A 144,179-nucleotide genomic window follows, 5' to 3' on the forward strand; every position below is an offset into this window, starting at 1 on the left:
ATATATATGACTTCTGTTGTTGGGTGACATCTCAATGTCTCGGCTCCCAACCTTATGCCCCAAAGTCCTTAACCATTAAGCTGACTTTGTTTAAGTTAACCAACCCTTTCTGCAGTTCGTATCCGATACAAACCTATCTAGTCAAGGAAAACTGGTGGCACCCTAATTTCATAGACCCACCACCAATTGTACAAGACTTATGATGGTGCAAGGTTTGGAGAGGCATTTAAGCTTAAACATTTATGAGGGATCGTCCTACTTATATCATCGCACGTAAGGACATATATGCAATATGAACAAGTAGAACATTAAGAATGGCATTCACACAACAGTTGTGATTCGGTATGGCTTGCTGTCACATGGTGATCCCCATCTCCAATAATCTGTCCATCACGATGATCTCCATCTCCATGATATAGGTATGCCATCCTTCAGGTGATGAGTCCTTCAAGACCTATCTAACGTATGCTGGTAAACAAATTACATATACGCTTTGGATCATCACATGTTGACACGCAGGTCATTACATTAAATTTGGACAATACATGTGGCTCCAGCCGTATTGCCCTGGTCACGACACGCAGGTCATGAATAATTCATTAATATGCATCATATACACACAATAGCCATACCGATCACAAGATGTCCTGCAAAAACAGGTTAGACAAACACGTTTCTATATGTTCGCCACTACAGCAGATAGCCACGGCGGTTGATCACAAGATGTATGGAAATTCCACTGAAAATCTCACAGGATTCCATGCATCGTATGTATGGAAATTCCACTGAAAATCTCATGCGATTGATCAAATCAACCCAAATCCAAGACTTTCGACCCGAAGAAGATTACACTCATGACGTCGATCTGTTACGTCAATCTGCTGGTTGTGTACGCAGTTAGCCCCGATGGTGATTCCAGCCGGTAGGGGCAAGTCGTGCACATAACAGAGAAGGACGAACTAATCTCTTCAGTCATATCCGATGTAATCTACTTCAACCCTTTATAACCAATTGATCTAATCAAACCGTGCATCAAGTAGATCCATCTCATGAACCTAGATCTAGACCTAAAACTACGCAGAACCTGACTTTGATACCACTGAAGGATTACGGGGAGGCTACGCTAGCGCAAAACAAAATTTTCAACCCCATAAAACCAAGAACTACTGCAGTTATAGGTCATGGAATTACCACTAGACGCGCAGAGTAGCGAAAGACATCTCGATGTAGACGAACGCGTCGAGCAGTGCCGTGCAGTCGTCGGCGTCCTTCACGTCCTCGCACGGTTCGTCCTAGTGCTCCAGATGCAGCACCTCCGAGGTATCCACACGTACAGGGAAGAAGCGCCGCGTACCGAACTGCTAGGTTCGCGACGGCGGCTTGGCGAGGGTGAGAGGCGAGCGGCTACTCATTTGCTGGTGGCGAATTAGGGTTAGCCTAACCGCGCCCCCGCCCCTCATTATATAGGCGTTATGGTGGGCTTCTGACACCGAGGCCCATCAGTAACCCTAAAGCCCAATCTAATTTTGGATCTAATCCGAGTTAGGCTTCCTTCCCCTTAAGTGTGTGACCCTATAGGTTCACGTACAAATAGACATAGCCCGAGTACTCTTACTTGGCCCAATAATTGACAACGGCCTCTAGCAAGACATGTCAACTCCTATGCGCACGTAAAGATCATATCAGACGAACCATTGCAACATTACGTACATGTTGTTCCCTTTGTCTCACGATATTTGGTCTGGCTCTAAGCTGGCCTCTCTTTCTCGATACTGTGAATTGGAATCCTTTCAATGGTTAACTCTTAACCCTAGCACGGCCATGCATTTCTTGATCCAATCACTCAAGGGGCCCAGAGATATCTCTCTCACAAAGAGAGGGACAAATTCCATCTTGACAAACCCAAAACTACCTTTATAACTACCCAGTTACGGAATAGCGTTTGATAGTCCCTAAGTAAGTCAATTCACATCTTGAGAACATGCGACAATCTCAGGTCTAAGGATATAGTATTCATGTTGCAAAAAGAGAACTATATTACAATATCTCACGTTGGGTCGGTCCAGCCTCATGTAATACATGCGCCCACATTATTAGTTTAACATCTCCATGTTCATGACTTGTGAAATGTAGTCATCAACTAATACATGTGCTAGTCATCGACTCTGACTAGGGACATCATTTAGAATAACCATATAAGTAAAGAATCTCACAAACAATTCACATAATTGCTAATCAATACAAGGTGCCTTCCATGGATATTCAATTAAGCAATATATATATCATGGATTCAAAGAAATATGCTCATCTCTATGATTATCTCTAGGGCATATTGTAACAGAGAAGCCTCCACAAGATGCAAGAATCATTGGAACAAAGTGGGTGTTCAGAAACAAACAAGATGATCAAGGTGTGATTGTAAGGAACAAGGCAAGACTTGTTGCAAAGGGATTCTCTCAAGTTGAAGGCTTAGATTTTGGAGAGACCTTTGCATCGGTTGCTCGACTGGAAGCCATCCGTATCCTACTCGCATATGCATCATGCTATGATATAAAGCTTTATCAAATGGATGTAAAAAGTGCATTTTTAAATGGCTTCATAAATGAACTTGTATATGTTGAGCAACCACCTGGATTTGAAGACCCTAGATATCCTAACCATGCTTACAGGTTGTCCAAGGCGCTATATGGACTAAAGCAAGCTCCAAGGGCTTGGTATGAGCGTCTTCACGACTTCCTCATCGAAAAGGGCTTCAAGATCGGGACCGTCGACACAACTCTATTCACAAAGAAACATAACGGTGATATTTTCATTTGTCAAGTATATGTTGATGACATAATCTTTGGCTCGACAAATGACTATCATTGCAAGGAATTTGGTGAGTTGATGTCAAAGGAGTTCGAGATGTCAATGATTGGTGAGCTGACGTACTTCCTCGGCTTTCAAGTCAAGCAAATGAAAGATGGTAACTTTCTCTCACAAGAGAAGTATACCAAAGAGACTTGTTGAAAAGGTTCAACATGGAGAAGTGCAAACCAATCAAGACACCTATGCCAACAAATGGACATCTCGACCTAGATGAGGGAGGTAACCCGGTTAATCAAACTCTCTACCGTTCTATGATTGGTAGTTTATTGTACCTTACCGCATCTAGGCCTGATATCATGTTTAGTGTCTGCATGTGTGCTAGATTTCAATCTAATCCTAAGAAAGCTCTCGCGCTGTTAAAAGAATTCTTAGGTATCTCAGGCACACCACAAGCGTTGGTCTATGGTATCCTAAAGGAGCTACTTTTGATTTAATTGGCTATTCTGATTCGGATTATGCCGGTTGCAAAATTGATAGGAAAAGTACTTCTGGGGGATGCCATCTGCTTGGTAGATCACTAGTATCATGGACATCCAAAAAGCAAAATAGTGTTGCCTTGTCAACCGCCGAAGCGGAATACATTGCCGTGGGTGCTTGTTGCACACAAATTTTATATATGAAACAAACTCTTCTAGACTATGGCGTAGTTCTAGAAAAGGTACCTTTGTTGTGTGATAATGAGAGTGTTGTTAAAATTGCTAATAATCCTGTACAACACTCCCGCACCAAGCACATTGATATCCGTCATCACTTCCTTAGAGATCATGTTGCTAAATGAGATATCATTTTAGAAGGAGTGAAGTCGGAAGATCAATTAGCGGATATTTTCACTAAGCCACTTGATAAGACTCGCTTTTGCATGTTGAGGAATGAATTAAATATACTTGATCTCAGAAATTTTATTTAAGATGTCAAATGGTGTTGTCAAGCTTGCATTGCATGTTTAAATTTCTTGTATTGCATCTAGGGCTTGTCTAACCTAGTTGAGATAACCGCCAACAAAGCGAGTGAAAAAGCTTAACACGGATCAAACTTGACAAGTCTTAGTTTTAAGCTTTTAGTACTTAAATTCCTATTTTTATGTGATTGTTGATTCTTGAGATATGCATGAGGCATTACACTTAGGGGGAGTATTCAAAACTCAAATATCTCATGAAAACCCCTAGTGCAAAACCAAAATGCAAATATCACCATTTGCCTATTTTCTCTAAAAATTATGTAGCCTATGGCAAAATATTTTGAAATTTATGAGAAAATATATGAGGGTGCCAATACCTATCCCAATAAGTGTTCTTTTGTGTGATTATAAGTTGGGATTTTGTTTGGTTGAAAACTAGATTGAAAAATTCAAAAAATCCAAATTTTCCCTCTGTCTGGGCTCACCGGACAGTCCGGTGTGCACCGGACACTGCACTGTGCACTGTCCGGTGCACCGGCCGCACGCGCAGATCCCATTTTTCCTGTGCGCTGTCCGGTGGTTCACCGGACAGCTACTATGCGCTGTCCGGTGTGCACCGGACAGGCACTGTAGACTGTCCGGTGCGCCCATATCGTGTTTTAAAAAAGGCCTCCAGCCAGAACCGAGCCAGAGGCCTCACTGCTTCTCCTCTCTCTGGCTCTCTCTGCCCTCTCTAGCGGTTTGGCCCCTTCTCCGGCGATCTCTCTCGCCGGCGGTGATCTCCCCTCACCGGCGACCACCGTGCTACGGCGACCCAGTGCTCATCTCCTGCCCTCCTCTCGATGAGCAGCCCTTTCTCCCTCTGTCTTTCCTCCCTCTCTGTTCTGTTGTGAAGAGGTTCTCCAATCCACCCTTTGTGCCAAATTCAAATTCTTCTCAATTTCCTGTGAATCCATGTGGTTGGAAGTGTTCCTATGTGTCCCTTGAATATCCCTGCAGGTTTCTAGCTCCCTTTGGGAGGGTTTCAATCCTCAAATGGCCATATCTCCAAAAACCTAATTCACCGCACGCCACATGCTCGGTGAAATATCCAAACCAGCCAAAAATGCTCCGATTGAATCCAATTTTTTCAGGCACCTTCACAACACCTCCAGTAACATATTCGCCAAATTTCACGCCAATCTGATATACCAGGCTTCAATTTCACATATTTTCCTGTTTCGAGCGATCGTTTCCGAGCCGAGTGCCCATATTACATTTTCTTTGCCTAAATTCAAACCAAGCACACACTTCACTCATATTTACCCATATAAACCTATTCGTGAAGTATCGGCTCAATTTCCAAATTATTTCATGCCTCTTTTTCAATTTCAAACCTCCTATGGCACTATTTCTCGTTCAAACGCCGTTTTTGTGTCGTTTGACCTCTCGATCGCCATATCTCTCGTTTTCTATGCCATAATTCTCTGTGTATGTATTTATTCACATTTCATATACTTATGACTATGTGACTAATACGTGCTCACTTCTTCTGTCATTTCAGTGACCTTGCCTGCCCGTGGGCCGTCTCCTGTCCTGCCTGGATTTTCACCTCTCGTGTGAGCTTTCCAGGTAGACATCCACTCTTTTGATATTCTATCGACTCTTATCAACTTGTGCTTAGCTTCTCTCTCTCATTTGCAGTCGTCAGGTCAGGATACCGCGCATGAAGAATGTGTCGGCGCTAGGGGGAGGAGATGACGAGGACCCTCCTCTCCCCTTCAGGCAGGTCAAGGGAAAGACCGTGTATTTGGATCAGCAGGAAGGCCGCAAGAAGCGGCGTCTGGACAAAGCAGCCCAAGCAGCGGCAGCAGCAGCAGCAGCCGCTAAGCAGGCAGAGCGAGGAGATCAGCCACAAACTCCTTCAGATCGGATTGCTTACCGAGTTCGTCGCCTCGCCTCCCGGCCTCGCTCCTCCACTCGCACCACTGCTACCACTCCACCACCCACTTCACCTGCTCCCGTCACTCCTGCGCTATCCACTACCTCATCCATACCTACCACCTCCACTACTCCAGCTTCCACTGCTCCTTCCGCTCCCCTTTCCGCTCCACCTATCCCACCTGCTCGATTCCGGGAGCGCGATGAGACTGAGGTGCGATCACTTGCTGCGGATCCTAGACTATTTGATCTTCAGCGTGCTACAGCGGCATGAGTACGTAGGTTCAGATACGTACCCGTGGAGTCTTGGTTACCTGCACAGAGAGACCCTGCAGCGGCAAATCCTTTCAGCACCAGGATTCAGGAGTCTTTCTACTGAGCACAGTTGTCAGCTCAGATTGCTCTGCGAGCGCACCGGCTCTTGGATCTCCCTACCTTCCTGCTAGCAGTCGGTGCCGACTCTGAGGTTCACCTCTCCTATCTGCCTAGACTTCTCACTCTTTTGACTACCAGCGGCAGATATATTGAGGAATGGGTCCGAGTTTTCTATGCTTCAGTCTGGATAGACCCTGATCACCAGTGGATGAGATTTCGATTTGAGCGAGAGGATGTCACTATTCATGCCAGCCAGATTCGCCAGCTATTTGGATTTCCCGAGTCATCGACTCGTCTTCACAGCTTATGCTATGGCACCTCTGATCCTCCTCGTCGCCCTCATGGCGGTGTTGCTCCTGGTACAGCTCACGTCGCGGCTTTGTTCCAACCGCCCTTCTCAGATGGGTCGCGACGTTCTCCGTTAGATTTCACCACAGCGGCTAGATTTCTATATCAGCTCATGAGATGGACGCTTCTGCCACGGATGGGCTATAGGGAGGCTGCCACTCATATTCAGCTTTGGCTCCTTGGTGCCCTAATTTCTCACTCAGAGTTTGATGTTGTGGATTTTCTCATTTGTGAGATTGAGGATACAGTACTGGATGGTCTACGTGCTCGTCGACAACTGCCTTATGCTCACTATCTGTGCCACATCTTTGCTCAGTTGATTTGGCCCCCATAGTTCCAGGGTACTCTTGAGGCCTCTCACCTCATCTTTGGGTCGTACCGTCTAGCTCCAGAGGATCCTGTGCCAGCATCTGCTTCAGTGATTGATACTTAGGCCAAGGACACCACCTTCCATTAGTTTGAGACTCAGGGCGGAGCAGCCCATGATGATGATGATGATGTCTTTGGGGTTCCACCTCCGCCTCCTATGCCTCCACGCACTCATGATCATGAGGCTGGGAGTTCCAGTGGTGCTGCCCCTCTTGCCATTGACCCTGCTTTTGCGACGATCCTCCAGACTCTTACTCAGCAGCAGGCTCACTTGGCGGCCGAGCAGGCCCGTCAGGCAGCGATCCAGCAGCAGATGTCTGAGAGAATGCTCTCGATGTTTCAGACGATTCAGGACAGGCATGATACTCTACAACAGCAGCTTCTTCAGGACCGGGCTGAGAATAGGGCATTCATGACTCTCATGCTTCAGCATACTGGTGTATCGATTCCCCCAGTTCAGTCAGCACCGCCTCCACCTCTTTAGGCTCCTGTTGTGCCAGCTATTCAGCCAGGACCCCCTCTTCCTACACTTGGTCCTTCGTCCTCTCTGCTCTGGCCGGTCACCCTGGTTTTCACGTCGCCGGTCATTGGCTCCGTCAGCTCTCAGCCGCTAGTGCCACCAGCTTCTGCTATTACCACTGCCGCTGTGGCGGTGTCTGTGACTTCTTCGGCTCCGGCAGCTCCTGCAGCGCAGCCACCGTCTGAGTCAGTACCAGCTCTAGCTTCTACTACAGATCCTGGATCCAAGACTGACTACGACCCCCAGCTGGCATTTGCTCTGCTACCTCGACCGCGACCGGATGCGCCGCCGCCACCTACTCCCTCTTCTGATGTGTAGGTTCGGGTTCCCTTTTGGTGTTTGATGCCAAAGGGGGAGAGATATGAGTTGTGAGAGCTAGGGGGAGTTAGGGAGTTAGTAGAGAGTCATTTTGATGTAATATATGTGCTTGTTACTCTCTGTACTAGCTTCACTTTTGTATGATGCTTTTGGCTCACAAACTCTATTATATACTCTCAATGCTTTTGTTGACTGTGTGTGTACTATGTTTTCACCTTATATGTTATCACCAGTCTTCTAGTTCTTGTTCATCGATTTGATTTCACTTTTTATATATGAACAAGAAACTTACGATGTGTATGCGCTCATTCCTATTATTATGTTACACACTTTTTCTGTCAAAGATTAATGAGTACAACTAACCATCTTCTCTATTGATAGAAATTTCGAAACAAACTACTCTCACAAATCTTGTAGGGTTGTCATCAATCACCAAAAAGGGGGAGATTGAAAGCATCTAGGCCCCTGGTTGGTTTTAGTGATTAATGACAACATAATGTTATATGTGACTAACGTGTGTTTTGCAGAGACAAATGGTAAGTTAGGTCGCATTGCAGGTAGAAGCACTACAACGGTGAAAACAATACCAGAGATAGGAACTCGAAGCGTCAGCTAAAACGACGAAACGAAAGGTGAAGGACTACGGAGTCCGAGTGTCAAGGAGATGTGGACACTCGTGATTTAGTTAGGTCTTTTATTCTTTTTTAGCCGTACTATAAAGAGGGGTTGTCGATGAGTAGTTTGACGAAGAGAGTTCTAGTGTAGTGTTGGTGCACATTGACACTCACATATAGTGCTAGGTGACACTCTAGAACATACACTCAAGTTAGAACGAAAACCGATTTGAAAAACAGCATATAACAGAAAATAGGGTTTCTGGCCTTGGGGCACCGGACTGTCCGGTGCACCATCTGCCAGGTGGGGCCGAGCTGGCCCTGGGAAAGAGTTTTCCCCCGAAGAAACCCGAGAGCGCCGAGTTCCCGAGTGGAATTTTAGTGGCGCACCGGACAGTGCACCGGACTGTCCGGTGTGCACCGGACAGTGCCTGTTCACTGTCCGTTGTGCCATCAGCCCAACGGCTAGCTGTCAGAACTAGCCATTGGAGTCGACCGTTGGCGCACCGGACTGTCCGGTGCGCCCATGCGCAGAAGAGTGCTGGTAACGGCTAGTTGGTGGGTGAGGGCTATTTATAGCCCCTCCACCCACCATATTTAATGTCTTACTGCCCACATTAATTCCAGCACATTGCTAGAGCATTGCAAGCACCAAAAGCCTAGTGAAGAGATTAGAGAATCTTAATCCCGCATTTGGTCCTCATTAGCGCTAGCAAGAGCCACCTAGAGCACACACCACTTGCATTAGGCTTCTCTTGGTCAAGCGAAAGTCTACGGCTTGTTACTCTTGGTGATCGGCATCACCTAGACGGCTTGGTGGCGTTGGGAGCTCGGTGATCACTGTGGAGATCTTGTTGGTGACCCGACTCAAGTTTGTAAGTGGTCGTGGGGGATCCACCGCGCCGGAGTGGCAAAGAATCATCTCGTAGTGAGCACTTGGTTCTTGCGAGGACCAAGGGGGAGCGATACCCTTGCGCGGGTGCTCCAACGAGGACTAGTGGAGGGTGCCGACTCTTCGATACCTCGGGAAAAATTGGAGGAGTCTTCTAAACCTTGCTTTACATTCCGCACTTAATTCAAGCATCTTACATTGTGTATTTGTTTAGCAAGTATTTGAAGTATTGACTTAGCATTGTTGCATTTCTAGTATTATTCTCTTAGTGCTAGTTGTTGGGGTGAAGTTGGGCTCTTGCTTAGGGTTTAATTAGTGTTGATTTTTAGAAAAGCCCAATTCACCCCCCTTTTGGGCATCGTGATCCTTTCACCAACCTGAGGTCAATCTTAGAGAATACCCTAGCACCTCTCATCTGATCAAATAAATCTTCAATACGAAGTAAAGGGTACTTGTTCTTAATGGTGACATCATTAAGTGATCTATAGTCCACACACATCCTTTGCAAATCATCCTTCTTCTGTACAAACAAAACCGGTGCTCCCCAAGGTGAGGAACTCGGACGAATGTACCCTGCCTCTTGCAACTCTATTAATTGTTTCTTAAGTTCTTTTAATTCTTTCACTGACATCCTATATGGCCTTTTTGAAATGGGAGCGGTACCAGGTAAGAGATCAATGAGAAATTCAACTTCCCTATCCGGTGGCATCTCGGGTAACTCCTCTAGAAAGACATCTGAAAAGTCTCTAACCACACGAATGTTTCTACCCACAAATTTTCCATCTACTAGATATATTGCGGGTCTGGTAGAGGCGGTTATGGTAATCTTGACTTCGAATCTTTCTCCTTTGGAACTGGTGAGTTCTACAGTTCCCTTATCACAATGTATAATTGCCTTTGCTTTCCTTAACCAGGACATATCGAGTATCAGATCTATATTGCTTTCTTCTAATACTATAGGTGTAGACCAGAATTCCCTTCCCATAATTGTCAGTGTTAATCTGTGTGTCATATAATTTGCTTCAACAGGCCCTTTAGGGGTAATTACTATCAGTGGTTTTTTCATAGTTTGAAGTGGTAACTCATTTGTGGTGGCATAGCGAGCAGAAATAAATGAATGCGTACCTCCAGAATCAAATAATATGGCTGCAGGAATTGAATTAATGTAAAACATACCGATAGCGATGTCAGCTCCTTCAGTAGTAGCTTCGGCACTAACTTGGTTGACTTTGGCAATGCTGAATCCCTTGCCAGAGGTTGGAGTCTGTTCCTTGCCTTAGACGGGTGTGCTTGGATTCCTCATCGGACAAGTATTTGCATAGTGCCCAACCTGACCACACTTGAAGCATGTGGTGACTGTACCCTGTCCTATAGGTCTCGCCGGGGTGCCAATGGGGGCAGCCTAACAAGTGTGTGGAGTTTGTGGAGTCCCCTATGGTGCATAATGAGCTGGTCGCTGTCCTCCTCTAGGATGAGCTGGTGTACCGTGGGGCAGAACATAGTGAGGACGAATGCGCTGCTCCCCTGCCCCTGGGTGATGGCCTTCCTCTTCATCTTACCTAGTTGAACACGCTTGTGCTCAATAGCTAAAGCCTTGTCTAGGCGCCTCTGGAATGATGGAAATGTGTGATCAACCAGTGAGTACTAAAGTGGTTCATTAAGTCCTTCCATGAAATGCTCCTGCTTTCTTTCATCATCTGCAACTTCATCTGGAGCATATCGTGATAGCTGAATAAATTTATCACGGTATTCACTGACCGACATATTGCCTTGCTTCAGTGACAGAAATTCCTTCTTCTTTATCTTTATCAGTCCAGTAGGAATATGATAGTTTTTGAACTGTGTAGTGAATTCTACCTAGGTGATAGTATTGGCAGCACCATGTGCAGCAGTGTAAGAATCCCACCAATCAGCAGCGGGGCCAGTAAGACGACTAGAAGCATAAAAGCACCTTCTCCCTGTCAGAGCATTGGGCGATATTCAACATCTTCTCCACTAATTTTAACCAATCATCAGCATGTAATGGATCCAGAGAGCTGACGAATGTAGGTGACTTGTGACTCATGAACTCCCGGTGCTTGTCCCAGGGTGGAGCTGGTGGTGGTGGTGGAGGCATTGGTGGTTGTTGTTGTTGCACCATTCTCTCTTGCCTCATTTCCTCCCGCATCTCTTGCCTCTCCTGATGCATCTCCTGGCATTCTTGCCTCATTTAAGCCTGCATGTCATTCATTGTGTTGGCCATCTACTATAGCATCTGCATTTGAGCAGCGACCACTGGATCTGTCCTAGCCGGTGGAGGATTTGGAGGATTCATTTATGTTTGCTATTGTCTAACAATCCTCCTGTTGTGGGGGTTGGCAGGTAGATCAATTCCGCCTCCCTTCCTGGTATTGACCATCTGGGTTAGAAATACATGGTAAGATAGAATTATAGATAAGACGAGTAATTACGAGGCATAATCTTTTGGGGGTTTTATTAGCTAAGTAGTTTATTGTGTCACCTACTAGTACTAATATATTGCCTTATGGTGGTACAAGCTAGAATGCCCTGCTATGCTAATTCAGTCAATCAAATAAGCAAATCAAGCATTTACCATCAGAACAAACATCTAATATCTTTAGGTACCCAGGGCGTACCCAGTGCCGTAGGCTTCCCGCACTGTGCGGGGTCTGGGGAAGGGTATCTTTAAGCGCCAAGCCTTACCCGCATGCAGAGGCTGGGGCTCGAACCCGGGACCTTCCGGTTACAGACGGTAGGCTCTACCGCTGCACCAGGCCCGCCCTTCTTATCTAATATCTTTAGGTAAAGAAAATAATTTTAATTTTGTCTTAGGTCTCCTACCTCTTTTAAGAGTCGTAAATGTATGATTCCAAGGTGTGAAATCCTCCTTGTCTTAGAGTAGAAAAGATAAGAGTGATCAAAGTAGAACAACAAAAGGTAAGACATGATCAAGAAAAGTATAGAAAGAATCAGAGTATTGTAAGTAGGTAAGGGTCTTGTCCAGTTCTATCTAGGTCTCGTCCTACAGTCAACATTTCCTCTGATACCACTTCTGTCACACCCGGATTTAAGGGATAAAGTCGGGTGCGTCTCATATGTGTGCCAAAGAAGAATATCACATATAATGACAAAGTGTATAGCGAATAATGTCACAAGTATCATTATTACATAGCGGAAGTCTGATAGAAATAAATGATAACAATAAAATGAACTAAATAATTATTCTTTAGCGTTATCAAGCTGACTGAGAGACGCCACATAGATAAGCTCATATTCCTCGTTGTAGGGCTCCTCTTGGACCACCTGCTCTTCACTTGTGGGGGGCTTTATATATCGCAAGAGTGAGCTCACAAAAGGTCATAGCTCAACAAGTTGTGGTAAATAATGTGCATGAACTCACCAAAGGCTGATCAACAAATAATGGTTAAAGCTGAGCATTGCTTTTAATAAGTGGTCAAGTTTTATTAGTAGTTACTAAATGTAAGTAAATACCAAACCAGAGTAATAATAGATCAAATTAATAATAAACCACAATGCGATGCAAATAACAAATTGAATTTAATTCCATAAATTACTCATGTGAGGGTCTGAGCCGCTCATAACAGTGAGCACGGCTGATATACCAATTTTACAACTCTATAGAGGTTGCGTATCTTTACCCACAAGCCATGTTACCCATCTGCTAAGGGGTAATGAATCACATACAGCTCTAGCAAGGAAGCGAGGTAGCGTAACTCTACGAGGCCTTTACAAAGTTCCACTAGCTTCAGAAAACCCGCTACAGTTTCTAGGAAGCGCAATGCTGGGATCCCCCGTCTGATCGCCATCGCAGCAAAATCAACTCGAGAACCTCCCTACACCGACCACTCCCCTACTGCCTTTGCCCCGTTCAGGTAAGGTAGTTCTCCACTAGCTTTCCTAATTAGTCAGCCAAGGGCGTCCCATACCACCCTTGTGGTAGCACTGTTTTCCCGGGTGGTCGCTCCATGTTCCAATTAACATAATGATCTTATCATGAACAGTAAATAACAAACTGATAATAAAAGCATGATCATGAATAATGTTTATCTCAATACCCAAAACCACATAAAGCAATAGCAGGTACTACCCAAAAGTTAAGTGGTAAACAAGGTATAAAGATAGCTAAACTGGGGTGACCTATTGGGTCCCATCAAAATTAACCTATGCAAATCATTATGATTAACAAGAACATTATCGGGTAAATAGAAGTGATGCAGTGCCCAACTTACCTTCAACGAGCTCCTGCTCAGTAGTCTCCCCCTGCTGAACACCTAGGTCCTCGGTCACTTGCTCATCAATTCGTAGCAATACCAACAAACATAGTATATGGGAAATTAACATCACACCAAACAGATAGATATAATGCATGATATTATTTTATACATCGTAACAAGATTCTAGGAACAAGAATCACTAAATTCGGAGTTACAGTTTTCGTGTTATGATTTTTCGAAATTATTAAGTGCTTAGTAAAGAGTAAATCAAGTGGATAATTTTCATCTATGTTTCATAGTTAAATAGAGCTACCAAGTGATAAACAGTATTGATACAAAATAATTGCAACTGGAATGGAATAAAAATGAGTTAAAATGGATTAAATATAAATTAAACAATCATTTACTGAATAAATAAACCGAGCTCTCTAACTGAATCCCAATTTCTGAAGGAATCAGGGGTCAAAGTGTGAAAACAGGGCCTTTCTTTGATGATGTTAACCCTAATCCAGACTGAGGGTTGATTCCTATAAAGCACATGGGTTCATATGTAAAGCTGTATTCACGAAGGGGTACGGAGAAGTCCTGGCTGTTAGATCCAAGTCTTGCGGCTGAGATTAGATTTTGTCACGTATGAATCGGTATGTGACCGGGACCGTTAGATCAGAATTCAACGATTCTGATTTTATGAAGCCTGATTCACCCCGAACCGCCCGATTAAATCGCCCAGGGAACTATGCAAGATTAAACCTTCTCCGCTCATCTATGATCCCATGGCTACCACTAACACAGCTCTTCATCTAATCGCGGCCAGCCATCACGAATCGACGGCCCGGCCGCATCTTCCCCAATCCAACACCGGTGTGGCGTCCCCTCTTTCATCCGCACGATGGTGCCATGCATGAACCACCATTCTCTCACCCCCGACGCCTAAGTACATTCCCCAAGGGCGCTGCACACTCGCTGGCACACCTTGATTCAGATCAGAGACTCCTAATCGAGAAGAACACAACACCACATCAAGCTATTTGGGAGGCACAGGTCCACCACCAAGCGTAACGCCGGTGAGCAATTCACGGCATACCAGAAACTATTATCCTACATGGATCGGTGCTACTCGATACGAATTCGAGGGCGAAGGTCTGAGTAGGTCATACCTAGGTTAGGGAGACACTGGGGCACCAGTCCGCGGATCCGGGCGGCACCACGATGAATCCCGCTTCCGGTGAGTAAATTTGGGCACAGCATCTACAAGCTTGGCCCGACGAGGATCCAGACGCTTGCCACCTGGCCTAGCGAGGATTCTCCAACCCCCCACCGTGACCCGAGCGTCGGTGGGCGCGAATCGTCGGAGATGACAACCCGCCTTCCGTGCAAAGACCCCGGTGTGGGTAGTTCTTGCTTCCTATGGAGGGTGAAATGAACGCGCGAAGGAAGGCGCAAGTATTATATCAGTGCAAGGTGGTCAAGGATGCAACGGCTGCGCCGAATTTGTTGGGCAGACTCCGGTTTCCACGGCGGTGAGTTCGGACAGGGTAACGACGGCCGCAGTGAGGGAGAGGATGGCCTCGACAGGAGGATGAGCGACTGTAAGCAGGTATGCGATGAACCACTGCCACCAGGGCCTACGAGTCAGAGACTCATCCACCATGCATGTATGAGATGCGGGTGCGTGCGCGATAAGTTGGACCGGCAGAGATGAAAGCGGTTATGGGCCGGCTGAGGGGAAAGGAACGGCCCAAGCAACCGAATTCGTTTATCTTTATTCTTTTTCTTTTTTGTTTCCTTTTCTATTTTCTTTTCTTCTTATTTTTGAATTTCAACTTGAATTTCAAATATTGTGGTGAATCTCTTGTACTCAAATTAAATGCATAATTTGAACATATCAGTATTGGAAGGAATTTATTTATACATTTATTTTATATTATGTAGTATTTTATCTTTCCCTTTTCTAGATTATTTTCCAATTTTCTAAATTGTAATTTTAGGTTAATTCCTAATTTGGACATTAACATATTTCTATTAATATTGCTAGTATTGAATGCACAAACACAAAAATCCAACATGATGCATGGATTATTTTAGGTGTTATTAGTTAATTGTTCACTTTAAATATGGTCATTCCCAAGTTATAATGAGTAGAGGGCAAAACATGTATTGAGAACAACTCTCTTCTTATTATTTACAAATTAGATATTACATTGCATCACATGCCCTTTGGTTAGACACTTACAGCATTTTTCTTGGCAGGCCCATCTTTCCCTCCGTTCTTTACCACCTTGTCTATAGATGTGCCCTGATCAACCTCCAAAATGCCCTTGTTCTCTATTGGCGAAGGAATTGTACCTGATTGTGTGACGCTCGTGCCACAGTCGGACATTGAGGCCTTTCCTAAAGCCTGATTCAGCAAGGTCACTACCTGAGCCAACATGTCCGCGGACGGTGTAGGTGAATGAGACCAGCAATTGTCAACAGGTTGACCAGAGGATTGGGACCCCTGATTCCTTGGAAACCGCCACCACGCTGCATATTGCCTCCCGAGCCTGAACCGCTTCCATTACCAAACTGACCTTGATTGCTTCTGGCAAAACCCGAGCCTCAATTAGAAATGAAATTTTGGCCACAAGTATGGTGATCAAACCTGCCCCGATTTCCGTTGTCGCCATGAATAGGATGCTGAAACCCTCCTTTGTTCAACCAGTTTGCCTGATCGATGTTGCGCCCACCTTGGCTGTCGTCTGATCCATCACACCCGAAAGGCCCTCCCTGTCCCAACCGGCTACCATCACCCTCCATGATTCTAGAGAGGGTGTCTGCGTATGAGGTAGCGAGAGGACGAGCAGCGGGGGGCGTATGAGATACGGGAAGCCCTAGAGAAGCTAGTAGTCATACCGGTCCTTGCAAACAAAGTTACCAAGCCTTTGGTTGGCCTGTAGGGCATATGTGGGCCAAGTTTTAGAACACAGTGTCGTGTAGAGGCATCACCTCACCCATAACAGACGGGCCCAGAGATCCTACAATGACACTCTTTTTTGAAAAGATTTGAAATCCCCCATCAATCCTGGATGGATAGGATTGCTCTATATATTTTCATAATGATAATGGTGGTTATTTTTTCTAAACTGTTATAGATCTAATGGTTATTATTTACCATGATGACTCGAGTATACCCAATTAAAGACTACAAGTTTTTTATTATTATTGTGATAATTTTTAGAATTACTTTTTTCTATCGCGCATGGTAGTAATTGACGTGGTGTCTTCATTGGTCAATAGTTAGATGCATGGAGACATACAAACCACAATCTCAAGTTAGCATGAGCCAATTTTTTATCATCCAAGAAGTAAAACGTTAAGTTTTTAGGTCATTTTTTAAATCCTATAATATTGAGTTTTTTTAAGAGAGGGTAACTTCTAAATGATGGCCGGATCTCGAATAGCAATCCTCGGACGGAAATGGTCATCCGCTACACCAAATCATCAATATTAATGAAGCCACAAATACTACTATTATAAATTTCATCGCTTTGCGCCAATCATTGATGTCACTGTTTTTCAATTAGTATTGTAGGTCATTTGACATCAAAGGGAGGAGTGGATTAGATAAATTATTTTATAAAATAAGGCCCTAGTTCTCGCCTAGGTAAAACCTTTGCAACAAATAAACTATTTATATGCAAGTACTATTTTGATAAAGTATACTGCTATCTCTATTGCAAGAAGTTACGTAGCCTAAATTTCAAACATATCCATCAGCCTAACAACTAAGCTAGTAAGTTAAAATACACAACAAAGGTACACAATATAAATGTAGAAGCATAAAGCTGTTAGAAATACAAACTTTTGTTGACGACTTTGGTATTTTTACGGAAGTATCGAGAAATACAAACATGAGGGCAAATCTACCTATTAGATGACTCTAGGGATAGCATATGCCTTTGATGAGAACCCAAGTGAGGTTCTTCATGATCTTTCGATGAGAGATGTGAGTAATTCAATTGGTGGATGGAGACGATGTTCTTAGCCCAACTACAACCGTTCAAGGACATTGCACCTTAGCAATTGATACACAACCTCCAATGGTTGTCACTAGTCTTGTGGAACACGACCACCCGCCATGAGGGCTCTTGTCCTACATGCAATCGAAGAGCGAGAAAAAACAAGTAAACAAGAACTGGTTGCAAGATGGAATCAAAGTTCTTGAAACTAAAGAAATCAACTACAGTGGCGTTTCGAATAAAAGAAGATAGGTGATTATCCAACTTGTATGCTTCAGGAAGTAGAAATCGCTAACTAAACAAAACCTAGTCTTCTTGGTGGCGACCAAGGGTATAAGTAACATGAAAGAACAACCAAAGGGGTGTTGTTGTCATGCTCCAACCCTATGGACTATGATGCGTCCTTAGTGAACTCAACTTGATACATGGTCCATTGGGCCAAAATAGGGTGTCGTATCACCATGGATAGAAAAGGGTCTCTATAGAGAAAAGCCTATTACAGTCCACTAGAAACAGATATGGATGTGAGCTTGGATCCACTTGAAAGTAGACTTGATAATCTTACTGTGAAGTACTTGAATGCCCTAATCAGATTCTGTATGAAGTCATAGTGGCCATCACAAATTGGTATTGTCCTATAGTCTAAATCTAGTACACATAAGTCTTCATTTTTATCCTTTCCTTGATTACTAAGCAAGAAAAGAGCACCCATGTCTCCATTGTCTAAATATAATGGACAAGAGCTTAAGAATGAACTTACCTAATGGTTTAGTTGAAGAGCACGAGCATGAGTCATTAAACTAAGGGGTGTTAGTGCTAGTGTGGGTGTATAGATGGTGTTGATGTCCTCTTCATCCTCCGGTGACATGAAGCACCTGGAATGAGGTCAATATGGTGTTCTATCCCTTGAAGCGGTGGCAGCCCTAGTGGTATGTCACTTGAAAACACATCAAAATAATCCTACAAATATTAGCAACAGATGAATGTAAAGAATGCTTCATTTCATGTTGGTGGTAGTTGGGTAGAAAGCTACTCATTTACATCAAATTTATTAGTAAACAAGCATTCTCCCTTCAAACACTACACCAAAAACATACACTTCCTATGGTTTTTTAACTTCCTACAGCTTTTATAACAAACCGTAGGAAATAAATAACTTCCTATAGGCAACTGGTAGCTCTAGGAAATAAACATAACTTCCTACGGTGTTTTATAAAAGATGTAGAAAGTTAGCTTTCACATGCTGACCCGCGCGTGTGGTCAAACGAGCCGCTAACTTTCTACGACCTGCTCTAGGAAGTAAGCTTCTCCCGCTAACTTCTTATGGCCTACTCTAGGAAGTAAGATTCTCCTGCTAACTTCCTGTGGCCTCCTCTAGGAAGTTAGCTTTCAGTTGCTGACCCGCGGGTGCGGTCAAACGAATCACTAACTTCCTACGGCCTGCTCTAGGAAGTTAATTAACTTCCTAGAGTACATGTACAACCTCTAGAAAGTTAAGTAACTTCCTACGGCTTTACTTTAGAAAGTAATATTTTTTATCTTACTCATCCTCTCCCTCCTCCAGAGTCCAGACCGATCTCCCAAACCAAACCAGGACCGGGCGGCATCCTCCGTATCATACCGACCCCCGCACCGCAAAACCCTAGTCCACAGCGGCGAGGCGACCTTGCGACCTCCGTTCCTCTGTGCTATGACTGGTAAGTAGGCTCGCTCCACCTCTCCTTTCCCGCTCTGACTTGCTATCTTCCACACCTGCAGCATGCGTCGATTAGGTTCACCAAGGCGCTGGGGGCGTCTTAGGGATTCGACGCTCCGTTGGATATTCTACTAAGCTTCGCTGTGCCTAGTCTCCGAGGTGAAACCTGGTCCCTGCCTCGCTGGCCGCGCGGGTGCCTGCCCGCCTCCTCCTACCTCAGCACCGCGAAGCATCTCCTCCTCCGGAGCCACCGATGCGCCAGCCCCTTCTTCATGGGACCACGACACCGCCACCGGACGCTTCACCATGCATGTAGCTCACCAGGGCCTCCCTGCACCTGCCTTCTCACCTCGAGCTCAGGCTGTGGTCAATTTCTCACTAGATCTATTACTAGGGAGCGCCAGAATGTTTATTCTCTATTAGTAGAATTAGTGATGTCCGCCTTTTGTTTCGTGCGAAGTGTAGTACTAGTTTACAGCTCTGGGTTCTTGCCTACCAGACATAGTGCTTGGTATTGTACTGTTTCTTGCTTGTTATTGATATATACACTTTCTTTATAATGTACTCGGTTGCTAGTGATTGGTTGTCAGTTAAACTTATATGTTCGTTTTTTAGGATACGACGATAGAATTTTGTATGGTATAATATATGATAATATGGTAAATCGGCTGAATTGGTTGTTTGAAATAGCAAGGCTTATCTCAGACAACTCTCTTAATTGGAGCCATTAGGACTAGAGATAACATGATGATCTGATTATTTGTATATGTGAGACATAACAATGAGAGACAAAACTAGTGTTTATGTGTGACAGTGAGAGAACTTGATAATCTGATTATAGAACTTCCAATTGTCACATACTGTCTATGTACTCTAGTAAAAACTGAACTACAAATCTGATATAATTATGCAAGCTACTTTCTACATCTAGTTATCTACTGTTAGTTTGTTATATTTAGTGTCTGAAGGTGAGAAACCATAATAGAAATGAACGAAATACTCTTACCAAATGTTTTCCTTGTATTGTATTTATGCTTGTAGCAAAAGGGGTAAAAACATTGAGTCTGAATGTGTGTGCATATGTTCTAATTCTGGCTGGTTTGAGGTGGATCCTATATTATTATTATTATTATCATCATCATCATCATCATCATCGTTTTATTGAAGATATGACTGACCTCATTAGTTCCTTACTGATCAGAACAAGTTTATTCTTTGCAGAGTTGCTGATTTGGGATAATCTTGTTCTCTCTGAGTGAATCAACATGTCTGGGAATGATGATAAGCCACATGCTACTGCAGACAGAATAAAGGCAGCCAGGTTATCAGGGGCTAAGGGATTGAGCAGGGCTCAAGCTGAACGGGCTGCGACTGTTGTTGCCTACAATGTGAATGCCTATGGGCAGAAGGAAGAGGGACCAAGCTGCTGGCAGGAGAGGAAGGAAGCCAAGAGACAGATGTATCTGATGAGTACAGAGAAGGCTGCGAAGTTGGGCACTGTGAAGCCAAAAGCTTCAGAAACTTCTTCTGTTGGCGCATATACCCAATGCTAGAAGTGTTTCCAGCATGGACAACTGAGTGCAAAAACGAGCGGGTGTACATGTCATGGCCCTCAAGAATGCAGCAGCTTAAGAACCCCAAGCTGAAGAAAAGCGTACTGGTTTCTTATCAATTTGAGAATCCTGATGGTGATCAGCGATCGTGAGCTTCCATGTTATGTGTTGTGATATTTGAGACTTTTATTATGACTGTGTATGAGATATTGTCTCATATTATGACGGGATGAGATGTGTCTTATTATGACTATGGATGAGACTTTTGTGATGTAATTGATGAGACTATGGATTTCAATATTGTTATGTGATTGTGTGTGAGATGTTTTATGTGAAAATGTTGTGCTATATAGTTGTTGATATATTTGTTATGTTGTGAAATGTGGTGTAAAATAAAAATAAATAGCATTTGTAATGCTGGTCAAATTAACTTCCTAGAGGCCAACTAGGTTGTAGGAAGTTAGCTAGCAAACTTCCTAGGGGCTACAATCAGCCATAGCTAACTTCCTACGGGCTACAGTCAGCCGTAGGAAGTTAGTCAGCTACCGGCGCTGACGGCGTGAAGCTACTAACTTCCGAGAACCTACTAACTTCCGAGAGGCTCCTTTGGCTGTAGGAAGTTAGCTAACTTCCTAGAGTGCTCTAGGAAGTTAAGCTAACTTCCGTCAAAAAATTTCTGAGAGGCAAACTTTCGTCGGGGTGGCTTTACTTCCGAGGGTTTAGCTAACTTCCTAGAGTTTAGGGATAACTTCTAAGGGTTTAGGCTCTAGGAAGTTCACTATTTTGGTGTAGTGAAAGTTATCTCTCTTTTCTTGTCAAAAACGATTTAGCATTGTTATTGTTCTCACATATAGCACGACCCAGAGATTTGATCTTTTTATTTCTAGCAACATCATCATGCACAATAGCTTGAGGAGACATAGGATGCAACACAATTTGTTTATCACGGTATAGAAAAAAATACTGATTTGATCTACCACGATGTATAGAATCTCTATCAAATTGCCAAGGTCGACCTAGTAGAATATTACAAGCTTGCAAAGGAACCAAGTCACATTCAACGACGTCCTTGTGTGATATAATAGTAAAATTAATTCATATAAGCCTTGTTATGTTTGCCTTACCACTGTTGCTCAACCATTGAATGTAATAGGGATGTGGGTGCAACTTTGTAGTAAGATCGTGTCTAGCAGTTCATCCATATGGTCACCCAAAACACTGTTTTGCATTGTTTTGTATTGTAGGCTACATTGTTTGTAGAGTGAAGTCTGAATATAGGTATGAGGATGGGTAAGCTGATGGAGATAGCCTAAGTGCAAGCTTCTCTACCAGCTACCTACATCAATGATTATGCGACATGAACGATCTTTAACTACACACTTAGTTTAAAATATGATTTATCGCTGATTTTACTTGGTCACCTCTATTTGTTTTATAATGTTACTCAAAATATTCCTAGTCACATGTCATTAATGTGGGATAATAATGATTTTATAGACTAGCACATGTATTGATTGATGATCATGTTTCACCGATCATTGATATAGAGATATCAAACCAATAATGTGGACACATGATAAATGCTAGATTGACTCACCTTGAGATGTTGTTGGGATTGTTATGTTAAAAATGTGCCATCAAGTGTTCTCGAGTGGTAAACCTGCTGAGATCCTTAGACCTAAGATCATCATTGTTTCGTACTATATGTAGTGATGCATTTGAGGTTGTTAAATGCTATTATGTAACTAGGTAGTTATAAAATTAGTTCTCAGATATACCATGAAACATAGAATGGGATGTGGGAGATCAAGATAGAATTTGTCCCTCCTGCATAACGAGAGACATATCTCTAGGCCTCTCAATATGGTCGAATTAAGAAAGTGCATGGCCATATGTCAATATGATTAAAGAGTTAGTCATAAGTTGTAATCAACTATAAGATCAAGTGAAATATTGAGCTATTACAATGGTGGCATAAATCTTGCCTCGAGTTTGACGGATATAGTGTGACAAAAGGATAAAGACATGTGTATATCAAGATTTAGGTGATACGGTCTTTATGTGTATAAGGGATTCAATATATGTTGCTAGACGCCACTATTGACTAATGGTTTAAAATAGTTTTTTATCATGACCGTCTACACATGTACCTAACAGGTCACACTCTTAAGAGGTTGGAATAGGTTCACAGATGGTTGACTCTAGTGTAAATGGGACATTGAATATATGACCAAAAGACAATCATGGTCCATGAGAATGCTAGCGGGTCTTTATGGTAAAATCACATTAGCAAAGGTCTATATATACAAAGGGCTTAGCGTGCTAAAGAGGACCGTCTGAGCCACCATCACCTCTCTTCCTAGGATTGGGGTCGTCCAAGACACAGTGCCATTTCTCTCACTGCACGCTCGGTGCTAGCACACTGGCGTCATGACGTTCATCTCTTATGTGTGGATACCATGGAGAACTATTGTTGTTGTCTCGGTGTTGACCAGCAACAAATTTGAGGAGCACGTGTGAACATGTTGTTGCTGCCTAGCTGTATGCGCGGACATACAACTATACTACCGTATAAATGCACTCTTCTTCCGTTGTGCTACACATCTATTGTCAGCCATCCATATCATTTTACTCGTATGTTATTTTAATTGAACGTAGTAGATAAGCTAACATGCATGTGAGATACATATCTCCCTACATTTATCTTTTGGAGGCATCTAAGACCTGCCCCCCTTCCTCTCGATGCTAGCGTACTTTGCTTTCTTTGTACCGTGCAGGATGGCGTTTATTGGTCGTTACATCTAAGGTGTCGTTTGGTTCACGAAATGTAACGTAAATGGTAATGGTAATAATTCACATTCGAATACCGGCGGTAACAAGTTTTAATAAGCCGGTATTTATTTCTAGTGTGGTATCGATTACGGTTGAACTTAAACAAACATAATTTAACATATCGGTTATCCATTACGTTACCAATATGTGAACCAAACAACCTAAGGTTCATTGGTGTTAAGGTTTTGTCGTTATCTTTTTCCTGAGGTGCTATTGGCTCACGAAAAAAACACCACTTGATTGAAAAACTCGTGCATATATATATATGTCCCTCATGTTTGGCCAACATACCATGTGCATACAATTTGCACATGGAAAAAAAACATGCATCGTATCCATTCGGCGCAAATGCCTATTTGCTCATGTCAACTCACAGTTGTCAGGCCTACCACGCATGTGCGTACAATTTACAAATAAATCCCATGAAAAAAATCAAATACTAATAGGCTAGTAGCAGGACAGGACGACACACAGCCTAATTACTCTGATTAGCTACTTAGCTAGGGTTCGTTTCAGTGATGATGATTCATATGGATACGGACGGATCGAGTCGACCTATAGGATATATGGATTATAGGTGTGTTTGTTTAAGGTTATAAGCTGTTCAGATTATATAATTCAACAACTTTTGAACTAACAATTAATTTAAAAGTTGTTGGATTATATAATCTGGACATGTTATAATCCCAAACAAACAAACCTATATATAGGATCAATGTTTAAAGCTTAAATTAAAATAGGTCAACAGATCGAGTTGGAACCTATTGATGAATGGTTGTGTGTGTGGATCATTGCGATGACCTTGCTGTCAACATTGAGCAATGAAATATGCGTATATATGGTCACAGTTGCTGCAACTCGATCGTCGTTGGCTGTTGTCAGGCCCTGCTTCAATTTGTTGTTGACGACAACATGAACCGATAGCAAGCTACGTACGACGACATCTCTGGACATTATTGCTCGGCAAACTAGAAGATCACAACACACACTAGCTTCAATCTTTTTATTCGTATGTACGAGATATAGACAATAGAGATATGCTATCTTTCTATATTTTATCTCATCTCTTTAATTAAGATATATATATATATATATATATATATATATATATATATATATATATATATATATATATATATATATATATATATATATATTATATCCTATGTTATCCATCGAGTCAATAAAGCAATACCTTTTAGATGAAATATGTCAACTCATGGCCTGTAAGCTTGACCTTAAGCCCATTCTAATGATTTCTACAGTACCCCCACCTTATCAAATGCGTGTGGAGTCCACGAGGCCCACATCATGTGGGCCCGGACACAGGTCAACGCCCGTGGGCTTCTGCTACCCGCTAGAGTGAACGAAGCGAACGAACGCGCGGCGCGCCATTTCTTTTCTCTCTCTGCTGCCTGCATGCGCGTCTGGCTGGGGGGTCAACGCACGGACACGTTAGAGTCGTTGCGCGTGCGGGAGCAGTGCACGCGGCGGCGTGACTCCGGCAGCCGATCGATGCAAGTCGCCGGTGGTGCCACTCCGTCGCTGCTGTGTCTCTGTCTCTCCGTTTATTTTGTTCTCTCTGCAGCTGAGCCTGACACTGACGACGACGCTCAAGCCCAAGATGGTTTGATCACCAGTCTTTATTTCTTCTTGATTGCAATTATATATGAGCCCTGATGTATATAGTCACAACTGCCAATAATGACCAAGTACATCACTTCAACGACATGTAGGGAACGGATTACGGATAAAACATTTCTAGAATTAATCTCCACCTGCTCACGTAAAGTTTACAAAGAATTTAAGCAGTGGGTGACGTACATAAATCTTTTTTTTTAATAGAGGGTTCCCATTTCTAATAGAGGTAGACAACATGATTAAAAACAGCTAACTTTGGTGGAAAACACCGTTGCTCAAGAACCGTCCATAGAAATTAGTTTTCTGGGGACTGAGGCGGGAAACTGGCGCCCTGGACTGGGAGACGTCTTCATGTTTAGGAATGTTTTTTATAAGAAAAACGCGTATATGCAAAATAGGATCATAATCTATAGGGGTAGTCATCCTATTAAGCAAATCTCACTAGAAAAAAACAAATCATTATAAACGATGATGTTAAGAGAACCGTGTCTACAAATTAATTATTAACAGAGGTGCTTCTAGTCGTCAACGGGACCTAAAAAGAAATCTCTACAAAAACTGCTCTTTCTTCTCGAGACGGTAGCTAGTCATGCATAACTATAGCCGTTTATGTCATCATCACTACAGGACTCGTCTTCTTTGCCTAGTGCCACAGACACTAGGCAAAACCTCTTTTACACTCGGCAAAGACTTTGCCTAATGTTGCACTCGGCAAAGAAAAGTCGGTAATGAAGGGATCGGCAAAGTGTCTTTGCCGAGTACCATTTCTCGGGCACTCGATAAAAGCTTTGCCTAGTGCCACACGTCACTCGGCGAAGAAAAGTTTTCATGACGGTGGGAGACACGGTAACAGAGGCTTTGCCTAGTGCAGCACTAGGCAGAGGTGGCTTCTGTGCCGAGTGCAGCACTAGGCAGAGGCGGCTCCTTTGTCGAGTGCAGCACTAGGCAGAGGTGGCTCATGTGCCGAGAGTGTAACACTAGGCAAAGTGTGTTTCCAGGCTACCCGTGTTTCTTACCTTGCCGAGTACTATGGTTATTGGCTTATTGCACTCGGCAAAGACCCTCTTTGCCGAGTGCAACACTAAGCAAAATGACCAGAGCCACCCTTTTTATTTATTTTTATATATTCTATCCAAACAGACAAAAAATATATATCAAACACCACATACATATCATCAACATCACATGTAAATCAGCAACAACACAAATAAGTTCACATGTCTCACAAATAAGTTCACATGTCTCACAAATAAGTTCACAAAGATCACAATATATCACCAACAATACATATCTCACAAATAAGTTCACAAACGACGCACACAATTAGGCTCAGTTGGTGAAACATGAGGATCATTTAATGCCGCCTATTGATTCTGCAAAAATAAGAAGACATTCCATGTGTGAGACAAGATAAATATATATTATATTTAACGAAAACTTTGGTGGAAAACACCGTTGCTCAAGAACCATCCATAGAAATTAGTTTTATGGGGACTGAGGCGGGAAACTGGCGCCCTGGACTGAGAGACGTCTTCATGTTTAGGAATCACTACAGGAATAGCCTGGAAAACACTCGGCACATGCTTTGCCGAGTGTCACACTCGACAAATAGGACTCGACACAGAATACATCGGGCAAAGCCTTCTTTGTCGAGTACTCAAATGTTTTTATAAGAAAAATGTACTATATGCAAAATAGGATCATAATCTATAGGGTCAGTCATCCTATTAAGCAAATGTCACTAGAAAAAAACAAATCATTATAAACGATGATGTTAAGAGAACCGTGTCTACAAATTAATTATTAACGGAGGTGATTCTCTTAGTCAACGGGACCTAAAAAGAAATCTCTACAAAACTGCTCTTTCTTGTCGAGAACGGTAGCTAGTCATGCGTAACTATAGTTGTTTATGTCATCATATTGTTGAGTTTGCATGAGAAAAATTCCAAAAAATGAAGAAGTGAGATTTTTCCTGAACCTTATGAACCTTTAGGCTTCGTTTGGAAACACCGAAACCGCCCGGTTTCGGCGGGACGGGTGGCCAATGGACAAAAAAAACATGTCCTCTTCATCTGCGTGTTTGGAAGGATTGTGTACAGGTTTGTTGTCCCCGTGCACTACCGGTTTAGACATGGATAAGGTTCCACTCCTTCGACCATCGGTTTTGTGTGCCATGCGCCTCTCTCGTCGTTGCCTCCGCCGCATCCGTCGCCGCCCTCACCCACCAACGCAAAATACAGGGTAAAACAAAAACACGCGCTATCCGATCCAAACAGACATCGTTGCCTTGTGCCCCGCGGGCAGCACCTCACGTGGGGTAGGCGTTGCAGGTTTTGCCCCCGCCGGTGCTGGCTGACCGGGTGCCATATTCCATGCTTGCCAAACGTGGCCTTAGAGCTTGTTTGGAAGCAAGGGGTTTGGAGTGGATTGAGGGAGCTAGAATCACTTACTATTCAAAAATTTGAGTAGTGAGGGATTCTAGCCCCCTCAATCCCCTCCAAACCTCTTCTTCCCAAACTTAAACAATTTTATGTAATCCCTGGTCTTTTTAATGTTTACGTTTACATTCCTTTTAACAATTTATTATCATTTAGACTTAGATCTAGATCTAGAGAAACATGATATTTCACTTTTTTGAACTTTGGTAGCTATTTAGACAAGTTTTTTACTAACTTACTACATGGCTCACATTAACTCTAGTGACTTTGTCAATATTACACTTTCTCCGTGATTTGTATGCCAAGACAATGCTATAATGCATAATCCATAAGTTTTTGACTTATTATATGTTTATTATTGATAAGTTTTTTACTTGAAGTTTTTTAGTGTCAAAAGTATTTGTTTTATGTTCACAAATTTGGAAATTCAAATTTAATTTAAAGCAATCTCGAATGGAGACACATTCGATATCAAAGTTTTAGCAGTCAACAAGATGCAAACCTTTGTAGTTGAAACCTTTTTATTTAAGTTCATTTAGTAGCCAAAATATATAGTACATGATTATAAAATATTTCTAAAAAAAGATAAAATTCCATATATACTCGCAAATTAGGAAGTGGTGTCGTTGTATGATGGTGTTCTTGCTGTGTCCTAGATAGTGGGATTGCGTCTAGAGTTGGACTTCATTTTTTGGATTCTTTATACAAATTAGCAACCCATGTCAGCACCACACGAAGAGTCGTCATCCCAGCTTGAATCGCTGACGCGTGGGGTCGGTCACCATAACTCAAAGTGCGTGCCTACGCCTCGGAATCTGCACTGACCTATGGGCCTACTAGGTCATTGCCTCCTGCTCACGTTGTGTTTTCTGTGTCGCTGGGGTATGGGTCCCGCTTGACAGATCCATCTCTCTCCTCTAAACAAGCTCGCGGTCGCATCCCAGGAATCGCGGGCGTGGCTCAATCCAATCCTCGCCTAGGTTGTTCAGTCGTCTTATGCTATAAATAGCGATGCATGACCCCTAGACCATTAACCCGTCGTGCCAATAAGCATCATGAGCACTCCACCAGAGCGATGAGAGGAGGAGGAGAGAGAGAGAGAGAGAGAGAGAGAGAGAGAGAGAGAGAGAGAGAGAGAGAGAGAGAGAGAGAGAGAGAGAGAGAGCTTGAGAGTCGCCGCACCTGGAACCTATCCACATCCTCACCGGCGCCTAGGGGTCGGTGGGTGGTGGAGGAGCTTCGCCAGAACATGAGGTGCATGGGCGAGGCATCGCGGAACCTTGAGAACAACCGAAGCGCCATGAATTCCTCGTTGGAGTGGATCCTCCGCCGTGGGACCGCCACGGTTGTTCCTCGCCGGTATCACCGTTGGGCTTCCGAGGATTAGGCGTGTGGGTCTCCGGGGAGTGTGGAACGCAGACACGTCTCACCTACAGGGGCATGACACTCAGGGAGGGCGAATCTTTCGCTGGTGACTAGACATCATCGTGGAACCGCTATGGCGTGTGGACGGAGATGCGGTCATCCCAAAACCAGGTATGGAAGCCACTATCGTGTTCGCCTCCTGTTCAGCTGCACGTAGAACATAACAGCATGGGCAAAAGGGCACTTGTGCGCCGATTCATCGTGCTCCGGCGAGCTCGCCTGCGGAGCTCCGGGGCTCCGGGCATCCTCTTCCTGTCTCGACCGGGAGGAGGGAGGCGAGCCAATAGCCGTCGGTCGCGGGACGGAGGGCTATGATTAGAGTTGGGCACGTTTAAACCAGAGAAATCGGGGCCGTTAGATGCGATCTAGACGATACTGGTTAAATCTCAGTTAGTCAGTTCATAAAATCACAAACACTGGTCCTTGATCCTACGTCGGTCGCTTCTTATCGGTTCAAAGGAACGATGGATCTAATCTGTGCCATCAATTTAAGATCCAACGGCTCTGCGCGAGCGATACCCTTTCGGTCAGGGCCTTTTGAATATGAAACCCTGGGGATAGTTATAATAAACCAGTCGTCCCTTATCTGTAAGAAAGACTTACACCAAGGTCCCTGGTTTTTATAGGTTAACCCCTAGTAGTAATTTAAATATAAAATTTATACCCCTAAAACCTGTTTAATCCTTATCTCATCCGTTTTAACTTCGATTTGACCTGTTCAAGTTGCGTTAGCTCCACATAAACATTTACTACGCAATAACAACATTAACTGTATCATGTCACATATTTTTGTAATTAGGTATTTATTTATGTATAGTAGAATAATCTAACCAATCAAAGTAATATGTTTATAATTATAATTTGAATAGAAGATGATCTCTAACCAAGGTATGACTTATATTAAAGTTAATCTTTAATGTATATCTCACATGATTTATAATCTAGGACCTAGTATTAATTGTTTAATCACGTAGGCCTTCTAGGAACCACATCTCTTCAACCATAACTCCGATTTTAGTCGTTCTTGAACCTACGATCTCGTAACAGCGCGTAGAATATTCTTACGCTGTTTGTTCTCATGTTTGGTGCACTGTTAGTTTTATGTACTCCTTGTCTATTTGTATGTATTGCTATGAGTAACAACGAGGTCATGAGAAATCCGAAGACCAACTTGGTAAAGTACCTGGAATCTCAAGTCACAGGCAACTTGTGCCTTTGATCACTCTTCTTTACCTAATAATGTTCCTGTTAATCATTATGATTTGCATATGTTAATTTTGATGGGACCCAATAGGTCACCCTAGTTTGGTCTTCGTTATATCTTGCTTACCACTGAACTTTTGGGTAGTATGTGATATTGCTCTATGTGGTTTGGTGCTAAGATACACATTATTCATGATCATGATATTTATTATCAATGAGTTGTTTATTGTTCATGATAAGATCATTATGTTAATTGGAACATGGAACGACCACCCGGGAAAACTGTGGTACCATAAGGGTGGTATGGGACGCTCTTGGCTGATTAATTAGGAAAGCTATTGGAGGACTACCTTACCCGAAAGGGGCAAGGGCGGTAGGGGAGTTGTCTGTATATGAAGGTTCTCGGGTTGATCATGCTGTGATGGTTTTTCAGATGGGGGATTTCTATATCGCTCTCCTAAGAAACCGTAGCAAGTTTTCTAAAGCTAATGAAACTTTGTAAAGGCATCGTAGTGCTACCTTGCCTCGTCTCCTCGGCAGAGATGAATGAGAAGTCGTGATCCCTTGGCAAATGGGTAAAACGACTTGTGGGTAAAGATGTGCAACCTCTTCAAAGTGTAAAACTGGTATATTAGCCGTGCTCACAGTCATGAGCGGCTCGGATCCTCACATGATTAACTTACAGAATTAAACTTAATCTGTCATATGTATTGCATTGTGGGTTTTATTATTAATTTTGATCTCTTACTTATTTGAGTTGGTATCTACTTATACTTAATAACTGCTAATAAAACTTTGACCAACTTTAAAAGCAATGCTCAGTTTTAACCATCTTCTTTAGTAAGCCTTACACTTTACATGAGCTCCCACCATAAGTAAGCTCATACACATTATTCCCCACAACTTGTTGAACGATGAACATATGTGAGCTCATCCTTGATGTACTCATATCCCCCAAGTCAAGGATAGGTACCACAAGATGAAGATCATGAAGGATGTCGCGATGAGTTCGAGAGAGGTCTAGACCGTCGTCTCCTAGTCAACTATGGTTCTAGAGGATTGTTGCCTTCATGTGATGTAAATAGTTAGCTATTTTGTACAGAAATCCTATTATATAGAAAAGATGTGAAATTCATTTCTGTACCATGAGTCATCATATGTGTGAGACTTGATCCTATCACATATTTGAGACGTACCTGGGTTTGCCCCTTAGATCCGGGTGTGACAATAATAAATAGCATTGCGTCACACACTATACAATGTGTGATCGGCTGATCACTAATTGATTTATGTTGGCCTGTTGTCTGTTGGGATGGGTGGCGATTGATTTCTGTCATGTATAGCGTTTCATTTCTTGTTCTACCATATAGAAGTTTTAGTTTTATTTGGTCAGTAATCAATCATTGTCAATTGACTCTCTGTCTCTCTTGTACTTGACAAACTAATCGGATATTATCCTATTTTAAGCATCGGAAAATCCGTGTTCAAATATTGGATACTCCATATCCGTCGGATTTTGGTGATACTATATCCTACTCTGCATCCGCGCGTAGATCGAATTCAGATTATCCATATCCACATGGATATAATAACTCCTCCACCATATCCGTATAATTAGGTGGATCAGATCGAATAATTATCCACACCACTTGCAGCCCTAGATGCAGATTCTTATGACTGATAGTTGTAAAGGGCATTTCTTTGCAATTCTAATGGTTGATATTTTGCATGTTCTTATATTATGGAAATTCAACAGTTTAATTGAGGTAACCAGTCTACCACGCCGCTTTAAGAACATAGATATTCGGAGGTAATAAGAATTGCAACACACGGGCACCATATTGGTATATAGTACAATATTATAAAATATTTGTAAAAAAAGATATAAGAGCATCTCCAACAGCTTAGGTATAATCATATCTAAATTTAGAGTTTAGATGGCTGTGAAAAAAATAGATAAAGACTAAATGGAAGGATCTATCCAACAAACTCTTTAAATATAGATGTTGACTGGTTCAAATCTCAACAAACCAATAAAATTTGGCCTCTGGACGTTGCTCGCGCAGCCTCTGAACGTTGCTCGCGCAGCCTCTGGACGTTGCTCGCGGGAGCCGAAGCCCACGCCGCCATCGCAATGTTGCTCGCGGGAGCCGAAGCCCACGCCGCCATTGCAGGCCATCGCAGGACACTAGATCGTTTCCTTCCATTGTTGCAGCTGATTTCCGAAGCCGCCATCGCAGTCAAATCCGGCACCGACGTCACAGTCATTCCATCCGCCGCTGTCGCAAGCAACTCTAGCCGCCGCCGAGGCAGGCACAAGAACGCCTGGCCGCCGTCGTTGCAGGTACATCATGCCGCCTCCATTTGTTGAGCTAGTCTGCCAGGCAGCCAGGACATGTAAGCTGTAGCGCGTGACCTGTAAGTCTTCATGCTGAAAGGTACGACGTGGAAGCTGAAAGCCAGGCACAGATCAGGACGTCTACTGTCTTGGCTCGTATTTGCTCCAAAAATCTTAAGGCAAAGCTGCAAACGGGACATCACCGTCGTGGTTAGTTGTCGCCGCAACGGTATGGACTCAGATGAAGAATTCAATCATTTTGTAATGAACGAGGTGATTGATCCCTCCTCTTCGGATGATGACAATGATTTGTTTTTTTGGAGCCGCTCACATAATCGTTGATGATTTGGTTAATCATCCGGGTCGAATTGGTTCTGTTGTGGGACATGACGTAGTAGATCGTGAAAGACTACTACACCATACGCTTCTTTACAAAGACTATTTCTCAGCTAATCCTACATTCAAATCAAAGACTTTTAGACGCAGGTTCGCATGCTTTATATATTTGTTTTCTAATCTTAATTTAATGTAAATGTAGTCTTGCTAATTTTTTAATTGTGTCGTGACATAGGTTTCGGATGAGGCGACATGTATTCCTTCGTATAATGAATGCTGTTGAGGAACATGACAATTATTTTGTGCAGAAGCGGAATGCAGCCGGTACGCTAGGTCTATCTTGTCTGCAAAAGGTCGTGGCAGCTTTTCGTATGTTAGCTTATGGAGTACCAGCTGATGCTTTGGACGAGTACATTCGTATCGGTGAGAGTACTGCTATAGAATCTTTGAGAAAGTTTGTTGTAGCTGTTGTTGAGGTATTTGGACAAGAGTACATGAGATTGCCTAATGAACAGGATACCGCTAGGTTGCTTGCAATTGGAGCAAGCAGAGGATTTCCTGGGATGCTTGGATCCATAGATTGTATGCATTGGAGCTGGAAAAATTGTCCTACTGCATGGCATGGGATGTACAAGGGGCATAAAAAGGAGCCTACAATTATACTAGAAGCTGTTGCATCTAAAGATCTTTGGATATGGCATGCCTTTTTTGGCATGCCTGGTTCACACAACGACATCAATGTGCTTCAAAGATCTCCTATATTTGCAAGACTTGCTGAAGGACAAGGTCCACAAGTTAAGTACAACATCAATGGACATGATTATTCAATGGGTTATTATTTAGCTGATGGCATATATCCATCGTGGGCAACTTTTGTTAAAACCATTCCAGAGCCTCAAGGTAATAAGAAAAAGTATTTTGCAAAGGCACAAGAAGCATGTCGAAAGGATGTTGAAAGGGCATTTGGGGTTCTACAATCTCGCTTTGCTATAGTTCGTGGGTCGGCTCGTTTGTGGGATGAAGACACACTTCATAATATAATGATGGCTTGCATCATAATGCATAATATGATTGTTGAAGACGAGCGGGATGAGTATGGGGCACAATATGGTTACAACTTCGACGATATGGGACAATATGTTTGTAACTACGACGACATGGGAGAAAGGGTGACAGTTTCATATAATGATGTACCTGAACTTAATGCGTTCATCCAAAATTATAAAAATATCAAGAACAAGGAAACACACTATGAGCTTAAGGCTGACCTGATCGAGCATTTGTGGCAACACCATCCTGATTTATACAATATTACTTAGTGTTTTCTTTATTTTTAGTATTCCATTAAATAAATTAGTTGTAAAGCATTGGCACACTGCAGTTTTTTTTGAAATAAATTATGGTTGAATGTCACAACTGTCTCGAATGTGTTGTTTAAATTATGGTTGAATATCACAATTGTCTCTGAGTTCAATGGGAGGTAAGTATATCATATGATTGTTTATCTGGTACCAACAACGATGTGTGCTTTCACAGCCATTGTATATGTCACAGAACCCTTTTTGCCTTATGAAACCAGGGAAAGCATAGAAAGCAGATAGTAGAGATGAATTAAGTAATTTATTTCTGAACTTTCAAAGTGCATTCATGACCAACATACTGACCTTCAACCAGTAAAACATGTATCAAAGAATTATTGTTTAACTAAAAACAAATCTAAAAATAGCATATTGAGCTAAAAACTAGACAATTCTATATATTAAAGCATCTGCCAAGAATCTCATTCTGACGCCTTTCATAATATTGTTGTTGTTTGTAGTTCATGGTGCTCAAATCCAAACCAAGAATTCTCTCCTCTTCCATTTGTCTTTGGAACTCAAACTTTTCTTTCTCTAATTTGATCCTTTCCTCCTGGAGAGCAAAGGCTTTGTTGCACCTGAGAGCACCTAGAGGGGGGAGGTGAATAGGTGATCCTGTAACACTTCAAAAACTTAAGCCACAAAACTTGATTAATTGTTAGCACAGTAATTTGCCAAGTGGCTAGAGAAGGATCTCAACACAACACAATAACCAAGAGATATCAATCACAGAGATGGCACGGTGGTTATCCCGTGGTTCGGCCAAGACCAACGCTTGCCTACTCCACGTTGTGGCGTCCCAACGGACGAGGGTTGCAATCAACCCCTCTCAAGCGGTCCAAAGACCAACTTGAATACCACGGTGTTGCTTTGCTTTTCTTAATCCCACTTGCGAGGAATCTCCACAGCTTGGAGCCTCTCGCCCTTACAAAAGATGTTCAGAAAGAATCACGGAGCAAGGGAGGGATTAGCAACTCATACACGACACAAAGATCACAGCGAATACGCACACACAAAACCCAGACTTGAGCTCAAGAGACTAGCACACTAGAACGGAGCTCAAATCACTAGAATGTCGAACAAGTGCGCAAGAATGAAGTGTGAGTGATCAATGATGCTCAAAGGATGCTTGGTCACATCCTCCATGCGCCTAGGGGTCCCTTTTATAGCCCCAAGGCAGCTAGGAGCCGTTGAGCACAAATCTGGAAAGCCATTCTTGCCTTCTGTCATCGGGGGCACCGGACAGTCCGGTGCACACCGGACACTGTCCGGTGCCCGATTTCCTTCCTTAAATAGCGAAGCCGACAGTTGGCAGGCTGAGAGCCGTTGGCGCACCGGACATGTCTGGTGCACACCGGACAGTCCGGTGCCATCTTCTAGTCGTTGGCTCGGCCACGTGTCCCGCGCAGATTGCGCGGCCGACCGTTGGCCCGGCCGACCGTTGGCTCACCGGACAGTCCGGTGAATTTTAGCCGTACGTCGTCGGTGAATTCCCGAGAGCGGCCAGTTCGCTCGAGCCAGCCTGGCGCACCGGACACTGTCCAATGCACCACCGGACACTGTCCGGTGCACCACCGGACAGTCCGGTGCTCCCAGACTCAGCAGATTCTTGGCTGCTCGAGCCAAGACATTTCCAATTGGATTTTTCCTGTTTCCAGCACTTAGACACAATACATTAGTCCATAAAACATGTACTAAGTCTGAGAAACATACCTTAATTCTTGATTTGTACTTTGTCCACCTTTTTACACTTAGGCACTTGTGTTGGACACTAAATCACCAAAACACTTAGAAATGGCCCAAGGGCACATTTCCCTTTCAATCTCCCCCTTTTTGGTGATTTATGCCAACACAACATAAAGCAAGTAGAACAAGTACAAAATCAAATCAAATAAGAACTCAAAATTGTTTTGATTCAATTTTGACATATATGGATCACTCTGTGCCACCACTTGGTTTGTTTTTGCAAATCAAACTCAAATTTCTATCTCTAAGTCAACCACACATGTTAAGACATAAAGAGAGTCATTCTAAGAGAAATTGATTCAAGATTTCAAAAACTCCCCCTTTTTCCCATAATCAATACTTCTCCCCACAAGATGGATCCTTTTGACAAGAGAGATAACAAAAGAGTTTTGACAAACCAAAAGCTCTATTCTATTGTTTTCAAAATCTCTCAAGTGGTAGCTGATCCATTTATCGCTTTGGCCTTTATTTTCTCCCCCTTTGGCATCAAGCACCAAAACGGGATCAATCTTGGCCCTTTAACCCCATTGCCTCACCAAAATCATCAAAAGAGAATACAAAGGCAATAAGAGTATGAAGATGAACTTGGAAAGTTACTCATTTCATTGGAGTGCAGTGGAAGTCTTGCATGGTCCAAGTCTACCGTTTCCCTTTCAATTCTCCTTGGAGACTAAAATAACCAAACTCAAGTACATGGTTAGTCTCAAGGGGTCAAGTTGTAGCACAGCTCCCCCCTAAATATGTGCATCACTTGCAAACAGGACTTGTGAGGTCCAGGGAGTGTTTGTACAACTTGAGCACCACAATAAGCAACAAAATGCAGAATGAACATGATCAAAAGCATAAACACATGTATGCTACATTTCAATCCAAGTTCCGCGAATCTAAGATATTGAGCTCACTACGCAGCCTGCAAAAGGTCTTCTCATCTAGAGGCTTGGTAAAGATATCGGCTAGCTGGTTCTCGGTGCTAACATGAAACACTTCGATATCCCCCTTTTGCTGGTGGTCTCTCAAAAAGTGATGCCGGATGTCAATGTGCTTTGTGCGGCTATGCTCAACAGGATTTTCCGCTATTCGGATAGCACTCTCATTGTCACACAGGAGTGGGACTTTGCTCAGATTGGAGCCAAAGTCCCTGAGGGTTTCCCTCATCCAAAGTAGTTGCGCGCAACATTGTCCTGCGGCAACGTACTCGGCCTCAGCGGTGGATAGGGCAACGGATGTTTGTTTCTTAGAGTTCCATGACACCAGGGACCTTCCTAAGAATTGGCACGTCCCCGATGTACTCTTCCTATCGACCTTACATCCAGCATAGTCGGAATCTGAGTACCCAATCAAGTCAAAGTTAGACCCCTTTGGATACCAGATCCCGAAGCAAGGCGTAGTGACTAAATATCGAAGAATTCGCTTCACAGCCACTAAGTGACACTCCTTCGAATCGGATTGAAATCTAGCACACATGCATACGCTAAGCATAATATCCGGTCTACTAGCACATAAATAAAGCAAAGAACCTATCATGGACCGGTATGCTTTTTGATCAACGGACTTACCTCCTTTGTTGAGGTCGGTGTGTCCGTCGGTTCCCATCGGCGTCTTTGCGGGCTTGGCGTCCTTCATCCCAAACCTCTTTAGCAAATCTTGTGTGTACTTCGTTTGGGAGATGAAGGTGCCGTCCTTGAGTTGCTTCACTTGGAACCCAAGGAAGTAGGTCAACTCGCCCATCATCGACATCTCGAATTTCTGCGTCATCACCCTGCTAAACTCTTCACAAGACTTTTGGTTAGTAGAACCAAATATTATGTCGTCGACATAAATTTGGCACACAAAAAGATCACCATCGCAAGTCTTAGTAAAAAGAGTTGGATCGGCTTTCCCAACCTTGAAGGCATTAGCAATTAAAAAGTCTCTAAGGCATTCATACCATGCTCTTGGGGCTTGCTTAAGTCCATAGAGCGCCTTAGAGAGCTTACACACGTGGTCGGGGTACCGTTCATCCTCGAAGCCAGGGGGTTGCTCCACGTACACCTCCTCCTTGATCGGCCCGTTGAGGAAAGCGCTCTTCACATCCATTTGGTACAACCTGAAAGAATGGTGAGCGGCATATGCTAGCAAGATGAGAATTGACTCTAGCCTAGCCACAGGAGCAAAAGTCTCCTCAAAGTCCAAACCTGCGACTTGGGCATAACCTTTTGCCACAAGTCGAGCCTTGTTCCTCGTCACCACCCCGTGCTCGTCCTGTTTGTTGCGGAACACCCACTTGGTTCCCACAACATTTTGCTTGGGACGAGGCACCAGTGTCCAAACTTCATTGCACTTGAAGTTGTTTAGTTCCTCCTGCATGGCCAACACCCAGTCCGGATCTAGCAAGGCCTCTTCTACCCTGAAAGGCTCAATAGAAGAGACAAAAGAGTAATGCTCACAAAAATTAACTAATCTCGAGCGAGTAGTTACTCCCTTGCTAATATCACCCAATATCTGGTCGACAGGATGATCCCTTTGAATCGTCGCTCGAACTTGGGTTAGGGGTGCCTGAGGTGCTTCTTCCTCTTCAACTTGAACATACTGTGCTTCCCCTTGATCATGCGCCTCCACTTGAGGTACCTGTTCATCACCTTGGGTAGGGGAAAGCACCATAGTTGAGGAAGACGGTTGATCTTGCTCCAAATGTTCTTGAGGCCGTACATCTCCAATCGCCATGGTGCGTATCGCGACCGTTGGAACGTCTTCTTCATCTACATCATCAAGATCAACAACTTGCTCTCTTGGAGAGCCATTAGTCTCATCAAATACAACGTCGCTAGAGACTTCAACCAAACCCGATGATTTGTTGAAGACCCTATACGCCTTTGTATTTGAATCATAACCTAATAAAAACCCTTCTACGGCTTTGGGAGCAAATTTGGAATTCCTACCCTTCTTCACTAGAATGTAGCATTTACTCCCAAAAACACGAAAATACGATACATTAGGTTTGTTACCGGTTAGCAGCTCATACGACGTCTTCTTGAGGAGGCGGTGAAGGTAGACCCTGTTGATGGCGTGGCAAGCCGTGTTCACGGCTTCCGACCAAAAGCACTCGGGGGTCTTGAATTCTCCAAGCATAGTCCTCGCCATATCTATGAGCGTCCTGTTCTTCCTCTCTACCACACCATTTTGTTGAGGTGTGTAGGGAGCGGAGAACTCGTGCTTGATCACCTCCTCCTCAAGAAACTCCTCCACTTGAAGGTTCTTGAATTCGGACCCGTTGTCGCTCCTTATCTTCTTCACCTTGAGCTCAAACTCATTTTGAGCTCTCCTGAGGAAGCGCTTGAGGGTCCCTTGGGTTTCAGACTTATCCTGCAAAACGAACACCCAAGTGAAGCGGGAAAAGTCATCAACGATAACTAGACCATACTTACTTCCTCCTATGCTCAGATAGGCGACGGGTCCGAAGAGGTCCATATGTAGCAGCTCCAGGGGTCTTGATGTTGTCATCACATTTTTGGTGTGATGAGAGCCTCCCACCTGTTTCCCTGCTTGACAAGCTGCACAAGGTCTATCTTTTTCGAAATGAACATTGGTTAGACCTATCACGTGTTCTCCCTTTAGAAGCTTGTGAAGGTTCTTCATCCCCACATGTGCTAAGCGGCGATGCCACAGCCAGCCCATGCAAGTCTTAGCCATTAAGCATGCATCTAGACCGGCCTCTTCTTTTGCAAAATCAACTAAGTAAAGCTTGTCGTCTAGTACACCCCTAAAAGCTAGTGAACCATCACATCTTCTAAAGACAGACACATCTACATTTGTAAATAAGCAGTTATATCCCATATTACATAATTGACTAACAGATAGTAAATTATATCTAAGACTCTCCACTAGAAACACATTAGAGATAGAATGCTCATTGGAAATTGCAATTTTACCTAGCCCTTTTACCTTGCCTTGATTCCCATCATCGAATATTATTGAATCCTGGGAATCTTTGTTTTTAACATAGGAGGTGAACATCTTCTTCTCCCCCGTCATATGGTTTGTGCATCTGCTGTCGATAATCCAACTTGAACCCCCGGATGCATAAACCTGCAAGGCAAATTTAGGCTTGGGTCTTAGGTACCCAACTCATGTTGGGTCCTACAAGGTTAGCACAAATATCCTTAGGGACCCAAATGCAAGTTTTGTCTCCCTTGCATCTTGCCCCTAATTTTCTAGCAATTATCTTCCTATCCTTTCTACAAATAGCAAAAGAAGCATTTAAAGCATGATATATTGTAGAAGGTTCATTTACTTTCCTAGGAACATTAACAACATTTTTCCTAGGCATATTATGAATAACATTTCTCCTACCAACATTTCTATCATGCACATAAGAAGAACTAGAAGCAAACATGGCATGAGAATCAAAGACATTATATGCATTACAACTCCTATAAGCATTTCTAGGTTGTCTTCTATCATGGTACATAAAGGCATGGTTCTTTTGCACACTACTAGCCATAGGGGCCTTCCCTTTTTCCTTGGCGGAGATGGGAGCCTTATGGCTTGTCAAGTTCTTGGCTTCCCTCTTGTAGCCAAGTCCATCCTTAATTGAGGGGTGTCTACCAATCGTGTAGGCATCCCTTGCAAATTTTAGCTTGTCAAATTCATTCTTGCTAGTCTTAAATTGGGCATTAAGACTAGCTAATTCATCATTTAATTTGGAAATTGAAACTAAATGATCACTACAAGCATCAATGTCAAAATCTTTACACCTATTACAAGTTTCAACAATTTCTGCACAAGAATTAGATTTACTAGCTACTTCTAGTTTAGCATTTAAATCATCATTAAAACTTTTTAACTTAGCAATAGTTTCATGACAAGAAGATAATTCACTAGAGAGCATTTCATTCCTCTTAATTTCTAGAGCAAGAGATTTCTGAGCTTCTACAAATTTATCATGCTCTTCATACAACAAATCCTCTTGCTTTTCTAAAAGTATATTCCTATCATTCAAGGCATCAATTAATTCATTAATTTTGTCTACCTTGGTTCTATCTAATCCCTTGAATAAGCATGAGTAATCTATCTCATCATCATCACTAGACTCATCCTCACTTGAAGCATAAGTACTAGTATTATGAGTGCTTACTTTCTTCTCCCTTGCCATGAGGCAAGTGTGACGCTCGTTGGGGAAGAGGGATGACTTGTTGAAGGCGGTGGCGGCGAGTCCTTCATTGTCGGAGTCGGATGAAGAGCAGTCCGAATCCCACTCCTTGCCAAGATGAGCCTCGCCCTTTGCCTTCTTATAGTTCTTCTTTTTCTCCCTCTTGTTCCCTTGATCCTGATCACTATCATTGTCGGGACAGTTAGCAATAAAATGACCAAGCTTACCGCATTTGAAGCATGAGCGCTTCCCCTTGGCTTTGGTCTTGCTTGGCTGTCCCTAGCGACCTTTGAGCACCGTCTTGAATCTTTTGATGATGAGAGCCATCTCTTCATCATTAAGTCCGGCCGCCTCAATCTGTGCCACCTTGCTGGGTAGCGCCTCCTTGCTTCGTGTTGCCTTGAGAGCAAGGGGTTGCGGCTCGTTGATCGGACCATTCAAGGCGTCGTCCACGTACCTCGCCTCCTTGATCATCATTCGCCCGCTAACGAATTTCCCAAGAACTTCTTCGGGCGACATCTTGGTGTACCTGGGATTTTCACGAATATTGTTCACCAAATGAGGATCAAGAACGGTAAATGACCTTAGCATTAGGCGGACGACGTCGTGGTCCGTCCATCGCGTGCTCCCATAGCTCCTTATTTTGTTGATAAGGGTCTTGAGCCGGTTGTATGTTTGTGTCGGCTCCTCGCCCCTTATCATCGCGAACCGTCCAAGCTCGCCCTCCACCAACTCCATTTTGGTGAGCAAGGTGACGTCGTTTCCCTCATGAGAAATCTTGAGGGTGTCCCAGATCTGCTTGGCATTGTCCAAGCCGCTCACCTTGTGATACTCGTCCCTGCACAAGGAGGCTAGCAACACAGTAGTAGCTTGTGCATTTTTATGAATCTGTTCATTAATAAACACAGGGCTATCCAAGCTATCAAATTTCATTCCACTTTCCACAATCTCCCAAATGCTTGGATGGAGAGAAAACAGGTGAGTACGCATTTTGTGGCTCCAAAATCCATAATCCTCTCCATCAAAGTGAGGGGGCTTGCCAAGTGGAATGGGGAGCAATTGAGCATTTGAACTATGCGGGATGCGCGAATAATCGAAAGAAAAGTTTGAGTTAACCGTCTTTCGTCTATCGTAGTCGTCGTCGTCCTTTTGGGAGGAGGAAGATTCGTCGCTGTCGTAGTAGACAATTTCCTTGATGCGCCTTGTCTTCTTCTTCCTCCCGTCTTTTCTTTTGTGGCCCGATCCTGAGTCGGTGGGCCTGTCATCATTGGGCTCGTTGACGAAGGACTCCTTCTCCTTGTCGTTGATCACCATCCCCTTGCCTTTAGGATCCATCTCTTCGGGCGGTTAGTCCCTTTCTTGAAGAGAACGGCTCTGATACCAATTGAGAGCACCTAGAGGGGGGGTGAATAGGTGATCCTGTAACACTTCAAAAACTTAAGCCACAAAACTTGATTAATTGTTAGCACAGTAATTTGCCAAGTGGCTAGAGAAGGATCTCAACACAACACAATAACCAAGAGATATCAATCACAGAGATGGCACGGTGGTTATCCCGTGGTTCGGCCAAGACCAACGCTTGCCTACTCCACGTTGTGGCGTCCCAACGGACGAGGGTTGCAATCAACCCCTCTCAAGCGGTCCAAAGACCAACTTGAATACCACGGTGTTGCTTTGCTTTTCTTAATCCCACTTGCGAGGAATCTCCACAGCTTGGAGCCTCTCGCCCTTACAAAAGATGTTCAGAAAGAATCACGGAGCAAGGGAGGGATTAGCAACTCATACACGACACAAAGATCACAGCGAATACGCACACACAAAACCCAGACTTGAGCTCAAGAGACTAGCACACTAGAACGGAGCTCAAATCACTAGAATGTCGAACAAGTGCGCAAGAATGAAGTGTGAGTGATCAATGATGCTCAAAGGATGCTTGGTCACATCCTCCATGCGCCTAGGGGTCCCTTTTATAGCCCCAAGGCAGCTAGGAGCCGTTGAGCACAAATCTGGAAAGCCATTCTTGCCTTCTGTCATCGGGGGCACCGGACAGTCCGGTGCACACCGGACACTGTCCGGTGCCCGATTTCCTTCCTTAAATAGCGAAGCCGACAGTTGGCAGGCTGAGAGCCGTTGGCGCACCGGACATGTCCGGTGCACACCGGACATGTCCGGTGCACACCGGACAGTCCGGTGCCATCTTCTAGCCGTTGGCTCGGCCACGTGTCCCACGCAGATTGCGCGGCCGACCGTTGGCCCGGCCGACCGTTGGCCCGGCCGACCGTTGGCTCACCGGACAGTCCGGTGCACACCGGACAGTCCAGTGAATTTTAGTCGTACGTCGCCGATGAATTCCCGAGAGCGGCCAGTTCGCTCGAGCCAGCCTGGCGCACCGGACACTGTCCGATGCACCACCGGACACTGTCCGGTGCACCACCGGACAGTCCGGTGCTCCCAGACTCAGCAGATTCTTGGCTGCTCGAGCCAAGACATTTCCAATTGGATTTTTCCTGTTTCCAGCACTTAGACACAATACATTAGTCCATAAAACAATGTACTAAGTCTGAGAAACATACCTTAATTCTTGATTTGTACTTTGTCCACCTTTTTACACTTAGGCACTTGTGTTGGACACTAAATCACCAAAACACTTAGAAATGGCCCAAGGGCACATTTCCCTTTCAGCACCTCACTTCTTTCTTCAACTCTTTATCGTGATCAGCTTCTTTCTTCTTTTCCATTAAATAGTCCACTGCTTCTATGGTCGAACGTTGTCGTAGCTTCTGTTTCTCTTTCTTCTTACCCTCAGGTCTTGCTGCTTGTTCACCATCCTGATTTATAACAGCAACAGGGCCATCTGGAGCGGCAAATGGTGTAGGAGAAGTAGCCAATGTCTTCTGTTTCTTACAACTTGTCTTCTTTGCATTGCCAATTTCTTTGCGCCTATCCATCCACTTGGGCTTGTCCTTCAGAATCTTCCAGCAATGCAAGTATGAGAACTTCCTCTCCTTCGGGTCTTCGGCCTTGAACATTGCACAAGCATTTGCAATCTGCTCAAATGAAACCAAAATAAACAGTAACATGTTGTGCTCACAAAATATTATACTAGACTAATAATCATTTACCATACACTTGAACTACAACCTTGTCATCAACTAACCAACCACTATGGTTTCGAGCCTCAATCCTGGACAGACAACCACAAAAAACATTGACATCATGTTGTATAACGGACCAACGATTCATCAAAGATCCTTCAGAACGATTCGACTCGAACGTCTTGTTATCATTGAAATACTCATGTATCCTTGTCCAAAGTGTTCCATGACTTTGATCAACTCCTTGAATAGGATCCATGCCCACATTCAGCCAAGCGGACACAAGCAAAATATCCTCCTTGTCTCTAAAATTTTTGCTTCTACCCTGAGTACTCTTGGCTGTTGCACGTCCATGATGGCTTCTTGCATCAATAGGAGGTGTGGGATCTTGAGATTCCTCAACAACATTCACTAGTAGATCAGTGTAATATGCAGAGTCCAAAACACCTGTGACAAACAAAAAATATAATGAACATAACAATTCTATCGAAATGGGTTCATTCTAGAAGGACATCAGAAAAAACTAAAAATATAAAGTCATGACATATTTGGATGTGTCAATCTGTTGAATGATTATCTGGAACTAAAATCAAACACAATCATTCCTTTTGGTTGGTATGCACTATTCCGGATACATGAAAAGATAATGAAAACTCACTTCTCATCTTACAGACAACAACACTCTGAGGAGGACAGTTAGCAGTAAGATACAAACCATCAATCTAAAAATCGTATTGGTTTATGAACAATATAATCCAGTCGGGTATGAACAATACCATTGAGCCCAACAATACAAACCCAAAATTCTGTATGATGTGAAAAATAACAGTCATTCAAATAATACCAACACCTAATTGATTCGGGTATGAACAACCAGTGTTGCAATAGACCATATTTGTAGTCAGATATGTACATTAGAGACCAAAAATTGTAAACTGCACGCACAACTTCAATTGAGATTCATTATTTTCAATCTATACATTCAAACAATGAACATATAGTGTACAAATTGATTACTTGAACAGACTTACTAGTGTAGGGTTGCAATCCATCAAATTGAGAACAATTTTCCATCGATCCGACCACACAGTCCTCTATCTCCTCGATTCGGCGTCCTGGCTCCAAATCCGCCCGTCGTGGTGGCATCTGGGAAACGGGAGCAGAGCGGCCTGAAGAATGGGCGAGCAATCAGCGACCTGCAGAGGGTTTAGGGCACAGCCGCCGTTGGGGTATCCACTGCGCACGCGCGCGGATGCGGGAGGCCGGGAGCAGAGCAGCGCGCGACGGCGGCAATGCAACAACAGAGGAAATCGCAGGAGGTAGGAGAGAGCGCGGGAGCGGAAATCTCAGCAGCGGCGGGAGGGCGCGAAGATAAATGGCGAGTCCCACAGCCTAGTCAAAGATGCCGAGCGATGGATACTCGATACCGAGCGAGATAAAAGTGCGACGATTATAGCGAGTCTGTTGGAACAAGTTTCGCCGAGTTTTTCTCTTTTTTTGCCCAGTACGCTGTTTTGCCTAGGCTGTTGGAGATGCTCTAAGTCCATCTATACTTGCGCACAATGAGGAAGTGATGCAGTGGTATGAAGGTGTTGTTGCTGTGTCCGAGATAGTGGGATTGAGTCTAGAGCAGTACTTCATTTTTTTGGTTTTTTTATATAAATTTTAGTGATTTTTTGGTTAGAGGCGGACGATAGTACGTAGTTTTGCTGTTTCATCCAACCATTTGTGGACCAGAGAGCCCCGTTGTGGACCTATGTTGCTGTCAATTTTTTTATAATCTTTTAGTATATATATTCTTAGATAATTTCCCTCCATCAAAAGCTTCTTTTCATAAGATCGCCTGCCAAGTTTTCACTAGGATATAATTTTTTTTCCGAACTTAGTTGATCCAAGGGATGCTCATTTTAACTTGTTGAAGAATTTGCGGAGGTTCTTCATCATCAGTGTAATAAAGCTTCATTCATTTTGTCTCTTTAGATTCAAGAACCCCAGATCATCACATTATTAGGTAAACACACACCGGTTCGATCGATCTGAAGCTGCTTTTATTTGGTGGCTTCTTTGTAGCATTAACTTTATTTTTTGTCGATTTTTGCCTTGCATTGATCACATTGTTTGGTGGTAATAAGGCTAGGGTGGTACACATATATACATACGATAAAAGTTGGCATTGAAGAGAACACATTATTGGTTAGCTCCAATCTACGTATACTAGCTTGAGAGAAAGGAAAAATGGGACACTTGCAAGCGCAAGCCTTCTTTCACATCTATTTATATTTATTACCAAAAGGTAGAAAATCCTCAACTTTAGCTACAGGCTTTCGTGATTCCTAGTGCGGTAGTAGCTGTTAGAACCGGACCGCCGACACACGGCGTGTCCGTCGGGGCCGCCCGCACACACGGCGCGCCCACCCAGGCTGTCGGGCCGCGACACACGCGCCCGCACGTATAGCAGCGGGCTTTAGGTCTCTTGGGCCAACACTCCCCAAAAAGCTAGCCTGATAGGGGTTGCACCCTCAACCATATAAACCATGCTTTTCCACTCTGACCAGACAATGTGGGACTATTCCCAACAGTAGCCCCAAATATGTGAATAAAGGTAGAGAGCCCTTTCACATTCAAAGGTTTTGGCCAAGTCACTATTTGCAATTAGTGGAACCCGACTGGAAGATTCAGTGCAACGGCTCCTCGGCAGCTTTAAGGAGATCTAAGGACTTTTGAACATCAGGCGTAGGAGGATCCTCATAATCAGGGGATTGACAGGGGTTCTCGGAATCGTCGGGTAGTCTCATGGCGTACATCGTTAAGCATCTCTTCCATCCTATCGTAGTCCTACTCTTCATGTGACTGAACTTCCGTTACAATATGAGGAGGTGGGTCCTCACCGTGTTGCACTCACATCTCATAGCCAGACATATAACCGTCCTTACAAAGAACTATCGACATAGTCCTACTGTCAAGGAAATAAATATTCTCATACATGCTACAATGGCATCTAACATCGGTTCCAGTCTCTGACCGAGCAAAAGCATGGTCGAGAAATATGTAAGTCTTGGCAACCCACTCACTTGATAGAGCACCTCTTTTCTTCCAACCTTCATACATTCATCGACGATTCTCCTCCATACTAGATACGAGACGTTAACTTGATTAGTTAAGTAAATCACGCCCCTATATCTATAAGAAAAGATAGGTCCTAAACCCACCCAAGAGTGACCAACGAGCCCGTGTTTATGACAAGGCACGTGCTCGTGCGAAATTTCGGCATCATAACCCCGTTGTTCTCCACTTGCACGCCTGAAAAATGTGCAATTGGAGAATAGAGGGGTTATGCTACCAAAACTACACAGGAGCACATGTCTTTGTCATAAACACGACTATGTTGGTTACCCTGAGGTTGTCCAATAAAGGGACAATTCCAGCCCAACACACCTCACATGTGTCGCATGTGAGGTGTGTTGGCCCGAAACGGGTGACGTCTAGGTAGGTTTCGTTTGTTGACACTACGATAGACTATGAATAACTAGAACCATCGTAAATTAGTACGTAGTTAAACTAATAAACCACACCAAATTTCACGGGACCCTAAATCATATAAAATGACCTTATTTCCCAGGGCATAATAATTACCCTCGGAAATTAAAAGATTAAATTATCTAAGCACCACTAAATGAACTAAAACAAGCTAATTTAATTACATAATCAAACTACGACCGTCGAACATAACAAACTAAATAATATTTAACAAATAAATAATTTAATAGTAACAATAACTCACTTAGCCAGCAGGCGAGTGATGTAGGGTAGGACAGACGTTGGAGCCGGTGAGGCGTTGGCGATAGGGTGGGGCGGGGCGGGCGGCTGCGCGGGACCGACAGGGGCGGGGGTGGGGCGAGCGGGCGCCGACGGGGGCTGGGGCGGCACCGGCGGGGGGGGGGGGGGGGGGGGGTTGTGGGCGACGGCGGCGGTGAAAGAAAATAAGAATGAAACGGCGCGACGGGATTAAAATCTCTTATGTCTAACGGCTTATTTGGCGACCGTCGGACATAAAGTTATGTTCGACGGCTATCAGACAAACTGTCGGACGTATGCTCTTATGTCCGACGGCCGCCTATAGCCGTTAGACATACCGTTACGTCTGGCAGCCGTTAAGGAAGCAGTCGGACATAAGACGGCCGTCGGAGATTTGTAATTTTGCTGTTGTGATCATCACCATTATTAGGTAAACATACCGGTCGATCGATCTCAAGCTGCTTTTGGTGGCTTCTTTGTAGCATTAACTATATTATTTGTCGATTTTTGCCTTGATCATAGTTTGGTGGTAATAAGGGTAGCTAGGGTGGTACATATATACGTACGATAAAAGTTGGCATTGAAGAGAACACATTATTATTGGTTAGATCCAATCTACTAGCTTGAGAGAAAGGAAAAGTGGGACACTTGCAAGCGCAAGCCTTCTTTCACATCTATTTATATTTACCAAAAGTCAGAAAATCCTCAACTTTAGCTATAGGCTTTCGTGATTCCTAGTGCGGTAGTAGCCCCAAATATGTGAATAAAGGTAGAGAGCTAGCCCTTTCACATTGAAAGGTTTTGGCCAAGTCACTATTTGCGATTCAGTGGAACCCGGCACTAGTACAGAGAAGATCTATATTGGCGGTCGTAAACCTATTTTTAGTGGCGTTTATCGTAACCGCCAGTGCTAGGGGCCAGTAAAAATCATCATTTTTACAGGCGGGTAACTGAAGACCGCCAGTGAAAATCGATTTTCACTGGCGGTCGACGTAATAAAACCGCCACTAGAAATCGTATTTCTACTGGCGGTTTCTTAAGAAAACTGCCACTAGAAATCGTATTTCTACTGGCGGTTCCTTAAGAAAACCGTCACTACAAATCATGGATTGCTACTGGCGGTTTTCTTAAGGAACCGCCAGTAGAAATACGATTTCTAGTGGCGGTTTTCTTAAGAAACCGCCACTAGAAATAGCACAGTCGGTGGATAACCGGATCCGTCTGTAAAAATATATCGTCCCGCAGGTGTTGAGCCTTTTTCTACTAGTGCGGCCGGAAGATTCAACGATCCTACGTCGATCCTTTGCCCTTATCAACCGTTGATTCCAAGACAAAGATTGATCCAGCAAAGGTGAAAGTAGCCCCACATCCCCTGTCCAACTCTCATCTTTTTACAATGGATTGTTTTTTTTTCTTTAAAAAAACGGGTTTATTTGTACATGTGATCACGTACATATACGTATTTGAAATGGCTAGCTGCCGCTGTGCTTTCACTTTGCCCCCCTAGCAGTGATGCGCACACACACGGTGATGTGACTTTCCGAGCTTCCTAGCACTGAGGATAAAGGCGGAAGTGCACAGGTAGAAAGTAGCATTTTTTAATATATATAACATGACAGAAATAAAGTAAAAAGATCGGCAAAAGGATTAACGAAGGGGACTCCAACAAAGCGATAGCTAGGTAATTAAAGGGGTAACAAGACAACGAAGTGCATGCGGACGTACGCGTGGCACAGTCGTCGGACGACGACCGGTATACAAATAAAAGTGATGGGATGGAACCCCAGTTGATGAGGCAATTAATTAGATATTTAGAGAGCCTGTGATTTGATCTCTCAAAAGCAAAGCGTGCCTCGACTTTTGGAATGGTCAAAAAGTTTGCAAATCGCCTCTCTCCCGGAATTTGGACGCGCGCAACGCAAGTAGCACGTGCGGTGGTGGTCCATATGTTGGAGTTGGAGGTCTTCCTCCATCAGCTGACAGCAGTGCAGGCTTCGTTGGCTACCTGCAACTATAGATGGCCAATAAGCACGAGGCCCGTGAGCCCGGCACGAAGCCTGCTTTTTGGGCCCGGTTCGAGCCCGGCACGATACGAATAAGTGGGCGGGCTTGGACAGGAAACTAGGCACGGCGGGCTAGCCCGGCACGGCCCGTTTACCTCTAAGTCCGTTAAGCCCGTTTTTTTACACTAAAATGTGCTTACCGGCCCGTTTAGCCCGCTTTTCGGCCCGTTTTTTCATGCTAAACGGGCCAGCCCGGCCCGTTTAGGCCCGCTGCGGGCCGGGCTTGGACAGACAATTGAGCCCGCGGGCTCAGCAGACACGACCCGGTTTTCAGCCGGGCTTCACCGGGCCTGGGCTGGGCCGGGCCGGGCCCGGCGGCCCGTTTGGCCATCTCTACTTGCAACTGCTAGTTTGTTCGATCTTACCACCGATATATAGCTCGCTGCCGCTGTGTGCTTTCACCCCCGTCTACGTCGATTTTTGAATAGCTCGAAGTCCCCATGGAAGCCACTGCCCGCAGTCGCGGACATGCATGCATGCTGCTAGAGCCTTTACCTCACAAAAGTAAAAGATAAAATTTTCGACATGGATAAGGTGGACGGAGGCACCGGACGCGGGCGTGAGGAAGGGTAGGGCTGGCCGGGCCAGAGACGAACGACGAGGGCGCGGGCTTGGACTCGCCGGAGAGGACGATGGAGTGTGTGCTCCGAGGCAGACGGCGGCGGGTGCTCCGAGGCAGCCAGCGAGTTGGGGGCGGGCGCGCCTGGTAGGCCTGCGGCGAGGGCACAGGCCAAGCCGGGGCGGCCCTCGGCAACGGTGGTGAGGCGCGGTGGCGACGAGAAACCGAGAGAGAGAGAGCGCGCAGGTATGAGTTCGTGCAGAAAATTGAAACGTCGTCCGACGCTGTTACCTAAAAAAGCATTATCTCCGACGACTATAATAACGACCGTTGAAGATAACGTTTACTTTCGACGGCTGTCAGTATCACCATCGGTAATAATGGTTACTTTCAACGACTGTCAATATAGCCGTCGGAAGTAACAGTTATCTCCGACGGCCAACCTATACCATCGAACATAAGGAAACTTCCGACGATTTCTTATAAAATGTCAGGCATTGTGTGGCCGTCGGATATTTATCATTTTACTGTTGTGCCTTTTCCCATGGCGTTGGGTGGCCCGGCCGGGAGCAAGACCCACTACCGAAATCTGGGCCTTTGCCGAGTGCGGCACTCGACAAAGTCCTGCTCTTGATAACGAGCTCGTTAACCGAGTGTAGGACTCTCGACACAGAAATACACTCGGCAAAGACATCTTTGCCGAGTGCCGAACACTCGGCGAAGGCGACGCTCGGCAAAGGGCCGTCAGCGGCCGTCTAAAGCTGACAGTCGTTAACCTTTGCCGAGGGCCGAGCGTTGGCACTAAGCAAAGAAGATTCTTTGACGAGTGTCAACCGGCTGACACTCGGCAAAGCCTTCTTTACCGAGTGCCTTCTTTGGGCACTCGGCAAAGCATTTTTTTTATTTTGCCAACCAAACTTTTTGTGGTATGTTCCTACACTATGTAGACCTACATGTACCATTTTGGGACAATTATAACAGTGTTTTCTATAGCTAGTAGATTTAGTTCGTTTATTTGAATTTCTTCGGAAAATTCAGATTTGAACTGCAAGTCACTCGAAACTTAGAAAACTGTACATGCAAAAATGATACTCATGCTATTTAGCACAAGTTACGACCGATTTCAGGAGCGGACCGGAAACTTCGAGCAACATGCTCACTAAACATATGGTCGTGAACTTGCCATCCAACTGTTTAAAAATTGTATAAAACACAAACAAAGTCTGAAAATCATGAATCTTTTCCACATGTCATGATATCATATATACAGGCTGTGATAAAAATTTGAGAATGTTTCGAGAAAGTTGTGAGACAGTATGTGTAGAAACCTAAGAGAACTACATTGAAACTCTATGATTTCATGTGTAGTTCTCTTAGGTTTATACACATACTGTCTCACAACTTTCTCGAAATATTCTCAAATTTTTATCACAGCCTCTATATATGATATCATGACATGTGGACAAGCTTCATGATTTTTTTGACTTTGGTTGTGTTTTATACAATTTTTAAACATGTGGATGGCAAGTTCACGGCCACTACAACACAAATCCCCATATAGCAACACATCCGTAGCAACACATTGTATTATGTGTTGTAAGAAATTAGAGGGCAACGCTTAATATGCGTTGCAAGAATCAACCGTTAATTTATTAGAGTGGTGGAAACACTTAATATGTGTTGCTAGCACCATTCGTTCATTAACTAGGATGTGGCAACACTTAATATTTTGTTAGCGACATCCATTGTTTAAATAGGATACGACAACAATTAATATGCGTTGCTAGTGGAATGTATTAATTAACTTGGATATGGCAACAATTAATCACTACAAGAACAAACCAAATCAATGTCGGGCACACTAATTTATGTCGGCTAAATTTAGCCGTTGTAATTATTATGCGCTGGGCTCGCTAAAAGTCTATAAAGATGTGTTTGGTTGGTGAGCGGATGAGAACATACCCGTTCAATTCCTATTTTTTTGTGTGTTTGGTTATCCATCGAGAAAAAATGGACTCGCTCCTAGAATCTCTCCGTTCGAGTAGTACTTACTTAGACCCTGTTTGGATAGCTCCAGGTCTAGCAAATTTAGTAGAGTTGGTAGAGCAGGTCATTAGATGCTTCAGAAAATCGTTGAGCTGGAGCTCTAAGACTTTAGAAGACATTTAGAGGAATAATTTTGTTTGTTATTTAGATTAAAATATTTTTAAAACTAATTAAATTGATATTATAAATTATAGATCCACACTGGATCTGGAAACTAAAGTCTTCCCAAACACCCCTTTCTTTTTCTATTATAAAACTTGGTGGAATCCTTTGCATGTGCGCTGGTCCATGTCGGACGGAAAATCGTGGTCGTCCGGGTGGGTTCCATCTACGTCATGGGCCGTCCATTTTGCTCCATCCCATGTAGAACTCTCGCGGAGCCGCTGCCTGTTGTCCCCCTCGATCTCTCGTCCTTCGTCTCCTCCTCCTCCCCCCTCTAGATCCTCTACCGCCGCCACTCGATGCCACCATCGCCAGAGCTTCCATCTACGTACCACGTCCTACACCCTCCACCTTCACTCGCCCCAACAGGTTCCTTATCTGGTTTCAGGGAGAGGTCTCCCCCTCGGATCCTACGCTGCCATCGCTCCGAGGAGGGCCACGACGGTCGGGTCCAGGAATTGTTGGGCCACGGCGAGGCAATCCTCATGGTCGCGCGCAGGCGCGAGGTGATGCTTGTGAGGCATGTGGCCTTCTCTCTGGTACTCTTGCTCCATCCTTCGTTTCCCTCTCCCCCTCCAAATCTACGTGTAGGGGTGACATGAGAACGGTTAGGGGCAAAGTGTTTCCTGCAAAGCGTTGGTAGAGCTAGCAAACGAAGGCGACATGAGCGTGTGGCTGGCCGATGCAGTCACCAAGAGGTCGCTGTGGGGGAGCTTTCCTGGATTTAGGGAACCTCTATGCGACTGGCGGTGTGCCAGCATGAGGTCTGCAGCGACCATCTGCCCTAGAGGACGAGGCCTCGCTGCCAGCCCATAACGACTCATGAGCAGTGAGAAGCAGTGACAAGGTAAACATTATTCATAAGTGACTTTCAAGGTTTTGTCTAGATACTGCAATACGTTATTAGGATATCCTGGTATGATGAAATTGTCGGGTTCATTTGTGTCATTTCTCATCTATATACTGATTTCTTGCATCAGTTTTATTTGACATGAACATCTTTTAGATATATTGAAATTACAAATATGACATTTGTATGTATGCGTATTCAAAAATACCGAATAGAAGATTCACTAAAAGCATCTCCCGATGATGTACTGCTTCTAGAAAACCTGATTAAAGGTTTTCTCAGCATCTCTCTTTTTGCTCAAGAAAAATTCTACCTTATACATTTTTTTTACTTTGTCTTCAATTGATTTTAAAACACAATAAAAGATTATTCTAACTACACTAGTCATTCATATATTCATTAAACTTCGTTTGCATTTGAATTTAAGATTAGTTTTTATTCTCAATTCAAGTGCCAAATCTTAAGATCATAAGTGGTTCATGCACAACCTAATCTCATTAGACCTCTTATATTGCTATTGTTTATATTTATTCATTGTGGTACTCACGTGTGGCCATCAAAATGTAAATGGTTTCCCTTACCAAAAAGTGGGAGGTGTCCATCGTATACTCTTGTTTCCAAATACCACAAGATTTGGAAGGCTCAACTATTCTTACCATTAAGTACTTATTTCAGATGTTATTTATTTCTTCAAAGCAATTTATCCTGGAGTGTCAGACCATCACTTTATCCTGTTCATTTTCAGAACACACAACAATTTATTTCTGTTATCTCTTGTTTGTTCACGTAACCTCTGAAACTTTACAGTGCTTGCTATTGAAAGGGAAATGTGCCCTTGGGCCATTTCTAAGTATTTTGGTGATTGAGTGCCAACACAAGTGCTTTTGTATAAATCTATGCAAAGTGGTGAACAAAGTGCAAATCATATCAAAAGGTATGTTTCTAGACTTAGTACATTGTTTTATGGACTAATGTATTGTGTCTAAGTGCTGGAAACAGGAAAAATTGAATTGGAAATGAGATGGCTTTGTTCAGCCAAAGTCTGCTCAGTCTGGGTGCACCGGACAGTGTCCGGTGCGCCAGGCTGGCTCTGGCGAACAGGCTGCTCTCGGGACTTCGACGGCGGTGTACGACTATAATTCACCGGACTGTCCGGTGTGCACCGGACTGTCCGGTGAGCCGTTCACAGGCGAACTCGTCGCTCTCGGGAAATGATTAACGGCGTACGACTATAATTCACCGGACTGTCCGGTGAGCCAACGGTCAGCTGCGCGATCTGCGCGAGACACGTGGCCGAGCCAACGGTCGGGAGGGGGCACCGGACTGTCCGGTGCACCAACGGCTCCCAGGCGCCAACGGTCGGCTTCGCCAAAGAAGGAAAGAAATCCGCACCGGACAGTGTCCGGTGGTGCACCGGACTGTCCGGTGCGCCAGGCGACAGAAGGCAAGATCAGCCTTCCTAGAATGCTCTCTGATAGTCGCCTAGAGGGGGGGGTGGATAGGCGAAACCTGAAAATTAAAACTTTATCCCCCAACTAGATCCTTTGATTAGTGGTTAGAACAAGATGAACAATTATCGGAGTATAAAAACTAAGATCTTGCTAATAAAGATTATAGCTTTCAAATAATGTGGAAGTGATAAATCAATACAACTAATAAGTCTATGAAAATAAAGCAAGAAAGCTTAGATGAAAAGAGCACTAACTCAAGTTCTTTCTTGCGGAGTGTTGCTACACTTAAATGAGAGGTTAACTTGAAGCAACACCAAATGATATGAGCAAAGAATAGTGCAAGAGAACTTAGAGTAAGGGAAAGCAAACAAATCACAAGCAAAAGCACAATGAACACGGGTGATTTGTTTTACCGAGGTTCGGCCCTCGAAGGCCTAGTCCCCGTTGAGGAGTCCACTTAAGGACGGGTCTTTTCCAACCCTTTCCCTCTCTCCCGATCACACAAGGATCGGCGAGCTCTTCTTCTTCTCAAGGATCACTCTCGATCCACAAGGACCACCACAATCTTTGGTGTCTCTTGCTAGCTTTTACAAGCCTCCAACACTTTGGAGGAAGTTTGAATGGGAGTCAAAACTCCACGCACAAATGAACACAAGGATGAAGCACACACTATCTCTCAATGTATCTCACAAGGCACTAGGGCTAAACTCAATTGAGTAGCTCTCAATTTGCTCACTCTCTCTTTTGTGGCACTTGTGTTGGTTGTAGTGGGCTAGATCTTGTGTATAGGATGTATCGATGAATATAGGTGGTTGGGAGGGCTTGAATATGTCAACTAGATGACTTGGAATGTTGCTTGGACTCCCACACCTTGAAGTGGCCGGTTGGGGTGGTATTTATAGCCACCATCCAATTTTGTAGCCGTTGGAGAAGCTGCTGGCGATGGGTGCACCGGACAGTCCGGTGCACACCGGACATGTCCGGTGCGCCAGCCATGTCATCCTATCCGTTGAGATTTGAGCTGGTCGACCGTTGGAGGCTTTGTCCTCATGTGGCACCGGACAGTCCGGTGCACACCGGACAGTCCGGTGCCTCTCTGATCCTCTGCTCTGACTTCTGCCGCGTGTACTGTTCATTGTCAGAGTCGACCGTTGGCGCGAAGTAGCCGTTGCTCCGCTGGCACACCGGACAGTCCGGTGCAACACCGGACAGTCCGGTGAATTATAGCGGAGCAGTCTTCGTGAAATCCCGAGGCTGCCGAGTTCCTGAGGCCGCGTTCCGTTGGAGCACCGGACACTGTCCGGTGTACACCGGACAGTCCGGTGAATTATAGCGGGCTGCGCCTGAGAAACCCGAAGGCGAAGAGTTTGAAGACAATCTTCCCTGGTGCACCGGACACTGTCCGGTGGCACACCGGACAGTCCGGTGCGCCCGACCAGGGAGCACTTCGGTTTCTTTTTGCTCCTTTCTTTTGACCCTTGTCTTGTTCTTTTTATTGGTTTTATGTTGAATCTTTGACACCTGTAGAATATATGATCTAGAGCAAACTAGTTAGTCCAATTAGTTGTGTTGGTCATTCAACCACCAAAATCATTTAGGAAAAGGTTTAAAGCCTATTTCCCTTTCAATCTCCCCCTTTTTGGTGATTGATGCCAACACAAACCAAAGCAAGCATAATTGAACTAGTTTGCCTAAGGTAAGTGCAAAGATTGCTTGGAATTAAACCAATATTGATTTCATAAGATATGCATGAATGGTTTTTCTTTCTTATTTAACATTTTGGACCATACTTGCACCACAAGTTTTGTTTTGCAAATGTTTTGGAAATTCTTTTCAAAGTCTTTTGCAAATAGTCAAAAGTAAATGAATAGGATTCTTGAGAAGCATTTACAAGATTTGAAATTTTCTCCCCCTGTTTCAAATGCTTTTCTTTTGACTAAACAAAACTCCGCCTCAATAAATTCTCCTCTTAGTGTTCAAGAGGGTTTTAAGATATTAATTTTGAAAGGTGCTACTTTCTCCCCCTTTAGAACACAAAGAGATACCAATTTTAAATTTACCAATTGAAAATCACTAGTTTTAAAAACTAGGGTGGTAGTGCGGTCCTTTTGCTTTGGGCTAATACTTTCTCCCCCTTTGGCATGAATCGCCAAAAACGGATACTTAGAGTGAAATATAAGCCCTTTCCCTCTCTCCCTTTGGCAAAAATATATGAGTGAAGATTATACCATAATTGGAGAGCTAGTGTGGAGTGATGGCGAAGGGTAGATAATACCGATAGAGTTGAGTGGAAGCCTTGTCTTCGCCGAAGACTCCATTTCCCTTTCAATCTACGACTTAATTATAGAGATCACTTGAAAGCACATTAGTCGTAGACATAAAGAGATATGATCAAAAAGATATATTAAATTAAGCATGATCATAGTTCTATACAACATAGATTGCTCCCCCTAAATATGTGCATGGAGAGAAAGAACACATATTTTGGCCTAAAATGCCTATTGCACATAATTAGGTTAATGAGAACATATCTAAATCATATAGAATGTGAAGTGCATTGTGTCATAGGATAAGTGTGATGCTCATGACAGTTTATGCACCACTGAAAGCATGTTACAAATATTTTAAGCATTTTCCCTTAAGGATTTCAAAGAGGCTTAAGGACCATCCACCTTTGAGACAAAGGCAGCTTATCCTCGTTACAAGGTCAAGCTTTAAGCTCTTTGACAATAAGATTACTTCATCCAGGTTAACAAAGATGCATAAATGCAAGAATGAAATGTTTGAGAGGTTAAACTAGGTATGAAGCAGGGAAAAAGTGCAAAGGACATGCTTTCTCTTCCTTATAGATAAGATATGCAAAGAATGCATATAAGAAAAGGAAGATTTAGGTACAAGTGTAAATAATAGGAAGTGGATTTACCCTTTTTGTACCTTTGCATAGAGATGCTCTCTTCATTGTGCTTTGTCCTTAGTCTTAGATGCTTAAGACCTATACTCAATGACAATATGTGGAAATACTTTGCACAAGAGAGAGTTCTACAACTAGTGATCTTTTTCAAGTTATTGTTAGCATATAACAAATGGATCACAAGTTGCATAAATGAATCATGAATTCTCCTTTTTCCTTAGTGCATATCAAGATAGATGTCAATTAAAATTACTAATTGAGATCAAATTGAAATTACATGAGGCACTAAGAAGCATAAGTGATAATCGAAGTTGTTCAATGATCAACCAATATGCGATCAAGAGAACAACATAGGCATTAGATTTTCAATCAAGCTTAAAAATAGGAGAATCCAATGAGCATGCTATTTTAGAAATGAAAGCAACAATCCTTGATAAAAGCGACTTTATTTTAACAAGTTGGATTGATGAGTAGTAGCATACTATATGAGAAACATTATTCTCATGCAAGAGACTACATGAAATTACTAAGATAAAGCAATAGTCTCAACATAATCAAAATATAATAATGGACTCCCCCTAAAGATATGAATCAAGTAATTGAGAGAATTGATTTCCATGCATTCACTTTTAAGGACATAAAGGGAGACTCATTATACATCTTGATCGAGGCTTATGAATTTTGCAATAAACAACTTAAGCCTGGTAATCTCATAATGAAAAAGGATTTAGAATGCTTACAACCATACCATTGATTATTGTGAAAACCTTATTGTCCAAGTAGGTGTTGTTGTCCTTGATGTTCTTCCTTTTTCATTTGAGTGTCCTCCCTTCGTATTTGTCTCTTTTTCCTTCCAAACTTATTGAAAATACTCAAGAGACATGTTAATAGCGCAAGGGAGTATATGGGAAAGGATGATTACTTTAGATAATTAGCATACATAATTTATCATCCACAAGTCACATAGACATGAAGTAAAATCCTTAACATTAGTGCATTTCATTTGAGAAAAATGAGTGAGCACCTTTTAAGCATTTTAATAATCATTGGAGATTTTACTTTATCATATTGAAGTTAGTTAATCATTACTTGGAGGCAATTCAATATGATAACATATATATAAATATCGCAAAGGCATTAAATAGATTCTAATGGACATGAGCTTTTAGAAGAATGAGATTGAATGCACATTTAGTTGAAATGAGTCCAATAAAGAATCTATTTCTCACATGGGTAGAATATGATAATTTAGATTAAATAGTCATTGAGATGGGAACTAAATTTAACCAAGAAGATGAGTTCCCATACCTTTGCTTTTACCTCTCTTCCTTTGGGTGAAGAGCAACCCATAAGGCTTGTGGCATTAAACTTGCACTTACTCTCTTGTAGATTTTTATAAGTAAGCTCAAGAGAGATGTTAAGAACAACACAAGCACTAGTTTCCCTTTTTGTAATCATTTTTGATAAAGAATGAAAAGGTAAATTACTAAAGCATGGAAACTTTATAATATGAACTAGATTATTCCATGAAGTATGCCTAGTTTTAACTCATAAAACGAGCATGGTTAAATTTTTGAGACTTAAGGGAATAAATCTAATTCATAACATGGAGAGCGATAAATGTAGAAGAATCATATCCAATTTAAGCAATACAACATAAATTATTGGATTGATTTTCCTTGCCATGATGGATTACGCATTTCCATAGAGAAAATTATCTCTACAAGTGAGACTACTTAAATTACTTAGATAAAAACATTAGTCTCACTTTTCTAGCTATATAGAGAATTTTTCCTTTTATAAGTGTCCTAAGTATTTGAATTCCTTACATGACACCTTATTCTTTTAAGAACATGAAATATCTCTCTATATCTAGAACATGGCAATAATAGAATAATTAATGTAAAAAACATGCCATGAGAATTTGCAACAATTTAGAGCATGTAGATTGTCATAATATAGAATTGATAAATACGCAATCTACCATATGAGAGGAATTTCTTCAAAGAATGATGACATAGTTTTAAAACATGCTTAAGTGCTTTCTATTTCTATGTGACTACACAAGACACACGACAATTTAAGATAATTGCACTTAAAAATATAAATGTTACCATCCTTTGACTTTCCTCCATGTTGTAGGCTTTGATATTTCCGCACATGATAATTCTTCAATTCCTACAACATCAATATCTTCCCCGAGATGATATGGGTTTTGAATAACATATTGAAATAACCTTGGGTCAATCTTGAATATGTAGATCATTTGAAGATTGATAGCTTGAGTTGATAAGAATTGAATTAACTCCCTCAAGCACCCCAAAGGTTCATACCATCTCCTTTTCCTACAAAGCTTGTCAAGCATATTTTGGTACCCATCGCTTGATGGGTCCGTTAAGGTTAGTAAACACAGATCTAGGAACCCAAGTGTCCTTTGTGCTAGCGCTTGGTAAACTCGTTACCTTTCTAGCACAAGTTACAATCTTGGGTTGCCTAGTTATATATGAATCAAATGACAAGTTAGGAGTGGGATTTTTACTAATGGGACAATCTTTGCATTGATGTCCCTTCTTTCGGCATGTGTAGCATAGACGTTTTCCAAGTTTTGAAGATTTCTTCTTTCCTTGTTTGTTGCTTGCTACATGGTTAGTAAAAATTTTCTTTTCTAACCCTATGCCTCTTTGTTTTAAATGGGGACAAGATCTAAGTACGTGTCCCTTCTTGGAGCATCTAAAACAAAGTCTATCATCCTTGTTAATAATCAAGCCATTAATATAGGGACATGACCTAATCAAGTGCCCTTCTTCAAAGCATTCACTACACTTTTTAATGTGAAGTGTGGCTTGATCATTACCTTGGATGTTACCTTTTGTGGAGGCGTGGTTGAGGCTTTTGGAGGAGGTGTTGAATTTCATATTTTGTTTCCTCCTCATGGCAATCCTCAAATCCTTGACATTTTCTTCAAGGGATGTAGTGCATGCCACGGTTGTTCCCGTCTCAAGCTTCTTCACCATGTGATCACGGTTATCTTGAGAAGGTTGGGCAATGCATTTCCCTTTTAGTTGTGTCAAGCTCATCTTTAGCCTCTCATTTTCTTCTTTGAGCTTGTGATGTGAATCATCATTTGTTCCTGCAGATTCAAGCTCAAGAAAAGATTTGCTTGTCGACGGACAACAAGCGTTAGCACATGATAATATAGAATCAATTTGAATACATGTGCATGAGTGAGGTTGTTGGGATTTTAAGTTTTCTATCACAACCTCATGAGCAATATTTAATATGATATGATCATCCATAAGATTTTCATGAGAACATAGAAGCATATCATATTTATCTTGAAAAGCTAGATTTTCAACTTTTAGCTTTTCTACTTGGTCCTTAAGCAAGGTATTCCTTTTTACTATTTGAGCGATACAATGTAAAGCGTTATCTTGCTCAATTGAAATAGTTTCATACCTTTGGACCAAATCAACATGAGAGCACTTTAGCTCCTCATGTTCTTTAGTCAACTCGTCAAAGTGTAGCATTTTCATGGAGAGAATATCTTCTACCCTTTGACGAGCTTCGCTTTGCTCTCTTGCTCTTTCTAGAAGTTTGAGCATGACCGCCTTATCTTCTTGGCTTAGGCGAGCGTAGAGATGCACAAAGCTTCTTTCTTCCTCCTCATCCTCGTTTGTGCTCCCGCTATCATTTTCATTAGCCACACAACACATGTGGGAATCGAAATGGGAAGACAAACCTTTTGGAGAGGTGGATTCATCGTTTGGTCTCCATCGTTCATTTTCTCCTTCTTCCTTGCAAGGGTTAGTATCACAAAAACTAAAGGAAGTAGAGGCATCAAATGAACTATTATGTTTGGACTCATCAAACTTGATTTTAATTCTAGTCCAAATATCATGCGCATCGGGAATGGATTCGTCATAGTTTGATATGAAGGCACGATAATCTTCTTTGCTAAGAGAATTGTTTAAGATGTCAAAAGCTAGGTAGTTTAAGCGATAACATCTTTGATCCTCCTCGGAATTAATTTTTCCATTAAAACTTGAGGGAAAAATACTCTTGTTAATAATTTGTTCTAATTTAGGATGTATGGTTCTAAAGGCATTTATCACACTAGTAGACCATGAATCATAATTAGAACAATCATCACATAATATCTCAAGAGTTACCTCCTTTTGAGTTGCGTTCGTTGGAGGAGTCTTCTTGTTCTTTTGGGATCTTCTACGAGCCATCACTTCGAGTTGTTAGACTCAAGATGAAGTGCCTTGCTCCGATACCAATTGATAGTCGCCTAGAGGGGGGGGGTGGATAGGCGAAACCTGAAAATTAAAACTTTATCCCCCAACTAGATCCTTTGATTAGTGGTTAGAACAAGATGAACAATTATCGGAGTATAAAAACTAAGATCTTGCTAATAAAGATTATAGCTTTCAAATAATGTGGAAGTGATAAATCAATACAACTAATAAGTCTATGAAAATAAAGCAAGAAAGCTTAGATGAAAAGAGCACTAACTCAAGTTCTTTCTTGCGGAGTGTTGCTACACTTAAATGAGAGGTTAACTTGAAGCAACACCAAATGATATGAGCAAAGAATAGTGCAAGAGAACTTAGAGTAAGGGAAAGCAAACAAATCACAAGCAAAAGCACAATGAACACGGGTGATTTGTTTTACCGAGGTTCGGCCCTCGAAGGCCTAGTCCCCGTTGAGGAGTCCACTTAAGGACGGGTCTTTTCCAACCCTTTCCCTCTCTCCCGATCACACAAGGATCGGCGAGCTCTTCTTCTTCTCAAGGATCACTCTCGATCCACAAGGACCACCACAATCTTTGGTGTCTCTTGCTAGCTTTTACAAGCCTCCAACACTTTGGAGGAAGTTTGAATGGGAGTCAAAACTCCACGCACAAATGAACACAAGGATGAAGCACACACTATCTCTCAATGTATCTCACAAGGCACTAGGGCTAAACTCAATTGAGTAGCTCTCAATTTGCTCACTCTCTCTTTTGTGGCACTTGTGTTGGTTGTAGTGGGCTAGATCTTGTGTATAGGATGTATCGATGAATATAGGTGGTTGGGAGGGCTTGAATATGTCAACTAGATGACTTGGAATGTTGCTTGGACTCCCACACCTTGAAGTGGCCGGTTGGGGTGGTATTTATAGCCACCATCCAATTTTGTAGCCGTTGGAGAAGCTGCTGGCGATGGGTGCACTGGACAGTCCGGTGCACACCGGACATGTCCGGTGCGCCAGCCATGTCATCCTATCCGTTGAGATTTGAGCTGGTCGACCGTTGGAGGCTTTGTCCTCATGTGGCACCGGACAGTCCGGTGCACACCGGACAGTCCGGTGCCTCTCTGATCCTCTGCTCTGACTTCTGCCGCGTGTACTGTTCATTGTCAGAGTCGACCGTTGGCGCGAAGTAGCCGTTGCTCCGCTGGCACACCGGACAGTCCGGTGCAACACCGGACAGTCCGGTGAATTATAGCGGAGCAGTCTTCGTGAAATCCCGAGGCTGCCGAGTTCCTGAGGCCGCGTTCCGTTGGAGCACCGGACACTGTCCGGTGTACACCGGACAGTCCGGTGAATTATAGCGGGCTGCGCCTGAGAAACCCGAAGGCGAAGAGTTTGAAGACAATCTTCCCTGGTGCACCGGACACTGTCCGGTGGTGCACCGGACACTGTCCGGTGGCACACCGGACAGTCCGGTGCGCCCGACCAGGGAGCACTTCGGTTTCTTTTTGCTCCTTTCTTTTGACCCTTGTCTTGTTCTTTTTATTGGTTTTATGTTGAATCTTTGACACCTGTAGAATATATGATCTAGAGCAAACTAGTTAGTCCAATTAGTTGTGTTGGTCATTCAACCACCAAAATCATTTAGGAAAAGGTTTAAAGCCTATTTCCCTTTCACTCTCAACAGCTCCTAGCTGCCTTGGGGCTATAAAAGGGACCCCTAGGCGCATGGAGGAGTACACCAAGCATCCTTTGAGCATTGTTGATCACTCACACTTCATTCTTGCGCACTTGTTCGACATTCCTAGTGATTTGAGCTCCGTTCTAGTGTGAAACTCGTGATAGTCTCTTGAGCTCAAGTCTGGGTCTTTTGTGTGTGCGTATTTGCTGTGATCTTTGTGTCTTGTGTGAGTTGCTCATCCCTCCCTTACTCCGTGCTTCTTTGTGAACATCTTTGTAAGGGCGAGAGACTCCAAAGTGTGGAGATTCCTCGCAAACGGGATATAGTAAAGCAAGCAAAACACCGTGGTATTCAAGTGGGTCTTTGGACCGCTTGAGAGGGGTTGATTGCAACCCTCGTCCGTTGGGACGCCACAACATGGAGTAGGCAAGCGTTGGTCTTGGCCGAACCACGGGATAAACCACTGTGCCATCTCTGTGATTGATCTCTTGTGGTTATTGTGTTTTGTTGAGACTCCTATCTAGCCACTTGGCAATTATTGTGCTAACGCTTAATCAAGTATTTGTGGCTTTAAGTTTAAGTTTTACAGGATCACCTATTCACCCCCCTCTAGGTGCTCTCAATTGGTATCAAAGCCGTTCTCTTCAAGAAAGGGACTAACCGCCCGAAGAGATGGATCCTAAGGGCAAGGGGATTGTGATCAATGATAAGGAGAAGGAGTCCTTCGTCAACGAGCCCAAAGATGAGTCCACTTCTTCCCAAAAGGACAACGACAACAACGACTACGACAAAAGAAAGACGGTCAATTCGAACTTTTCTTTCGATTACTCTCGTATTCCGCATAGCTCAAATGCACATTTGCTTTCCATTCCTCTTGGCAAACCTTCACACTTTGATGGGGAGGACTACGGATTTTGGAGCCACAAAATGCGTAGTCACTTGTTCTCTCTCCATCCAAGCATATGGGAGATTGTTGAGAATGGAATGAAGTTTGATAGCTCGGATAGTCCTATATTTATTAATGAACAGATTCATAAAAATGCACAAGCTACTACTGTGTTGTTAGCCTCTTTGTGCAGGGACGAGTATCATAAGGTGAGCGGCTTGGACAATGCCAAGCAGATCTGGGACACCCTCAAGATCTCTCATGAGGGGAACGACGTCACCTTGCTCACCAAGATGGAGTTGGTAAAGGGCGAGCTCGAGAGATTTGCAATGATAAGGGGCGAGGAGCCAACCCAAACATACAACCGGCTCAAGACCCTTATCAACAAAATAAGGAGCTACGGAAGCACGCGATGGACGGACCACGACGTCGTCCGCCTAATGCTAAGGTCCTTTACTGTACTTGATCCACATTTGGTGAACAATATTCGTGAAAATCCTAGGTACACCAAGATGTCGCCCGAATAAGTCCTTGGGAAGTTTGTAAGCAGGCGAATGATGATCAAGGAGGCGAGACACGTGGACGACGCGTTGAACGGTCCAATCCATGAGCCTCAACCCATTGCTCTCAAGGCAACAAGGAGCAAGGTGGCGCTACCTAGCAAGGTGGCGCAAGTTGAGGCGGCCGGGCTCAATGATGAGGAGATGGCTGTAACACCCGGTTTTAAAGGACAAAGCCGGGTGCATCTCATACATGCGCCAAAGAAGACAACATATATAATAACAGAGTGTATAGAGATAAATGTCACAAAACATCAGAGTATTTATTACATAGCGGAAGACTTATTACAAAATAAAGGAATAAATGTAAAACGAACTAAGGATCGCCGGCGCCAATGTCAACTGAGAAACGCCACCTAGATCAAGTCGAATGCCTCAGTGTTAGGCGGCTCCTCTTCGACCACCTGTTCTTCTCCTGTGGGGGGGGTGTGAGACAGCAAGAGTGAGCTCACATACGTTCATAGCTCAACAAGTCGTGGGGAATAATGTGGCATGAACTCACCAAAGGTGGGAGTCCATGAAGTGTAAGGCTATTCAATGAAATAAAGGCTGAGGCTGAGCATTGCTTTTATAAGTTGGTCAAAATTTTATTAGCAATTACTAAGTGTAAGTAAATACCAAACCTTAATAATAATAAAGAAAAGTAATAGTAAAATAATCCCAAATGCGATGCAAATGTCAAATTAAATTTAAGTTCCATAAATTAATCATGTGAGGGTCCGAGCCGCTCATGACCGTGAGCACGGCTAGTATACCAGTTTTACACTCTGCAGAGGTTGCGTATCTTTACCCACAAGTCATGTTACCCATCTGCCAAGAGATGGCCAATCCCATACACCTCTACCGAGGAGGCGAGGCAGGGTAACACTACGAGGCCTTTACAAAGTTCCACTAGCTTCAGAAATCCCGCTACAGTTTATAGGAAGCTCCAATGCAGGGTTCTTGCCTGACCGCCATCGCAGCAAAATCAACCAAGGACCTCCCTACACTGACCACTCCCCTACTGCCCTTGCCCCTTTCGGGTAAGGAAGACCTCCACTAGCTTTCCTAGTTAATCAGCCAAGGGCATCCCATTATACCCTTGTGGTAGCACTGTTTTCTCGGGTGGTCGCTCCATGTTCCCATTAACATAATGATCTTAACATGAACATTAAATAATGAACAGATAATAACAAGTATAAAAATGAGTGATGAATATCTCTATACCCAAATCCACATAAAGCAATAGCATGAACTACCCAAAACTTTAGTAGTAAAACCAGTGGTGAAACAAGGTATAAAGATAGTCAAATCTAGGGTAACCTATTGGGTCCCATCAAAATTATCCTATACAGATCATTATAATTAATAAGAACATGGCTGGGAAAAAGTAAGTGATCAAGGGCACAACTTGCCTTCAATGAGCTCCTGCTCAGCTATCTCTACTTGCTGAACCTCAGATTCCACAGTGGCTTGCTCGTCTACTCGCATCAACACAATACATACATGGTATAGCATAAATTAACATCACATCAAACATGCAAATAAAATATACAGTAAAAATCTATACATTAAAATGAGATCATAGGAACTGGAATCATTAAATTTGGAGCTATAGATTTCAAGTTATGAATTTCCTAAGGTTTAATGTGCTTGAAATAGGATTAAATGATAAATTAATTTTCTTTCTGTTTTTATGTCCGAACAGAGACTCTAAGTGATACACAATAAAATTACAAAATTTTAGGAACTGGAATGGAGTAATTTGGAGTTCATGTGAATTTTCTATGAATTAACTAAGTTCTAGAAATTATTTTATATTAAAAATACCTTTACTAATTCATTTATACATTTTAAACGGGCTCTGGACTGGGCATCAATTCCTGGAAAACACAGGGTTCTCGGTGTAAGTTTACCGAGACACAGAGCACAGTGCACTAGGACGGCTGGTTGATTACTGCTTTCTTCGGGGACTCTTTAACAAAAAGTACCCGCGAAGGGGCACGGGTGATTCCTGGTCGTCCAATTAGAAACGGGTGGCCCAGATTAGAAGGTTATAACTCTGAACCGGTATTCAACAATAGCCGCTAGATCCCATATCTACGGCTTGGATCCAAAATAACCGAGATCGAATCGTATCCATAGGATTGCAGATCTACGGTCCACGCATAAGGGTACCCCTGATCTAATCATGGCCGTTCGTAACACATCTGACGGTGCACGAACCTGCTCCTACCCTCAGACCGTGCACGGCGGCGCGGCCAACCCGCGGAGGCGCCATGGCCGGCGGACTCCCAATCCGGTGCCAGGAATGCCCTAACTCACCACAATCCGGTGCAAAACAAAGAGGGGACGGTAGAGGGATTAATAGTGGTGATCATACCGAGAATCAGGTCACCAAGAGCTACGACAACGGTGCACGGCGGAGAATCAACACCGGTGAGAATTTAGCCGTTCCATTCGAACGCCCCGCCGCCTGTGGTCCGCCCGGTTAGGCCCCTGATGCCCACAAGTCCGTACTCCGACCCCGCCTTCCGCCAATGGCACGCGACACTGGTGAATCTGCCGGTCAACGACGACGGACTCCACTTCGAGTTTGCGGCAGCGATGGTGGCAATACGACACAACAGACGTGGGTGCGAGTGGGCGAGGAGAGGGGAAACGGTCGTGGGAGCTACGAGTTTATAGTGCCAGGGGGAAGAAATCGATTCCGGGGCACCAGCAACCACCCCCCGGAATCCCTGGCGGAGATCCGAGCTTATCGGAGTCGTGCGCTCACGGGAAGGAGACGAGCCTGACGCCTGGGGCCCACGCGCCAGTGAAGAGGTGAGAGGCGCCCACAGATGAGCACCGGCCGACCGACGAAAGGGACCCACCTGTCGGCGCACGGTGCTGTGGCAAGTTGGGCCGCGCGGGTGAAAATGCGTATTGGGCCGAATACGAGTTCAGGGCCCAGTTAGGCTAGGTTTTCTTTATTCTTTTCTCTCTTTTTTTTTTCTTTCTCTCCTTCTCCCTTTTGTTTTCAAATCCAATTCAAATTTTGGATCCAAATTAGTGCCGAATTTATTTTCAAATGATTTTGTGAAATCTAAAATCCCAATTTTAGAAATATAATTATATATATTATTTATATCACCTTTCTCTCTTTCTTATTTATAAAACCCTACCTTCAAATTTAGGGTTTTAATTCCACTTCTAATATTTATTATCTTATTATTATTATCCTTATTATTTTTATTTAATGCACAAACATGTAAAACTCCAACATGATGCACTTTAGTTTATTTTAGAATCATTGGTTTTAATTAATCACTCTTGACTACATGTGTGCTCTTTTTTTTATGATGCAAATGTGGCACATGGAATTGAGGAATTCACTACATATTCCTTGTATACAATTTTGAGTGTTACAATGGCCCTCATCATCAAGCGCTTCAAGACGGCGCTAAAGGGTCGCAAGGGGAAGCCAAGCAAGACCAAGACAAAGGGGAAGCGCTCATGCTTCAAATGTGGTAAGATTGGTCATTTTATCGCTAACTGTCCCGATAATGATAGTGACCAGGAACAAGGGAACAAGAGGGAGAAGAAGAAGGCATACAAGAAGGCTAAGGGCGAGGCACACCTTGGCAAGGAGTGGGACTCGGATTGTTCGTCATCCGACTCCGACAATGAAGAACTCGCCGCCACCGCCTTCAACAAGTCATCCCTCTTCCCCAACGAGCATCACACATGCCTCATGGCTAAGGAGAAGAAAGTAAGTACTCGAGACTCCACTTATGCTTCTTCTAGTGATGATGAGTCTAGTGATGATGATGAAATAGATTATTCTTGCTTATTCAAGGGTCTAGATAGAACCAAGGTGGACAAAATTAATGAATTAATTGATGCCTTGAATGATAAGAATAGATTATTAGAAAAGCAAGAGGATTTGTTGTATGAAGAACATGACAAATTTGTAGAGGCACAAAAATCTCATGCTTTAGAAGTTAAACGAAATGAAATGCTTTCTTGTGAGTTGTCTACATGTCATGATTCTATTTCTAACTTAAAGAGCATAAATGATGATTTGAATGCTAAATTAAAAATAGCTAGTAAGTCAACAACTTGTGTAGAAAATGTTGTTATTTGCAATAGATGTAAAGATTTTGATATTGATGCTTGTAGTCTTAATGCCCAACTTAAATGATGAATTGGCTAGTCTTAATGATGAATTGGCTAGTCTTAATGCCCAACTTAAGACTAGCAAGACTGAATTTGACAAGCTAAAATTTGCAAGGGATGCCTACACGATTGGTAGACACCCCTCAATTAAGGATGGTCTTGGCTTCAAGAGGGAAGCCAAGAACTTGACAAGCCATAAGGCTCCCATCTCCGCCAAGGAGAAAGGGAAGGCCCCTATAGCTAGTAGTGTGCAAAAGAACCATGCTTTTATGTACCATGATAGGAGACAATCTAGAAATGCTTATAGGAGTTGTAATGCATATAATGCTTTTGATTCTCATGCCATGTTTGCTTCTAGTTCTTCCTATGTGCATGATAGAAATGTTGGTAGAAGAAATGTTGTTCAAAATATGCCTAGGAGAAATGTTGTTAATGTTCCTAGGAAAGTTAATGAACCTTCTACAATATATCATGCTTGCAATGCTTCATTTGCTATTTGTAGAAAAAATAAGAAGGTGATTGCTAGGAAGTTAGGGGCTAAATGCAAGGGAGACAAGACTTGCATTTGGGTCCCTAAGACAATTGTGACTAACCTTGTAGGACCCAACAAGAGTTGGGTACCTAAGACCCAAGCCTAAATTTGCCTTGCAGGTTTATGCATCCGGGGGTTCAAGCTGGATTATCGACAGCATATGCACAAACCATATGACGGGGGAGAAGAAGATGTTCACCTCCTACGTCAAAAACAAGGATTCCCAAGATTCAATAATATTCGGTGATGGGAACCAAGGCAAGGTAAAAGGGTTAGGTAAAATTGCTATTTCATCCGAGCACTCTATATCTAATGTGTTTTTAGTTGAGTCTCTTGGATATAATTTGTTATCTGTTAGTCAATTATGCAATATGGGATATAATTGTCTATTCACAAATGTAGATGTGTCTGTCTTAAGAAGATGTGATGGTTCACTAGCTTTTAAGGGTGTACTAGACGGCAAACTTTATTTGGTTGATTTTGCAAAAGAAGAGGCCGGTCTAGATGCATGCTTGATTGCTAAGACTTGCATGGGCTGGCTATGGCACCGCCGCTTAGCACATGTGGGGATGAAGAACCTCCACAAGCTTCTAAAGGGAGAACACGTGATAGGTCTAACTAATGTGCATTTCGAAAAAGATAGACCTTGTGCAGCTTGTCAAGCAGGCAAACAGGTGGGAGGCTCTCATCACACCAAAAATGTGATGACCACATCAAGACCTTTGGAGATGATTCATATGGACCTCTTCGGACCCGTCGCCTATCTAAGTATAGGAGGAAGTAAGTATGGTTTTGTTATAGTTGATGATTTTTCCCGCTTCACTTGGGTATTCTTTTTGCAGGATAAATCTGAAACCCAAGGGACCCTCAAGCGCTTCCTCAGGAGAGCTCAAAATGAGTTTGAGCTCAAGGTGAAGAAGATAAGGAGCGACAACGGGTCCGAGTTCAAGAACCTTCAAGTGGAGGAGTTCCTTGAGGAGGAGGGGATCAAGCACGAGTTCTCCGCTCCCTACACACCACAACAAAATGGTGTGGTAGAGAGGAAGAACATGATGCTCATCGATATGGCAAGGACTATGCTTGGAGAGTTCAAGACCCCCGAGCGCTTTTGGTCGGAAGCCGTGAACACGGCTTGCCACGCCATCAACCGGGTCTACCTTCACCGCCTCCTCAAGAAGACTTCGTATGAGCTGCTAACTGGTAACAAACCCAATGTGTCGTATTTTCGTGTATTTGGGAGCAAGTGTTATATTCTTGTGAAGAAAGGTAGAACTTCTAAATTTGCTCCCAAAGCTGTAGAAGGGTTTTTATTAGGATATGATTCAAATACAAAGGCGTATAGGGTCTTCAACAAATCATCGGGTTTAGTTGAAGTCTCTAGCAACGTTGTATTTGATGAGACTAATGGCTCTCGAAGAGAGCAAGTTGTTGATCTTAATGATGTAGATGAAGAAGACGTTCCAACGGCCGCAATGCGCACCATGGCGATTGGCGATGTGCGACCACAGGAACAATTGGAGCAAGATCAACCTTCTTCCTCAACAATGGTGCAGCCCCCAACTCAAGACGATGAACAGGTTCATCAGGAGGAGGCGTGTGATCAAGGGGGAGCACAAGATGATCATGTGATGGAGGAAGAAGCACAACCGGCACCTCCAACCCAAGTTCGAGCGACGATTCAAAGGGATCATCCCGTCGACCAAATTTTGGGTGACATTAGCAAGGGAGTAACTACTCGTTCTCGATTAGTTAATTTTTGTGAGCATTACTCCTTTGTCTCTTCTATTGAGCCTTTCAGGGTAGAAGAGGCCTTGCTAGATCCGGACTGGGTGTTGGCCATGCAGGAGGAGCTAAACAACTTCAAGCGTAATGAAGTTTGGACACTGGTGCCTCATCCCAAGCAAAACGTTGTGGGAACCAAATGGGTTTTCCGCAACAAACAGGATGAGCACGGGGTGGTGACGAGGAACAAGGCTCGACTTGTGGCAAAAGGTTATGCCCAAGTCGCAGGTTTGGACTTTGAGGAGACTTTTGCTCCTGTGGCTAGGCTAGAATCAATTCGTATTTTGCTAGCATATGCCGCTCACCATTCCTTCAGGTTGTTCCAAATGGATGTGAAGAGCACCTTCCTCAACGGGCCGATCAAGGAGGAGGTGTACGTGGAGCAACCCCCTGGCTTCGAGGATGAACGGTACCCCGACCACGTGTGTAAGCTCTCTAAGGCGATCTATGGACTTAAGCAAGCCCCAAGAGCATGGTATGAATGCCTTAGAGACTTTTTAATTGCTAATGCTTTCAAGGTTGGGAAAGCCGATCCAACTCTTTTTACCAAGACTTGCGATGGTGATCTTTTTGTGTGCCAAATTTATGTCGATGACATAATATTTGGTTCTACTAATCAAAAGTCTTGTGAAGAGTTTAGCAGGGTGATAACGCAGAAATTCGAGATGTCGATGATGGGCGAGTTGAACTACTTCCTTGGGTTCCAAGTGAAGCAACTCAAGGACGGCACTTTCATCTCCCAAACGAAGTACACGCAAGACTTGCTAAAGCGGTTTGGGATGAAGGACGCCAAGCCCGCAAAGACTCCGATGGGAACCGACGGACACACCGACCTCAACAAAGGAGGTAAGTCCGTTGATCAAAAGGCATACCAGTCTATGATAGGGTCTTTACTTTATTTGTGTGCTAGTAGACCGGATATTGTGCTTAGCGTATGCATGTGTGCTAGATTTCAATCCGATCCAAGGGAGTGTCACTTAGTGGCCATGAAGCGAATTATTAGATATTTAGTCGCTACGCCTTGCTTCGGGATCTGGTATCCAAAGGGGTCTAACTTTGACTTGATTGGATATTCAGATTCCGACTATGCTGGATGTAAGGTCGATAGGAAGAGTACATCGGGGACGTGCCAATTCTTAGGAAGGTCCCTGGTGTCGTGGAACTCTAAGAAACAAACTTCCGTTGCCCTATCCACCGCTGAAGACGAGTACGTTGCCGCAGGACAGTGTTGCGCGCAACTACTTTGGATGAGGCAAACCCTCCGGGACTTTGGCTACAATCTGAGCAAAGTCCCACTCCTATGTGACAATGAGAGTGCTATCCGCATGGCGGAAAATCCTGTTGAACACAGCCGCACAAAGCACATAGACATCCGACATCACTTTTTGAGAGACCACCAGCAAAAGGGAGATATCAAAGTGTTTCATGTTAGCTCCGAGAACCAGCTAGCCGATATCTTCACTAAGCCTTTAGATGAGAAGACCTTTTGCAGGCTGCGTAGTGAGCTAAATGTCCTAGATTCGCGGAACCTGGATTGATTTATAACATACATGTGTTTATGCCTTTGATCATGTTCCTTATGCATTTTGTTGCTTACTGTGGTGCTCAAGTTGTACAATCACTCCCCGGACCTCACAAGTCCTTGTGCAAGTGATGCACATATTTAGGGGGAGTTGTGTTACAACTTGACCCTTTGAGACTAACCGTGTGCTTGAGTTTGCTTAATTTAGTCTCGAAGGAAGTTTGAAAGGGAAAAGGTGGACTTGGACCATGAAAGACTTCCACTGCACTCCGATGAGAGGGTAACTTATTCCAAGTTCATCTCATGTACTCTTATTGCCTTTGTGTTCTTATTTGAAGATTTTGGTGAGGCAATGGGGTTTAAGGGCCAAGATTGATCCCGTTTTGGTGCTTGATGCCAAAGGGGGAGAAAATAAAGGCCAAAGCAATAGATGGATCAGCTACCACTTGAGAAATTTTGAAAATAGTAGAATAGAGCTTTTGGTTTGTCAAAACTCTTTTATTGTCTCTTTTGTCAAAAGTTGGCCTCTTGTGGGGAGAAGTGTTGATTATGGGAAAAAGGGGGAGTTTTTGAAATCGTTGATCAATTTCTTTTGGAATACCTCTCTTTATGTCTCTACATGTGAATTTGACTTAGAGATAGTAATTTGAGTTTGATTTGCAAAAACAAACCAAGTGGTGGCAAAGAGTGATCCATATATGGCAAAATTGAATCAAAACAATTTTGAGTGTTCATTTGCATTGATATTGCACTTGTTCTAGTTGCTTTATGTTGTGTTGGCATAAATCACCAAAAAGGGGGAGATTGAAAGGGAAATGTGCCCTTGGGCCATTTCTAAGTATTTTGGTGATTGAGTGCCAACACAAGTGCTTTTGTGTAAATCTATGCAAAGTGGTGAACAAAGTGCAAATCATATCAAAAGGTATGTTTCTAGACTTAGTACATTGTTTTATGGACTAATGTATTGTGTCTAAGTGCTGGAAACAGGAAAAATCGAATTGGAAATGAGATGGCTTTGTTCAGCCAAAGTCTGCTCAGTCTGGGTGCACCGGACTGTCCGGTGGTGCACCGGACAGTGTTCGGTGCGCCAGGCTGGCTCTGGCGAACAGGCTGCTCTCGGGACTTCGACAGCGGTGTACGACTATAATTCACCGGACTGTCCGGTGTGCACCGGACTGTCCGGTGAGCCGTTCACAGGCGAACTCGTCGCTCTCGGGAAATGATTAACGGCGTACGGCTATAATTCACCGGACTGTCCGGTGTGCACCGGACTGTTCGGTGAGCCAACGGTCGGCCGGGCCAACGGTCAGCTGCGCGATCTGCGCGAGACACGTTGCCGAGCCAACGGTCGGGAGGAGGCACCGGACTGTCCGGTGCGCCAACGGCTCCCAGGCGCCAACGGTCGGCTTCGCCAAAGAAGGAAAGAAATCCGCACCGGACAGTGTCCGGTGGTGCATCGGACTGTCCGGTGCGCCAGGCGACAGAAGGCAAGATCAGCCTTCCTAGAATGCTCTCAACGGCTCATAGCTGCCTTGGGGCTATAAAAGGGATCCCTAGGCGCATGGAGGAGTACACCAAGCATCCTTTGAGCATTGTTGATCACTCACACTTCATTCTTGCGCACTTGTTCGACATTCCTAGTGATTTGAGCTCCGTTCTAGTGTGAAACTCGTGATAGTCTCTTGAGCTCAAGTCTGGGTCTTTTGTGTGTGCGTATTTGCTGTGATCTTTGTGTCTTGTGTGAGTTGCTCATCCCTCCCTTACTCCGTGCTTCTTTGTGAACATCTTTGTAAGGGCGAGAGACTCCAAATTGTGGAGATTCCTCGCAAACGGGATATAGTAAAGCAAGCAAAACACCGTGGTATTCAAGTGGGTCTTTAGACCGCTTGAGAGGGGTTGATTGCAACCCTCGTCCGTTGGGACGCCACAACGTGGAGTAGTCAAGCGTTGGTCTTGGCCGAACCACGGGATAAACCACTGTGCCATCTCTGTGATTGATCTCTTGTGGTTATTGTGTTTTGTTGAGACTCCTCTCTAGACACTTGGCAATTATTGTGCTAACGCTTAATCAAGTATTTGTGGCTTTAAGTTTAAGTTTTACAGGATCACCTATTCACCCCCCCCTCTAGGTGCTCTCAGCTATCATCACTGCTGCTGATGTAAACGTGACCCTCCTTCAGCAGTCTTTGTTTTGCCAGTTGATTTATTCTGTACTTTAGCTCAGACTTACCACATGTAGGGTCCTTCTAAGTATCTTGACTTATTTGCTGGAATTCATTTAGCTCCTTCTAGCTTATGTCTTTGTGAATTTTCTAGATGCTAGCGTTAATGGTTTGTTCATAGGGTTCTTTCAAACTTTTGCTCACTGACCTTGGCAAGTTCCAGTCCATAGTGATGCCTTATACCTGCTTGCATTCAGAGGAGTGTTTCATGCCCATAGTGATGTCTTGTGCCTTTCTAGAGTTTTGTGTGTCCAATGTGACAAGAGACAGCTTCAAAAAAAATAAAAGAGGAACTTAGGCGTGGTTACACTTTGATAGGGGTGAGTCTAAAAACAATTGAAGTTATTTTGGTGGTAAATGGTAGATTTATCTTGACTGATCATATCAACAAATCCATGCATTGCATGGATCACACTCATGCTTCCAGCACCATGTCCGACTTGCTCTTCCTACTAGCATGGGTTGGTACATGGTGGTGATTTGGTCCAAATTTCTCTTCCTAGTGGGGTCATACTGCCTACTGTACATGGTGGTGATTGGCTGAGTTGAGTGTATTTAGAAGCTTCGAACACTAAGCTGAAAATATTCCATATCCTATGCCCTATGTCAATTATTCAACCTCCCTTTATATATTACTATTAGATGTTTCACTTATCATGTGTTTTACTCCACAGGATCGTAACTCGGCACATGGACGGTTTTCTGATTTCAATTGTAGATAGAAATGACGGCTCTTTAATCTCAACCATTGACAACAACATACAGCATGAGGGCTATGACTTTGATTCTCATTTAAGTTGGCGTTATTAGTGATGAGAGCGATGAGTCTACAGACAAGTCCGGTTTATGAGTCATCCTTTGTTTGTTTCATACTGTCATAGAAAAAATGTCGATTCACATATTATGTATGAATTAAGTTGTGGATGATACTTTGTAATGGTATTTCAAATTATTTGCCATGTGTGAGCCTATAACAGTTTGTGAATTGATAATGTGCAATGCATATGTTCTACATATTTGTTTTGGTCCAAATAAAATAAAAGAAATAAATCAATATAAACAAATAAAATTCAAAAGTTCCTTACAACGTATATAAGTGTTGCCATAATACATTCTAAATGTTGCAATAACTCTAGAGAAGAACTAGCCTAGTTGTGGTAGAAACATATATAACCATTGCAGTAGCCATAAGTATCCATTGCTTTTTAGCAACGGTTAATAATAGGAGTTACCAACGAATATGTATGTGTTGTAACAGACCTTAGCAACGGCAGCATAGGCAACGCATAAATATGCGTTGGTATAGGCCCTAGCAACGCTTATAATGACATTTAGCAACACATATATACGTTGCTATAGGGGGGTTTGTTTTGTAGTGGGCCATGTTTAGTGAGTTTGGTGCTCGAAGTTATCGGTCCCATCCTGAAATCGGTCGTAACTTGTGCTAAATAGCATGAATATCATTTTTGCATGCACGATTTTCCAAGTTTCGAGTGACTTGCAGTTCAAATTTGAATTTTCCGAAGAAATTCAAATAAACGAACTAAATCTAATAGTTATAGAAAACACTTTTATAATTGTCACAAAATGGTACATGTAGGTCTACATAGTGTATGAACATACCACAAAAAGTTTGGTTGCCAAAAATAAAAAAATAAAAATATTCTTTACCAAGTGCCAAGGAGATGACACTCGGCAAAGACCCTAGAATAGACCTTTGCCGAGTGCCTGTCAGTTGGCACTCGACAAAGACGGCTTTGCCGAGTGCCCGCGATCTGGCATTCGGCAAAGAATATTTTTAAATTAAAAAAATCTTTGCCGAGTGCCAGATCGTGGGCACTCGGCAAAGAATAGAAATATACTGGCCAAAAGGCTTCTCCTTCTCCTTGTTCCTCTCCTCTCACTCTCTCTCACTCACCCGCTCACCCACCGCCGCTCATGCGCTCACCCGCTGCCGCCGCTCACCCGCTCACCCGCCGTCGTCGGTGCCTCCCTCTCCCTCACCCACCACCGCCTCCCTCTCCCTCACCCGCCGCATCCCTCTCTCCCTTACCCGCCGCCGCCTCCCTCTCCCTCACCCGCCCACCGGCGACCTCTAGCCCACCACCGATGAGCTGACCGGCCCCATCCCCGACTCCACACATCGCCGGCCCGACCACTGCTCGATTGTGTAAGCACCCTCATTTCATAAATTCATGCCTCTTATTTATAGTTAAGTTGGGTGTGGTTTGGATAATCATGCTCGATTGTGTGGATTGTGTGGATAAACAAAATTGATATGCTATATTGTGTGGATAACCTTTTTTCTAGTAGATTAATAAAAGAAAAAAGAAAGAATGCCGAACTCTAAAACATGCATATTCCAAGGATAGAATAGAAGCGGATATATATATGAAAAGGGTTTTAGTGTTTTTGCTCTAGTTCTATATATCCTTGGAGTTCCTTTTTTATTGAAGGAACAAGAATCTACTTAATGTAGTAGGTTATTTGGCTTGGAACGATTACCATCATTACCGCATTCTAGTATTTGTGCATTGGTTGCATGTCCTTATCATTTTATGCATTGGCCACACATCATGTATTGATGTCTCATGGATTGAATATATATATATATATAGTGATTGTCGGCCATCGTGCCGTTGAATTATGTGTGGATGTCAGTCATCGTGCTGATACTTTTATATGCAGGATTTCGAAACCTCCCCGTGCAGGGGAGGTGCTGCCGAAATTTTCTATTGATAGGCTTCTGTTAGAGGATGGAGGACCGTGAGTGGATTTACACGGGCCATAGAGGAAGGAACGATGTCACCCCTGAATGGATTAGAAAGACCGATAATTTCGTGGAACGGGCATATGGCGAAGATGCTAAAGGAGCGAGTCTAGTCCCATGCCCGTGCAGCAAATGTGCCAACCGGAAAAGAAAACCAAAGAAGGCCATGGTATAACATATTTGGAAGAATCGATTTACGCCGGGCTATATATACTCGGTGGATCTTTCATGGTGAAGCGCATCGTACGAGAGAGGAGGTGCTGAGACAACGTGTCGAGGATTATGATACCGATGCCGGGGTAGCGGATATGTTGAACGACTATCACGAGGCACGGTACACGGGAGGATGTACGGATGACGAGCCAGAACCGACTGCAAAGGCGTTCTACGACATGTTTAACGCGGCAGAGAAGCTCATTCGCAGCCAGACAATGGTTTCTCAACTAGATGCCATTGGGCGTGTAATGGCGTTCAAGTCGCAGTACAGCATGAGTCGAGACGCATTCGATGGCTTGTTAATGGTTATTGGGAGCCTGCTTCCGGAGGATCACGTTCTACCAAAGATCATGTACGATGTAACACCTAATTTGTAAGAGATCGTATAAAAGGAGAAAAGTGTTTTCCTCTCTATATATGTGGGTGTCATCTCCATCTATAATTTCATGTGAACACTTCATTGAAAACAAATAATTAATAAAAATGTATGCCACCAAATTACGCATCATGCTGGTTTCAATTTTTGTGTGCATCTTGTGACCATAAAATAAATCATGTGAAAAGAAATATATTAAAGCCCAAAGTGGAATTTAAGGTTTATAAGAAATCCTAGAATTGAGAAAGGAAGAAAAAATGCTAAACAATACAAAACAAAAGGTATAAAATGTAAACTCTATCCATAGGGGTAAGATTAAAATCTGCCTTTAATTTAGTACAAAAGTCACATATATATTTGGAGATTAAATTGGAAATTTAAAATAAAATGAGAAAAGAAAAATAGAAAAGATAAAAGAAAAAAAAAGAAGAAAGAACATAGTTGGGCCAATCCGCTTGTGCTGGCCCATTTGTGCGCGGGTAGTTCAACCCACATCACCCGCCGCGCCGACCATCGGGGTCCAGGCGTCAGCGTCACCGTGCGGGCTCGGGCGCTTTCCACTCACATCGTGTGTGGGGCCCACCGGCAGGGTCATCACCCACCTCTCGCCGCAGCTAACGCCGCAACCACCGGGCGAACGGCGCGCGATTTCGCCGCGGCCGAGGAAAGGGGAGGCCGTTGCACTGTTTGGACCCTCGCGGCTATAACTCCGACTCGCCAGGGCTACAAAAGGGAACCGAGACCACGTGCTTCTCCCTTTTTCACAGCTGTCCAGACACCACTAGAGAAGAACACCGGAGATCTCCGCCGCCATCATCGAATCGCGTCACCGCCACTCACCTACCCTAATAGCCCAGTCCCAGTCGTTCGTGGGGTTGCACTGATCACGTTTAGGGAGGAATCCGGGTGTGCGAGGTCTCGTGCTGACGGGAATTTCTCATCGAAGTTGAACTCCACCGCGAGCTTGCGCCATCCCGTGGCCAGGAGAATATCCACCCCGAACCAAGGTATGAAGTGTACCAGTCCTTTCGTCGTACTTTGAGCATCGCGTAGGGCAGTTTTGATTAGAGGATAGGGCCCGCGACGCGGTATTTGGGCAGTCCGGCCATAACTGGCGTGCTTCGGGCGACGCGCCGTCACCGAAGTTCGCTGGGAGGAGGACAATGGCCGGGGGCCATCGGATCCGGCTTGATCGGCTAGGATTAGATCGCGACGGAATATGACCCTGGCCGTCCGATCGGGATCGGATGAGGGTCATCGCTCTGAACGTCATTAAATCAGGGGCATCGGATCTGGATCCAATGAACGACGTAGCGTACCAGTTCGCCGTGGCTCAGATCTAATCTGTAGCGTCCATTTGTGATCGTGCGACTAAGATTACAAGATACCCCTTCGGCCCTGAAAACTTGCATATGAGTCCCTGTGTTTTTCTAGAATCAACCCGCAGTCCAACTAGCAGTTCTCTGTGTCTTAGGGTCTTTTGCGTTAGTACCCCTGCGCTTACCAGAAATTGACGCATAGTCCAGAAAGTTGGAAAATCAGATAAATGAAATTAGAAAATGAATTTTAGTGCAAAGATAAATGCTAGAACTTGTATAATTCATAGAAAATCCATACTTAGTCCAAATTAATCCTTTCTACTTTCTAAATTTTTGTAATATTATTCTTTATCACTTAGAGTCTCTGTTTTGACATGAAAACAATAAGAAAATTAATTTCCCATTTAATCCTATTTTAAGCACATAAAACCTTTGGAAATTCATATCTCAAAATCTACAACTCCAAAAATTATGATTCCTATTCCTAGGATTTTATTTTAATGTGTAGATTATTATCATGTATTTTGTTTACATGTTTGGTGTGATGTTAATTTTCTCTATATACTGTGCTTATTTGTATTGTGGCGAGTAGAAGAGCCTATGACTGAGGATCCTAGTGGCCAGCAGATAGAAGTTGCTGAGCAGGAGCTCATTGAAGGCAAGTTGTGCCCTTGACCACTTTTATACCCAATAATGTTCTTTAATGTCACTTATTCATGCATAAGTTTAATTTTGATGGGACCCGATAGGTCACCCTAGATTGTTTATCTCTTTACCTTGTTATCCCTGAATCACTTGGGTAGTTTTGCTATTGCTTTACATGGTTTTGGGATAATATTTTATTATATCCATGTTCCAGTTATTTTGTTATTCTATTTATGTTCATGTCAAGATCATTAATGTTAATTGGAACATGGAGCTTACCTTGAGGAACACGTGCCACCACAAGGGTTTAATGGGACGTCCTTGGCTGACTAATTAGGAAAGCTAGTGGAAGACTACCTTACCCGAAAGGGGCAAGGGCAGTAGGGGGGTTGCATGCAAGGAGGTTCTCGGGTTGATTTTACTGCGATGGCGGTCAGATGGGGGATTCTTGCAAGTGCGCTTCCCATAAACTATAGCGGGTTATCGGAAGCTAGTGGAACTTTGTAAAGGCCTCGTAGTGTTGCCCTGGCTCGCTTCCTTGGTAGAGGTGTATGGGAGTCGTGACCCCTTGGCAGATGGGTAACATGACTTGTGGGTACAGGGTACAACCTCTGCAGAGTGTAAAACTGGTATACTAGCCGTGCTCGCGGTCATGAGCAGCTTAGGACTCTCGCATGATTAATTTATGGAACTTAAATTTCAATTTGTCATTTGCATATGCATGAGATTATTTATTAATTTTGTTTTATCATTTTTATTAAGGTTTGGTATTTACTTACATTTAGTAACTGCTAATAAAATTTTGACCAACTACTTAAAAGCAATGCTCAGCTTTAACCCCTGTTGTTGATTAGCCTTACACATCACATGAACTCCCACCTTTGGTGAGTTCATGCCACTGGTTCCCCACAACTTGTTGAGCTATGATCATGTGTGAGCTCACCCTTGCTGTCTCACACCCCCCATAGGAGAAGAACAGGTGGTTCAGGAGGAGCCATAAAGCGAGGAGTTTGATCTGATCTAGGTGGCGTTTCCCAGTTGACTCTTGCGCCAAGGATGATCCTTAGTTCGTTTTATATTTACCTTTTATTTTGTAATAAGAATTCCTCTATGTAATAAATACTCCGATGTTATTATGACATTCATCTCTATACACTCTGTTATTATATATGTTGTCTTCTTGGCGCATGTATGAGATGCACCCGGCTTCGTTCCTTAAATCCGGGTGCGATAGAAGTGGTATCGGAGGAAATGTTGACTGTAGGACGAGACCTAGATAGAAATGGACAAAACCCTTACCTACCTACCTTACTCTGATTCTTTCTACACCTATCTTGATCCTGTCTCACCTTCTACTGTTCTACTCTGATCGTTCTTACCTTTTCTACTCTGAGACAAGATGGATTTCACACCTTGGAATCCTACACTTATGATCTTTTTAAGAGATAGGAAACCTAAGACAAAATTAAAACTATTTTCTTTATTTAAAAATATTGGTTGATTGTTCTGATGATAAATGTCTGATTTGCTTCTTTGATTGATTGAATTATTATAGATGGACATCTTAGCATGTACCACCATAAGGTATTGAGTTAGCTTTGGTAGGTAAAATATTAATATGCTTAGCTAATAAATTCCCCCAAAGTAACATGCCTTGTAATCACCTGCCTTGTCTACAATCCTTTCTCTGTTACCATATATTTCTAACTCAGATGGTCAATACCAGGAAGGATGGTGGAATTGATTTACCTCCCAATTGACACACTCGGAGGATATTTAGACAACCCCAGCCACAACCAGCAGAGATGGACCCTCCACCACCGCCTCCACTAGCAGGAGCTGACCCACTGGTTGCAGCTCAGATGAGGATGATGCAACAAATGGCTGACACTATGGTAGATATGCGTGCTCAGATGGAGCAGGAACGCCAGGAGATGCGCCAAGAGCGAGAAGAGATACGTCGAGAGCTGCGCCAAGAACGAGAAGAGATACGCCAGGAAAGGAGGGCGCAACAGCAACAGCAACAACAACAACAGCAACATCAACAAGCACCACTGCCTCCACCACCACCACCAGTTCCACCCTAAGATAAGCACCGGGAATTCATGAGCCATAAGCCACCGACATTTGCTAGTTCTCCTGATCCACTGGACGCAGATGATTGGCTGAAGTCCGTAGAGAAGATGTTGAACATTGCTCAGTGCACTGATCGGGAGAAGGTTTTATATGCTTCTGAACGTCTGACAGGTCCCGCTGCTGATTGGTGGGGATTCATATACTGCTGCCCACGATGCTGCTGACACTATCACATGGGCGGAGTTTTCTACGTAGTTTAGGAACCATCATATACCAGCTGGACTGGTGAAGATTAAGAAGAAGGAATTCCTATCGCTGAAGCAGGGAAGCATGTCAGTCAGCGAGTACCATGACAAGTTTATCCAGCTATCCAGATATGCTCTAGATGAAGTTGCTGAAGATGAGAGGAAGCAGGAACATTTCATAGAAGGACCCAATGGACCCCTGCAGTATGCTCTAGTGGCACATACATTTCCATCATTTCAGAGGCTGCTCGATAAGGCGCTAGCTATTGAACACAAGCGTGTTCAGCTGGGAGATTTGAAGAGGAAGGCCATATCCCAAGGACAAGGAAGCAACAATGTTCGTCCTCGCTACAGTTCACCTCAGGGTACACCAGTTCGCACTGGCGGAGGCCAGCGCCTAGTTCAGCAATCACCTCAAAGGACTCCACCGCCTCGTCAGGCTACCCCCACTGGTACCCCGACGAAGTTCTCAGGACAGAGTGCAGGCACTACTTGCTACAAGTGTGGGAAGATTGGACATTATGCAAATGTTTGCCCATAGAGGATTGCTACTACTCCAGTTCAGAATAAGCAGCAGACTCTAGGATCTGGCAAGGGATTCTCTATTGCCAGGGTTAATCAAGTCAGCGTTGATGCTACTCCTGATGGTGTTGACATCATACTTGGTATGTTTTACGTTAATGCAATTCCTGCAACCATATTATTTGATTCTGGTGCTACACATTCCTTTATGTCTGCTCGATATGCCAACACAAATGAGATACCACTACTAAATATGACAAAACCAATGATAGTAATTACACCTAAAGGGCCTGTTGAGGCAAATCAAATGACACGTAGATTGACATTAACAATTGTGGGAAGAGAATTTGGAGCTACTGGCCTACTGCTATAATATTAGAGGCAAGCAGTATAGATCTGATCCTTGGTATGTCATGGTTAAGAAAGGCAAAGGCCATTATAGCATGTGGTAGGGGTACGGTAGAACTTACCAGCCCTAAAGGAGAAAGATTTCAAGTTCAAATTGCAGTAACCACCTCATCCAAACGTGCAATGTTCTTTATACCTGAGGAGTTTGTTGGTGACAACATCCGTGTGGTTAGAGATTTTCCGGATGTCTTTCCAGAGGAGTTACCAGGGATGCCACCAGATAGGGAAGTTGAGTTTGTCATAGATCTCTTACCTGGAACTGCCCCTATTTCTAAACGGTCATACAAGATGTCTGTAGAAGAATTAAAGGAACTTAAGAAACAGTTAACGGAGTTGCAAGAGGCTGGGTACATTCGTCTGAGTTCCTCACCTTGGGGAGCGCCGGTCCTGTTTGTACAAAAGAAGGATGGATCACAAAGAATGTGTGTGGATTATAGATCTCTTAATGATGTTACTGTGAAGAACAAGTATCTGTTACCCCGCATTGAGGATTTATTTGATCAGATGAGAGGTGCTAGGGTATTCTCGAAGATTGATCTCCGATCGAGTTACCATCAGATAAAGATTAGACCATCGGATATCCCCAAGACAGCTTTCTCGACTCGATATGGATTATATGAGTTCACTGTTATGTCATTTGGATTAACTAATGCACCAGCTTATTTTATGAATTTGATGAATAAGGTGTTTATGGAGTATTTGGATAGATTCGTCGTGGTATTCATCGACGATATTCTTATCTATTCCAAGAGTGATAGTGATCATGAGGAACATCTGAGATTGGTGCTACAGAAGCTACGAGATAATCAACTCTACGCCAAGTTTAGCAAGTGCGAGTTTTGGATTGGTGAGGTGCCATTCCTTGGACATATCATTTCTAATGGCGGAATATCAGTGGATCCTGCTAAGGTCAAGGAGATTATGGAGTGGAGCGTACCCACTACAGTTACGGAGATTTGGAGTTTCTTGGGACTTGCAGGATACTATCGGAGATTTATTGAAGGATTTTCTAAGATCGCTAAGCCTATGACCTCGCTTCTGGAGAAAGGAAGAGAGTTTAAGTGGGACGAGAAGTGCCAAGATAGTTTTGATCAATTAAAGAAGAGGTTGATGTCGCCACCAGTGTTGGTTATGCCGGATCTACAGAAGGGATTTGATATTTATTGTGATGCATGTGGCCAAGGCTTGGGATGCGTGCTCATGCAAGAGGGACATGTGATTGCCTATGCGTCTCGTCAGATACAGAAACATGAATTGAACTACCCCACTCATGACTTAGAATTGGTAGCCGTTGTGTATGCGCTTAAGATTTGGAGACATTATACTATGGGAACCAAGTGTCAAGTGTACACGGATCATAAGAGTTTGAAGTATATATTCACTCAGAAGGATCTCAACCTTAGACAACACCGTTGGTTGGAGCTTATTAAGGATTATGATTTGGAGATTCACTATCACCCGGGCAAGGCAAATTTGGTTGCAGATGCCTTGAGTCGAAAGGAGCATGTTCATTCAGCTGTTGTTGCCTAGCTACCCAATGAGATTGTCAAGGATTTTAGGAGACTTAACCTGGAGATAGTTGCTCACACCGAAGGAGTTACTATTGATGTGGAACCTACTTTGGAACAAGAAATCCGCAAAGGACAAATTGGTGATGCTTAAATACAAGAGATTAAGGATCTGATTACTGAAGGTCAAGGTCTAGAGTTTACGGAAGATGAGCAAGGCACCATATTGTTCAAGGACAGGATATGTGTTCCTGATATTGAAAGCCTTCGTGAGACTATTTTAAAGGAGGCCCATGACTCAGATTATTCTATTCATCCTGGTAGTACCAAGATGTATCAAGATTTGAAGCAGAAATATTGGTGGTATGGATTGAAGAGAGATGTGGCTACACATGTGGCTATGTGCGATGTGTATCAAAGAGTTAAGGTGAACACCAGAGGCCAGCTGGATTACTGCATCCACTGAAGATACCCGAATGGAAGTGGGAAGAGATTGGTATGGATTTCATTACCGGATTGCCTCGCACCCATAAAGGATATGATGCTATATGGGTGATTGTGGATAGACTGACTAAAGTAGCCCACTTCATTCCGGTCAAGACTACTTATAAAGGTTCTCAACTAGCAGAGTTATATATGGCCCGAATTGTATGTTTACATGGAGTACCGAAGAAGATCGTGTCTGATCGAGGTTCACAGTTTACCTCAAGATTTTGGAGAAGCTTTCATGAGAATATGAATACGAAGTTGAACTTTAGTACAGTTACCACCCTCACACTGATGGACAGACTGAAAGGACTAATCAAGTATTGGAAGATATGTTGAGAGCTTGTGCCCTTCAGCATGGAGGAAGTTGGGATAAAAGTCTACCATATGCTGAATTCTCATATAATAATAGTTATCAGACCAGTCTGAAGATGTCACCGTTCGAGGATTTATATGGGAGGAAGTGCAGGACTCTTCTATATTGGGATCAGACTAGAGAAAGACAGTTCTTTGGGCCTGAATTGATTCAAGAGGCAGAAGAACAAGTCCGTATAATTCAAGAGAATTTGAGGGTAGCTCAAACCAGGCAAAAGAGCTATGCTGATAATAGAAGAAGACCTCTAGAATTTTAGGAAGCAGATTATGTGTATCTCAAGGTGTCACCACTTCGTCGAATGAGGAGATTCAAAGTCAAGGGCAAATTGGCTCCTCGCTATATTGGACCGTTCAGAATCTTTAGGCGAGTTGGAGAGATGGCTTATCAACTTGAGCTACCTGATAATCTATCTTATGTACATAATGTATTTCATGTGTCTCAACTTAAGAAGTGTCTCCGTGTCCGTGAGGAACAATTACCAATGGAAGAGCTCAGTGTTCAGGGTGATTTGACTTACACAGAATATCCTGTCAAGATTCTTGACACTTTGACTCGAGTTACAAGAAATAAGGTGATAAAGATGTGCAAAGTGCAATGGAGTCACCACAAAGAAGATGAAGCTACGTGGGAGAGAGAAGAAGAGATTCACATAGATTTTCCCCATCTGTTCCCTAGATCTTCTTAAATCTCGAGGACGAGATTATTTTTAAGGGGGTAGGATTTGTAACACCTAATTTGTAAGAGATCGTATAAAAGGAGAAAAGTGTTTTCCTTTATATATATGTGGGTGTCATCTCCATCTATCATTTCATGTGAACACTTCATTGAAAACAAATAATTAATAAAAATGTATGCCACCAAATTACGCATCATGCTGGTTTCCATTTTTGTGTGCATCTTGTGACCATAAAATAAATCATGTGAAAAGAAATATATTAAAGCCCAAAGTGGAATTTAAGGTTTAAAAGAAATTCTAGAATTGAGAAAGGAATAAAAAATGCTAAACAATACAAAACAAAAGGTATAAAATGTAAACTCTATCCATAGGGGTAAGATTAAAATCTGCCTTTAATTTAGTACAAAAGTCACATATATATTTGGAGATTAAATTGGAAAATTAAAATAAAATGAGAAAAGATAAACAGAAAAGATAAAAGAAAAAAAGAAGAAAGAACTCAGTTGGGCCAATCCGCTTGTGCTGGCCCATTTGTGCGTGGGTAGTTCAGCCCACATCACCCGCCGCACCGACCATCGAGGTCCAGGCGTCAGCGTCACCGTGCGGGCTCGGGCGCTTTCCACTCACGTCGTGTGTGGGGCCCACCAGCAGGGTCATCACCCACCTAACGCCGTAGCTAACGCCGCAACCACTGGGCAAACGGCACGCGATTTCGCCGCGGCCGGGGAAAGGGGAGGTCGTTGCACTGTTTGGACCCTCGCGGCTATAACTCCGACTCGCCAGGGCTACAAATGGGAACCGAGACCCCGTGCTTCTCCCTTTTTCACAGCTGTCCAGACACCACCCGAGAAGAACACCGGAGTTCTCCGCCACCGTCATTGAATCGTGTCACCGCCACTCACCTACCCTGATAGCCCAGTCCCAGTCGTTCGTGGGGTCGCACTGATCGCGTTTAGGGAGGAATCCGGGTGTGCGAGGTCTCGTGCTGACGGGAATTTCTCATCGAAGTTGAACTCCGCCGCGAGCTTGCGCCATCCCGTGGCCAGGAGAATATCCGCCCCGAACCAAGGTATGAAGTGTACCAATCCTTTCGCCGTACTCTGAGCATCGCGTAGGGCAGTTTTGATTAGAGGATAGGGCCCGCGGTGCAGTATTTGGGCAGTCCGGCCATGGCCGGCGTGCTTCGGGCGACGCGGCGTCACCGGAGTTTGCTGGGAGGAGGACGACGGCCGGGGGCCATCGGATCTGGCTTGATTGGCTAGGATTAGATCGCGACGGAATAGGACCCTGGCCGTCCGATCGGGATCGGATGAGCGGGTCATCGCTCTGGATTTCATTAAATCAGGGGTGTCGGATCTGGATCCAATGAACAACGTAGCATACCGGTTCACCGCGGCTCAGATCTAATCTATAGCATCCATTTGTCATCGTGCGGCCCAGATTACAAGATACCCCTTCGGCCCTGAAAACTTGCATATGAGTCCCTGTGTTTTTCTAGAATTAACCCGCAGTCCAACTAGCAGTTCTCTGTGTCTTAGGGTCTTGCGCTTACCAGAAATTGATGCCTAGTCCAGAAAGTTGGAAAATCAGATAAATGAAATTAGAAAATGAATTTTAGTGCAAAGATAAATGCTAGAACTTGTATAATTCATAGAAAATCCATACTTAGTCCAAATTAATCCATTCCACTTTCTAATTTTTTGTAATATTATTCTCTATCACTTAGAGTCTCTGTTTTGACATGAAAACAATAAGAGAATTAATTACCCATTTAATCCTATTTTAAGCACATAAAACCTTTGGAAATTCATATCTCAAAATCTACAACTCCAAAAATTATGATTCTTGTTCCTAGGATTTTATTTTAATGTGTAGATTATTATCATGTATTTTGTTTACATGTTTGGTGTGATGTTAATTTTCTCTATATACTATGCTTGTTTGTATTGTGGCGAGTAGAAGAGCCTGTGACTGAGGATCCTGGTGACCAGCAGATAGAAGTTGCTGAGCAGGAGCTCATTGAAGGCAAGTTGTGCCCTTGACCACTTTTATACCCAATAATGTTCTTTAATGTCACTTATTCATGCATAGGTTTAATTTTGATGGGACCCGATAGGTCACCCTAGATTGTTTATCTCTTTACCTTGTTATCCCTGAATCACTTGGGTAGTTTTGCTATTGCTTTACATGGTTTTGGGATAATATTTTATTATATCCATGTTCCAGTTATTTTATTATTCTATTTATGTTCATGTCAAGATCATTAATATTAATTGGAACATGGAGCTTAACTTGAGAAACACGTGCCACCACAAGGGTTTAATGGGATGTCCTTGGCTGACTAATTAGGAAAGCTAGTGGAAGACTACCTTACCCGAAAGGGGCAAGGGAAGTAGGGGGGTTGCATGCAAGGAGGTTCTCGGGTTGATTTTACTGCGATGGCGGTCAGACGGGGGATTCTTGCAAGTGCGCTTCCCACAAACTGTAGCGGGTTATCGGAAGCTAGTGGAACTTTGTAAAGGCCTCGTAGTGTTGCCCTGCCTCGCTTCCTTGGTAGAGGTGTATGGGAGTCGTGACCCCTTGGCAGATGGGTAACATGACTTGTGGGTACAGGGTACAACCTCTGCAGAGTGTAAAACTGGTATACTAGCCATGCTCGCGGTCATGAGCAGCTCAGGACTCTCGCATGATTAATTTATGGAACTTAAATTTCAATTTGTCATTTGCATATGCATGGGATTATTTATTAATTTTGTTTTATCATTTTTATTAAGGTTTGGTATTTACTTACATTTAGTAACTGCTAATAAAATTTTGACCAACTACTTAAAAGCAATGCTGAGCTTTAACCCCTATTGTTGATTAGCCTTACATATCACATGAACTCTCACCTTTGGTGAGTTCATGCCACTGGTTCCCCACAACTTGTTGAGCTATGATCATGTGTGAGCTCACCCTTGCTGCCTCACACCCCCCATAGGAGAAGAACAGGTGGTTCAAGAGGAGCCACAAAGCGAGGAGTTTGATCTGATCTAGGTGGCGTTTCCCAGTTGACTCTTGTGCCAAGGATGATCCTTAGTTCATTTTATATTTACCTTTTATTTTGTAATAAGACTTTCGCTATGTAATAAATACTCTGATGTTATTGTGACATTCATCTCTATACACTCTGTGATTATATATGTTGTCTTCTTGGCGCATTTATGAGATGCACCCGGCTTTGTTCCTTAAATCCGGGTGTGACATACGAGGCACAGGAACTCCTTCGTGCACTCAAGATGACGTATGAGCAGATACATGCTTGTCCGAATTGCTGCGTGCTATTTAGGAAAGAATACGCGGAGGCAAAGTACTGTCCCAAGTGTAAATCGTCTAGGTTAATGGAGGTAGATTTTGGTGATGGACAGAAGAGTCAGCTTGACATCCCCTTGACAATCCTACGACACCTTCCGTTCATACCGAGGATCCAGCGTCTATACATGACCGAGGAATCCGCGAAACAGATGACATGACACAAAAATGGAAAACGATACAATCCTGACAAGATGGTGCACGCATTCGATGGTGAAGCATGGAAACACTTTGATGTCATTCACCGTGAGAAAGCCGAAGAGGCTCATAATGTACGTGTTGCGCTGGCCACAGATGGGTTCAATCCCTATGGAATGAGCGCTGCCCTGTACACATGTTGGTCCGTGTTTGTTATCCCAATCAATCTCCCCCCCGGTGTGTGCTTTCAAAGGCAGAATATATTTGTGTCGTTGATAATTCCCGGACACCCGGGGAATAAAATGGGTGTGTACATGGAGCCTTTGATCGATGAATTGGTACATGCTTGGGAGGAAGGGGTATGGACGTATGACCGAGCTATGAAGACAAACTTCAGAATGCATGTTTGGTACCAGTACTCAATGCATGACTTACCGGCGTATGGGCTATTATGCGCCTGGTGTGTTCACTGTAAGTTCCCATGCCCAGTTTGCAAGGAAGCTCTTAGGTCATTTGGTTGAAAAAGGGTGGCAAATATTCGTCCTTCGATAAACATTGACAATTTCTCCCTCCTGACCATCCATTCCGCCTAGACATCAAGAACTTTACGAAAGGTGTCGTAGTGATAGACCGCCCACCTACAACGAAAGGTACCTTCTTTGCCGAGTGTATTAGAAGACACTCGGCAAAGGTAACTTCTTTGCCGAGTGTCACCTAGGACACTCGGCAAAGACGCCGTCTCCGTCACCCCAGCGCCGTGACGGTGGCTTTTCTTTGTCGAGTACTACCTGACACTCGGCAAAGTCTGTGTCGAGTGCCCGAAAGAAAAGTACTCGGCAAAAAAGGCTTTGTCAATGTACTGTTCGCCGAGCCCTCTTTGCCGACTGCGACACTTGGCAAAGCCTTTGCCGAGTGTTTCAGGCACTCGGAAAAGCGGTCGATTCCGATAGTGACCGGATGTATATATAGCCGGATCTTCAGCTCTCTCCTTTATCAATAGACTTGCGTTGATTGATTCAGCTGGCGGGGCTGGATTGAAGGAGTGGTCACCAAGACGAGCTTTTGATCCACGTCCATCGATTCTTCCTTGTAGCTGTGGGCGCAAAGACTCTCACTGCGCGGCACGCGCACACCACCACATTGAGGTGGAGAGGTCGGGGGATGTTGGGAGGCTATACTCCACCGACTGTCACTGGCTCACTGCTCACAGTCGCACCAGCAGTAGATGAACGAGGAGCAGGCAACACAGCTGAACTTGGGTTTATTTAAAGCACCAGTTTTAACGGTCGTCCTGCGTCATCTTTTTACAAAAAAATCCCTATATTTTTTCCAAATCAACTCGACGTAAAATATTAAAAAAACAGCGCAACAGGTAGTGTTTGAACCCACACCCTGATAAAAGGGTAAAAGACACTGAATGAAGCCATCTAACCAGTAGAACACAATGCTCAAGTATTTAAAATATTGAATATAAATTGTACATATGTATATATGATTTTTTGTAAAATAAAAAAAATCATGCTGGACCGAGTTAGAACTACGGATCGAGGTTACGGCCCAAGCACCGCACGACGCTCGTGCCGAGTTGGCCCAGGCACTATTAAATGGGTCGTGCCTCAGGCCGACTCGCCAGACCCGGCCCCATTTGGCATCTATAACTCTGCACGATAATGATGGTCCTCGCCTCAGTTGCCACCACCTCGTTCGCCATTCAACTTTTCTCTCTCCCCTCATGTCTCCACCTCCGCGCCACCCCATTCTCGGCAGAGGGCGTAGGAGCAGGCGTCTCCTCCCCGTATTCGTCCGATACCAGCCCCGACACCGACTCGCGCAGTGACTATTGCACGTCAACGAGAACGTTTCACATCATGCGCGCACCATCGTTTTCAGCGTCATCGGACGTCCTGCTCGTATTCCCTGCCTTCGTCCTGTTCTTTTACCCCAACCTATTGCCCCTGCCCACGGTTCTGCGAGGCTATATATATATATATATAGGGAAGAGGTAATGGAAGCCCTGGGCTTCCCCTACTAATGGAAGCCCCAGCCAGGGCGCGGTCGACTCAGCACCCGCATGCTTGCGTCAGCCATGCAGTCAACAGCCAAGATTCTAGGACGATAAGCGTAACGCAATATACGAATGCATATATATGGATAAAGATGCGTAAAACATGCATAAAGGAATCTTTTGAAGCCCGAATCACGTGGAACGAATATGACACTGTGGACAGCGTTTACGACTGCATAATGACATGTACTTGACAGCATAAATCATGTAGTATGTGGTTCTGGTTCTGGCTTGGGCGGATTCTAGCGTAAACCGTGGGCTAAAACAGCGTAAATGAGTATGAAATTCAGCGTAAATCCTATATCTGTTTTGTAACAGCAAATGGGGCCTAAAATTAAGCAGCCGATCGTGAGCGGGGTCATGGCTCGGGCCGATTCCAGCGTAAAACGTGAGCTAAAATAACGTAAATGAGTACGAAATTTAGCGTAAATCCTATATCTGTTTTGTAACAGCAAACAGAGCCAAAAATTACGGCGTAAAAATCTCGTGCAGCCGATCGTGCGCGGGTTCTGGCTCGAATGATTTCAGCGTAAAACGTGAGCTAAACAGCGTATATGAGTACAAAATTTAGTATAAAACACGCGCACAATCTCATTTCGCAAAGAGATTGCTGTAAAACACATCAAAAAGTGTCATAAATTTGGCGTAAAACACAGTAAGAGTGTTTTTAATGGAAGCATAAAATACAACAAGAAGTGTCGTAAAATTTAGTTTGAAAATGCATAAATCATGATGGTCTCATAGGGCACTTGTTTTGTTCACGGTACATCAAAATATAAAGCACAACGATATTTTGCCAATATTGTTGCAATCATACACGATTTATTTGACATGACAAAAAAACAAGGAGCTAGCCCTGTCTTCGGTACTTCAGACATTTGGAACCATTAGCCTTTAGCTAGGTCGTGGTCCGAAATTGAAGAATCGCTGCTCGGCTCTTATCAAAACAGGTCTGTGTAAGCCTGTATAAATCATAAAGACACGTCAGAATAAGCCTAAGTAAATCCATGAACCTATATACCAGTTTAATCAATAGGGAAAATGGAGGAGTAATTAAGTGACAACAATTAGCTAGTTTATGTCACTTATAAAACAATGCAGCTGGAGAAGTCTAGTGGACAATAAGAAGTTGTGAACCTATATAAACCCTATAGGCCGTAGCAAGTGCTAATATCATAAATTAACCCATGAGATACTATATTTTTTGAAGGAAGTGAGGACATTTCTTTCTTTAATAACCTTAATTTACAAAAATACAATGGACAAACTGCCAGCAAGTGAGGACATTTCTTTTTTTAATAAACTCTGTTATGCATACTTCCAATATTGCAGGACTTGAGAATCAAAGCCCTATTATGCACATATGCTGAATACAAAATTTATTCTTTTTCTTGAATCCCTAACACATAGTTGTAATACTTAAGTTGTCTCTACTAGAAATTGTATAACTAAAGAATAACAAATCTTACCGTTCAAAAGACTGGTGAGGTTCCCGAAAAGCGCTGGGTGGAGCACGCCGGAGAGCAGCTCTAAGCCGAGCAGCTTCACTTGTTGATGCTGCTTCAATTTCAGCTATTTCTGATCTTTCTCCATTAATACCACCTGCAAAAAGTATAATTATATGCAAATATGGAAGATAATATGATTGATTACTCTAATTCACCATTTTTTCGCCAGCATACTGAGATCAGTCTTGTTCAGCTATTCACGAGTCGAGTCACTACTTTCCTTAGTAAAGCTGAACAGAAAATGGTATAATGATTAAAAGCATTCACCTAATAGACTAGCACAACTAAATACTACCTGGAAATTATGGTTTTATGATAATACAATGATGCTAAATGCTGGTGGAGGTGAGTGTAGCATATGTATGCACTATTACAAAAGAAGGTTTAAATTTAATAACTTGAAATCGTATAATAGTACTTCAAATTACAAATCTACATGCAATTGTCATATTTTCCAACTAATTTCCAGAACTATATTGGTAGCAAAAATTTAGTCACAGGTCTAGCCACGCATTCACAAACCTACTTTAAGCAGTCAGAACAAGCCCTGCATTATAGCAATCCACACAAAAGCTACTAAGCTAGCAAACTACCAAACTAGTACTATTTTTTTTAAAAAAAACATCAAGCACAAGTTTGAACCAACGAATCTCACAAGTGGAAAGGAAACCGAATTACCGATGCACACAGGAAGTAAATCTACACGCATAGTCACGCAGGATGTGGCTAGATTTGCAACATCCACATCACGGAGACGAAATTGAGATCTCAAGCCTACGGCTAACCTTCCTGGCTTCCCAACCAACCAAACACCACAGATCCGCACGAGATTTCCAAAAAAAAGCTCGTGGAGTACCGGGGGACACAGATCTAGGCCGCTGCCCGCTCACCTGCATGTTGCATTTGACGAGGTCGAGCGGCGTGACAGCCATGTGGGTGAGGCCGCAGCTGGCGATTCCTCCGGCGGTGCAGGCGGCATAGAAGGCCGGCGAGTACATCTCGATCTTCTCGTTGGGCGCCTGGATCGAGAACGGCACGGCGCCTCCTGCTCCAGCCGCGGCAGGCGCTGGGGCGGAGGCATGGAGGCGTGCGGCGGCGCCTGTGGCGGCAAAGGAGCGCGCCGAGGAGGTCCCTTTAGCTGGCCGAGGGGCGCCGAGGAGGCAGTAGCTTGGTGGATCTGGGGCAGAGCGGTGGTTTGAGGTGCTTCAGATCCGGGAATGGGGCTCGACAGCCGCCGCAGCTGAAACCCTAGTCCTCTCGGGCAAAAACAGTCGTCACGGTCGGTTTTATATGATAGTACAGGAAGCGGTGTACAATATGCGCATACCAAAAAGTGTGTAAACCGTAACACGATTAAGCATAACACGTAGTTATAATTGACGTAAGTAGGTGGTACAGTGAGCCAAAAAGCCTGCGCACCTGGTCGGTTGCTGGTCGGGGCTTCCAATAGTTAGAGAGAGCCCAGGGCTCTAAATACTATATCTATATATATATATAATATTCGTCTTTATTATACGGTACCTAGACTATACAAACCCAACAGGGTCCTGAGGGCAGGACTGAATAGAGTCGTCCCGACCGAAAGTACTCGTGGGAATATTATGCATGCTTCTATAGGGTCCATCACATTTGGATCAGAGCCATCGTCATGACCATCATCGTGTGCTTATTACCGCTGTCGTCGTATCACTAGTGCATGACGCGCGCCCCGCGCGCGATGTACGTAGAGAATAGAGTAGGTATTATTTTCTGCTTTAATAAAATATTTGAACGAATTGATGTTAGATGCACTTGCACTTGAAGATAGTTTTGATAAAAAATCATAGCTAACAGTAAAGATTATTCGGTGTATATGAATTAAGGCATACATAGATGATCAAGAGGTAAAAAGACCTTTCCACATATCAAGCTAAGAACAACGAAACATATTTTATAATCACTTAATGGCAAGAGACTTGAATAGATGCACACATTATTTTTTTCCGAAAAGCACAGAACTGCGCCCCACTATATTAAAGAGGAAGAATACAAAGGCCGAAAGACGCCCGGGGTACATACACTCCTTACGGAGGCCAACAACAGGAGCACATGAAAATATCCATGAAGGATCCAACCACCCTAAATTATATGGCTTGGAGCAACCAGAAAGGATAACCCCTTGGCTCCTGCATCTTGCCATTTCTCGATTTCCTCATTGGCAGACTCCAGAAGAAGAGTGAGGTTGGAAGAAACTCTATCGAACACCACTCTATTCCTATGCTTCCAAACCATCCAGGCTCCTAGGATAATAAGAGAGTCCAAGTCATCATTTCGAGGGCCCGAAACAATAGTTGAAGATCTCTCCCACCATTGTAGACAATTGGAATCCTCATATTGGGGGGCTAAGCTATGCACACATTATCATAAACATAAAGATCCATAGTTCGCTTAAAACATTTCTAAACTTTTGGGAAAAGAAAAAATAATTGTAATTCTATAACTAATACAAAAGTGAAGGGATATAATTTTTTAATAGTAAAACACATATTTTATGGCGCATTTTTAAATTAAATAGAACAACCAATGGAGTAAAAATGTTCATATGTCGAGAGCAAGGGGAGAAAAAGAACGAAACATAAATCTAGAATTAAGATTGAAATATGTACCTATCTTAAAGTGAGATCTTTTTTTGTCAGAGTTAATAGGATGAGTAGTAGGGCAGTAAATTCTTCCTATGATAGAGAGGTGACGGGGAACACTTCCTGTCAGTTTTCAACCGTTTCTAGTGGGAAAAATACTAATCTAAGTGTCATACCTTTTCTTTTTTAAAAAGAAAACAAATGGTATAAACTTACCTATTTTGTATATATAAATAAAGGAATATAAATCTAGAGGATTGAAATACATACCTGTCTTCAAGTGATATATATTTTTGTCAATGTTAATAGAATGAGCATTAGAGTAGTAAACTATTCCTATGACAGAGAGGTGATGTAAAACAGTAGTTTTCAATCGTCTGCACTGGAAAAATACTAATGGAAGTGGCACACCTTTGGGAAAATAAAGAAAACAATTAGTACAAAATTACCTGTTTTATATGAGACTGTAACTCTTCAAAGCTATTCTGCGGTGTAGAAGATGCTTCAAGTACAACACAAATAGTTTTAAAGAAGTCAGTCACCAATAGTTACTATTAAAATAAAAAAACATCAGAAAATGTTCATTAGACGGTGTTGTCCAAACATTTCTACCTCTTGAGCATGATATTATTCTAATTTGGAAGTGAAAAGGTTTTAAAGATACCTGAATGTACCATTTCATTTTGTTAGTTGTATCATAGGAAAGGAACTGAGGGTAAGAAAAACAAGAATTTTTTTCTCGTCATTTCATTAAGTTATACCAACTGCTACCAACAGCACCACCTGAATAACTGTGCTCTGTGCTATACTGTCTCAAGAATTCCACATGCCAATCTTTCTCCATCTGCATAATCTGTTGCATTCTTCCATAGTTACCAGCTCTGCCACAGAGCAAGACTAATAAATAATCAGAATTCCAGTGCAAATGGTCATTTCAATAAGAACTGGCAAGAATTCGAGATTATTATACCCCGTTGATCTCATTGATTTCATGGCACCATCCATGTTTGTTGGATTAAAAACTTCTTGAAATAGGTCAGCCATAGTTTGCTGGTTCTCATCTTTGTTCACCAAACTCAAGTGGATTTGAGTAGCATCCTATTCCAGGATAAAAGAAACATCTGTTGAGTATTTCAATTTTCAAGTGAACAATGACTAATATAAAGTGTTTGTGTTACCATACTTCCTCCTCGCTAGATGTTCCGTCAATTACATGCTCCAAGGGGTCCTCACTGTCAATACTCCTGTCTCCTACACTTTTTCATTTAGTTATAAAGTTTAACTGGGAGGAGGGGGTAGTACAAAACATGGTGTATTGCAACTGATTGCAGGTATGGAACTAGGAGCAGCAAGCTAATGCTGGAAACATTAATCTACAATTTGTGGTGATTGGCGGTTTGGCTGCTTTGGCACAAAAAAGGATAATTAAACAGAGCAGGATCCAGGAGTAGACCCAGTAAAGGTAGACCCAATAACTCTATTGTGAAAGGAGGGAGGTGACAGGAGAAGATACATTCAGGCACCACCGCTTGACAAACCCTACCCAAAATTACATTTTCCTGGAGCCTCTTAAAAACGAAGTTAGTAAGCATGAAGGCCACAAAATCGGATCAGATTTGTTTTTCCTTTTTCCTTCATTATTTTTTGGAACCCAATCCAACGCAATTCTACAGGTATGTGTTTGATTTTTTGCATGATTTCCTGTCATCGACTCAAATGAATTTGACATCGAATCCCTCATCAAACGATGAACACAGAGACACAAATCACAGATGCGAGCAAAATCACGTTCAAAAAACCTCACAGCAGAGAACCAAAAATGCCAACAAAGAGAAAACTGACAGGATGAGAGGGAAAAACCGAATTAGCTTGAAGCAGGGGAAGGAACTCCACCCGGCATGGGTTGCAGATCCACCGCGTGCCGACGTTTGAGAGGGAGATAGGACTCCAGCCCGCGACGGCACGGTGACGGCGATGGTGTTTGAGAAGGAGAAGGGATGGAGTTTATGGCCGTGGCCCACTCGCGCGCTCCTCCCCCTCCTCCTCTGGCCAGGACGACGCTTGGAAGAGAACGCCGCCGCGGTGGGCTGCACGCTTCTCTAGCGGCGCCACCACATGATACGCGGCCGCGCTGGCCAACACGTGCTTGCACGGGCGCATGGGTCGGCAAGCGCGAGACCGTGGCAGCCGAGATCTGTGGGCGTGACACGGAGAAGCAGGTGGTCTCCGCCATCGCCGTCCGCCGCGGAGGAACTCCACTGGCTTAACATCGAAGCCGTAGGCCCGTAGCCTCGGGAGAGAGACGCCCAGAGGAAGGAAAGAAGAAGCGATTTCTGGAAACATCGCGTCATCTGTGGAGGATAGAAACGACATCGCGTCTGCTTGTCCTTCGATTGTGAATCTAACGGCTGAAAAAATAAATGTCGACGTGGATAGCCCTAGAAGCCGTGTTTTGTACCGCGTTTCATATATAAGAAATTTCTTTTCTTTTCTGGAAGAGGATGATAAGTGCCCGCGAGCTCTTCCATCCAGCTCCTCACCCAGAATCCGCATCATGCATGGCTGGATTATCAGATCAGATCGACTTCCTAATCGGGCGAGATCCTCATCATCGGCAACACTCTGGTTAACAGGGACAGGGAGAGACAATTAATTGTATTTTTGGGACTACAAGAACTGCGCTTCGCAATAATAATAATGCCATCTTAAAAATAAAATTTTCAAGACGGGACCACAAACATCTTCTTCTAATTGATTAAGCTGTCATTTACAATGTTAGAATATGCCTCTAATTCCTTTTATATATTTGGAATATGCTTTCCTTTACGCTTATAAATATAGGCCCTCTGTGTAACTTATACTCTGCGGTTGATATTGGATCTGTTTTCTCGTGGTTGTTTACTCTCATACCACTTGTTAGAAAATAAAATAAATACAAAGATTTACGTGATATTCGTATTATCTTGAAAGGCAACCGTTTGAATAATCTTTATTACTTACAATGTTCAACAGTTAATGCTGAAGCTGTTTTTATTGCGTTCCAGAAGAGAGGTTATTTTGATGATATGAAGTCGTGCTCCAGTTTCAAGTCTAATGATTACTTAGACTTGGTTAATATTCAAATTTAGTATCCTAGTGGTGTTTGAAAAACATATCTATGGATTTAGAGTTAAGGGGAGATTTGTTGGAATATGCCTCTAATTCCTTTTATATATATTTAGAATATACCTATAATTATGTTTTCATGTACCCCTATAAATATAGGTCCTCTTTGTAACTTTTACTCTGCGGTTGATAATGGATCTGTTTCTATTGTGGTTGTTTGCTTCTCGATATTGGAAGGATTTTTTCACGTAAATCTTTATGTCTATTTTATTTTCTAACATTCAGTAATTGCTACCTTTTCTAATCCATCTCCATGTGTATTTTGTTGATTAGGAGATACTTTTGCTCCTCACGCAATAAACGAGCAGAGTATATGAGACTCAACTTCTACCGCATGCTCCCATGGAGGCACACAGCGGAGCTCCTAATATAGAGTCGCGCCGAGCCCCCACCATCCATCCGCGCGGCCGGCCAGCACTGCCCTAGCGGACGAGCTTCGACATGGATACGGCGCCCAGCCCCGGCCATCTTCCGCACGCCGCCGCCGTCGCCTCGCCTACATTATATGCCACGGCCACCGTCGCCTTGACAAGGGTATGTTTAATGTTCTGTTTTGGAGCGTTCCAATTTTGTATGGGCGCCTCGTTGTTAGGTTTAGCAGTTGCGCCGCGTTTTATCCACTTGTGGCGTCGTTGTATGAACGAACTTCCTTTTATGACGTAGTGATTCATTTCTTGGAGTCGCCCTAAGCTTGCACACGGATCATGTCAACTGGACTGATTAGTGATTACCCTAGCTGCCCTTCTGTTTCTGATTGCACCAATGCATTTTTTTTTTGCCTGCAGTTGGCTTGGGGTGAGCCATGTTTATCATATAACATGCGAGCAAACAAGTTTGTGAACATGCATTGTCAGTTTAATTTATCTGCATCTTCTTTAGTATTTTGACTTTGCCGGTGCTTATTTATAGCTCTCATATATATATATATATATATATATATATATATATATATATATATATATATATATATATATATATATATATATATATATATATATATATATATATATAAGAAAACTTATATACAAAAATATAGTATCATGATAACTTATATACAAAAATATGTCTTATATTATTATAAGAAAATGCTTCATAATACATTTGTGATCCTGGCCATACATAATTTTTTGTTATTTTAATTTAGCTGTTTCACTATTACATTTCAACCATCATTATCATACAGACTTCGATATATGCCACGATTTGCATTGTCTCATCATTGGAGAGTACGTGCCACACCTGCCGTTAGAAGTTCCATCATACATCGTCAGTCTCAGGCACGCACCACCATACACGCTTACTTAAACAAAAAGGCAAGTGTGTATTTGTGAAGAGAATTAAAGGCAAGCCGGCACAAAAGCTACTCGAAGATGGCGAGTGGTCATTGCTGTCGGTCATCCTCTGTGTCACCTCCGGCGTCGAGATGACGCCACGGTCCTTAATATAGTAGTCGTCGAACACGCGCGACATGGCGAGTACCGATGACTCTTGCCTGGGCTGCCAAACGAAGTGCACCCCGGGCTCATCAGCGAGGTAGTACACCTGGCAGCTGCACCATCGGATGTGCTACTCCTCTACATACATCTTGTTCGAGGACACTCACACAACGTTAGCAACGACCGTCGTTCCAGCGCACAAGAATTCATGGTCGGTCAGTAGCGACTTACGTGGTAGGTTGGGCTTCAGGTGGATGATGAGCTGGACGATGTGATGGCGCCATCGTCGGATGCGGTGCCTAGAACAACCCGAGAGTCGCCGGCGTTGGCGAAGACTATGAGGTCCCCCTGTTTGACGATGGATAACACAATGCAGCCGCTCTGGATCACGTCCAAGCAGCGGCTGCGCCGGAGCTTGCCATACATAGCGACACATGCGACCACGTACGACTGCTTACAGAGGTCGAACTGGCAGTCGCCAAGCTTCTTCTCGTCGTTGATGACGCCAACGCGAGCGCCTCCTGCTAGTGGTATCTGTTCGGGGTTTCCAAGTAAGAAATATGGATTCATTTTTGGCGTTGGTTTATGAAAATAACTCACAAGTTAGATCCATGAAAAAAATATTATGGAGAATAAATGTCACACATGCAAAAAAGGAATTTAAGCTAAAAAACTTATTCAAACAAAAAAATTGCATGCAAGGCTCTTCTTTAAATACTACTCCCTCCATCCAAAAATATAATTCAAGAATCTCGGTGATACTTATCTACTACTACACATTGTGCAATGGTAGCAGGTGGGCTTCGAGAAACATGTAGTAGATGTTTTTACTGTTTTAGATATAGACATAAACACACATGTGGTGTAGTGCTAGCTAGGGAAATGAGAAAGGTAGAACAGAGAATGAGAATGGCAGAACACAGAATGTCAGCCTACCCCTTACTACCCTTACTACCTTAATAAGTCATAGAGAATAGGAGAGCCCTGATAGTTACGGGTCCAACAAATAAAATACAACAGCGCGACAACGATGACCAGGAAAAAACGCAAAAGAAAACACGAGAAGCCAACACAATCCCACAGCTAATCTCGCCTCTCTAGTTCCCTTCGTGCAACCTCCTGCATATCTAGCTGCAGGCCACGCCACTTCACTCACTTGTACTCCAGGATCATGTTGTTCTCTAGGGCCAGGCCAACACAGGCCCTCATGATGTTCTCCAGCATCGCCCTCTGCTTTGCCAGAGCATTCACCACCAGTGTGCCGGGCAGAACCTGTCGTTCAGGTTTTGTAAGAGAAGATTAGCGGCTAGATTAGAGCAAGATGCGGTGCAGCGATGCCAGAATTAATGCAGGCGAAAAGGCTTACCAGTGGTGCCTTGGTGAGGTAGCTAAGGATGGTGGCCACCGGGTGGAAGGAGTGGAACTTGTCCTGCATAATGAGAGAGACATTAGATGATGGTGCTGAAGCGCTGAATCACCTAGCATGCTTCGAGTTATTCACTTGGTGGGCTCTTACCGTTCCCTCAGGTTTTAGCTGGATCCTGGTGCTGAGCTCAGCCAGGAGCAACAGATCAAGGATGATCGGTGCGGCGAGGAGCGAGTCCTCACAGGTGTTGTGCAGCACGATGGTGTTCTTGCCACCCATGAAGATCTCTGATGTGTACTCGTCCATAGCCCTCTTACTGTCTCCCACGTACGGCACATACTGCATGCAGCAAAGGAGTGGCAAGTTTTAATGTAAATCTACGTTTAAACTGCTGCATGTGCCAGCTTTTTAAAGAGGTGGAAGATTAGCTAATAGACCTTGATGACAATAACATGATCGGGATGCTCGTCGGGCCCATAGAGAATGGCATTGCTTGAGACCATGTCATCCACCACGTTGCTCTTGGAGATCTCCTTGGACCTGAATGTTTGAGGGGCAGACAGGTTCATGTCGTCGTTGTTTCCCAAGTGGTTGTAGCTCACAATCGAGGTGGGCTGCATGAATGAAAGGGAAATGTGCCCTTGGCAATTTCTATTATGTTTTGGTGATTAAGTGCCCAACACATTTAAATAAGTTCTTATGTGCTAAATGAAGAGAGAAGTGCAAATCGAAGAGAAGGTATGTTTCTAGACTTAGTACATAGTTTTTTAAGTACTAATATGTTTTATTTAAGTGCTAGAAACAGCGAGAAGAAAAGAACCAAAAAGGCTTGGCTCGGAGCAGCCAATACTCAGCTCAGTCTGGCACACCGGACTGTCCGGTGGTGCACCGGACAGTGTCCGGTGCGCCAGGCTGGCTTCCGGTGAACAGGCCACTCTCGGGAAAAATCGGCGGCGTACTGCTATAATTCACCAGACTGTCCGGTGGTGCACCGGACTGTCCGGTGAGCCAACGGTCGCCAGCGCAACGGTTGATCGCGCAATCCGTGGGTGACGCGTGGCCCGCGCCAACGGTCGACAGGGGGCACTGGACTGTCCGGTGTGCACGAGATAGTGTCCGGTGCGTCATCTGTCCCGGAGATGCAACGGTCGTCTGCGCTAGAATAGGAAGGAGATCGGCACCGGACCGTCCACAGTGACTGTCTGGTGGCGCACCGGACTGTCCGGTGTGACACCCGACAGAAGGCAAGGATAGCCTTCCTTGTTGGCCTCCAACGGCTCCTAGCTGCCTTGGGGCTATAAAAGGGACCCCTAGGCGCATGGAGGAGTCACCGAAGCTTACTAGAAACATTCTAAGACTCCAAGACTCCAACTTCGCGCATTTGATTCTTTGAGATAGTGACTTGAGCTCCATTTGAGTTGTGAACTCCGTGGGTTGTGTTTTGAGCTCAAGTTGTGACTTGTGTGCGTGATTGTGCTGTGATTTGAGTCTTGTGTGTTGCTCTCCCCTCCCTTACTTATGTGCTTCTTTTGTGATCATCATTGGAAGGGCGAGAAGCTCCAAGTTGTGGAGATTCCTCGCAAACGGAAGAAAGACTAAGAAAGGAAAACCCGTGGTATTCAAGTTGATCATCGGATCACTTGAAAGGGGTTGAGGGCAACCCTCGTCCATTGGGATGCCACAACGTGAAAGTAGGCAAGTGTTACTTGGACGAACCACGGGACAAAAATCACGTGTCTCTTGTGTGCTTTCTCTTTGATTGTCTGTGTTCACAAGAGCTCGTTTCAAGCTACTTAGCCGTTCTAACTTTAATAACTAAGTTTTGTGGCTATTAGTGTTGAATTTTACAGGATCACCTATTCACCCCCTCTAGGTGCTCTCAATTGGTATCAGAGTCGTTCTCTTCATGTAAGGGACTAATCGCCCGAAGAGATGGATCCTAAGGGAAAGGGGATGGTGGTCAACAACAAGGAGAAGGAGTCCCTCTTCAACGAGCGAAGGGATGACAAGCCCACTGACTCAGGATCGAGTCACAAGAAGAGGGATGGAAAGAAGAAGAGGCAGATCAAGAAGATCATTTACTACGACAGCGACGCCTCATCTTCTTCACCAAGAGACGACGACGACGATGACTCGTCTAAAAAGAAACCGGTTAATCAAAACTATTCATTTGATTATTCTCGTATTCCGTTCAATTCCAATGCTCATTTGCTTTCAATTCCTCTTGGTAAACCTCCACACTTTGATAGAGAAGACTACTCTTTTTGGAGTCACAAAATGCGTAGTCACTTATTTTCTCTCCATCCTAGTATTTGGGAGATAGTTGAAAATGGAATGCATTTCGACAGTACGGATAACCTTGTGTTTATTAATGAGCAAATTCATAACAATGCATAAGCTACCACTGTTTTGCTAGCATCTTTATGCAGGGATGAATACAACAAGGTGAGCGGCTTGGACAACGCCAAGCAAATTTGGGATACCCTCAAGATATCACATGAGGGAAACGACGCCACCATGATCACCCAAATGGAGTTGGTGGAAGGCGAGCTGGGAAGGTTCGCGATGATCAGGGGAGAGGAGCCAACACAAACATACAACAGGCTCAAGACCCTGATCAACAAGATTAGAAGCTATGGGAGCACAAGATGGACAGACCACGATGTCGTCCGACTAATGCTAAGGTCATTTACGGTAATTGACCCCCATCTTGTCAACCTTATTCGTGAGAATCCCAGGTACACCAAGATGACGCTCGGGGAGATTCTTGGGAAGTTTGTGAGCGGGCACATGATGGTGAAAGAGGCTCGATATGTGGACGATGCTCTAAACGGTCCACTACCCGTCCACGAGCCTCAAACCATTGCCCTCAAAGCAACCAGCAATAGGGAAACACTACCAAGCAAGGTGGCACAAGTGGGGGCCGCGGGCCTCAACGAAGATGAGATGGCGCTTATCATCAAGCGTTTCAAGACCGCATTGAAAGGACGCAAGGAGTACCCCAACAAGAACAAAGCAAGGGGAAAGCGCTCCTGCTTCAAATGCGGTAAGACTGGTCATTTCATAGCATAATGCCCCGATAATGATGATGACCAGGAACAAGAAAAGCATGGGAAGAGGGAGAAGAAGAAGGTCTACAAGAAGGCAAAGGGCGAGGCGCACCTTGGTAAAGAATGGGATTCAGACTGCTCTTCATCCGACTCTGACGATGAAGGACTGGTAGCCTCGGCCTTCAACAAGTCTTCGCTCTTCCCCAACGAACACCACACTTGCCTCATGGCCAAGGAAAAGAAGGTGAGTGTTCAAGATTCCCCTAAGTACTCTACTTCTAGTGATGAGGATTCCTCCGATGATGAAGTAGATTACTCTAGTCTATTTAAAGGATTAGATAGAACTAAAGTAGAAAAGATTAATGAACTAATTGATGCTTTAAATGAAAAGGATAGACTTTTAGAAAAGCAAGAGGATATTTTGTATGAAGAGCATGATAAGTTTATTAGTGTTCAAAAATCTCTTGCTCTAGAGATTAAAAGGAATGAAATGCTATCTTCTGAGTTATCTGCTTTCCATGAAACTGTGTCTAGTTTAAAGAGTGTAAATGATGATTTAAATGCTAAGCTAGAGGAAGCAAATAAATCTAGTTCATGTGTAGAGCATGTTAGTATTTGTAATAGATGTAAGGATTTTGATGTTGATGCTTGTAATGAACACCTTATGTCTATTACCAAATTAAATGATGAGGTGGCAAGTCTTAATGCTCAACTTAAGACTTGCAAAATTAATTTTGATCAATTAAAATTTGCTAGGGATGCCTACACCGTTGGTAGACACCCCTCAATTAAGGATGGGCTTGGCTTTCAAAGGGAAGCCAAGAACTTAACAAGCCATAAGGCTCCCGTTCTCAACAAGGAGAAAGGGAAGGCTCCTATGGCTAGTAGTTCTCAAAAGTGTCATGCTTACATTTATGATAGAAAATTTTCTAGAAATACTCATTATAATAGGAGTCATGATGCCTTTAATTCACATGCTATGATTGCCTCTAGCTCTACTTTTGTGCATGGTAAGCCTAGAGAAATCATGTTGTGCATCATGTGCCTAGGAAAGTGTGCAATGAACCTTCTACTATTTACCATGCTTGCAATACTTCTTTTGCAATTTTTTGTAAGAATGAAAAAGTAATTGTTAGGAAGTTGGGATCCAAATGCAAGGGAGATAAGACTTGTATTTGGGTTCCAAAGGCTATTGTGACTAACCTTGTAGGACCCAACAAGAGTTGGGTACCTAAAACCCAAGTGTAAATTACCTTGCAGGTTTATGCATCCGGGGGCTCAAGCTGGATTATCGACAGCGGATGCACAAACCACATGACGGGGGAGAAGAAGATGTTCACCTCCTACTACGTCAAGAACAAGGATTCCCAGGATTCGATCATCTTTGGAGATGGGAACCAAGGCAAGGTTAAAGGATTGGGAAAGATAGCCATTACATCCGAGCATTTTATCTCCAATGTGTTCTTAGTTGAATCGCTCGGGTACAACTTATTGTCTGTGAGTCAATTATGTAACATGGGTTATAATTGTCTATTTACAAATATAGATGTTTCTGTCTTTAGAAGGAGTGATGGTTCATTAGCGTTTAAGGGTGTATTAGACGGCAAACTCTACTTAGTTGATTTTTCGAAAGAGGGGGCCAATCTAAATGCATGCTTAATAGCTAAGACTAGCATGGGCTGGCTGTGGCATCACCGTCTAGCACATGTTGGGATGAAGAACCTTCATAAACTTCTAAAGGGAGAACATGCATATATGTGTTAGGACTAACCAATGTCTGCTTCGAGAAAGACAGACTTTGTGCAGCTTGTCAGGCAGGAAAACAGGTGGGAATCACTCATCACAGCAAGAATGTGATGACAACATCAAGACCTCTGGAGCTTCTTCACATGGATCTCTTCGGACCCGTCGCCTACCTTAGCATCGGGGGAAGTAAGTATGGTCTTGTAATTGTAGATGATTTTTCCTGCTTCACTTGGGTGTTCTTTCTGCAGGATAAATCAGAAACCCAAGGGACCCTAAAGCGCTTTCTAAGGAGGGCTCAAAACGAATTTGAGGTCAAGGTGAAAAAGATAAGGAGCGACAACGGGTCCGAGTTCAAGAACCTACAAGTTGAGGAGTATCTTGAGGAGGAATGAGTCAAACACGAGTTCTCCGCTCCCTACACACCACAGCAAAATGGTGTGGTAGAGAGGAAGAACAGGACGCTTATCGACATGGCGAGGATGGTGCTTGGAGAGTTCAAGACACCCGAGCGGTTTTGGTCGGAAGCTGTGAACACAGCCTGCCACGCCATAAACCGGCTATATCTGCATCGCCTCCTCAAGAAGACCTCCTACAAACTCCTTACCGGTAACAAACCCAATGTTTCTTACTTTCGTGTATTTGGGAGCAAATGCTACATTTTGGTGAAGAAAGGTAGACATTCTAAATTTGCTCCCAAAGCTGTAGAAGGGTTTTAATTAGGATATGACTCAAATACAAAGGCGTATAGGGTCTTCAACAAATCATCGGGTTTGGTTGAAGTCTCTAGCGATGTTGTATTTGATGAGATAATGGCTCTCCAAGAGAGCAAGTTGATCTTGATGACATAGATGAAGATGATGTTCCAACGGCCGCAATACGCAATATGGTGATTGGAGATGTGCGACCACAAGAACAACAAGAGCAAGATCAACCTTCTTCCTCAACGATGGTGCATCCCCCAACTCAAGATGATGATCAGGTCCCTCAAGAAGAGGCACGTGATCAAGGGGGAGCACAAGAAGAACAAGTTATGGAGGAAGAAGCACCACTGGCCCCTCCAAATCAAGTCCGAGCGACGATTCAAAGGAATCACCCCGTTGACCAGATTCTAGGTGACATAAGCAAGGGAGTAACTACTCGCTCAAGATTAGCTAACTTTTGTGAGCATTACTCGTTTCTCTCTTCTATTGAGCCTTTCAGGGTAGAAGAGGCCTTGCAAGATCCAGACTGGGTGTTGGCCATGCGGGAAGAGCTCAACAACTTCAAGAGAAATGAAGTTTGGAGCCTGGTGCCATGTCCAAAGCAAAATGTAGTGGGAACCAAGTGGGTGTTCCGCAACAAACAAGACGAGCACGGGGTGGTGACAAGAAACAAGGCTTGACTTGTGGCAAAAGGTTATGCCCAAGTCGCAGGTTTGGATTTCGAGGAGAATTTTGCTCCTGTGGCTAGGCTAGAGTCTATTAGAATATTATTAGCCTATGCTGCTCACCACTCTTTCAGGTTGTTTCAAATGAATGTGAAGAGCGCTTTCCTCAATGGGCAAATAAAGGAGGAGGTGTACGTGGAACAACCCCCTGGCTTTGAGGATGACAGGTACTCCGACCATGTGTTTAAGCTCTCTAAGGCGCTCTATGGACTTAAGCAAGCCCCAAGAGCATGGTATGAATGCCTTAGAGATTTCTTAATTGCTAATGCTTTCAAGGTTGGGAAAGCCGATCCGACTCTTTTCACTAAGACTTGTGATGGTGATCTTTTTGTGTGCCAAATTTATGTCAATGACATAATATTTGGTTCTACTAACCAAAAGTCTTGTGAGGAGTTTAGCAGGGTGATGACTCAAAAGTTTGAGATGTCAATGATGGGTGAGTTGAACTACTTCCTTGGGTTCCAAGTGAAGCAACTCAAGGACGACACCTTCAGCTCCCAAACAAAGTACACTCAAGATCTTCTCAAGCGGTTTGGGATGAAGGACGCCAAGCCTGTGAAGACACCTATGGGAACCGACGGACATGTCGACCTCAACAAAGGAGGTAAGTCCGTTGATCAAAAGGCATACCGGTCTATGATAGGGTCATTACTTTATTTATGTGCTAGTAGACCGGATATTATGCTTAGCGTATGCATGTGTGCTAGATTTCAATCTGACCCAAGGGAATGTCACCTTGTGGCCGTTAAGCGGATTCTTAGATATTTAGTCTCTACGCCTTGCTTCAAAATCTGGTATCCAAAGGGGTCTACCTTTGACTTAATTGGATATTCAGACTCCGATTATGCTGGATGCAAGGTTGATAGGAAGAGTACATCAGGGACGTGCCAATTCCTAGGAAGGTCCCTGGTGTCTTGGAGTTCAAAGAAACAAACCTCCGTTGCCCTATCCACCGCTGATGCCGAGTATGTTGCCGCAGGGCAGTGTTGCGCGCAACTACTTTGGATGAGGCAAACCCTCCGGGACTTTGGCTACAATCTCAGCAAGGTCCCACTCCTACGTGACAATGAGAGTGCAATCCGCATGACGGATAATCCTGTTGAACACAGCTGCACTAAGCACATAGACATCCGACATCACTTTCTCAGAGACCACCAGCAAAAGGGAGATATCGAGGTGTTTCATATTAGCACCGAGAACTAGCTAGCCGATATCTTTACCAAGCCATTAGATGAGAAAACCTTTTGCAGGCTGCGTAGTGAGCTAAATGTCTTAGATTCGCGTAACTTGGATTGATCTATAGCATACATGTGTTTTATGCCTTTGATCATGTTACTTTATGCATTTATGAAATTTGTTTCTTATTTATGGTGCTCACGTTGTGCAAGGGATCCCCGGACCTCACAAGTCCATGTGTGAATGATGCACATATTTAGGAGGAGAAGTGCTACAACTTGACCATTTGAGACTAACCCTTGTGTTTGAGTTACTTGATGTAGTCTCAAAGGTGCATTGAAAGGGAAAAGGTGAACTTGGACCATGCAAAGACTTCCACTGCACTCCGGTATTAGTGTACTCACCTCCAAGTTCATTCTTATGCTCTCATTGCCTTTTTGCTCTTAATTGACATTTTTGGTGAGGCAATGGGGTTAAAGGGCCAAAAAATGATCCCGTTTTGGTGCTTGATGCCAAAGGGGGAGAAATTAAGGCCAAAGCAAATGGATCAGCTACCACTTGAGAATTTTGAAAATAGTAGAGTTAGAATTTTTGATTTGTCCAAAATACTTTTATTGCAAAATTTGGTCTCTTGTGGGGGAGAATTTATGATTATGGGAAAAAGGGAGAGTTTTTGGCACTTGATCAATTTTCCATTGGAATATCTCTCTTTGTGCCTAAACAAGTGTGTTTGACTTAGAGATAGGAAAATGAATTTGATTTGCAAAAACAAACCAAGTGGTGGCAAAGAATGATACAAATATGTCAAAATTTGTGCAAATATAATGTTGTTCTCAATTGTAGTGATGATGCACTTCTTTTAGTTGCTTTTGGATGTGTTGGCATAAATCACCAAAAATGGGGAGATTGAAAGGGAAATGTGCCCTTGGGCAATTTCTATTATGTTTTGGTGATTAAGTGCCCAATACATTTAAATAAGTTCTTATGTGCTAAATGAACAGAGAAGTGCAAATCGAAGAAAAGGTATGTTTCTAAACTTAGTACATAGTTTTTAAGTACTAATATGTTTTATTTAAGTGCTAGAAACATCGAGAAGAAAAGAAGAAAAGAACCAAAAAGTCTTGGCTCGGAGCAGCCAATACTCAGCTCAGTCTGGCACACCGGACTGTCCGGTGGTGCACCGGACAGCGTCCGGTGCGTCAGGCTGGCTTCCGGTGAACAGGCCACTCTCGGGAAAATCGGCGCCGTACGGCTATAATTCACCGGACTGTCCGGTGAGCCAACGGTCGCCAGCGCAACGGTCGGCCGCGCAATCCGCGGGTGACGCGTGGCCCGCGCCAACGGTCGGCAGGGGGCACCAGACTGTCCGGTGTGCACCGAACAGTGTCCGGTGCGCCATCTGGCCCGGAGATGCAACGGTCGTCTGCGCCAGAATAGGAAGGAGATCGGCACCGGACCGTCTACAGTGACTGTCCGGTGGCGCACCGGACTGTCCGGTGCGCCACCCGACAGAAGGCAAGGATAGCCTTCCTTGTTGGCCTCCAACGACTCCTAGCTGCCTTGGGGCTATAAAAGGGACCCCTAGGCGCATGGAGGAGTCACCGAAGCTTACTAGAAACATTCTAAGACTCCAACTTCGCACATTTGATTCTTTGAGATAGTGACTTGAGCTCCATTTGAGTTGTGAACTCCGTGGGTTGTGTTTTGAGCTCAAGTTGTGACTTGTGTGCGTGATTGTGCTGTGATTTGAGTCCTGTGTGTGTTGCTCTCCCCTCCCTTACTTCTGTGCTTCTTTTGTGATCATCATTGTAAGGGCGAGAGGCTCCAAGTTGTGGAGATTCCTCGCAAACGGGAGAAAGACTAAGAAAGGAAAAACCGTGGTATTCAAGTTGATCATCGGATCACTTGAAAGGGGTTGAGTGCAACCCTCGTCCATTGGGACGCCACAACGTGGAAGTAGGAAAGTGTTACTTGGCCGAACCACGGGATAAAAATCACGTGTCTCTTGTGTGCTTTCTCTTTGATTGTCTGTGTTCACAAGAGCTCGTTTCAAGCTACTTAGCCGTTCTAACATTAATAACTAAGTTTTGTGGCTATTAGTGTTGAATTTTATAGGATCACCTATTCACCCCCCTCTAGGTGCTCTCAATGAACATATGCAAGAATTATTGTAAGTATGCCGTCTGCCAAAAACATTTCGAAGGGGGGATATCAGGTTTCATTGATAAATTGTACCTTTATTCCAGCACCAACTAGGAATTCAACTAGGACTGATTTCATCTTGGTCTGCCCACTCTTGAAGTCGTCACCACCGATCAGGCAGTTGTTCTTGATAGCAAGATCAATCAGCCCTACAAACATGCAACACGTATAATAAGTCTTTGAACAGAAATGCAACACCATAAAACTTTGCAAACACACCAAACTAAACACACCAGGCACAAAAGTGTTCTGGGGGCTCCCATTGATGAACGACACCCCCTCCGTGATACAGTCAATGGCATATAGTGTTGATGGCGAGATCTCCGCCTAGTTCTTGTCCACAGATGCCAGCAGATTCTCCATTGTGTCGTTGAGACCAGCGCATACATTGCTGTACCTTTCAGTGTTTGTAGTCCACAGTACGATTACCTAGCTTGTCCACTTTGTTCTTCTCCTTAAACTCCATGTTTCATTGGCTACATATAAGCCATAGCTTCTATAACGAATTACTTATACCAGTGAGCCATGTTGCTTCAACCTTGTTAATCTAGATTCCCAAACCATGTCCACCGAAATACATCATTAATCGTGGATAGTTTGTTAACTTTTAAGTAGTTTTAGTTCTTTGTGGAGTCCTCATGGAAGTGTGAGTGGTTACTGTATACAATGTCAAATTGTTTAACATACCATAGAGACCTCTACATGCACCAGTGAAACAATATGTTCTGATATATATGTATATGTACTAAATTCATAGCAGTATTTCTTTGTTTTAGGTTGCAATGAGGACACTTCTTTAATTGCACAAAGGCATGTTAGGTTGCACTGAGGACACTTCTTTAATTGCACAAAGGCATGTTAGCATCAATGCTGAATACATGATATCCTTGATGATCTGCTCCACCTGTTCTTTCTTGGTGCCCTTGATTACATTGTTGGCACGAGAGCCCTGGTTAGCGGCGTTGAAGTCCGGATCATAGACACCGGGAAGTGGCACCATGGACTCCATGTAGGGCCTGAGCTGCTTCTGTAGGTCAATGTCCAGCACCTTGGCCCTGGTCATGGCATCTGCCAAGTTCATGATGCTGATGTCCCAGCCTCCAAACACAAGGTCGTCAGTGTTCACCTGAAAACCAGTTCAATAGTTCAACTTGGTCATGAAAACAAGACCTCAAAAGTTTGAGGATTTACAACCAGTTAGCACCACCGTCAGTCAGTACTGCCCAGTGTAATCCAAAGATGCTAGAACCTTTCAGTTCACCAGAGAACCTTTTGACTTGCAAGTAGGATCACAACATGGTAGACCGAGTCTACTGTTTAAAAGAGTGTTTGGATTACATTGCATGAAAAAAATTAGTGCTGATCTGAATATAACTCACTACATTGTATCACATGCATTTCATTAATACAGTTAGAGAAAGATATTGTGGATAGATCCTCTATGACCACGAAGGTGATACGAATACAATACCTTTGGTTTGATTCTTGCTGCACTAATTTGGTTTCATCTAAAAAATAGAAGGCATGTAAGGATATACCTAGTAAAACAGAAACTAAACATATCAATTAGCTGTTTGCTTTGATTACATAAGAAAATTTAAAAGTAATAATTTAGTCACCTCTTTCTTCACCATAAATTTCTTGCTTAGCACATTCTTGACTGGAAGGTTACATTTGAAGTCATTGCACCCCAAAATCCAGCCTCGTGATGAAAATTCTGAAGAAGCAGATGACAAAGTTGAGCCAGCATAGCCTCAGGAAAGGAATTAGGGTACCACAGGAACTATCATCTTTTATAAATTATATAGTTGCAAATCAACATATTAACAGGCAACTGATCAACAGAATATGTCAAAAATTTGCCTTGCAACGCTAAAATAGCCACCAAGGCCATACCCAATAGCTTCATGTGGGCTATCTGTGGAGCGACAAGTACACAAATGCAATCTAAAAGCTGCTAGTTACAATGTACTAAAACAAAAGGAATCAGAAAGTAGCAGGGCATTTGACACTGGCTGATAATTGGACAGAGATCGCTCCTCGGCAGGTCTACTGAAAGATGATAGCGACTCGGTAGCCTAAGTTCCCAAAAGGCTATGGATCTCCATGATATCAACAATAGGATGCATTTGATGATTTTCTTAAGGAAAAACAAGAGAACCAACCGCAATCGAACCGAATCCAAATCCTACTTGAACATCAGTCGTTGCCGATTACATGATCCTCCTACTATTTCTTATAATAAAAAAGATCATCCGAAGATTGTGGGAAGCACATATGCCGACATGGAAAAGCTTAAGTTGGCATTATCTCAGCTAAGTTTTAACTTGATACATTATTTAGCGGGGAAAGGAACAGCAGGACAATCAATAAAACATTTTTCCTGGACAAGTGTCTTTCTTTATGACAACTTTTCTGTATGTCCAGATTGGATGGATGCAGGGTTTTCAACTCTGTCTCGTTAGCCCTCTCACATATAAGTTGTTAAGTCATACAGAAGTAGCCATCAACTAATTAATAAGTAGGAAGAAGTAGGACACTGCTACAGACTAAACGTTGCATTCACCAATTAAATGGTAAAAATATTGCTCCAGTAATTTTGTGAGGATCTAAAGTTCAAAAAACTTGGTGTGCTCTTGTAATTTCTAAGAAAAAAAGCTTTCGGGAGACTAAAGCACATACCTGAGTTAAGTAGGAAGATAAAAAAAGCTTTCTAAAGTTCACAAATTAATAAGTAGGAAGAAGTAGGACACACCTAGAATTGATCAGATAGACACAACTAGGATCCATGCTTGTGGTGTATCGTGTGCCTTCCTGTGCCTGCCTAGCTAGGACGACCGATGCTCCATGGCCGGAGGTGATAGAGTATACTGCCAACAGAAGAGGTAAGCAAATCACAGTGGATCTATGGGCAGCCGCGGGGCTGACCTGAGAGGAAGGCAACGGGGGAGATGCATGGCCGGAGGTGGAAGGCGAGAGTGACAAGTCCAAGCATGACCAGGCGATGGCCGACACGAGCACCAGCTGCACGACACCCCTGCGGGACACCATCCGCATCGTCATCGTGTCCGCCTTCGACGCCACGACCGTGATCCCGCCACTGTTTGATACTGAATCGAACCCTCGGATGTCATATTCGAACAGGGAGAGCGACACATGAAGAGGTCGGCGTTGTGCTTAAGGTGGCCCCTGCTGCCGGTGAAGGTGCTGTGCGCAGCGTTGCTTGTGGTTGTGGCAGCGGCGGAGAAGACGAGCACGAGCTATGGATCGGTGAAAGGGAAATAGGGTCAAACCTTTTCCTAAATGATTTTTGTGGTTGAATTGCCCAACACAAATAATTGGACTAACTAGTTTGCTCTAGATTATAAGTTCTACAGGTGCCAAAGGTTCAATACAAACCAATATAAAGTCCAAGAAACGGTTCAAATAAAAAGGAGCAAAACCAACCGAAGGCTGCCCTGGTCTGGCGCACCGGACTGTCCGGTGTGCCACCGGACAGTGTCCGGTGCATCAGGGAAATCAACTCCGAACTTGTCACCTTCGGGATTCTGGAAATGCCGCTATAATTCACTAGACTGTCCGGTGTAGCACCGGATTGTCCGGTGTGCCAAGCGGAGCAACGGTCGCCAGCGCAACGGTCGAGTTCAACGGTCGGCTGACAATGCTACAGTGCGCGGACTACGCGCGCAGAGTCAGAGCAGCGCCAGAAGGCGCACCGGACAGTGAACAGTGACTGTCCGGTGCACCACCGGACTTTCTGGTGGCCCCACATGTCAGAGCTCCAACGGTCGAACCCTAACGGTTGGGTGACGTGGCTGGCGCACCAGATTGTTAGAGTCTTTGGTAGAAAATGCTTTATTCTTGTTAAAAGAGGTAGAAAATCTAAATTTGCTCCTAAGGCTGTAGAAGGCTTTTTTACTTGGTTATGATTCAAACACAAGGGCATATAGAGTCTTTAACAAGTTCACTGGACTAGTTGAAGTTTCTTGTGACATTGTGTTTGATGAGACTAACGGCTCTCAAGTAGAGCAAGTTGATCTTGATGAGCTAGATGATGAAGAGGCTCTGTGCATCGCGCTAAGGAACATGTCCATTGGGGATGTGTGTCCTAAGGAATCCGAAGAGCCTCCACAAGCACAAGATCAACCATCATCTTCAAATCAAGCATCTCCACCAACTCAAGATGAGGATCAAGCTCAAGATGATGAAAATGAAGATCAAGAAGAGCCACCTCAAGAGGAGGACAATGATCAAGGCGGAGATGCCAATGATCAAGACAAGGAAGATGATGAGGGTCCAAGACCGCCACACCCAAGAGTCCACCAAGCGATACAACGAGATCACCCCGTGAACTCCATCCTCGGCAATATTCATAAGGGGGTAACCACTCGATCTCGTGTCGCTCATTTTTGTGAACATTACTCTTTTGTGTCTTCTATTGAGCCATACAGGGTGGAAGACGCATTAAGAGATTCGGATTGGGTGTTGGCAATGCAAGAGGAACTCAACAACTTCACGAGGAATGAGGTATGACATCTTATTCCACGTCCTAACCAAAATGTTGTAGGAACCAAGTGGGTATTCCGCAACAAGTAAGACGAGCATGGTGTGGTAACAAGGAACAAAGCCCGACTTGTGGCCAAGGGATATTCACAAGTCGAAGGTTTGGATTTCGGTGAAATCTATGCACCCGTAGCTAGGCTTGAGTCAATTCGCATATTACTTGCCTATGCTACTTACCATGGCTTTATGCTCTATCAAATGGACGTGAAAAGTGAGAACACCTAGAGGGGGGGGGGGTGAATAGGTGATCCTGTAAAACTTCAAAACTTAAGCCACAAAAACTTGTTAAGTGTTAGCACAAGTATGGCCAAGTGGCTAGAGAGGAGTCAAAACACAATAACCACAAGAAATCAATCACAGAGATGACACGGTGGTTATCCCGTGGTTCGGCCAAGTACAAAAACTTGCCTACTCCACGTTGTGGCGTCCCAATGGACGAGAGTTGCACTCAACTCCTCTCAAGTGATCCAATGATCAACTTGAATACCACGGTGTTCTTGCTTTTCTTTTCTCAATCCCGTTTGCGAGGAATCTCCACAACTTGGAGCCTCTCGCCCTTACAAAAGATGTTCACAGAGAATCACGGAGCAAGGGAGGGATTAGCAACTCACACACAACACAAAGATCACAGCGAATACACACACAAGACCCAGACTTGAGCTCAAGAGACTAGCACACTAGAACGGAGCTCAAATCACTAGAATATCGAACAAGTGTGCAAGATTGATGTGTGAGTGATCAGGAGTGCTCAAGAGTTGCTTGGTTTTCTCCTCCATGCGCCTAGGGGTCCCTTTTATAGCCCCAAGGCAGCTAGGAGCCGTTGAGAACAAATCTGGAAGGCCATCTTTGCCTTCTGTCGTCGGACGCACCGGACAGTCCGGTGCACACCGGACAGTGTCCGGTGCCCGATTCCTTTCCTTAAATGGCGAAGCCGACCGTTGCAGATGCGGGAGCCGTTGGCGCACCGGACATGTCCGGTGCACACCGGACAGTCCGGTGCCCCCTTCTGACCGTTGGCTTGGCCACGTGTCGCGCGCAGAATCCGCGGCCGACCGTTGGCCCTAGCTGACCGTTGGCTCACCGGACAGTCCGGTGCACACCGGACAGTCCGGTGAATTTTAGCCGTACGCCGTCAGCAAATTCCCGAGAGCGGCCTCTTCGGCCGAGGCAGCCTGGCGCACCGGCGCCACCGGACACTGTCCGGTGCACCACCGGACAGTCCGGTGCCCCAGACCGAAACAGCCTCTTGGCTGTACGCAGCCAAGTCTTCTCTTCTCTTCTTCTTTCTGTTTCTAACACTTAGACAAATATATTAGTACACAAAACCAATGTACTAAGACTTAGAAACATACCTTTGCTCTAGATTTGCACTTTGTTCATCCATGTGCATTGATTCACATTTAAGCACTTGTGTTGACACTCAATCACCAAAATACTTAGAAATGGCCCAAGGGCACATTTCCCTTTCAATCTCCCCCTTTTTGGTGATTTATGCCAACACAATATAAAGCAACTAGAACAAGTGCAAAATCACTTCAAATAAAACTCAAATTGATTTTGATTCAATTTAGGCATATATGGATCATTCTTTGCCACCACTTGGTTTGTTTTTGCAAATCAAACTCAAATCTCTATCTCTAAGTCAAACACACATGTTGAGGCATAAAGAGAGTTATTCCAAAAGAGATTGATCAAAGATTTCAAAAACTCCCCCAAATTTCCCATAATCAACACTTCTCCCCACAAGAAGCCAACTTTTGACAAGAGACACAATAAAAGAGTTTTGACAAAACAAAAGGCTCTATTCTTCTATTTTCAAAATCTCTCAAGTGGTAGCTGATCCATTTATTGCTTTGGCCTTTATTTTCTCCCCCTTTGGCATCAAGCACCAAAACGGGATCAATCTTGGCCTTTTAACCCCATTGCCTCACCAAAATCTTCAATAAGAATACAAAGGCAATAAGAGTCTAAAGACGAACTTGGAATAAGTTACCCTCTCATCGAAGTGCAGTGGAAGTCTTTCATGGTCCAAGTCCACCTTTTCCCTTTCAATCCTCCTTCGAGACTAAATCATCAAACTCAAGCACATGGTTAGTCTCAAAGGGTCAAGTTGTAACACATCTCCCCCTAAACATGTGCATCACTTTGCAACGGACTTGTGAGGTCCAGGGAGTGTTTTTACAACTTGAGCACCATAATAAGCAACAAAATGCAAATAGAACATGATCAAGGGAATAATCGCATGTATGCTACAAATCAATCCAAGTTCCGCGAATCTAAGACATTTAGCTCACTACGCAGCCTGCAAAAGGTCTTCTCATCTAGAGGCTTGGTAAAGATATCGGCTAGCTGGTTCTCGGTGCTAACATGAAACACTTCGATATCTCCCTTTTGCTGGTGGTCTCTCAGAAAGTGATGCCGGATGTCTATGTGCTTTGTGCGGCTGTGCTCAACAGGATTCTCCGCCATGCGGATAGCACTCTCATTGTCACATAGGAGTGGGACTTTGCTCAGATTGTAGCCAAAGTCCCTGAGGGTTTGCCTCATCCAAAGTAGTTGCGCGCAACACTGACCTGCGGCAACGTACTCGGCCTCAGCGGTGGATAGGGCAACGGAGGTTTGTTTCTTAGAGTTCCATGACACCAGGGACCTTCCTAAGAATTGGCACGTCCCCGATGTACTCTTCCTATCGACCTTACATCCAGCATAGTCGGAGTCTGAGTATCCAACTAAGTCAAAGGTAGACCCCTTTGGATACCAGAGCCCGAAGCAAGGCGTAGCAACCAAATATCTAAGAATTCGCTTCACCGCCACTAAGTGACACTCCTTAGGATCGGATTGAAATCTAGCACACATGCATACGCTAAGCATAATATCCGGTCTACTAGCACATAAGTAAAGCAAAGAACCTATCATTGACCGGTATGCTTTTTGATCAACGGACTTACCTCCTTTGTTGAGGTCGGTGTGTCCGTCGGTCCCCATCGGAGTCTTTGCGGGCTTAGCGTCCTTCATCCCAAACCGCTTTAGCAGATCTTGCGTGTACTTCGTTTGGGAGATGAAGGTGCCATCCTTGAGTTGCTTCACTTGGAACCCAAGGAAGTAGTTCAACTCGCCCATCATCGACATCTCGAATTTCTGCGTCATTACCCTGCTAAACTCTTCACAAGACTTTTGGTTAGTAGAACCAAATATTATGTCATCGACATAAATTTGGCACACAAACAAATCACCATCACATGTCTTTGTAAAAAGAGTTGGATCGGCTTTCCCAACCTTGAAAGCATTAGCAATTAAAAAGTCTCTAAGGCATTCATACCATGCTCTTGGGGCTTGCTTAAGTCCATAGAGCGCCTTAGAGAGCTTACACACGTGGTCAGGGTACCGTTCATCCTCGAAGCCAGGGGGTTGCTCCACGTACACCTCCTCCTTGATTGGCCCGTTGAGGAAAGCGCTCTTCACATCCATTTGGTACAACCTGAAAGAATGGTGAGCGGCATATGCTAGCAAGATACGAATTGACTCTAGCCTAGCCACAGGAGCAAAAGTCTCCTCAAAGTCCAAACCTGCGACTTGGGCATAACCTTTTGCCACAAGTCGAGCCTTGTTCCTCGTCACCACCCCGTGCTCGTCCTGTTTGTTGCGGAACACCCACTTTGTTCCCACAACATTTTGCTTCGGACGAGGCACCAGTGTCCAAACTTCATTGCGCTTGAAGTTGTTGAGCTCCTCCTGCATGGCCAACACCCAGTCCGGATCTAGCAAGGCCTCCTCTACCCTGAAAGGCTCAATAGAAGAGACAAAGGAGTAATGCTCACAAAAATTAACTAATCTAGATCGAGTAGTTACTCCCTTGCTAATGTCACCCAGAATTTGGTCGACGGGATGATCCCTTTGAATCATCGCTCGAACTTGGGTTGGAGGTGCCGGTTGCGCATCTTCCTCCATCACATGATCATCTTGTGCTCCCCCTTGATCACACGCCTCCTGTTGATGAACCTGTTCATCGTCTTGAGTTGGGGGTAGCACCATAGTTGAGGAAGATGGTTGATCTCGTTCATCTTGTTCCTGTGGCCGCACTTCTCCAATCGCCATGGTTCGTATAGCGGCCGTCGGAACATCTTCTTCATCTACATCATCACAATCAACAACTTGCTCTCTTTGAGAGCCATTAGTCTCATCAAATACAACGTCGCTAGAGACTTCAACCAAACCCGATGATTTGTTGAAGACTCTATACGCCTTTGTATTTGAGTCATAACCTAACAAAAACCCTTCTACTGCTTTGGGAGCAAACTTAGAATTTCTACCCTTCTTCACTAGAATGTAGCACTTGCTCCCAAATACACGAAAGTACGATACATTGGGTTTGTTACCGGTTAGAAGCTCATACGACGTCTTCTTGAGGAGGCGGTGAAGGTAGACCCTGTTGATGGCGTGGCAAGCCGTGTTCACGGCTTCCGACCAAAAACGCTCGGGGGTCTTGAACTCTCCAAGCATAGTCCTCGCCATGTCGATTAGCGTCCTGTTCTTCCTCTCTACCACACCATTTTGCTGTGGTGTGTAGGGAGCGGAGAACTCGTGCTTGATCCCTTCCTCCTCAAGAAATTCCTCCACTTGAATGTTCTTGAATTCGGACCCGTTGTCGCTCCTTATCTTCTTCACCTTGAGCTCAAACTCATTTTGAGCTCTCCTCAGGAAGCGCTTGAGGGTCCCTTGGGTTTCAGACTTATCCTGCAAAAAGAACACCCAAGTGAAGCGGGAAAAGTCATCAACAATAACTAAACCATACTTACTCCCTCCTATGCTCAGATAGGCGACGGGTCCGAAGAGGTCCATATGCAGCAGCTCCAGGGGTCTTGAAGTGGTCATCACATTCTTGCTGTGATGCGCTCCTCCTACTTGTTTACCTGCTTGACAAGCTGCACAAGGTCTATCTTTTTCGAAATGCACGTTAGTCAAACCTATCACGTGTTCTCCCTTTAGAAGTTTGTGAAGGTTCTTCATCCCCACATGTGCTAAGCGGCGATGCCACAGCCAGCCCATGCTAGTCTTAGCTATTAAGCATGCATCTAGACCGGCCTCTTCTTTTGCAAAATCAACTAAATAAAGTTTGCCGTCTAATACACCCTTAAAAGCTAATGAACCATCGCTTCTTCTAAAGACAGACACATCTACATTCGTAAATAGACAGTTATATCCCATATGACATAATTGACTAACAGATAGCAAATTATATCCAAGACTCTCTACTAAAAATACATTAGAGATAGAATGCTCATTAGAAATTGCAATTTTACCTAACCCTTTTACCTTGCCTTGATTCCCATCACCGAATATAATTGAATCTTGGGAATCCTTATTCTTGACGTAGGAAGTGAACATCTTCTTCTCCCCCGTCATATGGTTTGTGCATCCGCTATCAATAATCCAGCTTGAACCCCCGGATGCATAAACCTGCAAGGCAAATTTAGGCTTGGGACTTAGGTACCCAACTCATGTTGGGTCCTACAAGGTTAGCACAAATATTCTTAGGGACCCAAATGCAAGTTTTATCTCCCTTGCATCTTGCCCCTAACTTCCTAGCAACAATTTTCTTATCCTTTCTACAAATAGCAAAGGAAGCATTTAGAGCACAATAAATTTCGGAAGGTTCATTCACTACTTTCCTAGGAGCATTATGATCTACATTTCTCCTAGGCATTTGGTGAACAACATTTCTTCTAAACACATTTCTACCATGCATAACATGAGAACTAGAAGCAGTCATAGCATAAGAGTCATAAGCATGTGAATCAAAAACATCATTACTCCTAAAAGCATTTCTAGAGTATCTCCTATCATAGTACATGAAAGCATGATTCTTCTTAACACTATTAGCCATAGGAGCCTTCCCTTTCTCCTTGGTGGAGATAGGAGTCTTATGGCTTGTTAAGTTCTTGGCTTCCCTCTTGAAGCCAAGCCCATCCTTAATTGAGGGGTGTCTACCAATAGTGTAGGCATCCCTTGCAAATTTTAGTTTTTCAGATTCACTCTTGCTAGTCTTAAGTTGGGCATTAAGACTAGCTAATTCATCATTCAATTTTGAAATGGAAACTAAGTGTTCACTACAAGCATTAATATCAACATCCTTACACCTAGTGCAAATCTCAACATGTTCAACACAAGAGTTGGATTTTTGTGCTTCTACTAGTTTAGCATTTAAGTCATCATTAATGCTCTTTAATTTAGAAATTGAATCATGGCATGTAGACAATTCACAAGCAAGCATTTCATTTCTCTTAATTTCTAATGCAAGGGATTTTTGAGCCTCTACAAACTTATCATGTTCTTCGTACAAGAGATCCTCTTGCTTTTCTAGTAGCCTATTCTTATCATTTAAAGCATCAATCAATTCATTAATTTTGTCAATCTTAGATCTATCTAAGCCTTTAAATAAGCATGAATAGTCTATTTCATCATCACTAGACTCATCCTCACTAGAAGAAGTATAAGTAGAGTTTCGAGTACTTACTTTCTTCTCCTTAGCCATGAGGCACGTGTGATGCTCGTTGGGGAAGAGGGATGACTTGTTGAAGGCGGTGGCGGCGAGTCCTTCGTTGTCGGAGTCGGACGAGGAGCAATCCGAATCCCACTCCTTTCCAATATGAGCCTCGCCCTTTGCCTTCTTGTAATTCTTCTTCTTTTCCCATTTTCCACTCTTCTTTTCCTGGTCACTATCATTATCGGGACAATTAGCGATAAAGTGACCAATCTTACCACACTTGAAGCATGAGCGCTTCCCTTTCGTCTTGGTCTTGTTGGGATGCTCCTTGCGACCCCTTAACGCCGACTTGAAGCGCTTAATGATGAGAGCCATTTCTTCATCATTAAGCCCTGCCGCCTCAATTTGCGCCACCTTGCTTGGTAGTGCCTCCTTGCTTCTCGATGCCTTGAGAGCAATGGGTTGAGGCTCGTGGATTGGACCGTTCAACGCGTCATCGACGTACCTCGCCTCCTTGATCATCATCCGCCCGCTTACAAATTTTCCAAGAATTTCTTCGGGCGACATTTTGGTGTACCTGGGATTCTCACGAATATTATTCACCAAATGAGGATCAAGAACGGTAAAGGACCTTAGCATTAGGCGGACGACGTCATGGTCCGTCCATCGCGTGCTTCCATAGCTCCTTATCTTGTTGACAAGGGTCTTGAGCCGGTTGTATGTTTGGGTTGGCTCCTCTCCCCTTATCATAGCGAATCTCCCAAGTTCGCCTTCCACCAACTCCATCTTGGTGAGCATGGTGACGTCGTTGCCCTCGTGAGAGATTTTGAGGGTGTCCCATATCTGCTTGGCATTGTCCAAGCCGCTCACCTTATTGTATTCTTCCCTGCACAAAGATGCTAAGAGAACAGTAGTAGCTTGTGCATTTCTATGGATTTGTTCATTTATAAGCATAGGGCTATCCGAGCTATCAAATTTCATTCCATTCTCTACAATCTCCCATATGCTTGGATGGAGAGAGAATAAGTGACTACGCATTTTGTGACTCCAAAATCCGTAGTCCTCCCCATCGAAGTGTGGAGGTTTGCCAAGAGGAATGGAAAGCAAATGCGAATTCGAACTATGTGGAATACGAGAATAATCAAATGAAAAGTTTGAATTAACCGTCTTCCTGTAGTCGTTGTCGTCGTCCTTTTGGGAAGAAGATGATTCATCGCTGTCGTAGTAGACGATCTCCTTGATGCGCCTTGTCTTCTTCTTCTTCCCATCCTTACGTCTGTGGCCCGAGCCAGAGTCGTTGGATTTATCATCTTTTGGCTCGTTGACGAAGGACTCCTTTTCCTTGTCGTTGATCACGATTCCCTTCCCCTTAGGATCCATCTCTTCGGGCGGTTAGTCCCTTTCTTGAAGAGAACGGCTCTGATACCAATTGAGAACACCTAGAGGGGGGTGAATAGGTGATCCTGTAAAACTTCAAAACTTAAGCCACAAAAACTTGTTAAGTGTTAGCACAAGTATGGCCAAGTGGCTAGAGAGGAGTCAAAACACAATAACCACAAGAAATCAATCACAGAGATGACACGGTGGTTATCCCATGGTTCGGCCAAGTACAAAAACTTGCCTACTCCACGTTGTGGCGTCCCAATGGACGAGAGTTGCACTCAACTCCTCTCAAGTGATCCAATGATCAACTTGAATACCACGGTGTTCTTGCTTTTCTTTTCTCAATCCCGTTTGCGAGGAATCTCCACAACTTGGAGCCTCTCGCCCTTACAAAAGATGTTCACAGAGAATCACGGAGCAAGGGAGGGATTAGCAACTCACACACAACACAAAGATCACAGCGAATACACACACAAGACCCAGACTTGAGCTCAAGAGACTAGCACACTAGAACGGAGCTCAAATCACTAGAATATCGAACAAGTGTGCAAGATTGATGTGTGAGTGATCAGGAGTGCTCAAGAGTTGCTTGGTTTTCTCCTCCATGCGCCTAGGGGTCCCTTTTATAGCCCCAAGGCAGCTAGGAGCCGTTGAGAACAAATCTGGAAGGCCATCTTTGCCTTCTGTCGTCGGACGCACCGGACAGTCCGGTGCACACCGGACAGTGTCCGGTGCCCGATTCCTTTCCTTAAATGGCGAAGCCGACCGTTGCAGATGCGGGAGCCATTGGCGCACCGGACATGTCCGGTGCCCCCTTCCGACCGTTGGCTTGGCCACGTGTCGCGCGCAGAATCCGCGGCCGACCGTTGGCCCTAGCTGACCGTTGGCTCACCGGACAGTCCGGTGCACACCGGACAGTCCGGTGAATTTTAGCCGTACGCCGTCAGCAAATTCCCGAGAGCGGCCTCTTCGGCCGAGGCAGCCTGGCGCACCGGACACTGTCCGGTGCACCACCGGACAGTCCGGTGCCCCAGACCGAAACAGCCTCTTGGCTGTACGCAGCCAAGTCTTCTCTTCTCTTCTTCTTTCTGTTTCTAACACTTAGACAAATATATTAGTACACAAAACCAATGTACTAAGACTTAGAAACATACCTTTGCTCTAGATTTGCACTTTGTTCATCCATGTGCATTGATTCACATTTAAGCACTTGTGTTGACACTCAATCACCAAAATACTTAGAAATGGCCCAAGGGCACATTTCCCTTTCAAAAAGTGCCTTCCTCAATGGACCAATCAAGGAAGAGGTCTATGTTGAGCAACCACCCGGCTTTGAAGATAGTGAGTACCCTAATCATGTGTATAAACTCTCTAAGGCGCTTTATGGGCTCAAGCAAGCCCCAAAAGCATGGTATGAATGCCTAAGAGATTTCCTTATCGCTAATGGCTTCAAAGTCAGAAAAGCCGATCCTACTCTCTTTACTAAAACCATTGCAAATGATTTGTTTGTATGCCAAATTTATGTTGATGATATCATATTTGGGTCTACTAACAAATCTACATGTGAAGAGTTTAGTAGGATCATGATTCAAAAATTCGAGATGTCTATGATGGGGGAGTTGAAGTATTTCCTAGGATTTCAAGTGAAGAAACTCCAAGAGGGCACCTTCATCAGCCAAACCAAGTACACTCAAGATATACTTACCAAGTTTGGAATGAAGGATGCCAAGCCCATCAAGACACCCATGGGAACCAATGGGCATCTCGACCTCGACACGGGAGGTAAATCCGTAGATCAAAAGGTATACCGGTCGATGATAGGATCTTTACTCTATTTATGTGCATCTCGACCGGATATTATGCTTTCCATATGCATGTGTGCACGATTCCAAGCCGATCCTAAGGAAGTTCACCTTAGGGCTGTGAAACGAATCTTGAGATATTTAGTTCATACACCTAAGTTTAGTCTTTGGTACCCCAAGGGATCCACCTTTGATTTAATAGGTTATTCTGATGCTGATTGGGCAGGGTGTAAGATTGATAGAAAGAGCACATCAGGGACTTGTCAGTTCTTGGGAAGATCCTTGGTGTCTTGGGCTTCAAAGAAACAAAACTTAGTAGCTCTTTCAACCGCCGAAGCCGAGTACATTGCCGCAGGCCATTGTTGCGCGCAATTGCTTTGGATGAGGCAAACCCTTAGGGACTATGGTTACAAATTAACCAAAGTTCCTCTCCTATGTGATAATGAGAGTGCAATCCGCATGGCGGATAATCCCGTTGAGCACAGCCGCACTAAGCACATAGCCATTCGGTATCACTTTTTGAGGGATCACCAACAAAGGGGGGATATCGAGATAGCCTATGTGAGCACCAAAGAACATATAGCCGATATCTTCACCAAGCCATTAGATGAGAAAACTTTTACCAAACTTAGGCATGAGCTAAACATTCTTGATTCTAGGAATTTTGATTGATATTTTGCACACATAGCTCATTTATGTACCTTTGATCATCTCTCTTTCATTTGCTATGACTCATGTGGTTTTCAAGTGTATTTCATGCCAAGTCATAGATTGAAAGGGAAATGGAGTCTTCGGCGAAGACAAGGCTTCCACTCCACTCCATTGTATTATTTATCCTTCGCTGTCACTCTGCATCGCTCTCCACCTTGGTATAATCCTTCACTCAAATATTATTTGCCAAAGGGAAAGAAAGTTTGAAAAAGGGCTCTAAAGACTCCGTTTTTGACGATTCATGCCAAAGGAGGAGAGAGTATTAGCCCAAAGCAAAAGGATATCCCAAAGCAAAAGGACCGCACCACCACGCCAATTTCAAAAAATTTCGAAACAAGTCAAAGTTTTAAATGTTGTTTCCAATTGGTATTGTATTTGTGATATATTTCAAAAATTGGTATCTCAAACCCTCTTGAACACTAAGAGGAGAATTTCATTGAGGGGGAGTTTTGTTTAGTCAAAGGAAAATCATTTGAAACAGGGGGAGAAAATTTCAAATCTTGAAAATGCTTCTCAAAATCTTATTCATATACCTTTGACTATTTGCAAAAAGATTTTGAAAAGAATTTCCAAATACATTTGCAAAAACAAAACAAGTGGTGCAAGCGTGGTCTAAAATGTTAAAATGAAGAAAGCAATCCATGCATATCTTCTGAAAATATAAATTGGTTTAATTCTAAGCAACCTTTGCACTTACCTCATGCAAACTAGTTCAATTCTACACTTATATATTTGCTTTGGTTTGTGTTGGAATCAATCACCAAAAAGGGGGAGATTGAAAGGGAAATAGGGTCAAACCTTTTCCTAAATGATTTTGGTGGTTGAATTGCCAAACACAAATAATTGGACTAACTAGTTTGCTCTAGATTATAATTTCTACAGGTGCCAAAGGTTCAATACAAACCAATATAAAGTCCAAGAAAGGGTTCAAATAAAAAGGAGCAAAACCAACCGAAGGCTGCCCTGGTCTGGCGCAACGGACTGTCCGGTGTGCCACTGGACAGTGTCCGGTGCACCAGGGAGATCAACTCCGAACTTGTCACCTTTGGGATTCTGGAAATGCCACTCCGCTATAATTCACCGGATTGTCCAGTGTAGCACCGGACTGTCCGGTGTGCCAAGTGGAGCAACGGTCACCAGCGCATCAGTCGAGTTCAACGGTCGGCTGACAACGCTACAGTGCACGGACTGTGCGCGCAGAGTCAGAGCAGTGCCAGAAGGCGCACCAGACAGTGAACAGTGACTGTCCGGTGCAACACCGGACTGTCTGGTGGCCCCACATGTCAGAGCTCCAATGGTCGAACCCTAACAGTTGGGTGATGTGGCTGGCGCACCGGACTGTCTAGTGCGCCCATCAAGAGCAGCCCCTCCCAACGGACACTTTGGTGGTTGGGGCTATAAATACCCCCCAATCATCACACTTCAAGGCCTAGTTTTCAGCCAACACATTCAATACAAGAGCTCTAGACTTCACTCCAAGACACAAAAGCAAAGATCAAATCCTCTCCAAGTCCCAAACATATTCCAAAGATTTAGTGACTTGTGAGAAAGAGACATTTGTGTTCATTTGAGTTCTTGTCGCTTGGATCGCTTTTCTTCTTTCCCATTTCTTGTTCCCAAGACATTTGTAATCAAAGCAAGAGACACCAATTGTGTGGTGGTCCTTATGAGGACTAAGTGTCCCAATTGATTGAGGAGAAAAGCTCACTCGGTCTAGGTGACCGTTTGAGAGAGGGAAATGGTTGAAAGAGACCCGGTCTTTGTGACCACCTCAACGGGGAGTAGGTTTGCAAGAACCGAACCTCGGTAAAACAAATCACTGTGTCACACTCTTCATTTGCGTGTGATTTGTTTTTGCCCTCTCTTTCGGACTCGCTTTTATTTCTAACGCTAACCCCGGCTTGTAGTGGTGCTTAAAGTTTATAAATTTCAGATTTGCTTATTCACTCCCCCTCTAGGCGACTTTCAATCGGCCACGGCGCTAGCAGGCCATCTCCATGCGGCCATAAAGGCGAGAAGGGAGGGGTGGTGTTTCGGGGTGGGGGTAGCGGCGACATGGGGAGGAAGAGGGCGGGGGCGAGGACCCGCGGCGGGCATCGCGTTAGAGTTTCCCGACGGGGATCACGGACGGAGACGGGGAAGCGGCGACATGGGGAGGAAGAGGGCGGGAGCGAGGACCCGCGGCGGGCATCGCGTTGGAGTTTCCCGACGGGGATCACAGACGGAGACGGGGAAGCAGCTACATTCTTGGGAACGAGAGGCGACTGGCGCGCTAGAGACGGATGGGGACGGGGGTCACGGATGTTGCCTCCTCTCCGCTCGCGATGCACGGGCCGAACGGGAGGGACGACAACGTGGATTCCTCGATCCCCTTCCATGGAGAGCGGATTCCTTGATCCCCTTCCATGCACGCGCGTCAGGTCCCGACTCCTGCTACTCTGGGGCTCTGCGTCGCGCAGGCAGGAACATGACCGATCAAATTCGAAAGGAGACGAACCTCGACGGTGTTGGGGAAGGAGAGCGCGATGACGTGGCCCGGGAGAAATCCGGCGTCGGCAACGAGTCGTGCGGCCGCCACGTCTATGAGAGCGTCGAGGGCGGCGTGCGTGAGCACCAGCCTGCCCGGTACGGCAACTGCGCGGCGGGTCGGGAAGGCGGTCACCGCCTCCTTGAGCAGCACCGTCAGCGTGGTGGCCTCCATCGTCGCCATGGCCATGGGGGGAATCGGCGTGAGCAGAGTGGAGATGGGTTGTTGCGTGGGGGCCTTCCATAGATGGAGCGAGGAGGAGGAGGAGGTGGCGGATGCAGACGCGCAGTGAGGGGGAGAGGAGGAGGTGGTGGTGGCGGAATCGGCGGATGCGGATGCGAGATCTCAGGGCGCAGGGCACGGACGCGCGGGTGGAGGCCGGGGGCACGGTGAAGCCTAGTGGACGCCTACAGTGAGCTCTTAAGGATTAGTGTGTATATATATATATGTGTGTGTGGGGGGGGGGGGGGGTTAGGCTTTCATGAAGCGCAAATATGTGACTACAAAGTGGTAATTATGATATATTAGGTTATCTCCAGAATCTTTATCTCATCTCCTATCTCATTCTTTATTTTAAACTTCTTTTTGCAAACGGTATCATTTACAGTTCTGTGTCCTTTATTTTACTACTGAAGACTGTCTTAGACTCTCCAATGCAAGGCTATTTAGGCGGTGATGGGAAGGTAGGTTATGCTTGCCAATTAATGCAGTTGGGTTGACCTTGAATGTCGAACCATAGGATATTCAAAATGGTTTGAACTTACAGCAACTTCGTGCTCAAGTTTGCTGATAGTAAGATCTTTTATGTGTAGAATTATCATAGATAGGACGTCTTTCGGCCACGGCATGTCAAAGGGCGAGGCGACGACAGCTTGCGGATGATGGCCGGGGCTGGGCGACGTCTCCATGCCAGAGCTCGTCTCCTAGGGCAGTGCTGGCCGCGGATGGATGGTGGGGGCCTCGGCGTTACTCTATAGCAGGAGCTCGGCCGTGCTCCATGGCAGCAGCTGTAGCAGTTCGAGTCTCATAGAAGACCTGTTTGGTTTGTGGCTAAATGTGCCACACTTTGCCTAAGGTTAGTCGTTCGAATTGAATAACTAACCTTAGGCAGAAAAGTTAGGCAAAATGTGGCAACTGAGGTAGTGAACCAAACCTGCCTAGACTCTGGTTGTTTGTTGCGTCACCTAAAGCACAAAATACATGAGAAGAAAACTAGAAAAAGAAAGCAAATACAATAAATGGTCTTAATCAATTAGAGCAACTCATTATGTAAATTTTAGCTCTCTAAATCATAGATTTAAGAAGTTGCTAAATGACTTTTGAAGTAAAAAAATGTGAGTTCTCCAATAGTTTCTAAATATAGGTTGTAATTTTATTTTGTATCTATCCACATAAAAATAAGTCACAAAAACTACATAATGCAGTCAATATTATTGTTTAGGGAGTTGTTAAATGATTGTCAAATGTAGAGAGAAAATGAGGTTAGATGACAAGTTGTTAAATTTAGAAAGTTCATTTAGAGAACTATTGGAGAATAGTTTTTATGTTAACTACATAAATTATTGATTTAGGAATTCTTTTAGAGAACTACTGGAGTTGCTCTTAGAAGGTGTTTGTAGTCCCGGTTTTTGCGAAACAAATGTTTGGAATGATACTATTGCGAAGCGCAGTGTTTGTAGTCCAAAAATGCAATCGTCTCGGATCTGACGTCTAGCCTTCCCAACCAGTTTGCAGTCTGCACCGCCATGTTCCTCGCATGGGGAACCAGGTTTCTAGCTCCTCCCTCCCGTGTTCCTTCCCTCTCAATCCATCTTCTCGCTGAGATCAAGTGGCGGTGTCACACCCGGATTTAAGAAACAAAGTCAGGTGCATCTTATATATACGTCAAAAAAGACAATATATATAATAACAGAGTGTATAGAGATAAATGTCACAATATAATCAGAGTATTTATTACATAGCGGAAGTCTTATAAAATAAAAGATAAATATAAAAGGATCTAAAATCTATCCTTGGCGCCAGAAAGCTGACTGGTAGACGCCACCTAGATCAAGTCGAAATCCTCAGAGTTAGGCGGCTCCTCTTCGACCACCTGTTCTTCTCCTGTGAGGGGTGTGAGACAGCAAGAGTGAGCTCACACATGTTCATCGTTCAACAAGTTGTGAGAAATAATGTGCATTAACTTACCAAAGTTGTAAGTTCATGTGAAGTATAAGGCTAATCAATGTAATAAAGGCTAAAGCTGAGCATTGCTTTTATATGTTGGTCAAAATTTTATTAGCAGTTACTAAGTGTAAGTAAATACCAAACCATAATAATAATAAATAAAAGTAATAATAAAATAATCCCAGATGCAATGAAATGACAAATTGAGTTTAAGTTCCATAAATTAATCATGTGAGTGTCCGAGCCGCTCATGGCAGTGAGCACGGCTAGTATACCAGTTTTACACTCTGCAGAGGTTGCACATCTTTACTCACAAGTCGTGTTATCCATTTGCCACGGAGTTGATCAGACCCCATACACCTCTACCAAGGAAGCGAGGCAGGGTACCACTACGAAGCCTTTACAAAATTCCACTAGCTTCAGAAAACCCGCTACAGTTTATAGGAAGCTCCAGTGCAGGAATCCCTTGCACTACACGACGGTTGATCTTTAGCGACCCTTAATAGGTACCAACTGTTGGTTGCTAAAGGTTAGGGACCGACGGTCAGTCGCTAAATCCTTTTGTAGCAACGGTCGGTTGGTCGCTAAAAGTCTAAAAATTTAACAACTTATGGTTGGTCGCTATAGATGCCTTTGGGGACTAGCGGTGGGTCGCTATAGAGCAAGGATCACTATCAAATCTTATAGCCTGAACGTACCTGTAGATGTTAGTGACTAAAAAATAATTAAAACAATTAAACATTGATCGCTAAATTGTAGTAAAGAAAAAAAGAATTGTAGAAAAGAAAAAAAAATTATGGTAAAGAAAACGAATTGTAAAAAAGGATTTTTAAGGTTTTGAACCTTGAATCTTTTTGACTCAATTTTTAAGGTTAATCATTTTGTATATAATTATTTGCAAAAATCTCACTTTTATTGTTTTATTGTGACACACGTTTGATTTAAGTGGAATCAATTCGAAAATTATGTATTTTATTTATAAACTATTATTTTTGGGATTTTTATAATTTTTAGAGAGTATATATATATATATATATATATATATATATATATATATATATTTGTTACAGTAAAAAGGAAATTCGAAAAAAAACACACAAACCCTAACCTAATCGGCCCACTAGGGGCCCAACACCTAACCCTAGCGCGCGCCTGGCTCCTCCCTGTGGCCGCCGCCTCCTACTTCCTCTCCCTCAGCCGCCACCCACTCTCCTCTTCCCTCTCTCTGCACGCGCCCAACGCGCCACCTGCACCCCGAGCACGACGCCAGGAGCAGCCGAAGCCCCGACCGCGCCGCGCCTGTGGAGCCGCCTCGGCGCCCCTGCCACGCCCTCGACAGCGCCAGCGCTCCCTCCCTGCTTACCGGCCACCAGGAAGGTCCGAGCTCGCCCATCCTCTGCTCGGTTTCAACTTCGATCGTGCCTGCAGACCGCTCCCTTGCTCCTGCAGCTCGCCCCATCCCCTGACTTGTCGTGTCTTGGGCCATCGCGGCACTCTCATCTTGCATCGTCGCCTTATTGCTGTTCTGGTGAGGCCATGTCGTTCTTGTCCTACTCATTTCCCTATCGGCATCAAATCCTTACTATTGTTTATACGTATGTTTTTGTGTGAATTGGGAGGTGGAGAAGAAAGGAACTCTAGTGCATCACACACCTTGTGCTTGACGAAATGTTTTGAATCAGAATTTATCATCGCATCCGTAGTTTGGTTTAATCATGGTGAGACTCGTTGTTCCTTCTCCATTCATTCCCCACTCGGTACCTATAGCTTGAAGTTGTTATTGTGTGTCTGGGTGTAGATCAGAGATTCGTAGAAAAAAAGATTAAATTAAGTGGTATGTCGTTTATGTTTCGGAGTGTTGTTAGGATTAGCTTCGATATGAATTTTTGATGAAATGACTCCTGTTCCAGTTGATCCTATTCCAGTTGACCGATGATGGCTCCTGTTCTACGGCAAGGCAACCACAACATGAGCTCCTCAAGTGAAGGTCCCCCGCCCCAAGTTTCACTCTTTTCTCTCCTGTTTTCTAGTCTGCTCTTCATCTGAATGAGTTAAGTGGTGCTGAGTGCCGACTGCCGTTGGTCTGTAACTCTGTATGAGTTAAGTGGTGCCAAAAAGTGGTCGTTTTCCCTTCCTTTGATCTGTACAGAGATCCATGGTAGCCGCAGGGGTGCTGGTAACGTTGAGGTCATCTTTCCTGAGTCTCATGTGGTTGGTGGAGCCCCTGCATCCTCTGTTGCTGACAGCACCGAGCCTGTGTCGACATCGTTGGCCGCTGCAGATTTTTCGGCACTTGCTGAAAAGGACATTGCAGCGCTGTCTCCTGAGCTTCATGCACAAGCAACTGATCCGAAGAGCAGGCAAGGTCACAGGACCCTGGACGGAAGTTTGGGAGGTGACCAGACACTGTCACACTGCGAAGGACTTTGTTCAGTGTATTTTCTGTTTGAAGATTCTTCCTTCTAGAATTAAAAGATTTAAACAACACCTGTAGATCGGTCCTGTGCATTTTTATTGTGATCTAGCTAGCTATCTGTAAATGATCTAGTTGTGAATGATGTTATAATTGTGATGCTTTTGTGAATATATAATTGTGGTGCTTTTGTGTTTATGTGATGGATCTATGACTGTGGTATACTGATTAACTGTGTATGTCTTTATGATTTGTGTATAAAAATCTGTGATTTGTGGTGCTTAATTAAATGTATATTATTATTAATAACAACTGTAAAAAGGGCGACTTTCTGTTGGTTGCTAAATGTATAGTATGACGACTTACTGTTGGTTGCTAAATTTATAGTACAACAACCCACAGTTGGTCGCTAAATGTACAATATTAGCAACGGACGGTCGGTCGCTAAAAAGATGTCGGTCGCTAAAGCCTTTAGCGACGGCACTTACAACGACCATCCTTATGGGTCGCTAAAAGTTTTTAGCGACCAACCGTAGGTCGCTGAAGGCCGTTTTAGCAACCAACCGTAGGTCGCTGTAAGTGAACCGTCGTAGTGTTGCCTGACCGTCATCGCAGCAAAATCAACCCAAGGACCTCCCTACACTGACCACTCCCCTACTGCTCTTGCCCCTTTCGGGTAAGATAGTCATCCACTAGCTTTCCTAGTTAATCAGCCAAAGGTGTCCCATTAAACCCTTGTGGTAGCACTGTTTTCTTGGGTGGTTCTCCATGTTCCCAATAACATAATGATCTTATCATGAATTGTAAATAATAAACAAATAAAATAAAGTATAACAATGAGTGATGAATATCTCTATACCCAAAGCCACATAAAGGAATAGCATGTACTACCCAAAAATTTAGTAGTAAAACCAGTGGTGAAACAAGGTATAAAGATAGTCAAAATCTAAGGTAACCTATTAGGTCCCATCAAAATTAACCTATGCAGATCATTATGATTAATAAGAACATGACTGGGTAAAAGAAGTGATCAAGGGCACAACTTGCCTTCAACGAGCTCCTGCTTAGTAGTCTCTACCAGCTGAACCTCAGGATCCTCAGTAGCTTGCTCGTCTACTCGCATCAACACAATACATACATAGTATAGCAAAAATTAACATCACACCAAACATGTAAATAAAATACACAATAATAATCTAGACATTAAAATAAGATCATATGAACTGGAATCATTATAGTCTGGTCGCGACCCCAGAAATCAGCGAAGTCGGGTCCGCGCGTCGATCCGTCCTTCCCTGCGAGCTCTGCGGGTAACGCGCGAGGTGGTTGATGACTTGTGGGCCCCCCGTGGAAGTGAGCGTGGTGAGAGGAGCGGGTGGCTTGGGGCTGCCAATGGGTCCGGGTGTCGGCGCCATTCTGTTGAATGCCATGGCGAGAAGGGTTGACAGGTGGGTCCATCCTGTCAGGGAGGCGCGCGCGCGGTGGAGGGTATTCTGTGCCGCGCGGGGTGTTACTGCGGTTGGGCCGAAAGTAAGATCCTGGCCCATTCAAGCGTTTCCCCCGTTTTCTTTTATATTCTGTTTTCCTTTTCTTTTCTTTTTAATTTCCCACTTCATATTTAAATTCCCATTCAAGTTTAAATTTCTTTGCACATTTGTTTTCTCATAAAATGTTCCTCTTACACATGGTAGGAGTAATTTACCTATTTTAATATTCATTGGGTGATTATTAGTGCTTCTCTTTCTTAAATCCTAGAATTCCCTTTTTTTAGATTTTAACTTCCACTTTGGAATTTAATATATTCCTTTTTGCATTATTTTATATTTTCACAAAAATGCACTTAAAATAAAACTTCAACATGATGCATATTCCATTTTAGTACCATTTATTTTGACTAATAACTCTGACTTATAGGTATGCTCTTGTTATGATGAATATATGTCACATAAAATAGAAAGATCAACTATATCCTCATTGTATACGTTTTTGGGCATTACAAATCCTACCCCCCTTAACAAGAATCCCGCCCTTGAGATTTAGGTAGGACTAGGGAAAAGATGGGGAAAATCTATGCGAAGCTCTTCTTCTCTCTCCCAAGTAGCTTCATCTTCTCAATGGTGACTCCATTGCACTTTGCACATCTTTATAACCTTATTTCTCGTGACACGAGTCAGTGGTTCAAGAATCTTGATAGGGTACTCAGCATAAGCCAGGTCATCTTGAACACTAAGGTCCTCCATTGGTAGCTGCTCCTCAGGTACCCTAAAGCACTTGTTTAGTTGGGATACATGGAATACATCATGTACATCTGCCAGGTGATGAGGTAGTTCTAGTTGATACGCAACTTCTCCCGCTCGCTTTATGATCAAGAAAGGTCCAATGAAGCGAGGGGACAATTTTCCTTTAACTTTAAATCTCCTCATACCCCGGATCGGTGACACCTTCAGATACACGTGATCACCCTCCTTAAACTCAAGCAGTCTTCTCCGGGTATCAGCATAGCTCTTCTGCCTTGATTGTGCAATTCTCAAATTCTCCCTTATCATTCGAACTTGTTCTTCTGCCTCTTGTATAAGTTTAGTCCCAAAGAACTGTCTTTCTCCAGTCTGATCCCAAGATAGAGGAGTCCTGCACTTCCTGCCATATAAAGCCTCAAATGGTGACATCTTCAGACTGGCCTGGTAGCTATTATTATAAGAGAACTCTGCATATGGTAAGCTATTATCCCAACTTCCACCATGTTTAAGAGCACAAGCTCTTAACATATCCTCCAGCACTTGATTAGTCCTTTCAGTCTGGCCATCAATTTGAGGATGGTAGGCCGAACTAAAATTCAACTGTGTATCCAAGCTCTCATGCAACTTCTTCCAAAACCGAGAAGTAAACTGCGATCCTCGGTCTGACATGATCTTCTTAGGCACCCCATGTAGACAAACTATCCGAGTCATATACAATTCTGCTAGCTTGGCTCCCGTGTAATTAGTCCTCACCGGTATGAAATGAGCCACTTTTGTCAGTCTATCCACAATTACCCAAATAGAATCATACCTAGCAGGGGTGCGGGGTAGTCCAACAATGAAATCCATGCCAATTTCTTCCCATTTCCACTCAGGTATCTTAAGCGGGTGCAATAGTCCAGCTGGTCTTTGATGTTCGGCCTTAACTCTTTGACACACATCACACTTAGCCACGTGTGCAGCAACATCTCTTTTCAATCCATACCACCAGTATTTTTGCTTCAAATCATAATACATCTTAGTGCTACCAGGGTGGATGGAGTAATCAGAATCATGGGCTTCTTTTAATATAGTCTCACGAAGGCTATCAATCTCCGGAACACATATCCGATCCTTGAACCATATAGTGCCTTGCTCATCCTCCGTGAATTCTGGACCTCTACCTTCAGTAATCAGATCCTTAATCTCTTGAATTTTAACATCACCCACCTGACCCTTACGAATTTCTTGCTCCAAGGTAGGTTCTAATTCAATGGTGACTCCTTCGGTATGTGCAACTATTCCTAGGTTGAGTCTCCTGAAATCCTCAACAGTCTCATTAGGTAGCTGGGCAACAATAGTTGAATGAACGTGCTCCTTCCGACTCAAGGCATCTGCAACCAAATTCGCCTTGCCCGGGTGATAGTGAATCTCCAAATCATAATCCTTAATAAGCTCCAACCAACGACGTTGTCTAAGGTTGAGATCCTTCTGAGTGAATATATACTTCAAACTCTTATGATCTGTGTACACTTGGCACTTAGTTCCCATAATGTAATGTCTCCATATCTTAAGTGTGTGCACAACGGCTGCCAGTTCTAAGTCATGAGTGGGGTAGTTCAATTCATGTTTCCACAACTGACGAGACACATAGGCAATCACGTGTCCTTCTTGCATAAGCACACATACCAAGCCTTGGCCACATGCATCACAATAAATGTCAAATCCCTTCTGTAGATCTGGCATAACCAACACTGGTGGTGACATCAGTCTCTTCTTTAATTGATCAAAGCTTTCTTGGCACTTCTCGTCCCACTTAAAATCTCGTCCCTTCTCCAGAAGCGAGGTCATAGGCTTAGCAATCTTATAAAATCTTTCAATAAATCTCCGATAATATCCTGCAAGTCCCAAGAAACTCCGAATCTCAGTAACTGTAGTGGGTATGCTCCACGCCATTATCTCCTTAACTTTAGCAGGATGCACTGATATTCCTCCATTAGAAATGATATGTCCGAGGAATGGCACCTTGTCAATCCAGAACTCGCATTTGCTAAACTTGGTGTAGAGTTGATTATCTCGTAGCTTCTGTAGCACCAATGTCAGGTGTTCCTCGTGACCACTTTCACTCTTAGAATAGATAATAATATCGTCGATAAATACTACGACGAATCTGTCCAAATACTCCATAAACACCTTATTCATCAAATTCATAAAATAAGTTGGTGCATTAGTTAATCTAAATGACATAACAGTGAACTCATATAATCTATATCAGGTCGAGAAAGCCGTCTTGGGAATATCCGATTGTCTAATCTTCATTTGCTGGTAACCCGATCGAAGGTCAATCTTCGAGAATACGCTGACACCTCTCATCTGATCAAATAATTCCTCAATGCGGGGTAACGAATACTTGTTCTTCACAGTAACATCATTAAGTAATCTATAATCCACACACATCCGTTGTGATCCATCCTTCTTCTGTACAAACAGAACCGGCACTCCCCAAGGTGATGAACTCGGTCGAATGTACCTAGCCTCCTGTAACTCAGTTAACTGCTTCTTAAGTTCCTTTAACTCTTCTACGGACATTCTGTAGAGGCGTTTAGAAATAGGAGCAGTTCCAGGTAAGAGATCAATGACAAACTCAACTTCCCTATCTGGTGGCATCCCTGGTAACTCCTCTGGAAAGACATCCGGAAAATCCCTAACCACACGGATGTTGTCACCAACAAACTTCCCATCTACTAAGAATGTCGCTAGTCTGGTGGCGGTAGTTACTGCAATTCCAACTTCAAATCTTTCTCCTTTGGAACTGGTGAGTTCTATGGTTCCTTTAGCACAGTGTATAAACTGCCTTTGCCTTTCTTAACCATGACATATCAAGGATTAGATCTATACTGCTTGTCTCTAATATTATAGCAGTAGCTCCAAATTCTCTTCCCATAATTGTTAATGTCAATCTACGTGTCATTTGATTTTCCTCAATAGGCCCTTTAGGTGTGATTACTACCATTGGTTTTCTCATATTTAGCAGTGGTATCTCATTTGTGTTGGCATATCGAGCAGACGTGAATGAATGTGTAGCACCAGAATCAAATAATATGGTTGCAGGAATGTCATTAATGTAAAACATACCAAGTACGATGTCAGTACCATCACGAGTAGCATCAACACTGACTTGATTAACCCTGGCAATAGAGTATCCCTTGCCAGGAGTCTGTTGCTTGTTCTTAGCTGGTGTACCAGAATTCCCCACCGAATAAGCATTACCATAGTGCCCAATCTGACTGCACTTGAAGCATGTAGGGCCGGTCTTCTGTCCTGTAGGCATCGTCGGGTGCCAGTGGGGGTAGCCTGATGAGTAAGAGGTGTCCGTGGAGACCCCTGTGGAGCGTACTGAGCTGGGCGTGGTCCTCCACTACAGGAATCCAGTTAATTCCCGTCGGCTAAAAACCGACGGGAATAACTAATTCCCGTCAGTAATAGGCTAACTCCCGTCGGCCTCAAGTCGTTGGCTGTCAGGTGTCGGGGATAACATTATTCCCGTCGGCGGCTGACGGAAATAATTAATCCCCGTCGGCCAAGTACAAGCCGACAGGAATAAGCTATTAACTCCCGTCGGCCAGGGCTACCGACGGGAATTAACTATTAACTCCCGTCGGCCAGGGCAGCCGACGTGGATTAGCTATTAACTCCCGTCGGCCAGGGCAGCCGACGGGGATTAACTGGGCCGATGGGAGTTAATAGTTAATTCTCGTCGGCTATGGTCAAACCGACGGGGATTAACTAGGCCGACAGGAGTTAACCTATAATTCTGCAAAAGCAACACCAAATTAGGTATTTCTCCACAATTGCACACAAAACATACATAGAACATACACATCACAAACATATGACAAAACATATATATCATCACATGAACATACACATCACAAACGCATTGATATGATTCACACATCACAAACTTAAGATCAAGTGTTTACACAAACATTTTAGATACGAGTTAAGATCAAGTGTTTACACAAACATAACGTCCACAAGTTAAAAAAACATAACGAGCACGAGTTCAAGTGTTTAGAGATAACTACCACTTGGGTGGTTAGAGCTTTGACCGCTGCCGCCACCAAGAAGAGGGAACGCGAAGAGGGAGCCAACAAATCCAGTCCCTGCTGCGGGATCAGACCCACTACCACCGGCTTCGGGCGTAACCTATGCAAGTTAGCAAATATCAACATTTTTAATACAAATATCAAAAAATATACAAGTGTATAAATTAATCGAGAGTTATCAAACGTACCCTATCTCCAGGTGCAGGTATATGTGTCGGAGGGGTGTTGAACTGTGGTGGCGGAGCTGGTGTGTTTGTAAACTGGCTCCATTGTGGTGGCGGTGGAATATTTGTTGCCATGCCTTGTTGCTGCATTAACTGTTAAACATATGTGTTACTATTGAAGATGTTGTATTGAAATATAATAATTTAGAGTTCAGATTATGTATACTCACTTGATACATCACTTGGGTATGTGCATTGCAAGCCTCCATAAATTCACGTTGTTGTCTCATCTTTCACGCATCCTCATAATCTCCAACTCCTGCTCGTTCGGTCGACGAGAGCATGAGCTACGGGAAGACGAACCCGTCCTCTGAGATCTCACCGACGACGAGTCAATGAATCCGTCGAATAGTGCGTATCTATAAGTGATTCAAAAATTGTGATTACTGCATAATCAATTTAGTGTCAACCATATAATTTCATAAGTTAGAGCTTACCATCCATGCGCTTTGCCACCACCACTTGCGTACACCACCGAGGGATCCACCAGTTCATGTCGCCAGTCGAAGTCAGGGCCATGGCGATGAACCATCTCCTCCCCATATGCCGCCTATACATCATTCACAACCTTACAAATGCAGGAATTTCTATACTTTGAACGTTTGTACTTTTGGGCCAAAACTCACCAGCCGATCCGTGGCTGTCTGGCTGCAGAGCTGGTCAGGGTTGTTAGGGTCTGGTCCTTTGTGGCCCTCCTGGTAGACCTCAATGTCACTAGGCTTTTGGCCACTCGTAGCTTCCTGTATAAACAAAAAACATTCATAAGCAATCATACTATTTGTTGATCGACATAGCTAGATCAAACTTACCATTCTTTTAGCTTTTCGTAGCATGTCGTCACCGCCAAAATTGTGGTTAGGATTGGTTCCTCGACATTGTCTGTGATGCACTGACGCTTTCTGGAAGCCTTCGGAAGCCCAATATCGACACCAAGCATAGTACGCATCAGGCACGGGCGCCATCCATGGAACCATCACCTGCACACACAATGTTACATATTATATCAATCATAACAATCAATAAAAAGGGTAAAACAAATTGAATACTAACCTCACGATATTGATCCTCAGTCAAATATATCTTTGAGGACCCTTCCTTTTTATTCAAGGGGCCTGCTTCTTCTGGATGCTTTTGAAAATACAGGTTTGTAGCCTGAATTCTCGCATAGTATATGGCATCCTTGAACTGCTTCTTTGCATTGTTTTGGAACACACGTTCAGTGTGCCCCATGTAATCCTGTCCGTCAGGCAACCGATATCGAAGCTACAACATAAAGAATACAAATACAATGGTATAAGTCATAGAATTACAATATTAAGAAACATAACAAAAACAATAAAGAATTCATACCCAAAAGTCATTACGCACAAGTCCCTGTCTGTCGGTGTGGTTTCATTCCTTTTTAAACTTGTACTCATCCCAGGTACTGACGAGCACCTCATCCTCGGTATCACCGTTTGACACCTTCACTATACCTGGGTAGTGAAGGCGGCAAAGAGAACCCAACGTAAGGTTAACCTGAGTGTGGTGTCCCTTGCCGTCAAAGGACAAGTCCTCCCAATTCCTGCATTACACAAAAACATTAACAATACACATAATAGTTATATGAGATAAGTTAATATATTACACTCACCGATCTCCATGTGGCATGATTAAAGTCCTATCAGCCTCTCGCTCTATCGCGTGACGAGGCTTTACTGAGTGGCTTTTTCTTGAGCGACGTGTGCGTGTCGCTGAAGAGCCTCCCGAGCTATCATCCATCGGGTTGTCAACCGGTTCGCCCTGTTGGCCCCACTAGTCCCACGCCTGTTGCTGCTCTCTCTAGTGGTCCCACTGGTCCCATGGCTGGTGATGCTGTGCGGCCTGGTCCCATGTCGCGTGCTCCACCTCCTCATTGTGCTGCTCATCCTCATTGTGCTGCTCCTCCTCATTGTGCTGCTCCTCAGTGTGCTGCTCATCCTGGTACATACAACTCAAGATTTATTTGTAAATATGTAAACAAATTTGTTTGTACAAGATATGTTACCTCATCTCCATGTACCACGCTCAACAGCTCTCGACGTCTCCTGCTGCTCGAAGAACTGCCCTGAAAAAGGCCCAGACCCTTGAACAGCCACTTCACTGACTTCTTTGATTTGGCGGCATCCTGCATCAAAAATAAGAAATTATTCATTAGTGCATCAAAAATGACAAAATCCTTAAAAAATAGAAACAAATGAAATAACAAAACAACTTTACTTATTAAATATCATCAAAATCAGGATCTATTTGTTCTCTTCTATGCAGAGGCCGCCATGTAACTTTTCTCCTAACAGGTTGTCTTCTCTGTCTCTCGGGAAAAGTTAAGTCGTTAACGTCTGCAAATAGTGAATCTAATGCCGGTGCAGGATCAATATGAAAACTAGTTGATAACTCTTCTTCTTGAAACACCTCATCAACCTGCTCAAGGTGACCAATTTGATATTCGTCCTCACTAGGAGTGTATAGGCGTTCGTGGGGATTTACATTGTACACAACCCTCCATTTAGACAACTTTTTGCATGGATATGTCGAGAAATAAACTTGGTCTGCTTGATGGGCAAGGATATACGTGTCGTGTCCTTGAAGCAATTTTTCAGGTTGGATCTGTGTCATCCCAAATTCAGTCCTATAATACTTCGGGTCATACCATTTACACTCAAAGAAAACTAGCGCTAAAGGCTTATTTCCAGCAAATGTAATCTCGATTATATTTTTGATTTTCCCGTAATAGCAGGCTTCATGTCCTTCCATGTCGGTTGCCCTAGTAACGACTCCACTATTTTGAGTGGCGGCCATAAGATGACTTGATTCAAAAATGCTTGAACAAAAGCGATATCCATTGACGTCGTAACGTCCATAGCTTTTGGCAGTTACGCTTCCAATAGATAACTGACGTAAGTCATCATTCAAATTCATTTCCTCCCCAAACTGTCAATTATGCCACAAAGCATTAGCAAATTCTGTAATATTAGTTAACTAAAATTAGATCTCGGAGCCACATAATTAAGACTTACACGGTCCCAAAGCCACATAATGAAATTAGGTCGCCCATGCATACCATCGCGTCGCAATTTGTCTATGTCTCTCGTTGTTGGCCTACCGAGACACCTCATGTTTTGTTCATCAAACTCGCTGTCAAATATTATTGTAT

At 43.7% G+C, this 144,179-nt stretch overlaps 3 protein-coding genes and 1 pseudogene across 3 annotated transcripts; 2 read left to right on the forward strand and 2 right to left on the reverse strand.

Annotated features, from left to right (window-relative positions):
- The first annotated feature begins 20,194 nt into the window (after positions 1–20,194).
- On the forward strand, positions 20,195–28,902 carry LOC118473507 (chromobox protein homolog 8-like). Its single transcript, XM_035963243.1, is given in 3 exon segments — positions 20,195–20,614; positions 20,617–20,739; positions 28,604–28,902. Coding segments are annotated over 3 exon segments (720 nt in total). The 5' UTR covers positions 20,195–20,316.
- Positions 28,903–32,867: 3,965 nt separating this feature from the next.
- On the forward strand, positions 32,868–34,136 carry LOC118473508 (putative nuclease HARBI1). The gene is made up of 2 exons (XM_035963244.1): positions 32,868–32,872; positions 33,053–34,136. Exons 1-2 carry the CDS (start codon positions 32,868–32,870, stop codon positions 34,134–34,136), a joined length of 1,089 nt encoding a protein of 362 aa, XP_035819137.1.
- A 433-nt stretch (positions 34,137–34,569) lies between these two features.
- On the reverse strand, positions 34,570–67,601 carry LOC109942758 (glutathione S-transferase T2-like). The gene is made up of 4 exons (XM_020545280.2): positions 67,547–67,601; positions 44,191–44,591; positions 43,735–44,096; positions 34,570–34,753 (listed from the first exon to the last, which is right to left on the reverse strand). Exons 1-4 carry the CDS (start codon positions 67,599–67,601, stop codon positions 34,570–34,572), a joined length of 1,002 nt encoding a protein of 333 aa, XP_020400869.1.
- A 34,806-nt stretch (positions 67,602–102,407) lies between these two features.
- On the reverse strand, positions 102,408–115,472 carry LOC103640854 (inositol-3-phosphate synthase-like; annotated as a pseudogene).
- Between the last annotated feature and the right edge of the window lie 28,707 nt (positions 115,473–144,179).

The sequence above is a fragment of the Zea mays genome, chromosome 10 (genome assembly GCF_902167145.1).
Source record: "Zea mays cultivar B73 chromosome 10, Zm-B73-REFERENCE-NAM-5.0, whole genome shotgun sequence".
Lineage (NCBI taxonomy): Eukaryota > Viridiplantae > Streptophyta > Magnoliopsida > Poales > Poaceae > Zea > Zea mays.

What these genes read in the sequence shown, in the direction of transcription:
- LOC109942758 (XM_020545280.2), bottom strand. Translation starts at nt 67,601, where the DNA reads ATGGCGCCTCCGCGGGTTGGCCGCGCCGCCGTGCACGGTCTGAGGGTA. An exon ending in CGGTCTGAGGGTAGGAGCAG is followed by an intron (nt 44,592 to 67,546) that starts GTTCGTGCACCG and finishes TGTTTGTCACAG; the next exon opens with GTGTTTTGGACTCTGCATAT. An exon ending in GTTGGTTAGTTGATGACAAG is followed by an intron (nt 44,097 to 44,190) that starts GTTGTAGTTCAA and finishes TCATTTGAGCAG; the next exon opens with ATTGCAAATGCTTGTGCAAT.